At 39.5% G+C, this 144,179-nt stretch overlaps 4 protein-coding genes across 28 annotated transcripts in view; 1 reads left to right on the top strand and 3 right to left on the bottom strand.

The window, feature by feature from the left end:
- kif21a (kinesin family member 21A) overlaps positions 1 to 57,266 on the bottom strand; it is a 65,602-nt gene extending 8,336 nt beyond the window's left edge. Inside the window, exons 1-31 of one of the 7 annotated variants that reach the window (XM_042411863.1) lie at positions 56,881 to 57,266; positions 29,077 to 29,299; positions 25,539 to 25,721; positions 24,338 to 24,478; positions 23,295 to 23,426; positions 22,351 to 22,521; positions 21,422 to 21,537; positions 21,032 to 21,227; positions 20,758 to 20,947; positions 20,521 to 20,587; positions 18,882 to 19,085; positions 16,831 to 16,918; positions 16,303 to 16,417; positions 14,902 to 15,090; positions 14,151 to 14,350; positions 13,805 to 13,912; positions 13,599 to 13,667; positions 13,227 to 13,366; positions 12,627 to 12,771; positions 11,192 to 11,386; positions 10,890 to 10,991; positions 10,292 to 10,457; positions 9,653 to 9,673; positions 8,800 to 8,857; positions 8,207 to 8,261; positions 7,904 to 8,106; positions 7,729 to 7,779; positions 7,138 to 7,245; positions 4,577 to 4,708; positions 1,417 to 1,488; positions 313 to 449 (exon numbers count right to left, since the gene is read on the bottom strand). In XM_042411863.1, coding sequence (XP_042267797.1) covers positions 313 to 449; positions 1,417 to 1,488; positions 4,577 to 4,708; positions 7,138 to 7,245; positions 7,729 to 7,779; positions 7,904 to 8,106; positions 8,207 to 8,261; positions 8,800 to 8,857; positions 9,653 to 9,673; positions 10,292 to 10,457; positions 10,890 to 10,991; positions 11,192 to 11,386; positions 12,627 to 12,771; positions 13,227 to 13,366; positions 13,599 to 13,667; positions 13,805 to 13,912; positions 14,151 to 14,350; positions 14,902 to 15,090; positions 16,303 to 16,417; positions 16,831 to 16,918; positions 18,882 to 19,085; positions 20,521 to 20,587; positions 20,758 to 20,947; positions 21,032 to 21,227; positions 21,422 to 21,537; positions 22,351 to 22,521; positions 23,295 to 23,426; positions 24,338 to 24,478; positions 25,539 to 25,721; positions 29,077 to 29,299; positions 56,881 to 56,924 — 4,021 coding nt within the window. In that variant the 5' untranslated portion in view covers positions 56,925 to 57,266. Of the gene's footprint in view, positions 1 to 312; positions 450 to 1,416; positions 1,489 to 4,576; positions 4,709 to 7,137; positions 7,258 to 7,728; positions 7,780 to 7,903; positions 8,107 to 8,206; positions 8,262 to 8,799; positions 8,858 to 9,652; positions 9,674 to 10,291; positions 10,458 to 10,889; positions 10,992 to 11,191; positions 11,387 to 12,626; positions 12,772 to 13,226; positions 13,367 to 13,598; positions 13,668 to 13,804; positions 13,913 to 14,150; positions 14,351 to 14,901; positions 15,091 to 16,302; positions 16,418 to 16,830; positions 16,919 to 18,881; positions 19,086 to 20,520; positions 20,588 to 20,757; positions 20,948 to 21,031; positions 21,228 to 21,421; positions 21,538 to 22,350; positions 22,522 to 23,294; positions 23,427 to 24,337; positions 24,479 to 25,538; positions 25,722 to 29,076; positions 29,300 to 56,880 lie in introns of all 7 variants that reach the window. The other 6 variants (XM_042411864.1, XM_042411865.1, XM_042411867.1 and 3 more) reach the window with 6 other exon arrangements.
- Positions 57,267 to 60,429: 3,163 nt separating this feature from the next.
- Positions 60,430 to 77,916, bottom strand: LOC121897413 (proton myo-inositol cotransporter-like). 16 transcript variants are annotated; one of them, XM_042411881.1, is made up of 12 exons: positions 68,821 to 68,900; positions 68,493 to 68,560; positions 67,913 to 68,388; positions 66,845 to 67,004; positions 65,752 to 65,960; positions 65,489 to 65,597; positions 65,180 to 65,343; positions 64,898 to 65,012; positions 64,489 to 64,614; positions 63,988 to 64,106; positions 63,628 to 63,780; positions 60,430 to 61,830 (listed from the first exon to the last, which is right to left on the bottom strand). In XM_042411881.1, exons 3-12 carry the CDS (start codon positions 68,358 to 68,360, stop codon positions 61,604 to 61,606), a joined length of 1,830 nt encoding a protein of 609 aa, XP_042267815.1. In that variant the 5' UTR covers positions 68,361 to 68,388; positions 68,493 to 68,560; positions 68,821 to 68,900; the 3' UTR covers positions 60,430 to 61,603. The 16 variants fall into 16 exon arrangements, with proteins under 16 accessions (XP_042267815.1, XP_042267816.1, XP_042267817.1 ...); XM_042411882.1 differs by having other exon boundaries at positions 67,913 to 68,385; XM_042411883.1 differs by having other exon boundaries at positions 68,523 to 68,560.
- On the top strand, positions 65,950 to 109,362 carry lrrk2 (leucine-rich repeat kinase 2). Of its 3 annotated transcripts, none has more exons than XM_042411862.1 (52): positions 65,950 to 66,033; positions 73,037 to 73,122; positions 74,912 to 75,021; positions 75,984 to 76,072; positions 77,898 to 78,032; positions 79,451 to 79,585; positions 81,736 to 81,867; positions 82,427 to 82,546; positions 83,931 to 84,091; positions 84,178 to 84,257; positions 84,555 to 84,661; positions 84,973 to 85,102; positions 85,378 to 85,502; positions 86,512 to 86,639; positions 87,824 to 87,968; positions 88,219 to 88,358; positions 88,888 to 89,016; positions 89,552 to 89,722; positions 91,111 to 91,375; positions 91,516 to 91,704; positions 92,503 to 92,615; positions 92,807 to 92,879; positions 93,532 to 93,728; positions 93,814 to 94,064; positions 95,132 to 95,280; positions 95,655 to 95,748; positions 95,883 to 96,069; positions 96,161 to 96,342; positions 96,468 to 96,691; positions 96,859 to 96,986; positions 98,226 to 98,444; positions 98,529 to 98,730; positions 99,184 to 99,272; positions 99,770 to 99,957; positions 100,210 to 100,364; positions 100,476 to 100,622; positions 100,811 to 101,002; positions 101,110 to 101,256; positions 101,445 to 101,557; positions 101,769 to 101,959; positions 102,069 to 102,229; positions 102,428 to 102,598; positions 103,455 to 103,555; positions 103,793 to 104,005; positions 104,177 to 104,370; positions 104,741 to 104,813; positions 105,030 to 105,220; positions 105,606 to 105,758; positions 106,396 to 106,622; positions 107,484 to 107,552; positions 107,662 to 107,794; positions 108,705 to 109,362. In XM_042411862.1, the coding sequence occupies exons 1-51, from the start codon at positions 65,955 to 65,957 to the stop codon at positions 107,784 to 107,786; spliced, it is 7,575 nt and encodes a 2,524-aa protein (XP_042267796.1). In that variant the 5' UTR covers positions 65,950 to 65,954; the 3' UTR covers positions 107,787 to 107,794; positions 108,705 to 109,362. The 3 variants fall into 3 exon arrangements, with proteins under 3 accessions (XP_042267796.1, XP_042267795.1, XP_042267794.1); XM_042411861.1 differs by lacking the exon at positions 65,950 to 66,033 and adding an exon at positions 71,678 to 71,818 and having other exon boundaries at positions 73,040 to 73,122; XM_042411860.1 differs by lacking the exon at positions 65,950 to 66,033 and adding an exon at positions 71,678 to 71,818.
- Positions 109,363 to 109,669: 307 nt separating this feature from the next.
- Positions 109,670 to 134,161, bottom strand: slc6a15 (solute carrier family 6 member 15). Of its 2 annotated transcripts, XM_042412733.1 has the most exons (12): positions 133,408 to 134,161; positions 130,977 to 131,495; positions 123,911 to 124,068; positions 123,423 to 123,549; positions 123,051 to 123,232; positions 117,544 to 117,654; positions 115,580 to 115,821; positions 115,115 to 115,313; positions 114,488 to 114,680; positions 113,051 to 113,210; positions 112,341 to 112,503; positions 109,670 to 111,017 (listed from the first exon to the last, which is right to left on the bottom strand). In XM_042412733.1, exons 2-12 carry the CDS (start codon positions 131,275 to 131,277, stop codon positions 110,637 to 110,639), a joined length of 2,217 nt encoding a protein of 738 aa, XP_042268667.1. In that variant the 5' UTR covers positions 131,278 to 131,495; positions 133,408 to 134,161; the 3' UTR covers positions 109,670 to 110,636. The 2 variants fall into 2 exon arrangements, with proteins under 2 accessions (XP_042268667.1, XP_042268668.1); XM_042412734.1 differs by lacking the exon at positions 133,408 to 134,161 and having other exon boundaries at positions 130,977 to 132,010.
- Positions 134,162 to 144,179: the final 10,018 nt, after the last annotated feature.

The following is a 144,179-nucleotide window of genomic DNA, read 5'->3' as shown; positions in this document are numbered from 1 at the left end:
TGCCTCCATTTTTATCTCAATTTATTATGTTTAAAAGCTCCTTCCTCCTTAGAGTTTTACCGCAGGTACCCAGTGTCAATTTATTTCATTACCTCATTTATTCTCCTGTTCCACATATTGTGCATGACAGTCCTTATGAATCCCTGTCAGCTTTTATTTGCTGTTATAGAACAGCATATCAAAATGTAATAAATTACCAAGGAGGAATGTGAGGAATATCAATGACGAGGGAGTAAAGAACGAGAGAGAGCCACAGAGAAAGAGTGATGAGGTGAGGGAATGATGGAGGGAAGGAGGATTGTGGGTAATGACCTTTGGATCCGGTAAAGAGAAGGTCATCGGTGCAGTCGACACAGAGAACAGCTTTACTGTGTCCCTCCGCCACGTGGACGCACTGCAATGTTGCTGAGCGACTGCTCTTAGTGGATGGCACTGGGTTAATGACGCCCCTGGAAAACACACACATATATCACTATCAATAGCTGCAGTATGGATGTAACCCTGTCCAATAATCTGAACAAACAAGAGCAACACAGATATTAATCACACCGACAGAACCAGTGTCATGCACAGCATGCAGCTCTCGTGGCTGATTAGCACAGTGCTGCATATCAAAAATAGAAAGATGATAACAGTCCACAGAAAAGTGATGAGACAGCTGTGAACAGAATCACCCTTACTGTGCTGAAGAAAAAGAAAAAGCCAAGTATCCAAAAATACCCCCTGTACCGTGAGAAGCTTCTCTTCTCCAGCCGGTAACAGAAAAAAACATCCAAGGAGACAAAGACAGACGATCATTGGAAACCAGCAGTGCCGGATCATCAGGGACCGCAAGTTCAACAGCATCACAGGAACCCAGATCGATACAAATTGAACTATTCCTGTGTTGACAAATTGGCATCTGATAGCGTAATTGAACAATCGCTACTCTCAAACAGTCGTAGCTATCAGTATCAGTGGAGCCGCAGGGAGAGTTGATGGTGTACCACAGATCCAGACGTCAATACTTAGGAGTTGTGAATGATTCAGGTTTAAAAGGCCGGTAGTGTCAAAAGTAAAAGCCTCACTGAAATAAGAAAAGGCTAATGAACAGAGAGGATCATTGAGTATATAGTACTGATCCCAGAGAGGATATTCATTCATTGTTTTTAACCACAGTAACCAGCCATGTCTGGTTAATCTAGTGTCTTGCACAAGGACACTGCGGCATCATGGGATGAAACCCCTGGGACGCTCCGTTACAGGACAGTCTGATGAACTGCTTTGCTGTCCAACAATCATGTTCAATCAAACAGTGTGGGTCATGATAATGAAAGGATGAGATCTACACCATGTGACTAAAGATTCACCTTTGCCCTGCACCCCAAATAGGTGAAATCTTAGTGAGCCATGAGACAAATAAAAAAAAAGTTGTACTTGGGTGGATCGGAGAGAGGAGGGGAAACAGAACGGAGGATGTTGGAGGACAGGTGGAGGCATCCATCCATCCTGGAGGGCAAGAGTGTTAATTGTCCACTGATTAAACTATTCCCTATTTTATACAATGTTCCTTATTTTTTACTAATTCAACCACAATATTCAGTAGCTTAACTTCAACAAGAGCAAAGTATCTTAAAGATATAATACTTGATGTAGTCTGACTAAACCTCACTCCTTGTATGTAATGAGTTTAAAAGGACCATACCACTGGTTTTCCACATTTTAGCTTCAAATCGTTACTGCCGGCCATCCTCCAAAGCATACAGTACTTTACATATATCTTCCATTATTTCCACAACTAAATAATTTCAGCTTACTCCAGAAGAGTATAAAAGTTCACTTATTTACAACTTGCTTGAAATACAGTATGTTTTCATCACATTTAGTTAGATTTATCTCTCTCTGTATGTTCTGTTGTTGCCACATGGTAATAAATGTGCTAGTGGAGCCCTGTGTTTTTTTTGTTTTGTTTTTGGAAATGCTCGCCTGGTTTCTGAACATTTCCACACTCACACATTTAAGGGCTGGCTGCCAAAAACCACAGATTTCAGAAGCTTGGTTTCAATTTAAGAATCCAAACCAGAGAGCAAACAATAAGAAAACATGGAAGTAATGAAAAAGATTATTGGAATTTGATTGATTCTTGGGTTACAAATGGATGCCCCCCAAGCAGCCAATATTTAAATACTTGAATGCACCAATAAAGAAACATTCAAAACAAATCTTTCAGACTCCAGCTGCATCACAGCACAATATTTGAAACTAACCAAACAACAAAAACAAAAATTAACAAAATGCTCTCTCTGAAGGATTACCTATTGTCAGCAAGTCTTAAGACAGCAAGTTGATTTGTTATTAAATTCATTACATTTGAAGTGAATGGAATGAAAATGGAGAGAGAGTAACGGCCACATACTTACCCCAAAGCCGCAATTTAAACTTTAATTAAAATGGATAATGTTTCAGTTTAAGTCTGTTCAAAATGTTTTTATAATGAATCCCACACCCATGTCCAAATTGGATTAAAACGTTGTCCATTTGAATTAAAATTGTGTCTCTCGTTGGTGCTGTCTTTTAATAGCCCTGCACCTACATGATGTGTGTATAATTACACCCCTTCTACTGTATGCTTTACAAAATGGTCAGTTGTAATGTGTGTTTAATGAGCCAAAACATTCAGTACAACTAGTATGGTCCTTCAAAATGGTTTGGTCCACTCTGTACCAACATAATTAAGATTAAAAAAGACTGAATGACCTAGACTATAAAATAATAATCAAAATAATAACACTACCTTGAAAAAGTTATTTTATTACGACACATTACACTCCAAAATCCAAAAATGTTCTTCATGTTTGCCTCATGTCTACATTAACCTACCTGAACTTACTTTGATAAACTAACAATTGAAAATGTAACTGAGACTATCGCCAAAATGAAGAACTCCACCAGCTCTCTTGATATCATTTCTACCTACTTCCTTAAAGAAATCCTTGTCCTAACCTGTCCATCTCTGGTGAATTTATTCAACTCTTCATTCCCATTTGGCATTGTTCCTGATTGTTTTAAAAAAACAGTGGGACAACCTCTCCTTAAAGAACCCACACTAAACCCAGATACTCTTAGTCATTTACAAAATCTCTAAACTGTGGTCAATCTCAAAACTGCCACTCCTTGCAAAGGAAAAAAATCCAAGAAGAGCAGATAATATCTTCCATGAATGATAATGATCTCTTTCAGTCGGGTTTTAGGGTAGGTCATAGCACAGCAACCGCACTCCTTAGGGTTTTTAATGATCTTCTCTTAGCAGCTGACTCTGGTCAACACACTGTATTACTCCTGTTGGTCTGCAGCTTTTGACCCTGTTGATCTTGGAATTTAACTGAACGTCTTAAAAATTGGGTGGGCATTTCAAGTTTGGTTTTAGATTGGTTCTGTTCTCATCTTTCAGGAAGGTCATCAGCTAAAATATATGAGTTCCACAGGGATCCGTTCTTGGGCCCTTACTATTTTCCATTAACATGCTACCACTTAGTCATATTATTAAAAACAAAATATCCGTTACCATTTCTATGCCGATGATACTCAGTTATATCTCTCCTTTGAAACTAATGACACCAATCAACTAGATTGTGTCAAATTTTCTATAGTTAAACTCAGAAAAATCCAAGATTATTATCATAGGTCCAGAATCATCATGGACTCACATTTCCTCCCATCTCGGTCCCCTATCATCTAACATTACTAATTATTGCAGAAACCTTGACATTATCTTTGATAACCACCTCAACTTTGACCAGCATATTAATTCTGTTGTCCAATCATGTTTTTTCCAATTAAGATATTTCAAAAAAATCTGGTCATTTTTATCTGCCCAGAACTTAGAAACAATAATTCATGCATTCATTTCATGCAATGCACTCTTCTCATGCCTCACACAACTAAAACATCAATAAACTTCAACTGATTCTCCTGCAGCCAGACTCATAACCAGGTCCAACAGGAGAGAGCACATCACATCACATTTTAAAATCACTTCATTGGCTCCCAGCCCGTTTTAGAGTGGATTTTGAAAAATTAATGATCACTTTTAAGGCTCATAGAAGGTTAGCTCCAGAATATATAGAGCTGACCTCCTGAACTGAATTTATTCCTGGTCACTTCACGGTCAAACCTTAAAACTAAAGGAGAGCAGATGTTTTCTGTTTGGGCCCCTCAGTTGTGGAAGCTCACACATTGTCTTCTTTTAAGTCACTTTTAAAAACTTTAGACTTGCTTTTTTCATTGATTTTACTTTACTTTAGTATCTTTTGTTGTATATTATCATAATTTTTTTTAACTGTTTGCTTACTATCTTTTTAATTATATGTAAAGCACTTTGTAACTTGTTTTGTAAGGCGCTATATAGATAAAAGGTATTATTATTATTATTATTATACATTGACTGGAGATATCTAAATCGGGAATTGGCCAGCATGTCAAACCTGACAGATTTTGGAGTGTAACGTGTGTCGCTTCTCAGCTTTATCATCTTTCCCTGACTCTAATCTGACTCTCTGGCAGGATCATGTCAATTTTACTTATCTCTGGTCCTTACTTATCCTGCAGGGCGTTTGCAGTACGCCCCAGATACCCTGTCATACGGCCAAACACGCCGATGTGGTTACTGGGACGAGCAGTAGGGGAGAGAGGAAATGGTGGGCTGCTCCTCAGGTTCCTGATGACTGGGCTGTGAATGAAGACAGTAGGGCTGCCAGTTAAGCTGCGGCATAATTAAAGTGTGTGCTAAGCTGTTTATACACTACAGGCAGAAGTGTGGGAGGACTGCATGAAGACAGAAGGGAGATGCATATGCTGCATTTACGTCATATAGGATCAACTGTCAGGATAGTTTGACAGGAAAGCGTTCACATGTTCAGATTTCTCTGAAGCCATCAAGATAGCATTATTCTAGCTTTCTGCACACTGTAGTTTACAGCCAGCTATCTTTAGAACGATGTATCAGTTTGTGGTTATGTCAGGCAAATATTAATCTGTCAAGATGGTATTCAGTCATTTCTGCCTCACCAGAGCTTCAAAAATAAATTTCTTTTGTGCGTTTTACAACCATTAATGTTTTACTATTTTAAAAGTGTTTTTAATTTAAAGGCATAATGTAGCCCAGGAGGAGAGTTTCAGCGAAAGGCTTTTCACCATGACAAGACAAGAAAACACTACTGAGCAAACACTCCAATTTTGGGTATATGATTAATGTAAAGAGAACAAAATACTGGCATAATGCACCTTATATCAAAGTATCTTCTATCAGCAGCTTAAGTCTAATAATAGCCAGGCTAGTGTGAGGCTGTAATGCCACAACACACGAGAAAACAACATTTTTGGATGGATGAAATATGAAGAGATAATTGCACATGTCTTGGCTTAGACTGATTTATCAGTTTGTTGGTATTTCAGACCAATAACGACTTGTCAAGATATCTTTTAGCCAACTCCTGTCTCACTAGAACTTCACAAGACATTTGTTTGCAAAATTTTTGTGTAATCTAATAATTTATTAAATCATTAAATGACATTTCTGATAAACCCTTAATTGAAAAGTAAATGATTATTATTTTTATTACTTTTTATTTTAAGGCTTAACATATCCCAGAGATTTAGTGTTTCAATGAGTCAATGGAGAGTCTTAATGTCAGCTAATCTGCAAAAGACACATTTGTTTTTAGCCTTTTCTCTATGACAAGAAAAAAAAATCTGTGGAAATACTGTAATTTTTGGTTTGAATATAATTTCAAGACAAAACAAATACTAACACAATGCACTTTATATCAACCTATCTTCATCAGCTTAAGTCTAACTATAGCTAAGATAGTTTGAGGCTGTAGTGGTCGTTACACACCAGAAAACATACAGCAACTGTTAGATGGATGAGAAGTTTGTAGCCTAAAAGGTTTAGTGGTTAAAATTCAGCTCTGGTCAGGAACTTTTGTTGGTTATCATTTCTTTCTTTCTTCATGATTCCTGTCTGGTCTGTCTGTTTAAATAATCTTTAAAAAGGGGGTAGCAACAATCCTGTTCTGCAATCATAAAATGCCATCAAATAAAAATAATTCATTTTGTTTGTTGTACACAATTAATAAATCACTCGCATTAATCATAAGTCAGACAATCTGGATTTCCCCTTTTTTTCCAGTTGAGGAAGTAGCATCTACTGACGTTTCTACATGTGACATGAATGCAGCAATATTTTGTTTTCTCTCATACGCACCACACTCACCCACAGACACTGTCAATGTGTATTATAAGTGCATCATGAAAGTGAGTGTTGTTTCAAGTGAGCAAACACATAATGTGCACAAAGAACAGAGATAAAGGTGTGCATGACATGCCAATAAAATCTAAAAAAAACTTAATTATTAGACTTCTGGAGTAACTGTTGCTGACAATATTATACATTAAAACTAACATAAGAATAACTAATCTATTCTAGTATCAATCTGAGACAAGATGAATGAGAGCAGATTTTCGGAAGTCGTCCTTAGAAACTGTTTGGAAAAGGACAGGCACTTTCAAAAAATACTTGGCAGGTGATTGGATGAATCATCTGTCTATCACCGTCTATCACGGGCTTCTCGCTGTCATCACTAAACCACGCCTGTAGCTGCCGGTAGTTCTAGGAAGCCGATCGGTCAAGTGCATAACTTGAAGCCTGACAAGATGGATTCTCGCGTGATCTTGTGATCTCGCAAATCCAGTTGCCTCGCAAGGAAAAAGGAATTTACTGAGAAGACAAGAAGAGGAAAAAGGCCAGTGATTTCCTAAATATGTGAAATGCTAATCATAACTAGATCAGCAGCAGAGGGATTGATAAGCAAGTTGAACACTGAATTTGAGTCAAAAACAGGAGTGAAAAAGATAAATATCACTACCATTATGGCTCAAAGAGACATAATTTCCAGGTTAGGAAGGAAAAACATGACTTTAAATTCAGTGTAGAACTTGGCGGGTCAGAAGTTATCGCACCAGGCAGAGAGCAGTTTTGATTTGGATGAAACCACATGCTTCTCCAAAGCAGGAAACCGAGAAAAAGGAGTATTAGTAGAGTTGAAGTGAAGTTTTTTTTTCGGCTTTGCAGCCACAGTGTTGGCAACGGGCTCTTACTGTTTAATCTCCTTGACCTTTGCCCTTTCAGCTGCTGCCTTGTCATAGGTCTTCCTGCGAGAGAGCGGGGAAGGCTCCGGTGCTCGCTTTTCCACCCCTGACGGAGTTCTGGAGCCAGAACTGATCATTCAGTTTGATACAGTTATCCACAAACAACACAAAGACAGTATAGAAAAAAAAAAAATGAAACAACCGAAAGATGTGAAATCAACACGAAATAATGGCAACAATGAGGAGATGAGCATGCAGTACACACAGAAACACAGTTACCTGATATTTTAAGTCCCAAAACAGTGGTGGTTCTTCGCCAAGCCCATGTTTAATTAATGACGACACTGCAGACTTTGTGCTATACTACAGCACCCCAAAATATAACTCCACTACTGTATTTACTGATTGCCATAAAAGTCACAAAGTACTTAAGTTTGAAGCATGGTCTTTCACAAGCCAGCTAAAGCGGTCTGGTTAGTATATTTGCTTTCAGTGTGTAACTCAGCCGTCATAAGGAATTAGAGTGGCGGTTTTTGCAGGGCACAGTAAATAAATAAGCCATACATATGTTAATATTTGCTCCTTTCGACATGCTTTTACCTCGAAGGACTTATCAGTTGGAGGAAGGTATGGCAATTTGATGTCAGGAGGCTAAGGAATAAAAACGTCAAATAAACTAAATAAAGCAGAGGGAGGTAGCAGCAACTTCAAACATGCAGGAAGGGAGGAAATAGCAATTAATGTGTTATCAAAAGAGTGCCGGGCCTGGACTTACATGCTGCCCATTTTAGAGGAAAAGCCAGGAGAGAGAGCTGTGTAGTCCCTGACTGATGAGCCTGACGAGTCCATGTCTCCTCCCCCATCTGGTGTTTCAGCTAACGGCAACATCGGGCCAGAGAAGTCTGCGGTGGGCGCGTCGGGGGCGGAGTCAGTGTTTGCGTACAGTAACTCCATCTGAGTGGTGGTCCTCCTACGAGCCTGTAGAGCACAGATAAGTGGAAATTAGACAGGAAGTAATTGGGTAAACGCTGGAGTTTATTATGCAGGAAATGATGCATGAACACAATAAACAAAATACCTTATTCCTTGTTTTGGTCTCTCCACAGAGTTTCATGAGATCTGATGCCAAGGTGCTGCATGAGGAAATACATGAGTTTTATAGAAGTGAGTATTAATATACATAAAACCTTCTGTAAAATTAAATCAATTAATGAAACATAAATGTATAATATAGGAAAAAAATGTAATATAATAATAAAATCACAGCATTAACACAGCAGCATGAAAAAATATACATTAAACACATTTTAAAGAACACAATATAATATAAAAATTAACATTAACATAAAGATACAGTTTAACAAAACACAATAAAACATCAATTTACATAACTTGGCATAAACACAATATAAACATAACACATAAACATATAACAGAAACACAACATAGACTAGAGCTACAACTATTAGTCAATTAATCGATTAGTTGATCGACAGAAAATTAATCACCAACTTCACTGATAATCGACTAATTGTTTTGAGTCATTTTAAAATAAAAAAAATAGCTTCTCAAATGTGAATATTTTCTAGTTTATTTAATCCTCTATGATGGTAAACTGAATATCACTAGCATAGCATCACACAACACAACAGAAACAGAACATAAACTTACTTTCCCTCTGCAGAAGGGCTCTGGGCAGATTCATCACTGCTGCTATCATCCCCACTTCCTGTCAAATAGGATCAATAAGTAATATTAAATTAGTAAATACATTTTTGACCGAAAGACTGAGATGACAACTTAATGTCTCTCTGAGATGTTTTCTAGTGAGTACACCTTGCCTGACACTAAATAATAACCCTCTTACACAACTATATTCTTTTTTTTTTAAGTTACTAGTTACTAACTAGTTGCTCAAAATGGATTTAGGAAGGATGAACGAGGGAAGCAGATGAGGGCGATGTCAGCGCAGCGCCATGCCTTTTCATCGACAACAGAAACTCAGTCCTCACGGAGCTCAATGGGTTCAGATGGATTGAAAAGGTGAGAGGTCAGAGGTCAGAGAGCGGCCAGGTGGGGAAGGGTTATAAAAAGAGGTGTGTGGGTGGGTTCAGGTGAAGGCAAAAGACCCAACATGAGACGTAAAGGTTGTAAAGTGTGAGGAATAATTAGTCTGTTGCTCCTGTGGGGGTCAGCTGACCTACAGGGACTATCAGAGTCACGTTATCCACGTTTGTATGGTTCCTCTGGAAGGGTCTGGGATTAGCAGGGTGCTAAAGCATGGAGGCTGTAGCACATGGTGAGCTGGGAGGAGGAGGAGGACGAGGAGGAGGAGGAGGAGGAGGAGGAGGAAAAGTGTCTCCGGATGAGGGGCAACGGGGGGAATCAACAGACAGATGGAGGGAAGCCTGGTTGCATTGCACCTCATGCACCTGTTCATGTTATGTTTAGTTAGTTTCAAAGTGCAAAGGGAAGGAACCATGCATTCATAACACAGATATGAGTCTAAGATGGTTTCACTTACCAGCCGGGATGTTACCTAGCTCTGTAAAAACATAAAAAAAACAAAAAAAGAAAAGGAAAACGTGGGGGAACAGAAAAAAGGCAATGCACAAATCAAAACCACAGTCCCCCGAAATTCTAAAAAATAAAAAAAAATAATAAAGTGCAACTACTGTAAACAGAACATCCTACTGAACAGAGGCTGGCAACAATACACACCATTTACAATACTAAAGTAGCTCTGTAACCAGTGGTTCTCACACATTTATAGGTTTTAGGAAATGTGGTCAAATATGATCTTAGTAGCAAACATTGAAGTTTTTAGGCCAGCTTATATTCAGCAGCAGGCGACAGGCAGAGAGGCTCTCAACAGGCCCCATCATGCAACTGACCAGTGACCCAGTCCACTTCCTGAAGGGCCAAATATTTAGATTTACTCTTTTCACAGAGTTAATTCATGACAACATTGAGAAATCATCATCACCATCATCATCATCATCATAATCCCTGGATTAAATCAGAAGTTTCAGTTCAAATTCAAACTTGATGTAATATTAGTGACTCTTTCAGGAGGTGGGCTGGGTTAAACCAGAGGGTCTGGTCCGTGTTTTGGGTCCTCATCTCCACTGCTGGTCTCAGCACAAACAGACGCTGTCGTTACCTTGCAGAGCGTTTCCCAGCAGGGCGTCCAGCTCCGGGTTGAACTCTGCCTTCTCCTTCAGCATGTGAAAGAGCAGCTGGTTCTGTGTGGCGCTGGTGATCTCCGTCTGCTTCAGCCGGCCCTCCATCACCTTCACCTGAGACTCCTTCTGGGCCGCCTGCAGACCCTGAACAGATCAGACAGCAGAGTGTTTGTTCTCACTCACAGATTTCATATGATATACAGCAGTCTAGATACTGTAATAAGCCAGTTTTATCTGTCATAATGACACATATATGAAACATAACTACATATACATGATTGATTTTATTTGAAGCTGATATTTTTTGTACTTACTGCAATTAACTAACTTTAAAGACTACATTAAATGGAGCCTTTTACTTTGTAAAACCTTCCTGCATAAGTAAAAAAACTTTTATCAATAAGGCCAACACAGTTTTTTTCAGCAATCCCTCTGCCGAATCCCAAAAATGCAGTTTCATGTGGCCTTTAAGGATCGATCTGAATGTCAGAATCAAGTTTATTGCCAAGTAGGTTTGCACATGAGTGTTTGAGTGTTTTTTCCAGATAGACATCTTGTCATTATCAGTGCTGGTACCTTGTTTATAGCCATTGACATGAAGTGATCCAGCAGGAAACGAGCTTCTGCCAGAGTACAGGAACTAATCACAGCAGAGACGTCCACTGTGTCGCCGTCCTCCTGGAAACATGGTGAAGGAGAATTCATATAACTTCCTAAATGCTCTCCAACTCTCAATTTCTCAGTGAATAGCTGCTACGAACAACTTTCATCATATAAAAGTCTTTTCTCTATCCATTTAACTGAACACATGCGCGTCAGCAGGCCAGTACAGCTAAACCTTTAGGCTAACAATCCCCAAAGTCATCAGGCTTTCTCACCTTTGTCTCCTCCATCTGCATGATGTTGGCCTGACAGTCTGCGATGCTGTCGTTAATGTAGTCAATGTTGGCTGTTAATGCGTCCACTTCCTCGTTCAGGGGAAGCATCGCCTTCTCTGCCTCTGGTCCTTCTCTGTCCAGCCGTTCCCTCTTCCTGATGACCTTCTCCTTACGCTTAGTCAGCTCCTCCCTTTGCTTTAAAAGGCAGAGAGGACAGGAAATGATTATATATTGATTTGTTAGACCACAGATGTAGGTTTTGACAGATGTATCTGTGGATTAATCTCTGATTGTTGTTATGAATCTTGCAGCAGCACAAAAACGGAAAACACAGAGAAAGCAGTGCTTTAGATCATTTTGAAGAATGAAAAGCAGGAAGTAGCAGATTCACTCATCCAGGTTACGACGGGTTCAGGGTTTCCACCAAGCCCGGTGACCCGCCGGGCCTGAGTTGACCCGCCACTGGGCCTAAGCAACGTGGATTTAAAAAAAAAAAAAAAGTATTTTAAGATGTTTTGTGAACTCTACACAAGCAGCATCGCTCCTTTATGGAATAGCTCAGTGCGTAGCGAGTGTGCAGCGTGAGAGAGAGAGAGAGATCGTGTGTGTGACGGTGAGGCTGCATCTACCGGAGCAACCTGCCTACCGTCCGAGATCAGCCTGAGCAGGCGGAGAGCAGGAGAGTTTTGGCCGAAAACAAGCACTGAGGCCCGGGGAGACATGAGAGCAGCTGCTCGCTGACAGCTACGTGTGTTTACAGCAGAGAGCAGGAGGGAGGACAGACGTCTCACTGCGTCTCACTCCCCACCCCCCCGCTGGGACTAACAACTTTACTGGCGGAAACCCTGAGGTTGTTTTTACAACCCACTGATGATGATGATGATGATGATGATGAATCATGCAACAACAAGATGATGTAGCAGTAATTGCAACTCCCTTAAAGGTCAGGATTTGATAACCTTTCACTTCTTAGTGTCTACACAGCTTGTGATGAATCTATCTGGCCCCAAAAAGGACAAATCAACTGAAGTTTCTGTCCACAGTGACAACTAGAAACACTAGACACCTTTCTTATTCTAGACTATTTTGATTCAGCAGAGAATTTAGGGCACAATAACAAACGCTGACTTATGCACTTACAGCTGGGCTCACCAGGAAAACTCAACTGTACTGAAAGTTTGTTACTGTAAGCTAAGTGTCATTTATAGAGTTACATTCATTACAACCTCACAGATGCAAAGTCCAACAAGTCTTTGATTGTTGACCACTGAAGCCCTTTTAAAGTAGGGTGAAGGTTCAGTGTTACTTGCTGGAACAGTATTGATGTTGGAGATGATTCCCAGCTAGTCGAATTATTCAACCCTCCTGGACCGTTGCAACCAACATCCGTAAAACCATATAATACAACTTTACAGGTGCTGCTGTAGGATTTTACCTTGAGGAGGCGGTTCATGTCGGCCTCCATGTTGGAGATGGTCATCCTCTGCATGATGACGTCGGTTATCCGTCGTTCGAGAGTCTGCCATTTATTACGGGCGATTCTGGTGGAGTAAATTCCTACTGTACGCCTGTAGGAAGACCTGCACACACGCACACACACACACACACACACACACACACACACACACACACACACACACACACACAGAGTGTCAGTCAATTATGGTATTTGATTGACTGAATGTATTTAACACTTTTACAATATATGCACATTCAGGGATGTTGTAAATAAACTCATAAACCTGTTCCAGAGCTGGTTCAGAATTATCTAATTAAATCCATCATAATAATGGAAAAAACTCAGATTTATGTTACACTTTAAGTGATTTAATGGATGTTTCTTCCAGGATCACTTACTATGATGCAGCAGGTGTTCAGTGCACTGCTTACTTCCACATACAGTATTTGTTGTAAGGATGAAACTTGGCCTATTTTCACTCCAAAAATATCTATATTTAGTAGCTTTCCTCTTTTGGCTCTCTGGGAACTAAATAAATGTGCGTCCAAAAAAACACCTGCGCACACACAAACTCACCGAGTGCCGTTCGGAGCAGCGTTGCCGGAGGAGTACATGCGTCCGGAGGGAGGACGGTGAGGAGAGTCCTGGCTCAGGTCTGGGAGCTTCCTGATGATCTTCCCTGAGGTGGGCCTGACCTGCCTCCTCAGAGCTGTCACCTGACACACATGGCAAACAGAAAATAGGTGAACACTACAAGCATTTCTACACACATGGCAAACAGAAAGTGAAACTAGTGAGTTAGCAGGACTTATGAAGGTCCAGGAGAGGATTTAAATACCTTGATTTTTCTTGCATTTTGGGTTGCAAAATGCAAAATACAACCCAAAATGATGCACATGCTACCTTTTCTGTTGGTAAATGTCAGGAATGTGTGCATAAGTTGCTCACCTCTTCAGTCTTTCTTCTCAGAATAAGCTCCTGCTGCCTTTTCTGAGCCTCCAGTAACTTCAGTTGGTGCTGAAGATGTAAACACAGTTACAGTATCAACAACATTAGTTCAAATAAAAGGGACTGAAACACTAGGCCCAGATTGATGGAGGAGATGTAATTAGTGGATTAGTGAAGCGGGTACAGAGCACATCCCCGTCACTAACCTCTTGCTTGCGCTGGTCTTTCTTCAAGGTAGCGATTTCTCTGTTTCTGCGAGACTCGTTCATCCTGTTCTTCTCCTGCTGCTCCTTCATCTGCTTCATGAGACGAACCTGAGATGATCAGATTAAACAGACAATACGTTCATATCAAATACACATATATAATAAAGTCTTAGCATCAAAAGCCTTTATTATCCTGCAAATGTTCCATAAGATTTATGAGATCTTTTTGATTTGTAGTATGACACATTTATTCTCTCGTCCTCCATATTTACTTTAAAATAACAGGATTGTCCTTTAGAGAGTAACTGCATTCACAAGAAGAGGTCTACAGTATTTCCAAATATACCTTCGTCTTTTTCATTTCCGCCACGTCCATCTGAAGTTTTTTCAGCTGTCTCTCGTACTGGGATTGATTCTTCAGCAGGCGGGCGTGCTCCCTCTGAGCAGACTGGAGCTTCTGAAGCTCCTTGTTCATGATGCTCAGCTTCTTCTCGTATTCAGTCTTGATCTTGCGAGCTTTGTCCTCGGTGCCACTTTCCACCGAGCCTGAAAATACATATGCAACATAAAAATGATGGAGAGAGTATTCAATATTGCAGTAAGAAGCATCACACGGTAAATAAATAATAAAATCTTCTGTCACGGTTAATAGAGTCCTTGATCTTCAGTTATTTTCTAATTTAGAGAAGCTCAAAACTCCTCCATGCTTTTAAAAATCTCTCAGCTTTGATCCATTAGTGTTGATAGACTTATATGTAGCTGTCATTATTTGGCTGCTGGTAGAGAGAATTCACAAGTGACTTTAAATGATTTTCTAAAGTACATAAAGTTTGGATTGTTCAGCAGCAGAGATCAAACGTGCAGAGTGGAATATAAATTCTTATAAATACAAGTATGACAAGCAGGAAGTCAAATATACTTCACTTTGAGACTGAAATAAACTGATCAAAGGCATTAAAAACAAAGCCCACATATGCCTTTCAGTGGATGTTTTTGTCCAAACTGCCTAACCATAAGTAGAATAATTATGTACAGTCTGCTCTTTCCACTGAGCAATACATGACTCCCCCTGCTGGCAAACACCATCCATGACTTACTCATGTTCTGGAGGACACGGTCCCTCTCCAGCTGGGTGTCCCTGATCTTGCACTGCAGCATCATCAGCTTCTGTTCGTACTGCTGTTTGAGCGTGTGCAGGCGCCGCTGGCTGTTCTCCAGCTCGTCGATCAGCTTCTGCTTGATGGCGATCTCACAGGTGATGTTGGCCAGATCTGCCTGGAAGTTCTCTGTCGGACACAGAATCAAATCAGATAAAAAGTTCACATCCGCAGTGACACCGCAGTCACAAACCTGCAGTATTTCTTGTTTCTGGTGGAAGAGCACAAGTCCCTTTGAAATTACTTTATCTTACTTAAAGAATCCTTTTCTTTTCTCTCATTATCACACACAAATGCTCTATAAACATGAGTTGATGGTTGTTTCCTCAGACTGAATAAAGAAGGGAATTAGGACTGATTTTAATTTGAATTGCCACATGGACGTTTTGGGCCAGGCGCCGTTCCTCAGTGTGTATACTGTCAATCAACACAATCCAAAACAGGTGGACTTAATTATAGACATCCACAACTGACACGACAGGTTCATCCCGGCAGAGGGAGCTACACATATGAGTCATCATAATCAAACAATAATAAATTGTAATAAAAATGTACTTATGTCCAGTTCATAAGAAGACAAACAAAAAACAAACAAAAGAACAAATCTCATAAAATAAATCAAGCTAATAAACTTGATGAATCAAATAAAATGAAACAAAATAAAATAAAACACCTCAATCATGTAGTAGATTCCTCACGTAAAACCAACCGACTAGGTGTGCTGTCCTCATTCCCTTCTTTATTCAATTTGAATATTTTAAGGATTCAGCACCCGCCTTTTTTGATTGTGAGTTGAGCGCGTTGTACTATATAATTCTCAGATTGAATGCAAACTGTGTGAACTGCCCCTGCTCTGTTGCAATTTATTATTTTGTGTTTACGTCCTTTTATTTCAGTCTTGAATCAACGTTTAGGTCGTTTCCACTAACAGCACCCAGTGATCTGTCATCAAGAATGTATTTATCTATAACAGTACTACCAGTGGACTTTGATGTATTCAGTTAAGTCCTCCTATACAAATAGCACCGTGCTCCTCCACCTCCATGACTGACTTCATACCACCTTAAGGATCTACATCACTGATAGGACCATCGTATCCAGACCACCCCCTGATCCAGCTGCTCCTTTGTCTCCCTTCTTTGGCTCTTAAGAAGTATTCTTGCATCTTACATGCATCTTAGACGATAGAGTCACAAGTTGTCATCTCTACAGGCAGGGATGTGCTGTGTAAAACTGGGCCGACAGTGACTGAACAGCTCCCACATGTGGTGGATCTGCAGGCTGCTAAATGAGTGCATGAGTGAGTCAGAGAAAGAAGAGAGCAGACGCGGTTCCTCGAACCTTTTTCATCCGACTCAGAGTCGGAATCGTCAGAGCTCTCCTCTACATCCATCTCCTCTTCCTCCTCCTCCTCGTCTTCTTCTGCCTCCTCGTGGTCGCTGCCCTCTTGGACCTCCTACAAGATATCACAAACAATTCAATATATGATGGAGCTTTAGGTAATGCTTTATTTTACAGGTTTTTGCTTTTCAGGAATTTCCTGGAATAGAAATGTAATTTGGGATTTATAAGAAAAATAGTGTTCAGCTGGTAAACTTTAAATCATAAGTAATACATTTTTCCAAAGGCAAGAACAAAACTCATCATATCTGAACAACAGTTTCAAAATATAAATGCATAATGAAGGAATATTAACCTTGGTTTAAATTAATTTCAAAGAAATTCCTCAGTTCTCTATAAATTGTACCAAATTACATTGTTATTTCCAGGAAACCTCCTAAGACCGGTCAAATAAAGGGTTAACAAGCTTTTAAATGATTTTCAGTGCTGAGTCAGTGTACGTATGAAACAAGATACGGTCAATCTCACCATCTCTGCGTCCTCGTTGACTCGCTCGGCCATTTCCTTCTCGGTGCCCTTTTCTTGCTCGTTGTCAGGAACTTCCTCCTTGCTGGCGCTGAAAGATTCAGAAACGGATGAGAGTCAAAGACGTCATCTATCAGCCGTCACTTGTCACCATGTTAAAAAGGAACGCATGAATATTTCCTGAGCAGAACACATGCACGTGGATCGCATGTGCATCTTCACAGGTACTGTAACACATCATATTTCTACAGCAAAAACCATCTGTGGGTAATAAGGACATTTTTTCATTCTTTTAGTTGGATCTGCACAATTTTTTTTAAATGACACATACAAAGCACAGTTGTCATTACATGATTCCACTGTCTTTTAGGCAAATAAGCTTTTTGATGAATTTGATGAAACTATTTGGTGTTCAGTTTACTGTGATATATTTATAGACGATGTATATGTTTTATTATAAAGATAATGTTGTTTGCGTGTACTGTAAAAGATGCAGAAAGAGTCTATAAAGTTAAATACAGAGATTGTTGCACCACACTTGTGTTGCTCACGAGCTTGTTTGTGAAAAAGACAGTGTGTTTGTTTAACAAAGGAGAGAGGAATCTCATCAGTCTAGCAAAAGCAAGAAAATAAAAGATAAAGCATGGAGGGAATTTGCAAAGCAATAAAAAACAATAGAAAAAAGAAAAAAAAGATATTTTTGAACCAAATCTATGAAGCAAATCCGTTGGATAAATATTTTATCCAATCATAGAGGGTTAGCGATGTTTTAGGTTGTGTTTTACACAAAGCCATCTGACTATGCTGACTGAAAAAAAATAAAGATTAATGAACAGAAAAGAAAAAAAAGGTGTTGATCATCTAACGTTTCATTGTATTAATGCATTTTACACAAATGCTGATTAATACAGTCTGTCATAAATGAAAGAGGATCATATTCTGCCCGTGTGATCAACACTTTCAAACCATTTTAGGATGTTTCAAACCTTTAACAATAATAATCTGAATGTTTTCATACACTATGCTGGAGTGTTATGAACCATGAACCACTTTCTAGTTCCAAGCTGTCTTGAATATTTATTACAAAGTCAGAAAAAACAAACAAAAAACAAAAGATGCAGTAGAAAGCAGGGCTGTAGCATGATGAGTCAATGGAAGAGTTAAGGGGAACACACAGCTCTAAAAGAAAGATTTAAAAGGCATATTCTAATGTATTATAATGATTTTTATGGCAGTAAAGAGCAGCTATATCAGACTGTTTCACTCCAGGTGGGGGGAAACCTGCTGAAAATAAACAAATTAATAAAAAAAATAAAGGTGCATTAGGGGAAGCAAAGGATGGGGAATGGCAACAGGAGGGTGGAAGCTCTGACAAACCTGGCGTCCTCAACCTCTTCCACCACCTCCTGCCTTTCCTCCCTCTCTCTCTCCTCCAACAGCTGCTGGAGTCTTCAGGGAGGGGTGAAGGGTCAAACGAGAGAAGGGAGCAAGAGATGAACGGAGGAAGGAAGAATGGAGGGAAGAATGGTCAGAGGAAGCTCTGCACTGTAAAATCCCATCTTTTATCCCCCTTAAAGTGCCACTTCAGCACATCTCTGACCATTTCCAACCTGGAGCCTTTGATCAGCTGTTCATGCTGTTGTAGATTTCTCATCAGGAATTATTCCTTGCGGTTGAATTCTTGTGTCTATCAAAATAACTTTGATCTCCATTAAACACATTATATTTCAAATGATTGCCTGATTTTTTTCTACATCTACAAATATACTCAATAAAAATGTCTGCACTCGTTGTACAAATCATGACTACAAGCCTTTTAATTTGCATGTTGCTATTGTCCTGAATGTTTAATTGTTTCTAATTAAAGTCTACAACAATAAAGGCATAAAAAAAGGCAAGCTTTGGGATAAAAAGAAGTGCTGATCCAGTCTGAAACTTATTCAGATGCGAGCACTAAAGCTGCTAAATATGCAACAACACATAACAGCCAATCCTAGATCAAATGTTTGGTCCATGACAAATAATCCAGGTCGTCTACAACACTCTCGTTATACCTTTTCTTTTTCTTTTTTTCTCGTTTCTTCAGTTTCTCCAGGTCTTTCTTGGCAAGCTCGATGATGTCGGAGGTCTCTTTCTCGGGGGCCAGCAGCGGCGTGGAGAAGGACCCGGGTCCTCCGTAGAACGACTGACGGTTGGAGGCGCGGGACAAATTCTTCCTCAGGTTCTCGTTCACGGCCTCGCTCTCCAGGAGTTTGGCTCTGAGGAGAAAATCCAGAGATAAAGACATCAGACTCAGAGCAAACAGGATATACTTTGATTGCTTTGAAAGTATATTTTGTGTTCAGTGTGGCAAGTCTTAGGGAGATATCCAAGAGTATATTCCAAAAACTTATTTTCCATCTTTGTATTATTCCCAGGCCTTCTGTGCCTTCCTTCCACACTCACTAGAGCTGCAATTAACTCAATTAACTGATTAGTTGTTTGGTCTACAAAATGTCAGAAAACAGTGAACACGCCTCACATCAGCCACTGCATTCATACACTTTCAAACATCACTGACTTTCACACTTTATTGCATTTATTATTGTTTCTTGCATTAATAAATTTCAGTTTGTTTAGTACTAAGTTTAGTGTGTGTCTCCCTCCTTTGTTGTGGCCCTCGAGCCGGTCATAACATAAAGTTTTGAATAAAGTTTTTTTGTATAGTATAGTCTCAGTTTTCTTTAAGATAGAATATTATAATGGTACCGTAACTGAGCGTCCTGGGTTCACTTAACTGTATAAACTTAATAAGGAAACAATAAACAGGATGATAAGTCCAAACAAGTCAATTTTAACATTGTTATTTATTTAAAACATTTTCTTGTTTATTTAGAAGATTTTGTTGTAACAGCACAGAAAATAAAACCTCTCCCTACCTCCCTCTCCCCTCCCAAACAACGAAGAGTTGAATCTGACTCCTACCATCCCTACCGGCTCCCTTACAGTCAAGATGGCGGAGAAGATAACACTAACGGGGATATTATTCATCTCGTATCGTGCCAACTTTAGAGGATCGAAATATATCAGGTTTGGAATTGATCTACAGATGCTCCAGTTTAAGATGAGACCAAACTTTTCTATGGATGTCAGTTTTTGAGCCACAATAAAGGCCAAATGTGGCCTGCAACAGACTAGATAAGGCTTTTAGCCTAGCCTCTTGCCAGAAATGCCTGTTGCTACGTCACACATATCATAAAATGGCGAGGACTGATGAAAAGATGAAGGTCTAAGCTTTACTAAAAGGCTCATAAGGTATCACTGCAACCACGAGAGGTCCTTGAGCAAACAGTCATGACTGAGCACAAAAAACATTATGCTGATGGGTCCAGTAGTATGTGAGATTAGCTGCAGACAGATAAAACACGGACATGCACACACACGACCAAACACATGATCTCCTTCCAGGCTTTCACCTGCTGGAGATAAAAATATGTCCTTTTGTAATTTGGATGAACTGACTTTTTAAATGAAATGATAAGAAATATTTATGATTTCACACCTGTCATCAGTTTGTTTCAAAGTCATCATGCATTTGAGTAATTTAAAATAAGTGATGGAGCCTTGATCAGTCGGTGGGTTGAATGAGACAGAAGAACAAACAAAGGAAATAAATCACAGTATTCAAAAACATTTACAGTCAGAGATATTTACCGGAGGTCTTCAATCTCTTTGATGTAACTCTGGATCATGTTGCCAATTTCCTCTGTACCTCCTTCACCTGGACAAGAAATAGAGCAGGTTCCAGATGAGAGAGAGAAAGAAGAATCCTCTCTAACTGTATTATGTAATAGCAATGACAACAAAAGCATAACAAAAATACCACAATCTTGCTGAAAAAGTCTTTGTCTAAACTAATCTAAGAGTTTGAGTGTGCAGGTTCCTCCCTACCTGCCCTGGCGAGGGCCTGGTTGGCCTGGTCACTGAGCAGCTGGGTGAGCCGCGCCCTCTGGGCGTCGATGGTCTCCTGCATGGCCTTCACCCTCACTCTCAGGTTGCTGTTCTCCGTCTGCAGCATTGAGTTCTCATGGAACATGTCACTGAAGCTCTCCACACCGTCCTCGCCCGCCATGCGTTTACCCTGCAGCGAGGAGAATGAAATATACGTAAACCTCATCTGACATGACAGCTCTCCCTGCCCTTTAAACTCTTCCTCTCTCCTCACCGTCTTGTACTCCATCAGCTCCATCTGCAGTCGAGCTATCTCCGTCCTCAGAGAGCTGATCTGCTGGCTGGCCTTGTCCTGGTTCACCATCACCTTGTTCTTGATGTTCCTGGCTCGGTTGGCGTACTTCAGCGTGTTCAGCGTCTCCATGAAGTCACGGTCGGATGGGCTGATGCATGCGATCATCACTGTTTGGCTGAGACAAGAAGGAGATGGATGTTTAGCGTCTGGTGCAGCTGCGCAATTCTGATAAAGACTCACACTGTCATTTATCTTTACTGATAATTATTCTCCAATTCATTCCTGTATTTATATCCTCATGAGAAATTGCTGGGTTTATGTTTGATGTATCACACTTGAGGAAAAATGTGAGAACATCTGCCCACCAACCTGTTTCCTCCTAGTGAGTCCTGTAGAAGTCGGGTGAGTTTGGAGTCTCTGTAAGGCACATGTGAGGACCGTTTGCTCCGGTCGCCCAAAGCACTGATTACATTCCCCAGAGCGAGCTTCAGGAACAGACGTGGAGCAGAGAGGAGAGAATATTTCAGTATGAAATACGTCACATAACATAAATACAATGTATGTTAGTCATCTAAACTGGGCTCCTAGCATGGGTATGACATTTTATTTAATTTATTTCATACATTTTTTTCCTTTTTGTTCATTAACTAAATCAGGGCATTTCAAGTCCTCAAGTTTTCCAGGCTGGTTGACAGTTGTGGTTTGCAGTCGGGGGATTTGTAAGGAAATTATTTCAATACATCTTTACATTTTTCTTGTGATCCATTTGTGTAAAGTCTGTGATCTTCCCTGTTTTTACCAGAAATTTTAATATGCAAACCTCCTCTGTCTGGAAAACCCCTCGAAATAATCTGAAAAGCTTTAAATAAACAGAAAGAATCCACAAAATCCACTAATGACAAATACATTAATTCCTACAAATAAAGGCTTGTAATACTTTGCATTTGTGTTTATTTTTAGAGAAGAAGAACACACATAAAATGCAGCTAAATTTTCATTAAATCTACCAATTTATAATCGCAGCACTGCAGTCTAAAGCTTCATATCTGTGGATAAAACTGCAAAGATCATGTTTAAGTCTTTTTAAGCAGTAAATTCTACCACTTATAACTTTAATGATGAAATATTAGCACATGTATGTCCTTCTGTGCAGTATTTTTCTTGTTGCTTAGACTTCTTTGTCAGTGCAGAATAGACATTTATTAACTTTGGCCACTAGATGGCAGTCAAACTCTATGCTATCAATGCTTCCCTGCTTCTCTGAGTGACTTCACAAATCACAAGAGGGAGAAGCTCACCAGTCCACAGTTGATGGAGATGCCCTCTTTGGCTCGATCGCCCGTCGCTCCGGTTCTCTTCAGCCTCTCGGAACCGGCCAGGTCGACAAAGTGAAACTTGGCTGTCAGCGTCTCGTACTCGTCCATCTCAGAGTTGCCGTTGCTGACCCTGTTATCAGTCTCATTTTCTTGCTGTGAGTTATAATGAGACGAACGTAACACTAGTTAGTGACACAGCAGCACAATATGCCAGTGGGTTGTCCTCAAAGTAATATAACAATATAATATATATAATTATAAATACCTGCCATCTGAGAAATATGACACTAACTCTTACAAAATGAGTTATGGTGAATAAAATGCTTTGTTCACTTTAAATTCCTCTGTATATTTTTTTATCTTAGTACTAAAAATGCACATTTATGCACTTAAAAGGGACAGAGAGAATTTAAATGAAGGGAAAACTTGACTCAGATAAGATACTTTTACATGCAAATAAGAGTTTGTCTTCTCCAAATATAGTATTAATGAATGAAACCTCAAACTAAAGTAACATATATCAAGGTATTGTCCCTTAAGGAAACTGCATTCATACTAATAATTGTGAGTTTAATTTGTCTTACAATGAGCTGAATCTGGCTGATAAATATCTCCTATATTGGAAATTTTACTTTAAACTGGACGTATACAAATTGCTCAGTGATTTTAATCAATTACTTAGCAATTCATTGGTGCAAAAGTAATGTTTCTAAGATATTATACCTGACGTCTCTTTTCTTGTTTTTGTGTGTGTCCTTTTGTTCATCTCTGCTCTCATTTTTGTTTTTGTCTCAATAGAAGTTTTATTAGTTCAGTCTTTTACAGAATGTATTTAATGTGTCTGTGACAAATAACCTTGAAAAAAACAACAACAATTGGGAACTTCATGGTATTTCAGATATTGCTCGGTGTGATAGTGTACGAACATTGTCGGAGGCACAGACGCGGACTTGGCACAGGTGGATGGTGAAGATGGCGTGGGATCGAGAACTCTGGACGTTCATCTGAGTGCTGGCTGTGGTGCGAGACAGAGCCCCCAGCTTCAGGCACTGCATCATCTGAACAGAGAGAGAGAGCTTTAAAGATTAACACACTGGTCCAATTCACTTTGATGTAGCTGGATATAAACACAAATATCTTAAAAACACAAATTACTTCAAATGTATTCATAAAAAGGTCTTCTGGTGGCAAACTGGTTCACATTCAAGAGTAAATCCATTCATAAAGTCTGTTGATACCTAAAGGTGCAGTGTGTAGAATTTAGTGGCATCTAGTGGAACAGACTTGGCAGAAATGGAATATAATATTCATGTTTTAATTAGTGTATAATCAAACGTAGAATAGTTGTGTTTCCGTTAGCTTTGAATGAGCCCTTTATATCTACATGGGGAGCGGGTCCTCTTCCACGGAGGCTGCCATGTTGCACCGCCATGTACAGTAGCCGAGAATAAACAAACCACTGGCTCTAGAGATGGCCTTTTGTGTTTTTTGCAAGTTTCGCTGCCACTGTAGGTTTGCCTACACGCTTGGAAGGGGAGGGGAGATGTATTCTGCAACCTCAACACTAGATGCCACTAAATCTTACACACTGGTCCTTTAATTTCAGAACATGTCCATCAGATTCTGCTTTTTTTACATAAAGAAAAATAAACTCTCTACAATATTATTACTAATAAAAACAAAACAAATCTTTGTTAAGAAATGATATCTTGAAGATGAAACCAATATACTGCTGTCTGACAACAAAGTTTGCTGCTGAATGACTGAATTTGAATTAATAGTTTAGATGCAGCGTTACAAGTCAATGTCCTCCCTCTCTATATTTAAAGACTGGCCTCCACCCATAGCTGTTATTTGTAAACTTGATTGAACAAGGCCTGTTTAAAAAACCCATCTTAGGTTAGTAATCGGGTACACCAATAGCCACACACACACACACACACACACACACACACACACACCCCTTTACCTCTGCCTCAGAGGACACAGTCCGTGTGGTCACTCCCACTGTGTAGATTCCTCCGGTGGCGTCCTCGTGAATCTTGATGTGAGATTTCTGTTTCATGTCTCTTGCGGAGTCAAACAGGTCCAGAACTTCCTCATTGTAAAGCTGCACAGAGACAAAACACAAGAAAAATATAGTTCTATTTCATTCTTCCTGACCACCAGAGGCAGTGCTTAACACTGGATGTTATCGACCTCATGCACATGCAGTTCAAGTATTTAATATCAACAAAGTCACATGTGACCTGGGATGATGTAGCATATATATATATATAACATAAAGATGTCCCTCGTATCTTCTTGCAGCAGCAGGAGAGGAGCCTTTGAGGGTCTCCTTTATAGTTTGTTTTCCTGTATTTTTCTGGTACTGGTAGTCAAAGTCTCAGTTGCTCCCTGATGAGTGCTTTCACTCGTTGAAGCGTGCACCTCTTTAGTTTTGATGAAAAGAGCGACTGCTCCCCAGTAAGTGCCTCCACTTGTAGGTACACTTCTTTTGTTGTGATTGTTGTAGAGGTGTTTCAGTGCCGTATGTTAAAGGAACAAGTTATTTGCTCCCTGTTGTTTGGTCGTTTAATTTGTAAGTTTAGCAGCACTAAAACAACAGCTACAGCAGCTCTAAAAGATTTTAACAGTTTGAGTTTCAGTGTCTCAGAGTTAGCTGAATGCAGTTTGCAACTTGACAAGAAATTCTGGGGAAATAAAACCAACGGACGTGTAAAAAGGACCGATCTAAAGACAATAGATATCAGCACCAGATAGCAACTCTCGTCTAAAAGTATCAGTATCTGCCAAGTATCTGATTCCTGTGCGTATCCATATATCTTCACCTCCTCTCCAGTTCCAGGTCTTCTCTGGGAATTTGAGCGCTGTCGCAGTCTGATAGACCAGCACAACTGTCAACTCACATCATTCCTGTTAACTCTTCCTGTCTGCCACCCCCCCCCCCCCCCCCCCCTCCCCCGCCCAACACCTCCTAACCCCACGATGACAGCTGCTGCAGTTCAATTGTCAGTGTGGATATTTTCAAGTGATGGAGCGCTGGTGTTAAAGCCTGTTAAACGAGCAGTGTCAACAATATAAGCCTGACCCATGACATCTCTGTAAATGCCTGTCCTGACGCTAAAGAGAGAGAGAGAATATGATGATACAGTAAAGTGGACGTGTACCTCGAGGAACTGGGCGTTGATCTTAAACTCAGGTACGGGGCGTCCCTGCTCCTGAGCGGCCTGTCGGCGCTCCTCGATGCCCTTGAAGAGGTGGTGGACGGCACGGGGAATGATACCCAGCTCCTCGTCTACGACGTTGACATCAAAGCCCGTCCCCATGGTGTACGTCTTCCCTGAACCCGTCTGGATGGGGAGGAGAAAACGTCATACAAGAAGAACTAAAACACAAGACAGTGTTACTTTTAATGAGAAATATTCTGTTAATTTGTTTTTTTAATCTATTAATGTTGTTTTTAATGGCATTTTTAGCCCACGAGGGGCCAAGTTTAATCTTTTTTGAATGTTTAAATCTGGTAGATTTTACACTACAACTACTAAAGTATGTGTTCACCTAAACATTACATGATTGTTCCGACATCTCATTACAAAACCACAGGCTTCAATCTGCTGCTACAACTGCCTCCACTTTTCTGGGAAAGCTTTCCACAACATTTTGGAGCCTGGCTGCAGGGATTTGCTCATTTGCCATTCGGCCACATTAGCATCAGGGAGGTCGGCCACTGATGTCGAGCAGGTCAGGGATCTGTGCACGCGAGTCAAGTTCTTCCACAACAAAATTGGGGAAAATCATTTCTTTCTGGATCTGACTTTGTGCACAGGGGGGGGTAATGTCATGTCAAAACAGGAAAGAGCCACAAAGTGGGAGGCATCTCAAAAATATCATTCCACGCTGCAGCTGTTTTTCCCCTAATTGGAGCTGAGGCACAAACCATGAAAATCAGCCCCAGGCAGGATGTGACATGTGAAGTGCTACACAGATAAAATATCTTATTGTTATTATATCCTGTTATGAAGAGTTGTAATTAACTTTTTATTGTTTATTTTTTCCTGCCAACAGCTTCAATTCAGAATTCCCTGGAAACAGGCCACGAGGCATTTACTCATTGTGTTTACCTGGAAGCTACACATGAAGCTGTAGAGCAAGTTTTTCTTGTGTATCTTCAGAAAACGTTGTTTTGTGTCTGTTCAAATGAGGATGTTGTCATTGGATATATTAGTACCAGAATATCTGTGGCACCTCTTGCTTAAAATAAAATAAACCAGGGCTTTAAACAACCCAAAGTGCTTTTGATATGACAGCAGATTTACTCTCTGCTCTCTGCATCATTACGTTCTATATCTGCAACCCGACCGGGGAAGAGTTCTTGTGATGCAGCCGAGTGGGTCGCTCTAAATCTAGCTTAGTCCCTGTAAAGCCACAGAGGCAAACAGGTCTGATCCAGGCCAAACCCACCGCTGTCTTATGTGTGAAAGTGCTTTCAGAAGTAGGCCGGCAGCGACAGAAGCAGCAGTTACCGGGGAGATACGGGTTAATGCGGACACACATTAAAGATGTATACTTCAGCTGTCTAAGAGGTGTGTATGCACTTCACTTCACTTTGACTCGTGTGAGTGCCGTACAGCGGGGGGATCGGTCGCCAAGCAACCTGAGCGGTAGGGGAGTTGAGGGAGTTGAGGGAGGTGACGGAGGCCCAGACTTGCGTGTCATTTCCATGTGGAGGAAACAAAGAGGGAGAGAGAGAAGTGGAAGAGAAGGAGCAGTAACTGAAGGAGCAGAGGAGCGGGCTGCGACTAACAATCATTTTCATTACTTATTCAACTAATTAATCGATTGTTTTATCTAAATGTAAAAGAAAGTGAAAAATACCCATCAGGATTTCCCAGAGCCCATTATGACATATTCAACTTTGTCTTTTTGTCCAATCAACAGTCAAAAATCCATAAATATTCATTTTACTATCATACAGGTGAGTCAAAGTCAAGCTGGGATCTGAAAATTTTTGGTATTTTTGCTCGAAAAATGATTTAAATGATTAACTGGTCATCAAACTTTTTGCGGATTCATTTTCTGTCAATAAACTAATAAATTAATTGATGTCGGCTCTGCAGTGCTGTTCAAAAGATTCATTTTATTTCTGGGCATACAGTACATAAAGTGTTTTTATTTTCTATATCTTCCAAATATTTCAGTGTCTGTATTTATTATCTCATTACAAGGATTTTTTGAAAGCAGCATCCAGTAGAAATAGTATCTGAAACATGCTAACATGAGGTTTTTATTTATTTAAGACCTCTCTTGTGGTTTTTTGGTCATGTTTCATGGTATTACTGTTATAGATATTGTGTTTTGGTCACATCTATTTTTAAAAAAAATAAATTTTCACTCATTCCTGTATTTAATTCAGCATTTATGTTCAAGCTGTGATGATAAAACATTGTTTTTTTAAATAAAAACCCCTTAAGCTCTGTTACATCTTGCAATAGCAGGCTCACTGCCAGTAATGCCATTAATACCATAAGTAAATCCTTAAAGTGCTCTTCAAGTTATACACTAATAAATGAGTCAGTGTGCACGCAGGGGAAACAGTTATTTCTCTAGGCCCCATGAGGACTTTGTAGGATTATAAGGCTTTAGCTCCCTCGTGATGTCACATAAAGCTTTACATGACTACAGAAATGTAAATGTAATAAAGTAATTAAGTAAATAAATAAAGTAAACCAACAGGAGTTTGAGAATCAGCCATAAGAAAAAGTGCTGGATGATATTTCAATACTGCATCTGATTATACTGATAATCAGCTGATACACATACTGATTAACTTTAAACTGATATCATATCTTGTTGATATCATCATACTGTCTTTTACATTATTATGATGTCCAGATGAATAATTACGACTACAAAATATAGATTTATTTTAAATGTAATTTTGGCCGGTTTATTCCACAACCTATACGTATACATATAACATACATATATATATATTGCGTGTCTGTTCACCCTGGGGGATAGATTTCAACCTCTGCTGCTCTATCTGAGGTTTCTGCCTTTAGTTTCTTTCATTTACATTTTTGTGGTGTTTAGTTTTTCCTTATTTAAAGTAGAGCTGCAACTGACAGTTATTTTCATTACTGATTAATCTGACGATCACTTTGTCTATAAAATTTCAGAAAATTGTGAAAAATACTGTTATAATTTCTTCCATAATTACACAATCGAATGTCTTGTTTTTTCCAATCAACAGTCCAAAATTCAAAGATAGTCTGTTTACTATCATATATGTCACAAAAAGCTTCAAATCCTCAGAATAGAGAAGCTGCAACCAGCTAATGTTTGGCATTTTTCCTTAAAAATGACTAAAATGATTATTTGATTATCAAAATAGTTTCACATTAATTTTCCATCAGTCAAATAATTGATTAAATCGATTAATTTTCGCAGTTCTAATCTGAATTAAGAGTCTAAGGATAGACTTATAAATATTGTGAGGCCATATTATCCAACCTAAGTTCAAATTCCTCCAACAGAAATCTCCTCTTGTGTCTTTTTACCCAAATGTCAACACTTCCCACCTCTCAGCCCCCTTCTCCCTTTCTCCTCAAACATACACATACACACGGACCAGTTCGCTACGTCCACTTAAAGCTATAACGCCCCGTCAGAAGTGCAGCTGTGATACTGAGCACAAAGACTCGCCTGTCCGTATGCAAAGACGGTGGCGTTGTAGCCCTCGAAGCAGCCCTCGATCAGCTTCTCCGTGCAGGTGGAGTAGATGCCGTCCTGCTGGGAGTCCATGTCGAACATGTAGTCATAGGTGAAGGACTTGTCTTTCCCCAGGATCACCTGAGGCTCCCCGGGCATCACGTACGTACAGATGTGACATCCTTCAATCTTCTCCCGGGCCAGCTGAGGACGGATCCTGCAGACAAAAAAAAACAAAAAACCCCAAAGTCATAAGATGTTAGAAAGAAAGTGGTTTGAAAGTAATAGAGGCTTTAACTAAAAACCACCTTCAAACTTTATGAAAGATCCACAAATTAAGAAATAAAAAGGAAAACAATCCCCTGAATAATCCGAAACACATGTCACATCATTTGTTACAGGAAAACAAAACCACGGCCTCTCGTAGGCCACCAGGACTGATTCGTGAGAGCTGAATCAGTTTGTTATTCTGGGAAATAAAAATGAAGAGGTTTTACTGTAGATTAAGAGAAAAACGCAGCCTAAAGCAGTAGAAACTGTTGCCAGCATTGGAAGGAAATCTCAACCACACCTAAACCACTGAGACAAATAAAAACATAAAAGGATCGATAAAATAAAGACCTGCTGCCAAAGCTGAGTGCTATAAGTTATTTGCCAACATGCAATTATTGTATAAAAGTGCAACAAAATAAAAAAAACTTTGCAAATAACCTAGAAAAACAATAGTTAGATCCACTTAAGTGAAACTAGCAAAACAAAAGATCATTATTATCATTTTCATTCTAGTCAGTCGGTCTTTAAACAAACATGTCTCAAGGAAACTGAAATATGCAGCAATACCACATTATTTCTATTATTATTTGCATTATTTGCATAAAGGAAAGGCTTTTAAAACACAACAAGGGGTTCATCTTTTGACATATTGTTGTGAAATCAGAAAAGGACCATCACTGACAGATGGATTTATATATTTTCACTCCCTACAGATGCAGGTTTTTTTGTAGAACAGTGACAAGGTCATCATCCTACTGTGACCCAATACTTTGTCCCATAAAACCTGCCAGCTGGGTTAATACTGTATGTACCGCTGTAGCGCTTCTGTTCGTGTGTGTGCCTGACGAAGCTGAAATGCCGAACGTTACAGATGTTCTCTTGAATGTCGGACAAATGAAATCTGACGGGGATTAACCGGTTTTACGTGGATGTGAGAGGGAAAGAAGAGAGAGAACGACTGAAACTGTGTGTGTTCATTCCACAGTGAAAGAAAGATGGTGTAACAGGCAGAACAACACTATCAGAAACATCTGTAGTCAAGGACAAGGACGGCAGGAAAGAAAACACTTCTCGAAGGTCAGCCTGGAGGTCGTACGAATGAAAAAACTTAGATAAAAGATGGAAAATATCCGGGGGTGACCTAAAGTCTTCTGCCAAATGAGTAACATTTTGAGATATCTTACATACAGTGAGGAGTGAGAATAAACTCTTATCAAATATGGTGAAGGTAAAAGTATAATATAGCTATAGTTATATTAAAGTCAGTAGTTTATGATATTATAACAGGCCAAAGAAGACCTTCAACTCTTCACAGTTGAAAAGTAAATGTTTCAATATTATCGTTTTGCAGAATCATATTATGATAATATGATCATATTGCTTTAGTTTTATGCAATTTTGTAATTTACATTTATAATTTCAGGCAAATTGTAATTCCTACTGTAAACAATAACTAACAAAATGATGTATTCGAGTTTTAAACCTGCAAGTCTGATGTGAAGAATAACAACAGAACACAGTTAATAACACTGATCAGTCGATCAATGTGATCCTTTTAATGAGAGTTTGCCAAAATGTGTCAAATTATTATATATATTAATACTGGAAAAGATGTTTTTCCATCAATATTAACATATTAATTTAGCTCTGATGAAAAGCAGGTTAGACTTCCTGCACAGTACTCTAATATGTCAGTTCATTCATTAGTTTGATGTTTACTGATGTCTTGAATGTAAGACCTACGTGTAAAAATCACGCTTTGTACAAGATAACGAGCTCTTCTTACTTTAAACATTGTTCTCAATCTTGAACCTCATGTACCACGACGCTGCGTGTTGTCTCTTAACTGAACTCTGACATCACATAAGGAACTTAATCAAGCTGTAAAACCAAATTAATGCAATTAATTAACTGTCTGGTAGGACAGGAAACCAGCAAAGCTTTAGTACTTAAGAGGCAGGATTGCTCTAATGTAAAGCGTTAGCATGTACACAGCAGCAGCTAACGAATCATTTCAGCATCTATGTTCTCCTCAATCAATGGTTAATTGTGACCAGTCTTGCAGAAAGTATCAGTGTGTCGTTTTAAACCAACTGTGCTGATGGGTTCAGCTCACAAACAAGCTTGGAAGAAAAGCACCTGACAGCAGGCCTGCCAGTCTCTGTGTCCTGTGTGGATAAGGGTCTCATTGTGCCTCCAAGTTCAGGCAGAACAATGCTGTGAGGGGAAATACAGTGCGACCATTGTGTCCGTCTGGGTGACACTGTATCCCGGCGCTGACACCAACGCCACGGCTGCGGGATTACACGGCTGGACGGAGGGGTGGGAGGAGAGGTAACGGTCGCAGAATGAAAGATAGCACACATGAACCTTTCCAAATGATTCCTTCACCTGGTTTTTTTTACTGTAATACACAGTCCTTCAAGGTCTCAGAGGCATCAAGGTTTTTCCCAGCAACCTAATTATACAAAAGGCTTTTTAGGTGTTACTGACAGCCTGAGAAGCTGCATTAAGAAGGAGAAATATACGAGCGTACTGCACCATATTGCACTGATGAAGAGCAAACTCAGCACATCCTGTAGCTGCTTTAAAAAGCCACATACAGTCACCTGGAGAGGTTTTGCTTAGGCTGGCTAGTTTGAACCACAGTTAGATGTTGCCTCTAGGGAATGAAGTATTTGATTTTACCCAATTTATTGATACGCAACATATATTTGCAATTTTGAGAGAAAGTTTTATGTGTATGATGGGGCTCAGGAAGGAATTTCCTACCTGGGTTGCATATTTATTCATAGTGCAGGTGCCTTTTTTCTTGATATTGTTTTTACCAATGCACCTGATATAATATTGGGATTTGTAAACACTACTTTAAGGCAAAATCTACATTTTTAGTACCTATTTGTCAGCAGAGCTGTAGAGCTGCAGGCCTTTACTGCAGTTTGGGGGAATCTGAACCATGAATAAAATGTTTTTATTCCCCCGCCACCTTATTTCCCACAAGCTAATAAAGAAGTTTAATGATCCGAGGAATTAGTTCAGTCACGATGCATGATTTTGTAGAATTAAGTCTGGGGACATCCTGATTAGCTTCTTCATCTCTGATACCAAACTGGGTTATTAAATCTTAGAAATGTAGCATCAACCAACCTGATATTTCTGGGTTTTATTGGAGATTATTTTCTTTATTTTCTCTATTACCTCAAATCGCTATCGTATTATAATAATACAGTCCTGTTACTGTACTGTAGCTGGAATACAGCTGGTCACATCTAAAGTCCTTCAGTCGTTCTAGAGCTGCAACGATAATTTTGATCTACTACTTAATCAAATAATTGTTTTAGTCATTTTATAAGCAAAACTACCATAAATTTGTTTGCTTTAGCTTCTAAAATGTGATGATTTAAAGCTTTTTCTTTGTCATATATGACAGTAGACTGAATATCTTTAACTCTGGGATATTATAATGGTCGTTTTTTAACATTTTCTGTCATTTTATAGTCAAAACAATTTATTGAAGGAATAATCTGCAGCAATTGCAACGAGCTGAAGGTTTGCAGTTAACTAACCACAGCTCTTGCAGTCTCCATGAAGTACTGCCGCAGCCTGGATGTTTATTTACATTTTTGAAGGGGTGCACAAGTAGCCGACGTGCTCCGCTGCTACGCCTGAACCCTTTTACACACAAGTATAAATCCTATTTATGCCATTTCCCCTTCTGAAGCTGCTGCAGTAGAGCTTCTCAGTAGTAAAAGCAGGTATCTGTCACAGTACTGAGCAGCTCTCTAACGTCAGGAAAAAGTCAAACATGCTCACAACACAAAGCAAAACAAATCTCCCCTTTCAGCCTCCTCAGCCGGGCTGCAGAGGCTGCGCTCTATTGTTTGGATCTCATGTGGCTGTTGTAAAGCACAATAAACGTGATCCCAGTTAGAAAATCAATTAGCTTCCATGTCGAATTCACCGTATTTAACCAATTACATGTTTCCTTGGCCTGTAAGAATGTTCTATAAATCTAATCCTTTCCAGTAACCACAAGGGGGGTCTTTGTTTCAGACCATTTAACTCTCTAATTGGCTGTGTAATCCTGTCTGTTTCAACACTCTCCCACAATACTTTCCCACACAGGAATCTGATGCTTATTCCCAAAATTTGCTCTCTTTTCATCTGCGTTTAAACAGAGATGTGGAGTATTATCATTATCTTCATCTTGTTTATCTCCAAAAACCCAACATTTCAGTCTCCATCAGGGACAAGTGATGGTTAGAAACCACTTTATAGACACTTTTAATGAGCCTGGTAGAATAAAGAAGAAACAAGCACAAAACTGTTCCTGTGTTTCACCATTTAATGATTGATATAACAATAAATGTATAATTTTAGATAGTTAACTCAAAAATTATGATGCAAATAGTAAAATATTAGCTGTTATTTGCAGAGCAGTGGAATTATAGGAGTATGTAAAGGGAAAAAATGTAAAAATAGCAATCAGAAAATGATATTTAATTCACTTTCTTTAATAATCAGCTGTGTGTGTCTATGTAATAACGCACTACTTATATTTATTACACAGAAACAGACGTCTTGTTATTCTGTAAAACTTCATGATCAATTTACTGATTATACTGCAACTTACTTTAATTTACTGATATTATGTGAATTGGACTGAAAATTTGCAGCCTTTAAGTGGTTGAATTTGCATTAATTACAGCACTATGGTCACATTGGTAACATTGGTTACTGCTTGAGTTGTTTATATTAATATACACATCTTTTATTATAGATGACAGAGCATGTAAGTTACACTATAGTTTAGATCAATAGCTCTGATGCATCATCAATAATGACTCCAGTCAAAGTGGTCTGACAGCGTTTATAAAATGTAAACTGAGCCTCACTGTATCAATACAGAGGACGTAAAAAACAGTTGTGGTCATTTGTCTATTTTAGAGGCTCTGGATTTGACGTGTTAGGGGAGGAGCCAAGGTTAGAGGTCAGGGTCAAAGGTCATGAGGGCTCGACTGGGCAAAGACCAGTTGTCTGCTTTATGTCAGCCGGTAACTGATTCAGATACAAACACAGAAGGTGTCAAACAACGAAACCTGTCATTGAGGAGTTTACATTATTAAAGCTGAGACGATTCATCGATTGGTCGATCGACAGAATCTGGAACTAGTTTGATAATCGATTGATCGTTTTGAGTCATTTTTTGAGAAAAGAGAAACAGCTGAAATTCTCTGGTTCCAGCTTCTTCAGTGTGAATATTATCTGGTTTTTTTAGTCCTTTAAAGCAACGTTGATTGACATTTTTCACATTTTTTAAAAATATTCGTTAGTTGCAGCCATTGACTGTATATAAAGATGGACGACATGTCTCCACTTCCTGCCGCTATGCAGCCAGTAAAGCCTAAATGTCTACTTTGCAGAAGGGAGCGGGATGACGGTCCACAGGACACCGAAAAATGTCAAACATCAGAAACAATCAAACATCAAAGTGATAAGAACGATCCATCTAAAATGACAGGAACTATCTTTGGGAAAAAAGTATTTTTTAGTTTGGCTCATGTCCACTAACACGGAGGGGGCGGATGGATTTTGACCTATACCGCAGCCAGCAGGGAGCGATCGAGATGTTTTGGCTTCACTTTTGGGGAGCTGTCATGACGTTCATGTTGGTCCAAAGGTTGCAGCCCTGTACATGATGACACTTTTGTTTAAAGTCAGGGTTTGTAAATGGAATTACTGGTAAATAATAAAGTGCAGGAGGGAAATCTCAACTGATTCATGCAGAGAAATCTACTATTAATCTGTCATTGATGCATTAAAACCACGTTACAGTAAATCAAATGTGAATCATGTTTCATTTGTGCTTGTTGTTTCCTCAGTTTCCTCTATTTTTTAATACAATCTAGAAACAACATCTTATCTTTTTTGTTCAAAAACAGAGCAAAGATTCAGTATTTGTACTTTTTAAGGCTTTGCATATTCACAGCTTGTTTCTGAGCGGCTGGTGTTCAGCTGTGAACACTGAAGCACGCCCAAACCTGTTAACACCCCCCCCTCCTAACACCCCACCACTGTCAAACCGCCTCCTCACTGCACTCAATAAATCATTAATGGTGCAGCATATTTCTATGAGGGAGGGGTGAAGGATACAGACATGTGTGAGTCCTTTCAGTTTTATCTGCAGATTTACACTTCTTTACAGCTGTCAAGCAAAAAAAAAAAAAAAAAAAAATTGAAATATGCAAAAAAAATAACCTGATTAAAGGATTTGTAACAAGTAGGGCACCAAGGAAACACCATTCTTGAGTATCAAACAGAAAAAAGTGATTAGTATTCACAAAGTCTTACTCTTATTATACCTGGTGGCCATATTTACTGTTTCCATCTGAAGACAAACCAACAGGACATATTAAACATGACAGTAAGAGCAGGTTGTGCCACTGCTTGCTGTGACACTGAACTATGCTGAGTCATTATTTTAATAAACATACTGTCTGTGATTCTATTGCATGTACATAAAAATCTGCTTAAGGTAAATGTAAAACATTAAAGCAGAATGAAACACTGTTGTTTCCATTCAGTGTTTCAAATGATGCTGCAACTAATCAGTTTCTTTTTTGAATCATTTGGTCAATAAAACATCAGATGAATGGAGAAACAGTGACCATCACAACATCCTGGAGTCTTAGCTGATGTCCTCGAGTGTCTTATTATTGTCCACAAATCGAAAACCCCCAAAATATTATATTTACAATAATGAAAGAGGAAGAAAAGCAACAAATTCTCACATTTGAGAGCCTTCAAACAGCTGATTTGCATTTTTGCTTGAAAAAAAACGATTTAACAATTATTAAATTATCAAAACAGCTGAAGATAAATTTTTCGTTGATCAAATAATCAACCAATCATCGCAGCTCTATTTCAAATTATCATATCTGAAATCTTGTCACGATGGTACGATAGAGACAATATTCATTGAGGTTTTTTTGTGGCTTTACTTGTTTGTCAAGACAGCGCTGCAGTGCAGAGAGCCCTGCTAGTGCTCAGATAGAGAGGAGGAGAAAAAAAAGAGCAACCTTTGTTCATGCACACACAGCCAAAACTCAAAGCCACGCACACAAAAGCTAAAGCTCCACTCCCAGTGGTCGCTGCAGACCGGGAGAGTAAACAGGCCGGATCTTTATGTGGAGATTTGCTGAGAGCAGCAGTGCGGCTGCTTGGGATGATGTCACCTGCCACCGGGCTGTCCGCTCAACTTTAAGCAGAACGTCTCAACTGTCCTTCAGTCCAGCAGACAATTAGGCCTGTGTGAAGGACAGAGAGGAAGAGTGTGTGCAAGTGGAGTGAAGAGGTAATAAGAGAGAAGTGTGTGTGTGTCACACATTTGGCGTGTTGCCAGACACTGCAGGCTGGTGTCTACGTGTCTCCTTGTGGTCGTAATCAAAGTGAAGCATGCAGGGAAACGGAGGCTTTAATGGTGCAGGTGATTGCTCTGAGGCGGTCAGCTTTCTTCTGCTTCCTCTCTCACCTCTCACCCACAAAAACGACACCTCAGAAAATAATTTTTAAAGGAGGCGTCGAACGCCAGAAGGGGGGGGGGGGGGGGGGGGTGGAGTTTACTCTTTGAGTTTAACACATCAGGAAAATTCAGAACTGGTCAGGTAAGTTTTAGATTACAGAAACATGTGCTTAATTGTCTTCGCAGCTCTTTGCTGTCATTTGGCTTAATCTTCCTGTCAGTCACTGCTTTCAAACAGCAAACCCTGCCCAGGTGTCACCGAGTCTCAGGTCTGGGAAAGTCCTTGTCTGAGGTTGCTCCACATATACAGGGAGACCTCATGAACCCAAAAAGAAAAGAAGTTTCCCAACTCCTCATATGAAACAGAGAAATCACTCTACATAACACCAGCATCCTTCACTTACAACAACACACCAAACCCACCAGATGTCTCTCTATAGGATCTGTATGTGGAGGCCAGTGTCCCACATTTGAATCAATGTAAAAACTGTATTAATTGGGGATACATATATACAGTATAACGAGTGTAACGAGCTCACTTAAGACAGGTTTTACTAGTAACTTTTTAACCAAAACTGGTCTTAAACTGGCAAAAAAAAAGTGTGACCATTAAATCCCGTCTTCAGTGTGTGGTTGCCACTCCGTTTTATTTCATCAGTCTTAATGTTTAATTAGATCCCCATTAGTTGTTTCCATGGCAACAACGGCCCTTTCTGGGGTCCATAAAATAAAACAACACACTTTTAAAAAATACCTACAATTACACTACAGTACATGTAGTATCACTATTACATCAAATAAATTACATCAAAATCACTCGGTCTAAAAACATTAAATTGAATATTAACCAATAAAACAATTTATTTGAACATCTATATCGCAAGGAAACACTAAATGATACTTATGTTTCTTATTTACTTTAATATTCTATGGTTTGGTCTTAAAGAAGAACCTGGCAGACTATTCCAGTGACATACTGTACGGCTTCTTGTTGCATTTCTTTACATCTCTGTGACTCATTTAAAACGCTCCCGTAGCAGCCACACAGTTGCTGTTAACATATTATAATTCTACTATTTCTTTATGCTGCACTTCTTCCATCATATAAAAAAGTGAATGCTGGCAGTGGTTGCAGGATTAGAGCAACAGAGCTGATGAGTGTGTGTGGAGAGAGAGAGGGAGGGGGGGGATTGTGTGTAAGACTCCAAACTGTCAAAGACTTAAAACATGTGTGTGTGTGTGTGTTGTGAGGCAGCTGACTGTGCTGAAGCACTACATTACTGTATGATCGTGGTTTCACTACATGTGTGCTGACTGGTGCAGTTTGGCTTCTTCCTAAAAAACGCAACCGCCTGGCACATAATTAAAAAAAAAAAGCTTCTATTTGGTGGGTGCTTTTTTAAAGTGCCCTGCTGTACAATGAGGAGGTACATTTTTAGTATCACACACACACACACACACACACACACACTGCTAGAAGTGGTTTCATGCTCTGCCCGTTCAGCCAGACGGGACCACCTACAGTACCAGACAAAGAGCTCAGCACGCTGTCTACTTTAACTCAACGCTCGGCCCGCAGACGAGCTGGAAGAAAACCACGAGAGCATGCGATCTGTGCGACTGTCAAACACAAATCCATCACTGATAAAAAGCTTTAACTTCACATCAGCGGTGATTGAATAAAACCCCCCGATACTGTATCGATGTGTCTTCTTTATGTCTGTGCTGCCCTGAAACACTCTCTGTACTCTGCGTGACATAAAGGATGGGGTTGCTATGGTGACCGGTAATGGAAGCGAAGAATTAAAGTCATAATCCGATCCCAGCAGGATATAATGCCGGTCTGGCCGACTAAAAGATGCCAAGAGGAGGGGCATCGGAGACAGTCGAAGCACGGCAGCTCGCTCAGCATCCTGCCACCCGTCACAGACTTCAGCGTGAGGTTAATTCACTGCCGACCCGACCGGTGAATTAGGGATCAAAAAAAAAAGGTTTATCATATAATTATTCTTAACCCACAGGGAAAATTTTACGTCTTTGCGAGTGTAACCGCTCAGCTAGGCTTTAGTTATACGCTCTATTAATTCCACAAAGAGCCAACGATGCAGTCAGGGTTAAAAAATCTGACTTTAGTTTACAAGTTATAAAATATTAATAAGCCCAAAGCTGAGTTAGAAAACAGAGCTGGCCTTGGTTCAAGTGCTGAGACCTTCTTCACTTTTAACGCAGCACAGTGTCATTTTAGAATTTAAAAGTCAGCAATCAATTTAAAACCACCAAATTACCTAGAAACTGGCAAAAAACTATAGGTTTGAACTTAAAAGGTGACGAGTTTGTCTTAGAGGGCTTTAAAATCTATACAACATATGACACTCTATACTTAGTCCTTCCATTCAGATGTGAAAGAAAAATAAATATGCATTTAAAAATGTCAAACATCTCGATACTAGAAGCCTGAGGGGAAGGAGGAGTATTCTGTGTACCTTCTGATCACTTTAACATAAAGAAAAGGTTATTTTGGCAACAGACCTCAAAATCTGACATCAGTGTATGACCTCATCCTTAAACAGGTAAAAGCAGGATGAAACCGAACCCTGACTATAAATCCTCCCTGCGAAGGTTGAAATTTTATTAATTAATGATCTTATTAATCACCCAAAATGACAACTCGAGAGTACAAACAAGAAAAGAGCAGATCAATGTTTTATGTCCTCATATCCTCAAACAGAGCTCTCAAAACATGAGCACATGAGACCTGACTGTTGTGGGACTAATATCATCATTCTAGGTTTGCAACGCCTTCGATCAATCTGCTGATTATATTCTCAATTAATCGTTTTGTCTATAAAAAGTCAAAAAATATTTTCCCAGAGTCAGAGGCGACATCTTTAAATGTATTAACCCCCAAAATATCCACTTTACTACCACCAAAAGTGTTAAATCATCCTGTTTGAGAAGTTGAAACCAGCTCATTTTAAAAGAATGACTAAAACAATTAATCAATTATCAAAATAGTTGCTGATTAATTTTCTGTGGATCAACTGATTGATTAATTGACTAATTGTTGCAGCTTTAAACCTTTCAAAACAACATTATAACTAATCATAAATACAGCAGGACTACAAAAGCAAAATCATTCAAAATGAAATAAATGACATACATACAAGACATGAACAGCCACACAAGCTGAAAGTTATCAGGCTTCTATGCATTGAAACAACTTGATGTCAGCTATGTAAACAAAACAAAACAATTAACACAGCTATGAAAGAAAACATGTTAAATGTCATTTAATAGTCTGTAAAGACTTGACAGACTTGTGACTTGACCTCACAAGACTTAAAACCAGCTGTGCTGTTAAACATATAAACTCTGGAAAGCAGCAGCAACAATAAGGCTGAGTAACCCAGTTTCATCCCATGATGTACAAATGACACTGCTTTACACTTTGACAGCATGTGTTGTCTTGTTTGCTTATTCTTTAATCTAATGCTTCCTAGTCTAAATCATAATAATAATCAAATTTAGACAATATTTCATTTAAGTTCTCTTATGGATGCTTGTGTTGAGACGATATTCAAATTTGTTTGATTTTGTTAAATAAAAAACAGGTTTGTTGAAAAAAATGTCTATATTCATCAAAGAAAGATATCAAAGAGTTATTGATTTACTACCAATAGAAGAACTCAGATGTCATATTTGCACTAGTATCAAAAAATGCTGTTTGTCCAACTAGTACAAATGAGGAAAAACACATTTATTTCACATGTTCAGCTCAGTTGTTTCTCATCTAATTACTAAACTGTGAACTATGGAAGTGAACATAACTTTGCATTGAGTCAGATTTATTTTAAAAAGCTTTTATGGACTTGTTAGGTGTGTTACAGATCAACAGTAAACACAGAGAATAAATTCATCCCATATTTTGAGGCCACAGCTTGCAAAAACAAGCCACAAACACAAACCTCTGCCAGGACACATTGACTTGGTTTTATAATCTGCACATCAGGTTCATGGAGGCCGACACAACCCTGCTGCTGACCTGAGCTTATTGCTTCATCTTCCTCTAATAAAGCTTTGGATATGCATGGATATCCCACTGATCCTAGAGCATGTGAGCCTGTTTGGAAAAATGTGCTTTGCAAACAAACAAAGCTGTGCCGAGTTCCTGTGGCACGCTGATAACGGCTTTACTGCTTCCTGCAGGTCAAGGGTCAGGCAGCAGACCACCCCTTCATTATCAGGGGTGGAGAAGGGGAGGGGAAGGGGGTGTCAGCGAGAGATCAGTTGTAACTGTCAACATGGAGAGGGCCGGGGGTCAGTGGTGGAGGGGACATGGACCCTTTCCTCTTCTTACTGGCACATGTTTTACAAAGTAAGACATTTTCAATACAGGGCTGTCACATGATGAAACATCTTTTGGTGACCATATTGGAGGTGCTTAAGTCTTGGGAAGCTGTGGATTCAACAGCTGGTTGTGTTTTTAAATGTTTAACTTGGTTGTCTGAACAGACTTTACTGTTGCACAGAATTACTTTGTGCTTTTTTTTTTTTTTTAACTGGAAACTGATCAGTCACTCATGGGTGACAGATTTGGGTTTGGACGTAAGGATGTGTCCTTAACATTACCAAGGTGTTGCTGGATTGATCTCAAACAATCTAGCTGCTTTAACTCCATGTAATGTTAACAGTAAAATCACTGCAGACTTGCCAGGTTTGTGTGTTTTCTGCAAAAAAGTGCACTATTATGACAAACAGTGAAAGAGCAGGATATGGGGCAACCCTCAACTCCAAGCTGTATGCATTATTGACCAGCAGCAGTAGTAGAGTCGGTGAGGTAAAGAATCTGAAGTGGTTAGACTTCACTGGACAAAACTAAGATCTTTTGATATTATATTTAATTTCAGGCGTTAGGTGTTGTTAGCTAATTGGTGGTTGTTGCTCAGACATTCATCTGGTCCTTTTAAATAAGGACCAGAGTGTCAGTAACAGTTGAGCTTAGTTAATAAAAATGTTCTTTAATCAATCCAAACATTAATCTTTGAAATTCATGGGAGAAACTTTTACTATTTAATACCAATCATCCCCTTTTCCACGAGTAGATCAAGAGCAGAGTTATTATTGCATAGGTGTCATTAAGACATGAACATTATTTATTAGCTAAATTAGCCAAAGCTTGTCCAACTGATCTGTTGTTTATGAAAATCAAGTCAGCAGCTGCCTGAGCAGCACAGAGACACACAGACAGGTGAGCTGCAGCCTCTCAGCTGAGCTCTGATGTCACAGTAAAGGATCTCGCCACAAGTTCAGGAGCTGAATGAAAAATAGAATAGAAATAGAAGTTTTGAGATGATTTAAAGAGAAGTTTGAGCATCTCTGTCATGAAATTCTTGAGTTGTGTCGCCCAAATCCACAAACTGAAAGAAGGACAGAATCTCAGGTGAGCAGCACGTTACCTCCAGGTTTCTATACATTTATTTCATGATATGTTCATTTTAAATATTAACTTTGGTCCCAGATTTATGGGTAAGTAGACTATCAGTAAAATAAAATGTAAAATTCTGAGAAAAAAAATCATGACACAAGTCCAATTTCAGGCAAGTCAGCAAATGCATATTCAGTAAAATAAACATTTTGCAGAGTCAGCTTCTTTATGTGTGTATGTGTGTGCGCACATGTGTCTATGAAAGAGAAAAGAGTGATAGAGAGCAAGTACACACAGTTATTTTGCCCATTCGACAAACAAGACTATGTCAAAACCTAGCATATAGCTGGACCGTGTATGCAGAGACGGTCAGTAGTGTCTATAATGTGAATTCCTGGATATTACATGTTCATCTGGAGGCTTCAGTGGAAATTATGAATTAGTTTTGACAGCATTCGTTGCAAATTTAAGAGGCTCATCTCCGCCCAGTTACTGCAAGCACACCTACACTAAACTGATGTAACAGCCTCAGACTCTCATGTTTTACCAGCGAGACACGGTTTTTAATGGTTTTGTTCATCGTTTGTGATGTGAAAACGTCAAAAGAAATAAAAAGGTTTGCCTTCTGGTAATTAGTTCAGTTATAAAATCCAAAACGCACTGCCGTGGAGCATCTCTCCTGCCGGCTGCTGACAGCGCTGCCAGCCGGAGAGTCACGATCACAGCGGCGGTAGAGGAGGAGACGCAAAGACGCTGGTGTGTGTGTGTGTGTGATTAAACAGGAGTTCAGACGACTTCTCTGCATTTAACACCGGAGCTGAGAGCTCAAAGCAGGAAAACACTGTCACTCTGTGTCGCTCTGTCCTCTGTTTCCATCACAGTTGATACATTTAGGTCATTTAGAGACAAGACTGTAAAACTTTGCAGGCTGTCATGTTGTCAGAAAATTCGAGAAAAATAGAGACTTTGCTAATTCTGTGGGAACATGCCGCATGAAACACACATATGAGGTAATACTAGTCCTGTGCAAATCATTGGTGAATAGGTCTATGAGTGGAAGCCCTGTCAACACACCCTTATGACATAACAGAAAACTGTTTGTGCTGATTCATTTTGAAAGAGCAACAGCCAATGGGGAAACTACAATACAGGATCAGCTGACCAATGGTGCAACTTCATCACTCAGTCAGTCAGTCAGTCAGTCAGTGTAGGGCTGGTCCTGATGTTGTCCAGCCTAAAGTGTCCCTAACAAAGTTAAAACCAAACCTGAGCTCTTGCAGTCACACATATCCAATAATATATTTTGATAATGTCAACTTGTTAAAAGAAGAAAAAACAACCTTGTGGCTGCGTGTTATCTTTAGCACTGAGTACTTATATCAAATATACAGTATTTATTTTCCTGAAGAAAACTTTACTAGTTATTGCATTTGTTTTATTTAGATTCATACTGACTATCCCAACAACTAATCACAACCACAGGAACTTGTCATTTTGAAAGACTGCAGTCAGAATATCATCCATCTCTGCAGTTCACTTGGAAGATGTTTAAATCACTATGTGTTCACACCTGCTAAAACAAATTATACTGAAACATAAACCATCCAAGAATTTGATTAAACAGCTCCAAACATGCCTGGTGTGAAAAGACAGCAGCTCACTAGCTATTAATTATCATTTCTTTTTCAAACTTGATAGCATTATAGAACTTTTTACTATTAATTATATACTATTTAATAATCCACGTGTTTTATACTTAGATATGCATGTGCAGTGGGAACTTTTTACTTGCATAAACCTCGTGTAAGAAAGTTCCAAAATCTTATCAGAAGCGAAGCGTGTGATCCGACCTGCAACTTTCAGTTCCCAGAGGACGGATGCAGAGGGAGAACTCCTCTAGGAAGAAACACTGATGAGTGATGAAGAACAAAGGACCAACTGTTGTACCAATTAACTCCCAAGGTTGTATATTCTAACAGTCCCACAGTGCTTTGTCACAGTCTGTAACGGGTGTGGCTACCACTATAAATCTGAGTACTCTGATCCAGACTTATAGTCCCTGTACGTACACATGTGTGATTCTGGAATAAAACTCGCTCTTTATGAATCCATCTTAAATTTCCATGACAACTGGTATAAACGTTATTTGTGGACAGCTCAGCGTGCTATGAATGACGCATCCTTTTTGGGAGTGGAATCGCTCCCTCGTACACAGGTTGAATCTAATACCAGAGGTGTGTAATTAAATTTGGATCATATAGCCCAACAAATAAACTGTAACTGTATAGTTATCTGGCACCACTAATATAGGTCCATCGACATCGTAAAGATGTCAAGCATCTCATATAACAGCAGAGCCTAAAAACAACAACAGCCAGCGATGGTTAGCATTTAAACTGGTCAACATCGCGGTGGGAGTTCTTACTGGTGATTCATCTCTGCTCATTAAAAGTGATGCTGCAGAAGAAATAAACAGCAACATGTTTATTATTACTGCACACGTTTCCAGTGGATGCTTGATTTAGCACAGAGATATTTAAACTGAAAATGTAGGTAAAACTAGCTGACTTACTTTATACCGGCGAGGAGAGAAGACACATGGAGGCGTCCTGGATCCACATTGGTTTCTCTCTTTTTGTTGGATAGTTCTGTGGTCATTCTTAGGTTGTGAAAATCCTATTTTGTAAAGAGTGCATAGCATAAAAAACACCAGCAATCCAAATTTAAAGCTGGTTTTGTTTCTGGTGCAAAGGTGACATTTTAATGGTGTAAAATGTCCTCCAGTAGCAGTAACACATTCATCAATGAGAGAGAGATATTATTGTTTGCTCATACAGTATATTAGACCGGCAATAAACATTCATGATATTTCATTAATCTGCCGATTGCATCATTCAATGCTGATATTAAACACTGATTCCTCTCAGACCACAGCTACAGAAACACAGTCTGCAAATGTTTTATCATCATAGTACATTTTCTGTCTTTATTCATCTTTTGCTAGTATGTTTTTGTACATTACTTCAGCATTTAAAAGCACCAAACACCTGCTGTTTTTCATTTATTTATTAATTTTTTTTAAGCTTTACTTATTCAGGGAAGTTTCACAAAGAGGAAGCTTCTCTCTTGCGGGAATGACCTCATCATACTCACACAGTTACACTCATTCACACCTGGAAGCTGCCCAGTCAAACCACTGATCTGATCTGCTGGCCACTGGAGCAGTTAGGGTTAAGCCTTGCTCAAGGGCACCTCAGTAGTGGTAATGAGGGAGGGGAACTTCACTTTCCCCTCCTAGATTTATCCTGCCGGTTCAGGGATTGAACCGACAACCTCCGTCCCCTAAACAGCACTCCTAACCCTGTATTTATGTTGAGTTTTCAGTTGTTAAAGCTTTCCAAAACTCACTAAAGAATAGTATTTTAGGTACGGAAGGTAGAAATGTAAAGATTTGCAATTGAAATATTACCACAAATAATCTGTTATATATATACCACGTCATAACAAAACACCACAATCAGTCAACCTTTGATAACAATCTCAAACCACAAGGGTATTATATATTAAGCTGCTGGTTCATTGACCTTGGTCTATACATCCAAACAATCATATCAAGTAACTGTATCTAAACCTTCAAAACAGGAATAACAGACCACACAAAACTAAACAACAGCGTCCCACTTGATAAAGAAAAGAAAAGAATAAAACTGTGATGTATCTGGGTGCGTTGTTGGAGTTTACTCTCAAAATCCACTTCACCAGCCCGTACCGCTGAGTCGAGCCTGGACTGCAGTGTCATTCAACCATGTGGTGTTGACACAGGAGTCCCATCTCTGTGTCAACCACCGGACAGCGACACAAAAGCTAGTTGAAAAAGTGAAGAGAGTGTGTGTGTGGGTGAGGGACACATCAGCCAGCCGCCATCTGTAGCTTTCAAGGCAACCAGATAGCAGATAATGGGTTAGGTAAACACGCCGGCCAAGGTCGAGTGGAAGTCGGCTCGGCTCGGCGGTTAACCATTTGCATTTCTTTCAGATATATGATTTCAGGTTTTTTTGCCATTATTATTTGCCGGCAGGTGGCCAATCAACACCGAGACGTTTAACACATATACCGCCCACGTCGAGCGTTCACACCTGCAGCAAAAATTCAAATTGCTCAAACACCTCATGAATATGCAGATCCAGGCAGCTGCTACATGGCGCCGGCAGGTGGTGAAGCTTCATTTGCATATACGCTGCCTTCAGCGCCGTTTAATCCCAGCCTGCAATTTAGGTGTAAGACTGTCCGACACAGGGAGGTGTGACAACCTCACTGTATGAAACATGTGAGAGCTCTGTGTGAAGAGGCTGTTGTACTACATTATTGATAATGACTGCATCTAAAAGTGTTGTTCATGTCCTCCAGAAATCATGCTGATATAGTAGTCTGTAGACCATCTTGATATGTCATAGCTGGAAACGCACAGGTGCAATTAATAACATTAATGATGGCTGAATCTCATTTAGTTTTTCCAAATGAGTGACTCTGGGGTGGTGTGTGATGGGTTGCAAGTATGGCTTCGCTGGCTGTTATTAGTTATTAGTTCCACCTGTGCTTCTCTTGCTGTGAAAAAGGTGGACTGTAGTGTCGACAAGCATCATCCCTCCAAGTTTAATTTAAATTGAAAGGTTGGATAGCAATGTCAGTTTGTTGGTTTGTCCACCACTCAATACTGGGATGTTTATATTCTAATATCTAGCATCTCAACAGCTATTGACATTCATGGTTCCCAGATGATGTATTTTAATGACTTTGGTTACTATCCTGACTTTTCCTCTGGTGCTCGTAGTGACTTGACATTACCAGACACAAGCCTGAAAATAATGTACCCAAAATTTAAAAAAAGTTACTGTTCTTCAACCCTTTTGATTACAGTCATTGGTGTCATTTGAAAAGGTAATTTGCCAAGTTTGGTCCAAATATGTGGTGAATGGCACATTATGGGTCTCACAGGTAGAAGAGTGTTGTCTAACAGGTTAAGAGTGAAATGTCTCAACAACTATTAGATAGATTGCCATGAAACTTGCTAGAAATATTCAAGGTCTCTAGAGGATAAATTCTAATAACTTTGATGATCCCTGACTTTCCATTTAGCTCCATCCCCAGATCAAAATTTCAGTTTGTCCAAAACTTTGGTTTATGATGCAGATAACTGCAAAACTAATGACATTTTCTTTATCCTCAGCTGCACTTTGTGCTTAGTTCTAATTAGCAAATGTTAGCGTATTAACATGCAAAACTAAGATGGTGAACCTGGTAGCTATTACCTGAATGAATATATACCTAAATAATAGTTAGTAAATACTATCTTAATATCGTCACTGTGAGCATGTTAGCATTTAGCTCAAACCACTGTACAGTCTCACAGAGCTGCTAGCATGACTCTAGACTTCTTTACATCATACACTAACATGGTGCCAAAACACCCAGTTTCTCCAGAATTGATTCTTCAAAAATGGAGTCATTGGTATTTGAGATTAGTGCTGAAATGATTAGCTTATTGACAGAAGATCCAGCAGCCAAAATTTTATTATTTAATCATTTAAGTCATTTACAAGTAAAAATGCCGACGTTTGCTTGTTCCAGCATCTCAAATTTGAGGATTTGCCTCTTTTTACTATTTTTTTTGTCATTATAAATTGAATATCTTTGGGTTTTGACTGTTGGTCACAAAAAACAAGCAATTTGAAGACCAATTAAACTAAAAACGGGCATGTTTCACAAATTTTCTGACATTTTATGACTGATTTATGATAATGAAAATAATTATCGCTGCCTAATCTGAGATCTTATATTACAGTTTTTATTGTACCGCATCCATTCGGTCAATAAATCATTCAAACTGATGCACCATCTAAAGATGCACCATCCAAAACAGGCAAATGACTTCTGATATATTACAGATATAACCTCACATATCACATTTAATTGACAGACAGAAAGACAGACAGACGCAGCCTGATTCATAAAGACAGCAGCTCATTTTACAGAGAAAACACATCCCTCCCTATTAACTGTAGAGACAGCCTCTTGACATAAATAACAAGGTGGCATCTCACTATGCAAACAGAGCTATTTGTGACTGTCTGTGTCCTATTTGTGACTTTCTGCTGGCAGTTTGATGATGGAAGTTAAGTTACATCCACATCCTATTTGTGGTACCAGTTCTACATTTAGACCTCAACCATTTTAGCTGAGTCCTTAACTGGACAGATTTGTACAGTGAGGAGAAAAGGCTGACATCAAGCAGAGCTGTGTAGGAGTATTCAGGCAATACTGAAGGAAGAAAATGAGCAAAAAAAAATGAGGAAAGTAAAGTGCAGCAGCGGGGGGAAGACAAAGCCAGCAGCAGAGCGAACAACATATTTGCATGGGTGTGGTGTACATGTAAGCTACTCTATAATTACATCCACTTTATTTTGTATGACCAGCTAGTTTCTAAGTGCTATATAATAGGTATAGTGGAGAAGGAGGGGGGGTGGGCTCTTGTCATAAGCATGTCCACATGTGGTGTGTGTGGCTCCGCAGTTTAAGACTCTCTGCATCGCTACAGATGCGTCTGGCAGAAATGTGCTGACTCCTTAGAGGTTGTGATATAGATAACTGAGGTCTTGCAGCAATGCTGTGGCCGGTCGGGAGTCTATTTTGGGGCAAGTTAAGTCTAAGTGTAGGCTGTGCTTAGTATCGCCTCGGAGTGGTTGAGCCTTCTATCTAGAAAGAGGGTCATGACAGCTAAACACTGGAAACGTATCTGGGTTTCACTCAAATGACCATGTTCCAGTGCAGCCTGTCACCATAACAGAGTCTGTTACTAAAGATAATTTGAATATCTGATAATTGGAGTCCTGCTGCAGGGAGAGAAGGGCAGTCTGTAGTGCTGCTGCAGATCTCTCCCCAGTTCAACCCCAAACCTAAGGACTTCTTTCATTATGAAATAATCTATTGATATTTTTTCTGTTAAGTCTTTACAAAAGTTTCTCAGAGTACCAGTCGATGTCTTCAGATGGCTTGTTTTGTTTGACACAGTCTGAAATAAACAGTTAATTAATCAGTTAGCTGTTAGACTTTTTTCTTTTTTTATAATTCAGTCATTTCAAACAGAAATCTCATACATTCATTGGCCCCAACTTCTCAAAAGTTAGGATATGCTGCTTTTATGTTTTATATCACTGTTCCGTAAATGATTAAAATATCTTTATAATGTTGACTGGAGTGTCCTCATGGGCACTGGGACATTTGTCACTATCTTTTCACATTTTTTAGACTGTAGGACTACAAGCTTACGGAGTTGCACTTATCACGGTTATGATAGCATCAGCTAAAAGCCTTAATTACAGGAAAGAGCATAAAAGTTGATCATAATAGGCAACTTTAATCTATTAGCAACACTATAAAAACCACATTAGCTGGCAGTCTGAGTGCACTCCTTATAGTGCCATAAAATATGAAGTGATGTGAGGTCAGTTATGTTACACTGCGATGAGCTCAGTCTATTCGAAGCTGGCCTCTGCTGAGCTCCGGCTCCCATGTTGGAAACATACACTCCTCGTTCAACTAGTGCTGCAGGCGAAGGAGGTGTTATTCATAGCTTCCGTCTCGGTAACTTGGCTAGCACTTTAACACTTTGGCTATCACTTAAAAAGACAAACAGCGTGTGCGGAGAGGTAATACGACATGATGCGAGCTCCCTTCGGGCTATTTCTCTAACAAAAGAATGTAGATCATAGCACGAGGATGCAGGTCTTGATGGGAACAACGAAGCTTACAACCGACACTCAACGCTCCAGTCAAAGCAACAAAGAATAACACAGACTCCCTGGTGGCTGTAAAGGAGATTGTAAGAGTAGAAAATACATTATTTATTCACAATATAGTCAGGCTGTACCCAAAAAAAGATTTTTCCAAGTTAAATCTTTCTTTATAAATACTGAATATTACAAGTGACCCCTTTCCATCACTACGCTGTACCCAAATTACTATAAAAATGATGATAAATATCTATTATTATTTTAAAAAAAAAAACAACAACAGATAGAGTCATAGCATGTATGAAGAATATGATTATGATGGATGTTGAGCAACTTCCAGGTGTCACCAAACAAACAGGACCAACCTGAGCCCTACGAGAAGCTGGATTCTGCATGTTTCCTTTTCAAAGTATCGAATAGGTCAATCAATCACAACCTCCTCTCACCAGCTACACTTTGTGTTTAGTGATAATTAGCAAATATTAAGCAACATTATACCTACTAAACCTACTTCACATTCAGCTTAAAGCACTGCTGGGCTTAAGCGCAGCCTAATAGAGCTGCTAGCATAGCGTAGAATCGCTGCGTGAGTCTGAAATCACTTCCTCCTTCACTCTCTCACCACTCCGTATATTATAAACAGTTTACTCAAAAGTGAGCATCAGTTTTGGACAATTACTAATAATAATCCTCATCAATTATCATTTTTGCATCTATAAATTGCGCTGCACTGGATTGTGGGATTGTTAGCAGAAAGTAGCGGATCTACCATGGATGCTACTTCTTCAGTTCAGTTCAGTCACTTTATTATCTCAGATGGGAAACTTGACTTGCGGTGAGATGCACAAGACAAAAAAACAACACAAGCAAGAAAAAAAGTACAAAAACAGAAAGTATAAAAATGTTTCCTGTGCTTACAATATACAGAACTCTATAATACAACAAAACAAACTCTAACATGCTGAATTACATGTGCAAATTAAGCAGGGTTATTGCAAAGGGAACAAATATTGCACTTGTACCGGGGGACTCTAAGTCTACGGCCTGAGGGAAGAGTTTCTAACTCAAAGCGGAGAGGCTGGTCTGTGCGGTCTAATATAGACCTGGCCCTGCGGAGAACCTGCTGGTCAAAGATAGCCGTCAGGGGGGTCTGTGGGACACCGATCACCTTACAATCCACCATCACAATATTGCTCAGGTGGTTTTTGTCCTTAATGTTCGGGTCACCAGACCAAGCAATCATAGAAAAAGTAAATGCAGATTCAATAAATGACTTGTAAAACAAAGACATCATTTTCCTATCGACATTAAAAGTATTTAAGGAAGAACAAACGTAGCGGTCCCTTCTTACAGACCGCAAACTTCTGGTTTTTATCAATGACTCTTCCAGCATATTTATAATGTTCTACAATCTTCATGCCAATTCCTTTGATGAAGGTCTGAGATGGTGGGTGGGACCATTTCCTTATAAAAATCAATGACCATATCCTACGTTTCTGTGGTGTTTAAATGGAGGAAGGCCTCATCACACCATTTAACAAACTCATCTCATCTCATGCTCGGATTCATCTTTATGGAGCAGGCTGATGATAAGTGTATCATCAGTGAATTCAGGACGTGCCTGTCCTTGGTGTGAAGAACATACAGCAGAGGAGAGCCGGTGGAAGAGGAGCGCCGTTCACTCTCACCCTCTGAGACCTACTTGTTAAAAAATCTACAATCCAGCCCACAAATCCAGCCCTCTGTTCCATTGTTGAATTTTTGAGGTCACTAGTGGATAAATTTACACACTCAGTATTCAGACACTCAAATAAAACAGTAGAAGGTAAATACAGTGCCCTATATAGTAATTAGGGATTGATTTTGAACACAGCCTTGGTCTTGTTGTAAAATCAAGTCTTTAACTTGCAGTTAGAGAGTTTTCCTAAAAGAGTGGGACATCGCTGCTGCACCAACATGCCCTGATATCATTCCACTTCTAAAATAACACCAACATAGAGTGTTAAATACATACTCACCTTCAAACTTAGAAGATACTGTCATGCAGAAAAAATGTAATATTTTTTTTTTTAGGATAACATCACTGTCTTGTCGAGGAATTCTGGGAAGACCTCCAAGTTATATGCACTGATAGAGATTCATGTTTGCTCAGTTCAGACTGACTTCTTTCCCACTACATGAAAAATGTGTGTGTGTATATTGTGTTTAATATGGACTGACAGAAAAAATATCCCCCTCTCATGCCATCAGGCAGGTGTTTAACACAAAGCATTCAGCTTTAAGAAGCTGCAAGTGTGAAAATGTGAAAGTGTGACACACAGAAGGGTATAAAAATGACACTAAACTGACAGTTACAACAACGGCAGAGAAGAGAGAACAGCTACAGACCAACACACATTGATACAGCCACATACAAACACACATAGAGCCACAGGACTATGGGTCAGTGGCTGACTCCTGACAGACTGACTTGGCTCAGTGGATGTGAACAAAGCACGAGGTCTGGAGAGGCTTTAGACCCGTCGGGGCTTTTGTGTTTGCACGGTGCTGCCATGGGCGACGAAAACGCATCTGAACGTCCCATATCTGAGCTCCCACTGGTCCTCTGCCAGTCCTCTACTAGTCCTGCCCCTGTTAGGTACTTTATGCCCTAAATACTATCAAACTGTGTTTAGAAAATCCCCTTGCTTAGCTTTTGGATATAAATCCTGACGAAAACTGTTTGTAGAATACTTTTGTCTTTATGTAAAACTTAATAAAAACATACTACAAGCAGGAACCTGTTCCTAGTATTCATTAATGTTTTACAATGAACTTTCTATTCACACATGTTTTTCTGCAGTTTTCCACCCATTCAATTTCTGTACCTCACTTATCCTCTATTTGGCTGGGGGCCAAAGAGAGGATCTTTCAGTCGAGAGGCCCCACAGCCTCTTTTTTGCACTGTAAACCCCCACAGCTATTGTCAGCTGTTGTCTCTTGTCAGCTGAGTTAAGGTCTGGTCTGGTCATTAAGTAATAATAGTAAATATGTGCTCTAATCTTGCAGCTCATTTTAACAAGCTTCTTCTACCACAGTTAACCCTGTCTCTACAGTCGGGGCTTACTCTCAGCCACTTAGACCAGTTCCTGCATGCCTCCATGTCATTACATTAAAGTATGCCTGTAACTTAAGCCTTAAGAGGTTTAGGGACCTATTTAATTTCATCATCATCACTGTTATGCCCTTCAGCCGAGCATCATGATCAACAAGTCCTTACAGTGGGGGGGGGGGGGGATAAATAGAAATAGAAACTGATTTTTCTTGATGAGCTGCGTCTTTGCATTTTGTGGTCTGCTTGGTGGTTAATTAGCTTGGCAACAGCAGCTAAACTACAGCACACAAAGTAATAAACACGGTCTAAGTCCCTCCCTCTCACTTTGATCCGCGCCGCTCATCTGTCATTGCCTCGGAAATAAACGATTGCTGCTTTATTTCTTGTCGTATTGCGGGAATCGCCCCAGCAGGCAGGTTAGACGAGTCCTCAGCTCCACCTGAGCCCTTCCCCTCGATGTAAGACTGACTACTGTGACGTCTCGGACTGTGCAAATAAGCCAGCTGCAGCACAATCTATATACTGTAGTCAGGAAAGTGTACTGTGTAACTCCTTCCCAGTGCACTATCAATGCTAACCCCTCCTGTGCTTCAGTAAACACACACTATGGACGCAAATGCATGTTGAAAGCAAATGCTCTGAGGACCCAGTTCTTTTGCAGAAGTTTGAAAGAACAGGAGGGCCTTTGTTGAGAAAAGCTGGGGTCTTAAAACCGATTAAACAACCTCAAATAGACCCCTCGGTCCTTAAAGTAACCCTGTTTAAAGCAGTATGCAATCTGGGATCAGGCAATAAGGCTTAAACTGCACCTTGGAAATATTGGTTTCCAAGATAAGCTTGACACTTTTTTTCCATTGAATTTACATTTCAGGAATTTTGTTGACTTGCTCCTATTCTTGTGCAGTGAGGAGTAAGTTTTAAGCAGCTGTACGAACTGGTTGTGCACGTGCACGGTGAGACTTGTCAACAGTCTTGTCAAACTATTTTGACAGTTGGTAGCAGTTGAAAACATGCTGCGGCAAATCCATCACCAGGGCTTGTGCCAAGCAACGTGTCAACAAGTAAACAGCTTTCTACTAATTACAATGCTGATTTTTGGCATCATTATATCCAGAATCCTTCATAATTGTAGATTACTGGCAGAGGTCTAAAGCTTATATTAAATTAGTATTTCATTGAGAGAGATTGATGGTGGTTTTTCTGGGTATCTTTTAAGAAAATGAGCTGTTTTTAAATATGACAAAGTAAAACGTAGCGTGCTGAAGCTAGTGTTGTATTTTAGTTCCTGGAACAAGAACCAGCGTCCACCTCTCAGTGGATGAAAGCTGTCCTCACTTTTACTGTAATTTGCATTCTTTCAGGAAGTGCGAGTCATTTTAAAACACATGGTTATGTCTAATTTGGGGAAGCAAGCATTTGCGTGACTTTTTAAGATCAGTGGCCAAAATTTAGTTTGGAATTCAACTTCACAACAAACATCCTGTATCAGAATAATCATGGGAGACTTACATGCCGATTTTATTACTTCACACGAGCCGAAAAGTTATTAAATTAGCGAATGAAACAGATGTTGATTCGGCTCTATTGTCAGTTTTGTTGTTGTTGTACTGGATGACATTATATTCTATGACCCAAGTTAAGGTCAACAGCTTCAAAGCATACCATAGGACTGAATTAACACCACAACAGTATCTCAATGAAAACCCAACATTTTAAGTGAGTCAGTATTTATTGCAGTGCTGTTTAATTGCATTGCACACCATCAGTACAGGTGTTTCTATTTTTCTGGCCACTTGGTGTATCAACTTGCAGCAGGTTTTTTTTCCACTAACTGTGCAGTTTCAGAGGGATTGGAGACACCTGGAAGCATCACTGAGGATGTTGCTCAGTTAAATCTCCCTTCAGATACTCGTTTACACTGGTAGATATAATTGATCTGTGATGTGCAGGTTGCTTCAGGGGACATTTTCTGCAATTAAGTGCTGTAATTCACTTTGGTTTACTTTCCCCTCAACATGCACGTCCTACTCTGCTTCAGGCCTGGTGACTCTGTGCAGTTCCCGGGATGACGTTTGCCCTTTTCTCAAAACAGTCTATTGACATTGCCAGTGCCAAAAATGGTGTCTCCATCTCTTATACAACACAGTTATTCTGTACTCTTGTTGGAACAAAATCTCTAAAAAAAGAGGCCATTGCTCTTGGACATTGAGAGCCACTAAACCGGAGATAAATTCCTTGTATACATATTTTGCCAGTTAAGATTATTCTGATTCTGATATTTCTCCCTGACTGTCAGAACAAATTCTCCAAAAAGAAGCCATTGCTGTTGGATTATGAAGACATGTGCCAGACAAATTCTGGCATTTGCAAATGATATTTTCCTCGCTTAAGCATTTTCTGCTTGTCACATCAACTATTCTTTAGTAGCAACATATTTGACAAGAAAAGAATCCACCATCAAACAATAAAAGCAGCCCAGAAATGCCAAAAAACATCACCAACAATATGTATTTTTAAACAGCACAATCACAATATGGATTTTCCCCCTCCCTTCATAACGAGAGATGGAATCAGGAAGCTCTGGATAAACAATGATGATGCACTTTTGTGAACAAGTGCACATGAGGGCGACTGTTAGGAAAATATGAGCAAGCATGGACGAGATGGAAAACACACAGATATAGAGGGAAGAGACGGAATAAGCGCAACAATACTGTCATTATCTATCATTTTCATGACGAGTCAAAAGGTCTGCGGATGGCCTTGAATGGCATTCGGATGAGAGAGAGAGAGAGAGAGACTGTGAGGGAGACTGGCTTCCCATTATGCCACTGTCACTGTGCCACCTCACCAGCTGGGTGGGAGCGGCCTACTTCAGCACAATAGCACATATTAAGTGCATGGACTTAAAGGAAGAAGGACAGATTCTGTATCTTTACTAATAAAAAAAAATAACATGCCTGAATAGATAGTAACAGGCTTGGATCACTGAAAGCCATAACTGGGCTGTCCACTGACTGTCTCCAAACAAAGACTAGACTTGACAGAAGCTGCACTGAACGCTCCACTGTCCTTTCCTTGAAACCTGGCTGTCAGTGAAGCTCTTCTTTCATCGATTAACTGTCTTTCTGAAGGAGGCTTTGAGAAGAGGCCTGGCTTTAGGAGAGAAACACAGGCTGATTGTCTCTCTCCCACCCCTCTCTCTCTCTCTCTCTCTGTCTTTTCTTTCTCTGATAGCTCAGCCGTTACAATAGATGATATCATCCCTCCTGGAGCATGCCAGAGTGTGCAGAAAACAACCCATGTGTGCGCACCTGTGCAAAGGGCGTGATGCTCTGTGTTTTTGGGTTTTTTTTGCTATGTTCAGACACATACTGTACATCACACATTGGGGGAAGCTGTTCATTCTAGCAGAGGTGAAGCACAAACAGACCGAGAATGTGTGCTGAAAAGCCCGCAGCAGCTATCAAGAGGTGCCCGGCTGAACTGGGTCACCGTGCTGAAATGAAATGAGGCTGATAATTTCTGGATAGAGAGTGAGTGTGTGTGTGTGTATGGCTAAGCAGATGCTGCTGTTGATCTGCAGGTGTTTGCTAGGCCCGCGGCACTGACTGACAGGTGGCACCGGGCAATTAAGATACAGCTACGCATTTACCGGTTGATGGAGAATTAAAAAGAAATTTTAGTGACTTACCTCAGAGCCACACGGACTGAGCTTTCATCCTGTCCGGTCGTCATGATTCCTTATAAAATAATCGATGTGCAAACAGGAACAAAAAGCGGATTTATCTTGTTTTGGCTGCTTGCCCTGGCAAAACAGCGGAGGAAGAAAAAAAAAAAAAAAAGTGCGTGCTGCCCCGGCAAGCGAGCGGACCGAGCAACGGAGCTGCTCACCTCGACTTCACCGTCGCCATGCCAAAACAAACACTAAAAATGATCTTCACGGTGCTTTTGAACGTGATTTCAGCGATGAGGTGAGGCGGTGTGTCCGCATGTTGCGTCTACGTGCACCGCATCTCTGCGCAGTTCGGCTCGGATGCTTCAGCTCCGGCTCGAGCCCACATGCAAACTGACGCCGCCGCCGCTTCTGCCGCTGCTGCTGCTGCTAGGTGAGCCATGGCCGCGCGCGCGCGTACACACACACACACGCACACATAAACTGCGTACACGCGGGTGCCGTGCCTCTCTCTCTCACTCTCTCTCCCTCTCTCCGCTCCGTTTACGCACCGGGGAGGGAGCCGCAATGCGTCAGCAAGCCACGCCCCTCTCCAGGGAAACGACTGCGAGATGACGTCATAACAAGCAGGTTACACATATTTTTTGTAAGAAAAATGAACATTATATTAAATACACTCAATTTTAGGCAGATTTAGAGCAATAATGACATCATACAATTAGACTGTGACAAAGACACTTGCTTGATTTTAATGTAATTGTCATATTTCAAATTATATGATTAATTTGATAATACTGAGGCAAATTCCACATACGTAAGTAATAATTATTGTTGAATTATCTCATTATAAAGATTTTTTGAAATCAGAAAAAACAAAAAAAAAAAATTCACTATCATCACTAAATCACATGGAAATTATTACCATTATTTGGTATAATTTTGTATTTTTTAAAGAACTTTATTTTAGTTTTATTATGATTTTTTTTATATGTAATTCTCCTTTTGTTTTTGTTTTTTTCCCTGCAAGCTGTTATTGTAAGGCTTTCTTTTATGGTGATTATTTAACGCACAATTTTAAAAGTTTCTTATGTTTTGGGAAAAAAATTGTTTTTTTCCCCCTGTCCATCATGGTAAAGTGCTTTTAAGAGTTTTGAACTTCACTCAAGGGTCTAAATAATCTCTACTGTATTACAACATAAGCTTTCAGAAAGACACGTCATGCACATGCATTTAAAAGACATGAAATTACAGATTGAGATCATGTTTAAAATAAAATTTGAAATAAATGTTTCTATAAAGTTAATGTGACAAATTAAAAGATGCAGTGGACTCTGCTTGTGTTGCAGAATCAAATATCTGCATGTTAGTTCAATACATAAAGCCTCCATAAATGATGCTCAATTCAATTCAATTACTCACTTAATTGGGCTATTAGTGCCACCTTGTGGTCATGAATCATCATGATACAGTGTGAGAGGTCTACAGAGGATGTGTAGTGTTGTGACAGCTACAGTATCTCAAGTACAGAAAACAGAATTGACATTTTGGGAATATGTGTGTAAGGTGTAAACAAGGCAGTTTTGTTCTGATTATATACAGCAGAAGTATCTTGCTGCTCTGATTACATATAAATACAGCTGAAATTGCCTGGTGTATTGCGATCATAACATAATAGGACAAAACTGCTCTTCAATCCACTGTAAGTAACAGCCAACGGTAATGGAGAAGGGAAAGCCATGACTCAGTTTCCCTGAAGCTATATATTTCAATTTGGTTTATGTGTAAAAGGCTCCAGCACTCCACCCTACCACTTCCTGCTGGGCAATAACACCATGAATACAGGGGTCCTTTTACAAGCCTATCAGGTTTCTGGGACAGGAAGGCATTGCAAATCACAGGCAGGCCCACTAATGACTAGGCACATGTCAGTTCATTTTAAAGTGAAACAAGGCAAAGACTGCATGGTGGTTGCACTACAGACACTGTCTACTGGCTGTGACTTTGACTGTTTTTAGAAAGGTTGTTATGTTGAATATGTATATCCAAACTGAAAATAAAAATTACCCTAAATTATACGATCATGATCAAAGCAGTTTTTTCAACTCACTGATAATCTGCACTTCAAATCACATAGACAGCAACTCCTTAGCTAAAGCTGTCTTTGAACACAAACCTGTATATAACCTCATGTGCTGAGTTGATCAGCTTGATTACTGATTAGTTTATCAATCAACAAAAAATAACTGGGAATTATTTTGATAATTCATCATTTCATTTACTTTTTTCAAGCTTCTCAAATATGAGGATTTGAAGCTTTTCTTTGTCATGTATGATATTAAACTGAATATCTAATATCTCTTACAAGCAATTTGAAGACATCACCTTAAATTATAATGCATTGTGATGTACTTTCTGATACTTTATACATGAAATTATTAATCCTTTAACGGATCAAATCATCTGGAGATTAATTTGTGAAAATATTTGTTAGTTGCAGCACTAATGGCTTTCTGTAATTTGGGTGAACTGGCCCTTTAAAAACTAATAATGCTATATTTTCATTTCACTTTTTTGTTTGTTCTTATGCAAGTACAGTAATGAAATTAACTTTTGAGTGAATGTAAACATTGCATCAAACAAAGTCTACAAGTGTTGCATCATAAATACTAACAGGCACAGTGTGATTGATGATTGATTCACTGAGTGCACGTTTATTTCCCAAAGATCATATCAATGAACAGAACATGATCAAAGAGACATGGAATAGAACTTCATATACAGCACCAACATTTCATATACAAAATGAAAATGACAGTAACAAAATGGACACACCTCATTTATCATGAGGTTAAAATTGATCTATGGTCTATTATCCCTCTGAATATTCTGTAATACGACTGACCACCTGAGTGTGAATCAAATCTGTTGTACAACATGGCAAGGCAATGTTGAATATTTTGAATATTTCACTGGAATTATACTGTATTGTTTCCTACGCAAAGTACAAAAACTACTCGGCAATCAGTAAGATTTAAAGATTAATGGCTGGATGGTATCACTGCTATTTCTCACAACATATACTGTAATATTTGGATGTTATATTATAATATTTGACACAATAATGGATCTGTAACTATAAAATATAATGTTATATATACTGAGTAATTTTGTTTCCATAATCATGTAGTTTTTTTGTGCAATTTCCAAACATTTCACACATCAGAAAACTATTCAGTTGAGAAATTCCCTGATGTTGGTGGGAATCTTACATTACTAGAAAGACATTTGTTCTTAAATAAAAACACTCCTAAAAAGGACAACTGGAACTGGAAATGTGCAAAAAGGCAGCATTAAAGTACTTTTAATAAATACCGTTAATCTAGTACAGTTTTAGATGCCGATATAGTCATTATAAAGCAAATTGGCACATATCAAAGTGTGCTAGTACAAACTGGATGTGCTATAGAAAGTTGTTCAGGGCTACTTGGTCACCATTATCTGAGCTGCGGAGACAAAGACATTATATTGAACAATAAAAAAAGGCATATTTAGCAATGATGTAGTATAGCAGAAAAGTTATTGGCACACTCCCTTAATGCAGTACTCACAGTTATATAGGCTATGGCATTGTCAGACCCCATCGCTCCGTAGTGTGCCGGGCTGAATTCTGAACCTTGCTAAAAAAAAATGTATAGATTTGAGTGACTAGTTCTAGCAATCTCATATATATCTATATATATAAACCTTTTTTCTAAGAAAAAAAAGACACCTTTTGGTTTTTTTAAAAGTGCAATATCTCCCACTGTGCAGACATTAGCAGCAAACCACAATCAATTGACTTGTTTTACACCAACACAGATTAAAAGATAAAACCCATGTTAGTGGTTTTGACAGGAATGTGTTTTGAAAGACTCTAACTCGCTACAGAATGTACACATATGCAAAGAAGGCAGAAACCAGCGATAGTGTTTGAAACTGTCTCTTCTCTACATTGTGGTTCCCTTATTTCTGACATCTTCATCAATTACAGATCATTAAGGCCTGCATACAAACACAGTCTTGCTGGTATATCAAACTTGTGGAGTGAGTGTGTCTATAAAAGATGGATGATCACACTGAAGTCATGCAAAGAGATTGTTTTTAAAATCTGGAAATAAAATTATCTTGACAGTTTACAAAGGCTGATGAAATGCTGAGTCAGGAACCTGGTCGACCAGTTTCTGAACTCACTGGATTAAAAAAACAAATATTTTGTTTTGAAAATGCTACTGGCAGAGAAAAGGAAAACCAGTTCATCAATAAATGTACTTAAAGTAAAGATTATCTTCATCTGTTTTTGGTTTTGTGATATTCAATCATTTCACAACATACTACGACTTTCCTAGCAACGTTAATTATCCCAGCAACACTGTTTAAATGAACATTGTTCAACCATATCCTGGAAAGTCTTGCTCCAATGATTCCTTTTATGATGACAGAGAGGATGATGGGAAATGAGAAGAATGCACAATAGAAACAAAAATAAAAGCAGACCAAACCAACTCCCTGGTGAGAGATAGGTAGAAAGAAAAAAACAAGATGATTGACGAGGCAAAGTGCCAGTTAGAATCAATCAAGCTGTTTTTTTTTGTTCATGTTTGATTGCAGCCACCTTTCCTCTCCGCATTGGCAGTCTTCCCAATCCTCAATCAAAAAAGACAGGAAACCCAAAAATAAAGTGGAAAGACGGAATCATCCCAGACTACTCTTCATCTGAGGCATCGTTGTCAGAAGGGAGGTAGTTGCTGCCTTTTACCCGGATGTACTGGACGTGGCGATTGTTGTTGGGTGAAGAGGCTCCACAGGAGCAGAGCGGACTGGTGAACAGGTTCTCGATGTCCTCCAGCTGCAGACCCTGTGTCTCTGGGAGGCAGCCCTGGACGAAAAGGAGACCCAACACCACAAGGCCCGTGTACAAGAAGAACGCACCTGGAAGAGACACACATGTACATTATAAAGGTTCTGAGTTATGGAAGTTCAGGGCTGCCATTGTGCCACTGATTAGTTTTCTGTCCTATGGTTGCCATGTCTGCTCAGTATGAGGGAAATTGGGGTTGTTCATCAAAGGAGCTGCAAATTGGGGTTTTCTTACCTGTGCATGCTTTCTCTGGGCTTGCTTAAATAAAATTTTGCCATAAACCATGAACACAAATGGACTGATTTTGCACATGAAGTTCATTTGTCATGAGGAGTACTACTCAGCCTGTGGCTCTGGGGGGACTTTAGAAAGTCTGAGAAAATAATGGTGTCATTAGAGTTGTCTCTGCTTGGGCTCAGAGACTGAGGGTTTTTAAGAGAAAGCTTGTGTTACAAACTGAGGAATGGAGTTTGAAACATGGGCATTTACCAGGCAAGGGAAGTGTAATAAAAAAAGCTTTTGGTTTTTATTGTGGTAAATGTAGGATCCAGCGCATTTGGAGCTTTGCCCAGATTTAAAAATATTTCAGCCTCTGTGAAATCAATTTTTTTTAAAATGTCTCCCAACCTTGTGGAAATACAATACTAAATCACTGGAGTTTTAATACTGACAGTCTTGAACTTCTATACCGATCGTATCCAGAGAAACTGAGTGCGTGAGCTGTTATGCGGTCATGTCCTTCTCGATAGCATTTTGCTAGACACACATTTGTTGCTGCATGTTCTCTAACCTGTAAACCTCCGAGTCACCTTCATAAACATCAAGATCACGCCTACAGTTATTAAAATTTATTCAAAAAGTTTAAAATATTTAGTTTCATATACTGTGTGCATGTGGTTTGATTTTGTTTCCCACTGGTCTAAAAGCAAACCTCCACTTGTAAACAAAACTGAGTTGAACTCTGCGGCGGTTTCTTTATTGAACAGTTTTCATCTCATCTCCTTCTCCACTGTCCTGTTGCTATAAACAAGATGGTGTTTATAGTGACCACGCCTGGTTATATAAAGAGTAAAAAAACAACATTTTAGGATCAGACTAAGTTGCAGGAAATACTTTATATAGACCCTTTAAAATATGCACCATTTACGTTAATTTGATGGCAATTCAACATCTCAGTCTCATGTTTGTGCTGAAGTCATTTATATGCAAAGGAAATCTTACTACAGTAGGTCAGACCAGTAACATTTCTGTAAAACTGTAAAAAATCAGTTTAATACACCATAAAACAAAGTGGAAGAACAGATTTTAAGTTGTTGAGGAGATTCTTCTTAATTAAGATAAAGCTATAAAAACTATTTTCCCCACGGCAACAACCACGATAATAATCTGAACAGCAGATGAATAAATTAATATCCAGCAAAACACTTTAAATACAGTATCTGAGCAACATCCTGTCATTCAATGCTTGCACGCTGTGGGATATTATAAAACAGGCGGCAGAATAATGAATATAAAGCCAGCAATGTTTCATATTCAATGTCCGACAGGTGCTATTGACAACATACTGCTTAAATTCTTTACTGAAAAAAACTAGATATACATTAGATAGCAGAACTGGACAGAAAAATCAGTGAAAAGTGAGCTGATAAACCAGCTGTGAGCAGGTTTTTTGGAAAGGTCGGAAATAGGATGTGGCCAAAATTTAAAAAACACAAAAGGCATTCATCCTCTACAGCAGCCACACGTCCTTGACAACAAGGCAACCAGCTTTTCTGATAAATTTGTACGATAAGGTCTCACTTAAACACGTAAAAGCAGATTATGATCTGATGCATTTACCATCATCTGACCTCTTAATGGAGTCTTACCGTAATAGGTCAGAAACTCTGCGACGTGAAGGAAGGTCAGAGACACCAGGACATTGAAGATCCAGTTGACCCCGGCTGAACAGGCGTTACCGGTGCTGCGGGCCCACAGTGGGTAGATCTCTGAATTCACCGTCCAAGGCATGGGTCCCATACCTAACACACAGAGGAGGCATTTTACATTAATTGTCTTTTAACATCAGATACTAGTTTATCTTTCGTATAAATTCAATTTCTCATTAGAGCACTGAGAGATGGTTCCTATCATAATATCTAAAATTATGAGTCATCTGCAATTCAAAGGAATTAAGAAAATATATAAGGTGATAGAGAAAAAAAAAAGCAGAGAGAGTCGTTTCAGACCTGGAGCAAAAAATGCCAGGTAGAGGATGAGGCCTGTCAGGACGATCCAGGAGTAGGATGTGGGACAGTAGTTGTAGGCCCAGATTGGACTGTCTGTTGCCTCCGTCAGGTTGGAACACCTGGATGATAAAAGATTGCAAGAAATTGGAAACCACATTTCTCTTCAGGTTTTGCAAATGAACATATAGCAAACAATATATGGTGTATATATGGTACAAAGCAAATGTTACTTCTTTAGCTTTAAAGTTGCTGAGAGTGAGAACATGTGTCTTTCACCTTTTTTTATAACTATTTCAATATAATCTAACTAAAGTGCACATAAGTGAATCTCAGGTGCTTTTTCTATGAGTATCTTTTAAAGAAGCAAATGTGATGATGTAATAATAGTAATGTAAATGGGGGGGTTGTAATGTGACATTAAGATATCCATCTCAGCTATTGCATTTGTCAACTTCTTATTTACTCTCCGTCACACAACTATGCAGAAATTCAGTGTCTGACCTTCCCCACGCCGCGTGATCTATGGACTCTTGATTGACGGGAACGCAGGAGGATTCGTACACTCTGGTGCTGTTTTCACGATAACAAAATCCACAATCCGGATCCAACATGCAGAATTCGCAGGATCTGAAGAGCAGAGCTGAATGTAAAACTTAGCTTAGCTTAGCACATAGCATTTTGTCAGCGGTGATAACTCAGGTCTTTTCTAAAAACAAAGATACTGAAGGTTTACATCCAGCTGAAAACAATGTTCACTAATGCAGGAGGAACAATCCTTCAGAATCTTTGGTCAAGTCATCATACATGTGACATTTATTTAAATTTAAGATAGTTTATGCCCTCAGTTTGGGGACTTTTAGATTAAGAAAAGTGATGATGGCAATGTAGCTGCTATGTTACTATTTCTTACCCGTATAGTCTGCAGGTTGAGTTTTGAGAGTCAAACGGGTGGAGGGTGATGGGTGGAGAGTTCTGGGCTGAGAGCAAGAAGCCGACTGCCAACAAAGTCAGACTCAGACCAGTACCTGCATTACAGGAAATACACACACTGAATAAAGCTCTGATAAAGAAAACAGACCACTAGATAAAAGGGAAATGCAAGATCCTGTCATTCCTCAGCCTGTCACAAATTAAGTCAATCAATTAATAAATCAAGTAAACAGTGTAGCTAAAATCTATCAAAAAAACAAACCAATAAGGCTTCCCAGTGTCAGCTTCCTGCGGCCCACTCTCTCCACAAGCCAGACTCCAACCAGGGTGAACACAAAGTTGGTAGCAGAAGTCGCGGCTGCCAACCAGATCGCCTGTTTATCGTCCCGCACGCCCGCCATCTGCAGAATGGTTGCGCTGTAGTACCTGGATGTGAGCAAAGAGGTTGAAAAGTGAAGAGCAGAACACATCTCTCTGCTTTTTCAGTTAAACAGGTCAAAAACACAGATTGATTTATCACAGGTGGGTGATAATTATTAGCAGGCTGTTACCAGACTAATAGATAACCTACATGACGGTGTTAATCCCAGACAGCTGCTGAAACATCTGGAGGCCACAGCCAACAATGAGAGCCCTGCGGGTCGGACCATGCCTGAGGATGCGCCAAATAACAAGGCCTCCTACAGCAATTAAAAAAAAGCAACCTTTTAATAATAACCTAAACCTTTAATGTTTGATGACTTATTTTCACCTTGTTGCTAACGGCGGTTATGTCACATCTAGACAAAAGTTAGTTTATCACTCTGCATTTCTGTTTTCACTGAAATCTTTCACCTCCACCCCCCTCTTTCTCCTCCTCCTCGATGCTGGTTCTGATGCTGTCGTATTCCTCGTCGACATTCTGGCCTCCTCGGATCTGGCTGAGAACTTGACGGGCCTCTTGGTTCCGGCCCTTTTGGAGAAGCCAGCGGGGGCTCTCTGGCAGGAAGAAGAAGCCCACAAACTGCAGTGCAGCTGGGACAACGGACAGACCCAGCATGTACCTACGGTGTGAAGGGAAGATGGGAAAAAAAACGAGGAGAGATTCTCAAATTGGAAAACTGGAGAATTCCACAAGTAAGTGAGGGGCATTCAAGTCAATTCAAGCTGCATGATCACTGTACAAATACAATTACAAACGGGGGCAGCAAAGACACACAAATAAGTCTAGAGCCGATCTGCAGGATCAGGTCTGGAGCCAAGACTTTAGGTTCCAATCCTGGCATTTGGCTTCTTTTGAGGATCAATATTGCCTATTTAAAGCCCAATCCATTTACAATCCTTTGTTTGCTTGCCCTGGGTACTTCAGCTGTTGTTTCTGGATTTTTGAGGCTAACACTGATATTCATATTTGAAAGTTGCAAAAGTTCAATAATATTTTTTTTAACATAAACAAGCATTTTTGATGAGGATCGTTTGTGGTTGTGGTTATTAGACTGTTGTGATCAAGGCGTGTTCTGAATCATACTGATGAAAAACCAGCTTTTCAGTGCTCTCTGGTGGACAAACTGTATAATGGTGACACTGTTTCTAAATGACCTCAAACATATCTTTAGCTTTTCTGTCCCACAATTCCCTCTGCTTGATAGCAACAAGGTTTCCTGCAGTGTTTTATAGAGTAGCTTCCCCACCGCAGCTGAAATACACACAAAAGCTTAGACAACAGCATCTCTGAAGTGCAGCTGCTGATTTGTTGTTTGAATGACATCATCAATACACAGTATTTAGAGAGAAATTTCACAGTTTAGTACTGCAATTTAGTTTAGTGAGTAACATTTTCTGCTGGTTCCAACTCAAGGAAAACAGAGAAAGACATCGGACAAACAAAACTAAAATAAACCTTGTGATGGAAAGTTACTGGTATTTACAGTGTAAAACTAACGTGTACCTCCAGCCGTCGCGGCTCAGGTAGCTGAAAGCCCCATCGATCACACTGGCAATGAACTGGCCACCAGTGATGAAGAGGGCGTTTATAGTGACCAGCTGACCTCTAAGGTGAGATGGAGAAACTTCTGCGATGTATACAGGAACTGTCATAGAGGCAATACCTGAGGAAAAAACATAAAGGCTGTCATTTTTGTATATACACAGATAAAAATCCCCACACACTTTGTATATCTACTTTTAAAGATTATGATTCCAATAGCTTTAAAGTACAGGGATCCAGTCTGTAAATTTGTATAGTTTGCGAATGAGACTAACAGTAACATGCTTTCCTTTAAAATCTACAAGCATTCCTTTTATGTGTTCTGTTCCTTTTTTCCAAGGCTAATATCCACTTTTCAAATGCTGCAACATATACCAAGCTAGGCTGACTAATAGTGTCAAATTTTCAACCATGTAATCAAAACTAAAAGTGCTAACTGTCATGTCAATTTGACAACAGCATAATGATTTTGTGAGCATGGACACAATCCAAACAGACAATACAAAAACAACTGCTTATTACTGTGTAATTAACTTTTTTTTTTTTTTTTTTTTAGATATTATTATAAATTACATCAAATCTCCTACAACCCAATCTACATATTGCTCACACCCACCTGGGCCCTGAGATAAGAACAGGGATTTTTACAAAAAATCTTCCCCATTGTACAGCTTTTTCCCCACCTACTCTACAGTTAGTCTTTCTTAAAGCTTTTTACTACTGCTCAAGAAAAGATGTTTTCTGGGCTGGAACATGGCAAAGAAAATAACATATTACAGTGAATGCAAACCACAAGGCAAATCTAATTCAGGGTATGAGCAAAACAGATTTTCTTCCTTTGTAAAGCTACACCTTCAACCTTAGGGCAATAACTTCTAAAGCCATTCTGCTACATGACCCACTGCCCTTTGTTTCATACCGGAAAAGCAGGTCAGGTTGAGTAAGATCAGAGGTTGCTTGGGAGTGGACTTTGTATCTGCTCGTAAACAACTTCAACAACTAAATAGCTAAAACATGACACCAACTCACCTATACCCAAACCAACTGTAATTCTGCCCACAAGAAGGACCTCCTTGTTTGGAGATAAACTCAGGATGATGCCACCAACGCTGAAGATGAAGCTGGCAATCAGGATGCAGATCTTGCGTCCAAGCCAACCATTCAGCGAGCCACCGCTCAGGGCAGACAGTGCAGCGGCTCCCACTGTGCTGGAAACCAGCAGCTCCTGCCACAAAGTGTCCAGGTTCATCTCCTTCTTCAGGAGCAGCATAGCCCCCGAGACCACCCCGGTGTCATACCCAAAGAGAAATCCACCCAAGGCAGAGAAGAACGCCAACACATAGACGAACACCGGAGTGGAGGGATCTCGGTCCATGATGTCCCCACTGGTGGCAGCATCCCTAGATGAAGGCCCAATGAGACCCCGCTCTCCATCGTCCACTGCTTTCTGTCCCCTGTTGCCCATGAGGTTGCTCATGTGCTTCAAGCTGTATTCATCGTGGCTGCTGGACATAGGGGAAACCAGGAGTTAGGCTCACCGGAGGTCAGTTAGACAACCGCAGCTTCTTGCAGCAGCTATTTCTTTACTCTAAAAAGTGACACATGACACCTTCAGCAGCGATGACGTCTGCATACATACAGTCATCTGTGGTACAACGCCCCCAAAACAAGGCAGAGCTGAGGGAAAGTGGGTCCAAACAAAAGGAGATAATTATGCATTCTTTTCAGTATCAGCCGTCTCACTATCTTAAAACTGACATTTCTGACCTCCGTGTGTTTAACAGACCAGCTCGAAAAACTCAACAAGTAAAAACACGTACACGTCGAGGTTTATTTTTAACAACTATACGTGGTAGTTTATCAAACGATAACGTCTCAGTAGACGCTCCTGTGGTTAATTACAACTGCTGTTAATGTCATGTCATTAATAAGTGTACCTAAACGGTGCGTTTAAATCGCTCCAAACTGATAGTTTACCACAGTGCGACACAAACACAAACACTCTGCTCTGTGTGCGGCCATGTTTACGTGACGTCACCCAACAGCCCAGCTGCAAAGGTTGTGGCATTCAGGTGGTGTCGGAATAATCGGAAAAATGAATGTTCCACTGGGAAAATTCACGCGAACGCCCCCCTCAAGTCGGAACAACAACTTGGAAAGTCGGCGAAAATTTTGACACACGACTTGCCGAAAGTGGACGTCATATAAGCAGAAACATGGCGGACGAAGGTAAATATTTGGTGAATTGGCAAGAAACTTTTTACTGATTCACGTATTGCATATCTTTTTTTTTGCTCATCTGTATTTGTAATCCGACGAGCACTTGAATGCAGCATCAACCAAAGAAAATGAAAGCGGTCCCACTTACAATTTCACACAGAATATATCCTGTAAAACAGAATATTAATTATTAAGAATATTAAGCTTCGTTTTTTATTTTAACATAATTTAATTCCCAGACACTTTGTTTCCTTGTTCTCCACACGTCTTTATATACTACTGTTTTTTGAATTTGACTGTTTTCAATAAAGTTGACAAAAATAAACTAAAAGAAAGTCTTGCCCCACGACTTGTAATGTAAAAAAAAACAAAACTTTATGTATAACACAACACAAATATCATGTCAATAATTTATCAGTTCTCTGATAAATATATTTTGAGCATCTAACGTATGCATTTATTTTAGGAACTGCATATGACACCTTGACATTTCTCTAGAACACAGCACCAGACTCCATTCAAAATCTAAAGCACTTTGTGTATCCTAGATCGTTTATTGGCAGTAAGTGTTATATATGTAAAAACATGTTATCGAAAAAAAAACACCTTAATTTTAAAGATAAAAGAAAACCACAATTCAAATTCAGTCAAAAAAAACTCGATAAGCCGATAAGCAAAGTGTGACAGAGAGCTGCAGCTGGCAGGTAGTCTGGGTCATATGACTATAAACTCACACATAAAATGTCTTAAACATAAGCTGTCACACAAAAGCACGCAAAAGCATCACCTAACAGACATTATCTGTGCATAACTCAGATTGTACCTCTTTAAAAAAAAAAAAAGCTTATTCTGGACCTCTGCTGCTGCTGGTGTCCTCTTTAATGAACAGGAAGTTTGTCTTATGGATCATATGATTTTGCCGCAGGAAAGCAGGAACACGCCCACATACACACACACAACACCTGTGTTTTGTACCCCTCACGCGCAGACAGCCGTGTTTACTTTGTCAGTCTTGTTCAACAGCAGGGATTTGCATAACTTGAAATAGATTTTGAGGCTGCACAGTATGAGTCAACTGTCTCGATGCATTTCCAGGTGTTCTTTTGAATGACTGCTTTCATTTAGCAAGTTGAGAGTATAATTTCCCCGTTTTTTCATGACAGATCACGTGAGCTGTTTGTCTTTTAATTTTTTGTCATAAGGAAATAAGGATTTATCTTACTTTTTTTTGGTTATATTGTTATATTTGCAATTTTTTTAAATGTGAATAAACAGACCAGATAACTTTCAACTGGTCCTTCTTTACAGATAAGCAACAGCAAATAAAATGTGAATTAATATATTCTTTTTTAATTTCCAGATTATTTTTAATTTGTTAAAATATCACAGATTAACACATTCAACGAGAAAACAGTCACCATCTTGCAGCGCTTTAATAAAATACAATTCTGTGAACTTCTGTTCACAGAATTCTGTTTTTAAATTTGGATACATAATAAAACCACTGCGACAATTATTACTGAATAAAAAAAATAAATAAGTTATGACTGTAACATCAAAACGACCCTCCATGCTGACTGTAAATACCGCAGTTACATTAATAGACGCGCAGCACAAAATAAAGATGGCGGCTGTGACAGCAGTATAGCCGATAGAAAAAGTTGAGATTTTGTTGAATTATCCGCAGCTTTGTGTGAAATGACGTATGCCGAATTTAGAAACAACTTCCAAAAAAATGGTAAAAAGTTTTAATGTTTGATCTATCTCGTAACTACCCTCGTCTATTCGCTATTAAATCTTTAACTGTTAAATTTTCGTATGAAATACGGCGCAAATCTGGGTCAATCCCAATGATTTATAAATCGGCGGATCGACGGCTGACATCAGACACCGAGGTGGGAGGCAGTTTATGAAGTGCACTGATTTCACTCGACAGCTCCTACAAGTGTAACTGTCAATCACTGCAAATGCTAATTAGAGTTAAAAACGATGTTTCGGCGATGTAATCTGCTTAGCAACTTTACCGACGTTTGACTGGAAACGTAGTTTGTGTGGCCGTTGATCCTCCGTGACTTGCTTCCCTGTGCGGCCAGTTTCCTCTTCACCAAACGAGGAGTTTTTTTTTTTTCTGACAGGGAGTCATATGATGTGATCGTAAGGAAGGAGGAACACGTCTGTCAAGAGAAGAACTGCTGGCTTTTTTTTTTTTTTTTATCTCCCATAGAAACAAAAAAAAAAACCACCGACCCCCAGAAAGAGGAACACGTTTTCTATGTCAGAGGAAAGTGAGCTAGCTCAACGCGGTGATGTCAACAAAGCCGAAACTGCCACACTGACAGCGTCCCTTGTCGCCACAGACACTTTGATGTAATGTAGCTTGTGTGCTATGATGAAACATAGCTAATATTAAGTAATGTGGTGTAATGTTATTAGTTGTTACAGTGGCACTACTCGTTTCTCCCCATGCTGCTGCTGCTGCTGCTGCTGTGTGGCTAACCTTTCGTCGGTTCTGAAGGGACTGTACTGATTGACCTAAATGCACGTCAAGTCGTCAGCTAGAAAACAGTATTTCAAAGACCATGGTTAACAAGGAGGAATTGGAAGAAAGGTTGAAGAAACTTCTGGTGAGGCTGAAAACCCCTCAGGAAGACAGACAACTGTGCACTCTGATTCAAATCATCCAGGACCTGCTTTTCCTGGCGCACACAGACTGTGGTAGGAAACACATTGTTCCTGCATGTGCATCATGCTGCTGTTCATAAACAGTTTCCTTTGGCCATGTTGTTTGATGTACTAGCAGTGGTGGGAGAGAAAAGTAGTAATACCACAGTGTAAAACTACTCCATGCATTCAGTACTGTATTGTCAGAGGAATGTATATAGAAAAATGGCCCCCACCAGTATCTTGTTTTATTTTTTATTATTTCATTGGATCATCATTATTATTATTCAAAATGTAACTACCTGAAGTTGTTAAAAGTTTAGCTAGTTAAGGTGGTTTAGTAGAACAGTGCATGATCTTTTAGGAACTGATCATATATTTTGTATGAAAATCAATCTTAAGTAACTATATCTGTCAGATAAATGTACAGTAGAGGAGTATAAAGTACAGTATTTCCCTCTGAAATCTATAGTTGAGTAAAAGTATAAAGCAGCAGAAGCACTTAAGTTTGTCAACTTTAAAATTGAGTACACTTAAGTATATTTAAAGGACTCGTACTATTTGCATTTTGTGCAGTTTCCTACCTTTATAAAGTGCATTTCACTCCACTACACTTGTCTAATGGCTGTAGTTGTGAGTTTGCTGGTAAAGATGTGATACATATGAAAACTGATGTATTCCTGTAGATTAAACCAGCTGGCTTACAGTGTTTACATGGTACAGCTTAATTTATAATGCGTAGTTTACTGTTTGTACTCAAATTTTCTCTTATACTAATGTACCTTGATGTAATTAAAATTTTGAATGCAGGTTAAAGGATGTTAATTGGACAAAAACAAGCAATCTGATGACATTACTTGAGCCTTTTTTCACTATTTCTGACATTTTATTGATTAATTGAGAAAATAATCGGCACATCAAGTGATAACAAAGCCCTGCTTGCAATTTAGTATTTTTACATTGTGGTCTTGCTCTGAATACCTCATGTTTAACTGTCCTTTTCTCTCCTGCACAGAATGGTCAATTTAAGTTTCCATAATTGTAATTCTTCATGTGCTTTTATCTACTTTCTTTTTAATCTCAGTTGTGATCGAGCAATGTTCATTTTGACAGTCTGTGCAAACGAAACAAAGATAACCAGACTTGCACCTTCATAATGAGATCTAGACTATTTTTCAAGCCATGTTATATGCATTTAAAGACTGAAGCAAGTGTCCCGTCCTTCAGAGCTAACTTGTCCAATCATGTCATATCTATTGTTCTTTGTTGCAGCAGCTGAACTGTTTGAAGACAAAGATGTCCACAGCCCCCTCATGGTGGTGCTGTCATCCTACATCAGCAGTAGAGGAGTCCAGCAGGTACTGCAAGACACTAGCACTCCCTTTCATTGTGTATTTTTTTTTAGCAGCAGTAGGAAATGTGCCATCTTGAACATTGTGTGCTTAATTCGAGAGACAAAACTTAACCGACAGTTGTTATAGCGTCATATTTTATTGTGCTGGGTAGTAATAGAGATCTGCGCTATCATAAACTAGTCACACGGATGTTTAATCGTGTACAACAGCATCACCTGCTAACACAGTTTGTGCTGTATGTAGTTTTAAAGTCATTCACAGCTGACACGCCTATGTCTGATCTGGCATGTTTATGCCGTCTCGTGACTGCTCTGTAACGCAGCTTATCAAAGGTGAGGCTGCGACATGTCAGAACCTGATTGTGAGACTCGTGCGGTCTCAGTCATAACAGACATAACAGACTGGTAAAGATAACACAAAATCTGATCCTAAATATTCTGAGCTTTTTGCTTTTTTTGTTTTTGGAGTCTAGACAGTATGATGTAGGATTGGATAATATGATGATATATTCAGTGAGACAATAGACATTAGTCAGCCTTGAGAGATTTTGCTACATCATGAGGTAGCAGGAGCTTTATGGCAATATTGCATTTAGAGGATTTTTGCATCAATGTGCTGAAATGCTTTCATTATTTAGGTATTTAAATCAACTGGATTAGCCAAAATAAGATATATTTCTCAGTTGACTTTACTATATCACAATATTATATACAAATTACAAATGACATACACTGTGATAGGAGATTTTATCCATATCACCCGATTCTCGTGTGATATATACTGTGTGTAGAATTTGAAAATCTCTGACTTAAGCAACTATGAGTGGTAGCACACTGCCATAGACACATTGGTTTTAATTAAAGTGATACTAGAGCCTGGTTCTGCTTTTAGGTTTCTTCCTTGCCGCTGTCGCCGAGTGCTGCTCATGGGGGGATTGTTGGGTCAAGCGTATGGTCTGAACCTGCTTTATGTGAAAAGGAGCCTGAGATAACTGCTGTTGTGATTCTATATAAATAAAATCGAACTGAATTGAACTTTAAATTAGGGCTGCAACTAACAATTATCATTTAATCGATTCATTGTTTAGTCTCTAAAACATCAGAAAACTGAAAATCCCAGTTTCTCAGACTCCAAGGTGACATCTTAAGATGCCCTTATTATTCAGATATTCACTTTACTGTCATGTAAAGTTAAGAAGAAGCAGCAAAATCTCACATTTGAGGACCTGGAACCAGTGAACTTTAGACATTCTGGCTGAAATAATCAATCGATTATTACAATTTACAATTTCATTTAGCAGACACTTTTATTTAAAGCGACATACATCTGAGAGATCATCAGAACGGTTGCCGCTTTTTTTTCTGTCGACCGACTGATCAGTTAATCGACTAATCGTCGCAGCTCTTCTTCAAATAAGGTCTTTTTCACACTTGAATGCATACAGCTCCATACGTCTTTTACAAGCATCACAGCAAAGGTCTCACAGCATCAATAGGGTGCTTTGTATTTGTCAGTTGATCTTTCACTTGCTGCATAACATTTTGGTGCGGGAAGATTAATGCTTTTCAGCTGAGTCAAGTGATTTATTTTCTAGGTCAGCAGCTAGGGCATCTTGCATGGAAAATTATCTCTGGCACATTATGGTGACATAGAAAATTACGAAAGCATTTAAAGGTTATGGCGCCTGTGTCTTTGACCTGTATGTTTTCCACTTTTATCTATCTAGGAATGATTCTTTTTTTGTTTGTTTGTTTCATGTTGAAGTGTTTGATATTGATCTTTCTCGCTACAGGTGGGTTGGTCGCTGCTGTGCCGGCTGATTGAAATATGCCCCAGTACGCTGGACCAGCTGACCAGACCTCTACAAGCTGCAAAGGACTGGGAGGTACTGGGAGTGCACCAGTAAGTAAAGACGTACTTATTTGTTTGCTGAAAGGTTATTGCTGTAGGTTTTATGCACTATTATTGGTTGTAAAAAAAAAAAATTCTCGTGTGTCACACCACCCTAATGGCTTGTGTCACATGGAGTTAGATGATATAATCGCACTAACATAGTCATCCAGATTACATGGCATTCATGTTCAAAAGAAGCCGTGAAGCGGTACAGTATGTACATATGTATATCGTGTAGGTACGTCATCAAAATGTTTGACACACATTTTGGCCCTAACTAGGGTTATGTAATTTAAAAGTATAATTTCTATGAATATGCGTCAGAGCTTTTATATAGAGCGGATAAAATCCAGTTGCTATCCTCATCTTCATCAGTCCCTGCGTGAATTTCCAGATGTAAAAAGCATCGTTTCACATTTGAGTTGAAAATCTGTTTTCTTAGACGAAGTACGGTTCAGTTTGAGCAGTCTGTCCTTCTATTTGATAGATTTTGGTTCTCAAGTGATACTGGATTATTTTGTCTGCTCTCATTTTCAGTTTTCACTTCCTGTTAATTAACCAGCTCTGGTCAAATTGTTGTAATACGCAATGTCACTTTTACCTGAAAAAATTTTTTTTTCTCCAAGTTACATTTTCAGTTCCTTTATCTTGTCATCTAACATTTGCACTTGCATCCAATCAAGCCATTTGATTTTCTTCAGTTCTCTAAAGCCACCGTTACACCTATTTCTAGTTACTAATAGTGCTCCTACAAGTTTGAATAAATAATATGCACGATAAAAATGCAGGCCACTAAATCTGAATCTGTAACTAATTTAAATACATGTAAATACAGCACATAATCAACTTTTTCTTCAGTTTGAAAAAGTTAGACATGTCATGTACGACATGGACTCGTACAGGAAATAGACTTTCACTTGGGTCTCAGTCTTGACTACAGCTGTGGTTGATTTTTTTGATGTGTTTTCCAGGCAGATTCTGAAGGTTCTGTCTCAGTACAGCACGGACTGCAGAGTGACCATGGTTGGACTCCGAGCCCTGGCTCTCCTGCTCAGATCAGGTACACTACTACACAGGAGATATGTTATAATGCATGAATGCATCACTCTTGCTAGGTATAATGCCCGAACGAGCTTTGATCAGTTTGATAACTAAAGCCCAGGTCACAGTTTTTGATTCTATCTCTAAATGGAGTCGTTGATGAGGGCAGCGAAACCACAGAAATATTTATGTTATTACTCATTTATGCCATCAAATCAATACAAACTTGAAAGTAAATCACAAACCTTCTAGGAATCAAGAAGAGTGAAGATAAAGAAACAAGCAAAAAAAACTATAACTGGCTATAAGTTTATGTGGATATATTTTCCATATCTGGTATGTTGGGGGTTTCCCTGTCAAAGGCAGTTTATTTTTTACAGTTTATTTTTTGAGGAACATTTTAATCCGTTTCCTCAAATGCTCTCTTCGGTTATGCTCATTTATGATCTCATGTGCAGTGACCTATATTTCATGATGTTCGCTGTGATATAAAACTTCTGAGAAGGGCAGAGGTTAAACTAAGACATGTATCTCAGGGGTGGGGTTTACAGATGAACTCACTATATGATACTATCACTATATTCTTCCCACGATAACGATATATAACGATATATCACAAGAAAGGTGCGATACACGACATATCACAAAGAAATAATCTGCAATGAATCATGATATCTGTAACTGTAGATGAAGGAAACAGTTATTTCCAAGAGCAGGAAGTAGTCAGATAATGTACAATGTTTATTGATAGTACATTAGTTTCACAGAAAAGAAATGCCGCCAAGTATAAATATCAGAACACTGATAACAGTAGCCTCAGGTTGTGACTCACACAGAGCTGCTGGTAGCGTTAGCAAGTCTGATAAGAGATGCAAAGAAATGACGTCGTGCTAATAAGCCAAAGATTTATTCCTTTCCTGTGGCAGTAAACACAACACGTAACCCGCAGATAACTAACTGTGTTATATTCAGAGCTTTACAAGATATTCAGGGCTGACGGGTGATGACAGTAGGCTAAACATTAATGTGATAAACAGCACACACACACGCACACCGTAGAGCCTCTCGTATTAGAGCTACTAGCTCAGCTACAACACAGGAACTCCACAGAAACTTCTACAAAGGACCATGAGTGTGTTTCTAGTGACTGTCAAAGATCCAGCGGACTCTCTGTGTTTCCAGTGCAGACATGGAGAGTCTGACAGTAGCGGCTCATTGCTGGTCATTTTTGCTTGCATTCATCTTCGTTGTCACCTTCAAACGCTGTTCATCTCACCGTCACCAGTCCGTTCAGCGCCTCCATAAGGAGGTGAAGGGTAGTGGCGTGCTGGTAGTGGTAAGTTAAGGTAGCTGAATCAATTCTGAGCGGTCCTATGCTTTAAAAAGTATATCGATACGTGACACCAGTGTGTCGATAACGTACCGCAAGTGGAAATATCGCCATATGTTGCAATATTGACCCTATATCACATAGTTTGAAAACTGCCTTGATTTTATCTGTGAAAGTACAATGTCAGTGGCTGCACTGCAAATATTTACCTAATCATATCTGCATTTGTTAAGAGATATTCAACACTTTTCAGGTATGAAGTTGTGAAACTAAAAGTTTGTAGATAGTATAAATAATCCATATGTGACAAAATGGTTACTGGATATTTTATGTTTTAAAAATGAATAATTCATTTGTGGCTCTTGATGAACTCTTACATCTTTGTTGACTATGAAACTACAATTGTTGTAGATGTGAGACTCAAATAAGAGAATTTTATCAGAACTGGGATCAAGTCATTGGTTAATTTTTAAATGTACTGTATCTGCATTGGTATTTTTTCATTCTTACATAGACATGATTCGTCTGCTGGTGCTGGAAGAGGAGGACGATGTGTTTGGCCTGGTGGTGCAGGCGATGAAGACTTTCCCTACCAGTGAAGAAGTTCAGCTCCAAGGCTGTGGAGCTCTGCAGTTCCTCCTGGAGAGAGGTGATCACATACATACTCTAACCTCCTGCATACTAGCATGTTAAGCTAGCATGTAAAGTAATATGCACTGTCCATGTCTGAATATGCTACTGCAGGCATTCCCTGTAGCAGTGTATTTGAGGTGCTGTACAGTTATATCATCACAAACTATGAAACCCCAGTTTATACGTTATGTTAATCATGTCACACATGCATTGTCTGACTTTTATGATAATACATATATAACAGTTTATAGGTCCTGTGGGGCTTTAATGTACATTACACACCAGGAAAAAAAACAAAAATGTTGTATGGATGAGAAATGGAGCAAAAGCGTTGCTTTGTCTTTGTTTCTTACCATTCATGTAGCGCCAAATCACAACAAAAGTCATCTCAGGGCACTTTTCACATAGAGCAGGTCTAGACTGTACTCTTTAATTTACAGAGACCCAATAATTTCCCCCCATGAGCAAGCGCTTGACGACAGCGGCAAAGAAAAACTCCCCTTTAACGGGAAGAAACCTCAAGCAGAACCGGGCTCTAGGTGGGCGGCCGTTTGCCTTGCTCGATTTAGTGGGGATAAACATATTAAGTTTGCCTGAGGATAGCAGTAGAAGAAAGGCCATGCTGTTACTTCAACCAAAATTGTTGTTCCTCTGCACTGTGGACATTTTAGGACATCTCGGCTTCGATTTGTCAGGCTCAGCTCTATGTTATCAGACATGGATCAACTTTGATAAGTCTAAGCAAATCTAGCCATGTGGCTCAGGTCTTAGTATAGAGGATGTTGTATTTATTGATGTACAGATTGTAAAGCCCCTTGAGGAAAATGTATGATTAATGATCTTGACTTGATTTAAACTGTCCTCAGGCTCAGATTTGCTCTAAGCTGAGCTGAGAGAGTATTTCAGGCTTATTATATGGTCACCTATAATACACCTACAATTATGCACTACTCAGTAAATTACTTGATTGATGTCTTGTTGCTCTTGAAAGTTTGTGGTTCTTGGGTAAAAAAAGACACACTGCCATAAAGATTACATATAATTACATGATAATGACAGGACACCAGTGTGTATCAGTTAGGTCAAACTCATAATATAGCGAGCCAACTTCGCTTTGTATTTAACGTTAGCATGTAGCCTGCTAGCTAGGGTGAATTAGACAACAACAATTTATCAGATTAGCTTCAGTTAATAAACCATCAATTAACATGATGTTTCAAATGACAATATGTTAAATAAATATGTAATAGTAATAATTCTTACAGTATCACATATGGCCAACAACATACACTGAGAAGAGTGTACATTGTTGTGCTAGCTGTTATCATGCTAACGTAAATATACAACAGTTAGCATTTTAGCTTGGTTTGCTTGAACATTTGTCCATATCCTCCTTTAGTTGAATGTCTTTTCTTGTGTTTACTGTGTGTGTAGTGAGTGACGACCACCTTGTGGAGTTCGTGGAGAACCAGGACCATGTTGTGGTTCTGGCGGCTCTCCAGAGTTTCCCGGACAGCCCCGAGCTGCTCCTGCAGGCCATGAAAGTGCTGCTCCCACTGGCTTGTCCTGGTAAGAACTAATAATTAACACCCCAGTAATGGTATGAGGTCTAAGAAGGAACTGGAGTACTATTGATACTTGGTTGGCAAAAAGCGCTGATATATTAGTGCTACCAAAACCTGATTCATATTAGTGCTGCGCTGAATACCACCAAAGGAATCTCTCTTTTCAATTAAGTGTTGCCTAATGTTTACTCAAATGATTAGAGTGATAACTTACAGAATGACCAAAGTATTTGTCATGAAGTACAATAGAATTTGTATCTTGGTTGGGAGTGAATTCCAGTCTAACTACTTCTTCTTTTTACTTCTCACTCGCTGTCTGGTCTTATTCTAAGGTACTACACTATTATAAAACTTTAACAATCATTACCCTGGTTTATCATCCAACAGAATAAATGAGCAGGATTTGTCTGAGTGATCTCTCTCTGTGCCTTTGATGCAGAGGCGTATCGGCAAATGAAATAGTAAAGGTTTGAACCTCAGTGTGGTGACGCTGAATGGACAGACTGAGTGTAATTCTCTTTATGTGGCGAAGTTTAGTAATGAATGCTTTGGCTTTCTTGACGTAATAGCTGGTGTGTTATACAACAAGACTGAGTACTGCACACTGATCACGAAGGAAGCAAATTAAACATCAACCCTTCTCTTTCTTCATTAAACACGGTCTATTTCCAGTCTTATCACCAGAACATGATGTCAGTGTAACCCTTTTCAAACAGTTTTGATGTAAATCAGATTAGACCTTAAACGGCAATAAATACGTGTAACATTGTGCAGCTGTAGTGTCGGAGCAGCTGTTTTATGGGGCATGATAGAGGTGCTTTTTTTGAAAATAGTAAAATTGTGGAAATTCCCTCATGTTGAGGAACACAGCAACTCCTTTAGTGAATAACTATGTATTTGCTATCCAAATGCATTGTTATGTAATGGATAATTGGGTTGAAGTCGTCAACATTTCCAATAAAATGTATTTTTATTTTCAATTTTTTTGAACAGCAAATGCAATTATCAGAGCACAGGGAGACCCCACTTTGGGTTTTAGACTTGGGGGCATCCTGAAAAAAACTTATTGTAATTGTAAGCCTTAAACTTTCAACCAGAAAGGGCAGTAAAATACTTCTATTTAAAGAATTGTCACCAAAATATGTACCGAGTGGAACATTTTACAGTAGAAAATAAACAACTGTCTGTGCATCCTTCATCATTTCTGTACTGCATTTCTTGCTGCTGGTCGGCTGACAAATACACAGAAATATCTCTAAAGTTAGTATAAAGTTGGCCAAAAATATCAGCTATTTTCCACAAAAATTTTGTAACTTCCTCATTAAAAACAGCAGCCTTGTTTTTGTGTAGAGAGAAACACAATCACTCATCAATAATTTTGTGTTCGGATGATGCATTCTGACAAATTAACAGATGTGGGGTTAGTTTTTAATGCTCTAAACCATATAGCGGGTCTTCCATCTTAGCTTGTCACGCTTACACAACAGATATCACATCATACGTTTTCTCTGAAAAGCACAGGTCAAATACATGTGCCGACATATGACATTTATTTCAGAAAAAAAAAACAGGATGAAGGTAAAACATTCTTTAGAAGAAACGGAGACACTACCCAGCACTGAACTTCTAATGAGCTGGAGAATTTATGCATGAAACTTGAAGCTGTAGATGAAGAAGTGGAAAAGTGGACATGACAAAGTTTCAGTCATGAACATTTTTTCCACTTTAATCTCAGTTTTTCCACAGATGTATGATTTATCATGGTCATGGGGGGATTCCAGGCTATTTGGAGATATCTCTCTCTCTTTCATTTGTGAGGGACTTTCTATGACCTCCTGCTTTTCTTCATCTTTATTGGCGGATTTTCCATTTTTTTATTCTGTTGCAACACCCATTCTTTGTAGAATTAAGGAAATTGAAAAAAGTATCTTTCTTTATGTCTGTTAATCCATTCTTATGATCCTCATGTAATTCAGACTTTACATTTTCATATTTCATGATACGTATAATCCGGGAAATATCAGCGTATACTTTGATTGCTGACTAAAATGATGAACCAAAACATTAAGATGAACATTTTGAAGTGGAAAACCAGATGAACCCCGCTCATGCTGTGGCAGCTGTTTTGAGTTTAGAAGCTTTTTTCTCCTCCAGGCAGTAACGTGGAGATGTTGATGTCTGGAGGCGCTCGTTGCTACAGCGTGCTCATCGCGGCCATGGACGCCTTCCCGGAGGTGGAGGAGCTGCAGGAAACGGCCTGCTGCCTGTTCAAGAGGTTTACATCAGGTCAGATCCGGGGGGTGAAAAGATGTCCAAAGATTATAACGAAGAACAGTTACATTTCACTAATTTTCCTTTCCAATGTAATGTCTTGACATCATTATTCAGTTGGTGTTATTTAGATAAATTGAGTTTCTCCCACCACTCCAAGTTAAGGAAATCAAAAGGTTACGTACGTTGTAAGAATCATGGCTTCTTATTTCAAAATTTTTAAAAAGAATGAACCTATACTCACAGAATTAACAGAAAAAGTACTATTTAGAGGATCAAATATGTTTTGGTGGCATATTTCTGTCGTTTCCGTCAGTAAAACCAGTGTAAAATGTGTCCTAGTCAACATTCAAAACCTCTCAGAGGCACCGTGACGTCAATGAATAACTTTGGAGTTCACTGGTTGACAGTCGGAGATGATAAAACTGTTTGCCAAATCAATGAATCATCGCTATCAATACATCAGTGTTTGGATTTTATTCCTTCTGATAAGCTAATGTGTAACCACTTGACAGATTAAGATTGAAGAGGTCAGTATGAATCAGGGTGCGCTCCTCTTTGTGTCATCGTGTAGAGAGCTACTACAACATCCTGGTGCTGAACGGCGTCCAGAGGGTGGCGGTGAGGGCGTGTCAGACGTTCCCCGACAACGCCGCGCTGCAAGCCGCCGCTCTGTCCTGCCTGGCTGACCTCAGTGAGGACACACACACACACACACTCACACACTCTATATTTAACTCATTTATTTATGTCCGCACAGACGGATTAGTGATGGAGATAACAGAACAATGGCTTGGCCTTAACATCGACACATGGCAATATTATACACAAGATAAATTCTATTGGGGTACAAAAACAGCACATTATCCATGTATAAACACTTGTTGATTGATTCCCTCGACTCTTTGGCTCAGTACCACCAGCATATGTTTCCCATGCTGCAGGTATTTGAACTCAAATACCTGTCAGCTGTTTCTAAGTTGTGCAATAAAAACCAGAAGTTAAAAAGTAAAGTTGAAAGTAAAATGTTGAATTATTAAGGAAGTCTGCCTCTAAGATTAAATCAAAACACACAGTTGTCTCTTCTCTTTGTTATGTGTTGAATTTTTAATGTGATTATAGAATCTTTCTTTCTTTTTTTGCTGTGACCGCACCAAATCTGCACATTCAACAGAATCAAGATGTGCGGTTAAAATGTGTTTGTTTATAGTACTGCTAACTTCTCACTTGTATTTTGATTTGAATGTAACAGCACAAAAGCTACGTGATATACACACAAAAAAAGGGGAAGGAGGGAAAATTTTAAAAAGAGAAATAAGAGTACAGACCCTTTGTGTTATTAGTAATACCAGTAAATGTTCCAGTTCAGTTCACTAAAAATGAATATTTAACAAATAACGGATGTAAAGCTTTTATTGAATCTATAGTAACTGTGACCTTTCAGTGGAATCGTGTTGTGATCATATTGTGTTTATTTTATAAAATCTGGTCGTCCAAGTTAATGATTCTACATAAATTGTGATTAAAACCAACAAAATTAATTTATTACATTACGGTCAAAACATAAATTTGATTATTTTGTGTAATTTTTGCACACATTTGCTGTATCGTAATCTACAATTCAGGAGAGAGAGCCAAAGAAATACTGTTTATAAAACCAGGCAAGAATAAAATAAATATCTATGGAGTTTTGTATAATTTATTACCAAAAGGTTTCTTCAGAGTTTGACGTATCAGTGATACAGTTTGTCTGTAACACATAGTCTCTACTCCAAAACATTTCACTTTTATCTTAAAAATTTAACCCAGTTAAACTAAACAAACCTTCCATTTTTGACTTTGTAATCAGAAAAACAAAGTAAACTTTGTTAGCTATGATATGAATCACTAATAAACAATATTACAATATTAAATGATAACATACTGACAAATGCAGTCATTTACATGCATCAGTGGGGCAGCAATGAGTTTTCAGTAGAAATTGAACAGAAACCATGTCCATTCTCTCTATATATTTATATATATTATATATTAGGTCTTGTACAGTGCAGTAATTACACCATATCTCCCTCTGTCAGCTGCAACCATAGTGCAGAACAAAGCAGTGGCTGAGCAGGGCATGGAGGAAGGAGAGGAGGAGGAGAACAGGGGTAAAGAGGAGGTGGAGGACATGGGCCTCGGCTGGATGGAGGCCTGCTGCACAGCACTGGATCTCCACGCTGCTGAGCCAGCAGTTCAGGTCAGTCCAACTCCTTCTAACCATCTAGTTACAGCAAATATTTAACCTGGTATAATTCCAATAATCGAAATCTCTCGTCGCCTCAGGAAGCTGCAAGCTGGGCCATTCACAATCTGTTACTGCACGGAGCTGGAGTCAACCACTCAGAGGAGGAGCAGGATGAGAGGTGCACAATGAAACAATAACACACATCTACAGATATTTAACACTGCTGAGAACTTGTTCGCAGTCGTATTGGAACTTTGCAGAAGGTCAAATTGTATCAACAGCTGTCACATACTGAGACATTTGCAGCAAACAATAAAAATCAAAAGAGAAAAAAACAGTAAAAGTAAGACTCGTCAGAATGATTGAATGCTGCACGTCTTGCTATACGTGTCATGAGAAATGTTTCTGAAATGCATCAAAGTGTCACTTGAGGGAATATAATGACATGTGTCGGATATTTTGTGGTTGTTTTCAGGACTCCTGTTCACAGACAGTTAATGGCAGCCATGCTGCTCCACTCCTCCTCTCCCAGAGTGTTTAAAGCTGCTACTTGTGCCATCGCTACACTCATCACACACAACGGTGAGTCTGCAGCAATATTGACACCTAGTGTGAAGACATGTGGCTGCATTGGAAAAGGCACACATGCATGCACAACTTATTTGGAATTAAATGTTTACATCTATAACCTGTTATCTTATCTTCAACATGTTTGGCTGCAAAATAATCAAATAAATTGGTACAATGATAATAATTATGTATTATGATCAGATACAGAGTGCAGTGAGGATGATAAGGATGAGTATATGTTTTTGTGAGGCTTTCTGATAGTAAGTGATGTGTCAGTATTGTGTTGTTGGCCAGTGAACAGCGAACGTTTGGTCTGTTTGCAGGTAAAATGCGTTCCCTGCTGCTGTCCAGTGGCCTCCATGTCAACATAGTGGAGATGATGAAGAGACATTCGACCTCAGATGAAGTTTCTATCAGCGCCTGCAAACTGCTCAAGCTCCTCTTCCAGGGAAGGTTAGGACAAACATGGTTTCTCAGTCTAGTCTGTTCTCTTTGGTTTTTGGAAAATCACATGAACAGGACAAAAAGTCACTTGAGACGTCACAGTGTCATTTTTGGTGCTTCCACTAATGTTGCCAAAGTCAGAAATGTACAAATTCTAGTGGATTTTAGATAAATGAGCCTTAGTTTAAAGCATTTTTCAGTATCAACAATTATGTTTTTTAATGTACAAATACAATGACATTCATATTGATTTTGGAATAAAGTCGGCCTCCCTGCTTCTGTAGGACGGCCAGTCTGGATGAGCTGAACATGGCCATGAGCCAGATCCTCAGCACCATGAAGATCCATAACTTCCAGCCGGAGGTGCAGCTGGAGGCGCTGCAAGCCAGCCTGGTCTTCCTCTGCCCAGGTACATTCAAGTGTCTTCACTCATTTTTTCTTGTCACCATCTTTACTTGTTTTTGTGGAGTTAATGCATGGCTCAGAGGTGACCTGCCAGTCATGTAGTCGTCATACTTTGACATGTTTTCCGTTAGATTCTCTGTTTTAGTTATTTTAGTGATGTTACTCCCTGATGACTATTTATGCTCATGTTAAGTACCATGTTGTTTTTTTTCCTCCATGAAGAGCTACCAGACACTGAGGCCCCTTTTTAAAGGCTCCACCAATTAGTCAAACATCTGCATAATGTAAAACGAGTCGCCTGTAGAGAATTTTCACTCAGCTCTGCAGCTTTCTGGAGCTTTTTTTAGCCTGTTTGAGCTCATTATCTAGTTTATTCTCAGTGCTGTCATCTCCAGCAGCAACTGTTTTCAGCAAAGAAGCTCTAAAAACAGCTATACACTACCTGCCCTGCATCAAACAGCAGACAGACAAACCACAAGGAGTTGCTGGAGATCGAAACAGAGCTGAAAAAAAGAGGGAATATTGGACTGACATTCATTTGGTGGACATAAACAGGACTCGAATGAATGCAGATGTTGCTCTGTGTCTGTTAAATGTGTAAATAAGAATAAGGAACACACTGGATTCTGGTAACTCAAGCTACGTACGGACTACGTCACAGATGCAAACGTCCATGTACAGTATGTAGTATTGTGCGGATACAAAGGCATGACAGCCTATTTAGATCCAGATCACGTCCCTGTCCTCCAGCAGTACGGCTGAGAAAATGTACATTTTCTCTGTTCTGCAGTGGAATGCAAATCCGGTTCAGTGGAGCAGCTTGTTTTGTTTTAATTCCCATCAAAACGAGGCTATAGTTCACTCTGCCTCTGCTCCCAGCGCTGCACTTGTAACACTCTTAATTAGATTAGTGACTGATAACAGAGCAGTTGTGTCTGTGTGTGTGTATACATCATGTTTACTTGCTTCTTTGTCTTCATTTGTTTCTGCGGTGCGCGTGTGTGAATTCCCAGACAGGAGTTTACGAGAGCATGGCGTCTCGGTGGCCGACCCCGACATGGCCGACGTGTCGCTGAAGGTCTTGAAGAACCAGTGTGTGGTGGAGGGAGCTCACACCCTCTACCTGGAGGTTCTCAACAGGGTACGAACACCAAAACATCAAAGCATATCCCCAGCGCTCCTCATCTTCTTTTTAGTCATTCCACTGCTTTAGAGTTGTTTTTAAAATCTTGTTTTAAATATATATTTTAAATCTGACCTGATATGATATAAAAAATTATAATAATATGACAAAATTAAAGCATTACAGAAGGATAGAGCTTGAAAAACACCCAGATAGAATTTCTTGTGCACATAAAAAGAACTGACAGTGCACAAATACTACAAACACAGTACATATAGTTCTCTTTCATTATAAATTAAACAGTTCATCCATTCATTGTAGAAATTATACAGTAGGTTGTTCTTTAACCAGAACATCGGAAGGACGTAATTACATTTGTAAAATGAATTTTCCCAATTGACTTACTGGTATGAATGAATGGTGTGCATGTTGTGTTTGTTGGTACCCCTCCGCCTGAGAGTAGGGTGACAAAAACAGCTTCTGAAAAGGTCGGAAACAAGAAACAAAGATGTCATGTGTCAGCGGAGAAGTCAAAAGTCAGTGATTAAGCATCATTTCTACAACGTTCGACTGCCTCTGTGAGAGTTTTGTTCCAAAATGAGATAAACACTAAATGACAAATGTGACATTTTACATTTACACACTGACAGATAGAAAAAAAAATCAATAACAAAAACACTGTTGACATCTTCATCACAAACATTATAAATTATCTACATCAAGTCTTTATGCAGCTCTATATAAATTGCATATGATTATCCATGAATGCCATTTTCTTTATTCAAGCTAAAATATTGTCTATTTTATGAACTGTATCTTGCAATGTATTAATCATTTCTCAGTCTTAGTACAAATGTTAGTTTTTGTGCTGTAGGGAGGTCAAAACTATTATTTTTAATGTAGCAAGTGATTTACAGTCTACTGTGTGTTTCATTGACAAAAAGACACTTTGACAGACTGGATCCTAAATCTTTAAAAAGATTTATAGCGCTTAGCAATTCATATAAACTCAGCTGCCAGTTTATTAGATGCATTTATCTAAAACTTCATTCATTCCAATAGAACAGCTCTGCAATAAATCCTTACGTCATGAAAGCACTACTATAAAGTTCAGTTTTTGTTATAATTGCGAGGTGTTACTCATATTTTACTTGTGCCAATAATATCAATGAGATTGAGGTTGTTTGTCTCTGTGTGTTTAGTTCATCAGCAGCTCGACCATCCAGATTTGTGGTTTGAGGGTGCTGTCTGCGCTGGCTGACTGCTCCGGTGCAGTGGACCTGCTCTGCCAGCAGGGGGCGATAGACACGGTGCTGCATACACTACAGATGTTCCCACAGGAACGAGGTACGCTGTCATTAAACGGCCTTTTACATAAATAAACCGGTCGGTTTTATCATCACATTGAAGAGGAAAGACAAACTAAACCTTTTCATGAAATTGATTTGCAATCCATGTCGACAGAATTCACAAAAATACAGGATTTGGGACCAATGTTTCCTCTGCAGTGATAGTTTAGGGATAGTTTAGACTCTGTCTGAACAATAAAAAAATCTGATTTCATTGTGCTTTTACTAACTTCTCTACCTTCTTGCAGAGATACACTACTGGGGTCTGACCCTGCTCAACTACCTCGTATCCAAGAAGAAGCTGTCGAGGATGATCGTACCTGTTCTCGCCTCCGTTCTAGTCACGTCACTCATCCAGTACAGAGAAGACTCTGAGATGCTCCTGAAGGTATCCTCAGTGTTTCTCTGATAAAACTGGTCCGTAGAACAACTAATAACTGCTACAGTGCATCCTTTTTTTGTAGGAAAAAGTGTGGCAGTTGTTTTTTTCATTCTATTTGAACACAATACATGTTAAATATTTTGTTTCTCATCTTTTATCATCAAGTGCTTGCCCTGAAATTTAATTATTGACAGCAGTTAGACGACTGGACGCCACAACTCTGTAAAAATGTAATTATTATAGAGTTAGAAGGTAAGGCAGAGTTTTAACTGCTGAGAAACTCAAATGCAAACTATGTCAAAGTTATAAGTTATATCTACAAATGCTCACATATGTTCCCTGCTTTAACTAGCAGGCATCCTCTGACACAAAAAGCAGCAGTGTAGACTTCTGTCCAACATGCTGCGCTTTGAATAAAGGGTCTAAAGATCGCAAAGCTCTTTGAGACACATTGATTTGAATTGAAACTTGACTTCTCTGGACTGTTACCGGTTGTAGTTTTGATCTCGTAAACTCATGATCCGTCTCTCCGCAGTGTTTTCAGGTGGCTTTGAGGATGCTGGACGCCTGTTCAGGAGCAGCTGCTGAACTGCAGAGAGAAGACTTCGACAGGCAGATCTTCCAGCACCTCAGAGAGGAGACTCCTGACCACAGCAACAACCAGGTAAGTAAGATATGTGACAGAATTTCCTCCTCTTTTTTTTTTTTTTTCAACTTGTCTTTCTCTGTGCCTCTCTCCTCTCACCACAGACTGTAATTAGAGGTCATCTGCACCCTTGAAAAAGAAATCTATAGATCAAATTAAAATAAACAAATCTTAATTGCTATTTAAAAAAAACAACAAACAGTGCTGCGTTTTCCCATATTATTGGCGTTTCTATCTTGCTGCCGTAAATGTGTGTACTTTTAAAAAAATTATGTAACTTCATGGAAATATCAAGAGTTACAGTCACATTGTGTATCAGCAGGCAGTCATGTTGAAACACAGCGTATATTACTGTACACACACAGGACCATGCAGTACATACCAGACATGCCTGGAAACTGTTCAGATTAAGCTTGTAGGCCACTCGTGTACTCGTAAAATGCTGTCTTGAAAACGCCTTGCTAGAAAGAAGGGAACTCTCATCCTGATTTAATAAACATATTTGTAATCTGCCTCCTCTAATCTCCTCGTCTTCCTCTCTGTCTGCTCTCAGCTGAGGAAGTCGGTGTGCTTGGCTCTGTCTAAAATGTGGTGCAACTCTGAGTTACACTACAGCATGCTGGAAAAGGCCTGCAAGGACGGAGACACCACGATGGCCGAGTGTCTGATCGAGCTCGGCGCTGACATCAACAGGAAGACAAAAACAGAATCTCTCATCTACCAGGTCAGAGGTCACGAAATCTCACAGGCCAGGAAGAGCAAAAGAAATCCAGACGTTGAATCTGTTGCCTTATATAAAACTAAGGGAAGTTATATTTTCAGTCTTGTCTTTCTATGTTTTGTCAGCAAAATATGTCGAACAAGACCAGAATAAAATTGGCCAAAAATCTCTTGATCTGGTGTCTGGAGTTTCCAGATGTCGGATTTTTTTTGATTATTTATTTATTTTGACCACAAAGCTTGAAAAGAAGAACTGAAAAAAAAATTCACTACATTCTGTTTATATATCTGACTACATTCAACTTCTCTAAAACTAAATACTTGAGAGTGTTGATGAAACTATTAAAAGATGAATTTAATTCAGAATTATGTAGTTTTTTATTTATCAAGTACACACAATACTGAATATTTTCTGGCTGTAGCTTCTCAAATGTGAGGATTGCTGCTTTTCCCTGTTTTTATATTGTAAACTGAATATACTTACATACTGTCAATATTTCTTAAGCGTTTTATAGATAAGGCTGGGTATCATTTCAACTTTTTTGATACTTGTGCTAATACAACCCAAATTTTGGTGACGGTATAAACAGGTTGTGCAGAACTTTTATATATAAATGAACATCCGTTACGTTCAGACCCTTTGCCAAACGAGTTTACGCAATGCTCTCCGTATTTCACAGTCTACTAGAGATTGTAATCTGCTGTCGGGTTTGACGTTCCCATGCTGGCCGGATGAATGCGCGCTGCACGTGCACTAGAGACTTCCACCAGCTAACTTCCAGTTAGCTCTCTGCTAACTTGAATGGGGATAAAATAATTGAATCATACAGCTCTTCTAGATTTGTTATGACAAATGTTATCGGACCGAATGGATCAAATTCTGATGGTGAAACAGATCATTTCATGGGGCTTATGTGACATTAAAAACAATTTATCCAATGATTTACAGCTGCAACAGTAGCGACAGCGTAGCTACGGCAGAGCTTATGACTCTCACTGCCACAAGGGGGAGACAAACGTCCCGTATCCCAGCTTTAAATATAAATAGTTTTTCTTTAAAAACTTTTTGTTCATTTAACAAAAGATCTTAAATGTTGTCCGAACGCAAGAAGCCAAACACAAATTTTGCCTAAATAAAATAGTTTACAATTGACATCATTTTTATTTAAATCAGGAATGTTATGGTTTTTAAAAAAGTGAACAAGACAACAAATCAGGCCAGACATTTAACATCTTTCTGTAATCACTTATCGATCCTCATTGCTACAGACACATTTCCAAAAATGACTTAATGACTTCAATACCCTGCACTGCTAATAGATAGAATAATTGATCATGACAATAATCGTCAGTTGCAGCTCTTTCTTAGTTTCTTTGTGCTGTGTCTTCCAGGTATGTGAGAAAGGAGGACCACTAGATCTGGTCGAGCTCCTGCTCAGCCGAGGCGCCCACGAGCAGCACCTCCGCAGGGCTCTGGCTGTGAGCGTGAAGCGAGGCGACGGACCTACGGTCATTCAGCTGCTGGGCCGTCTGGGTCTGGACCTCAACAACAGCGCCCTCTGTCTGGGGGGCTTTCGGCTGGGCCGCCTCGATGCCACTTGGCTCAGCCCCCTGCTGGCTGAAAGAGGCAGAACATTTAGTCTCCGTTACAACAACAGTGAGGAAGATTTACTTCTTTTCTCTGTTTTATATCATTGTAAATTAAATATCTTTGGACTTTGGACAGAACAAGCAATTTGAAAGATGTGACCTTGGGCTCTGGGCTTAATTTCTTCACACCTTTTCTCTGTCTCCAAGGTAAAGGTATGAGTTTGGCCAGATACATTCAGTCTTTCCAGAGGACCAAGAGTGCCGGTGGTCCTCCCAGGTCTCTAGGTGACCCATGTCTGACCTCTGGCTACATTTCTGACGAGAGTGACGACTCCAGCTTCAGCTTCATCTCCATGGACGACAGCCTGTTTGTCAACGATGACATGGAGAGTGACGGTAAAGTCTCAGATATGTTTGGTAGAACCTCATCCTGCTGTGTGTTCACAGAGGTCAGATATTAATGTCTCACAGAGCACAACGAGGAGTTAAATTCAATTTTAAAAATGACCCATATAAATGTATGTGACCCACTGTGGAGTCCAAACACAGGCAGCAAATGACTCTACACTTGAATCTGAACTGACAGTTGATTAGATTTATACACCTGAATCACAGACAAACACTGTAACTCTACTACTGAGTGCACAGAGGAGAAATAATCTGTCAAAGTTCAGACTGTAGGTCTATTGTTCTCTGACAGCTGAAGCAGTAACATCTAAATCATTCACATCATCATCTTAACTCTGTACATAGTCTGTTGTGCATCAAATAAGTCACGTTGATTGGTTATAGATGTTTTTGACTTGTGATTAGTCTCAGTCTATTCTTACTTAGTATAGTGATGTTTCTTTAGTCACTTGTTTGTTCATTTGGCACGTGACCTTTTACTTCATCCCACAGTGACTCAGCGCAGCTTTAAGATGACACGTTTTGGTGCACGTATATTTGTAATCAGTAACTATAAAGACTTGCACATTAAATATATATCTGTGCACAGATTCATCCTCATTCACATCTCTCAGGAAACTTTTTTGTAGTTGAGCTGCCATAAACAAAAAAGAAAACACTTTCGTATCAATCAATTCATATCTGGATTTGTAAATTAGATGACAGGAAATATGTTTTGGAGGTGTAATAAATACTGTAATTTGATGCATTAACAACCACTCGTCCTTGTGTTGCATGCTTTTGTAGGGAGTGATTCACTGACAGGAGCTCTGTCTGCGAAGCCCCATAATAACTCAACGGAGGAGCTGAGGGGCAGCTCCTTCAAAAGGAAGGGACGTCGCAGACATGCCAGCGCAGAGGTGAAACCTCTTATCATTTCTTAATTCAAGCTCAGGCTGTAGATTTTGTGTTAAGTTAGTATTATTTTGTTGTGTTAAGTATAATCGTCTGAACTTTGGACACAGTTAAAATAAAAATCCAACTTTAAATCTCAATCAAAACATCTGCTTGTTCTCTTACTATCAGTGTTTCTCTCTTTTCTTATTTCCAGAGCGGTCAAACTGAGAGTGAACTCACTGAGCCTGTTCACAGGAGATATGGAAGGACCGGCTCCAGCCAAAAATGTAACTCCATCACACGCAATTCAATTTTAACTTTACTCTCTTTCTGTCAAACACTCCGCACCAAAAAAAACATGTTTTTCTATTTAACGCGACCTTCAGACTTGATAAATAAACAGTGTTCAGACTCTCTGTGTATTGATATGCACGTTTAATAATACGGATTAAAGGCTTTTATAAATCATATTCTTATCAGGCAGTGCAACGCGGGGCATGTTTTTGAATATAACAGGAAACATCATGATTAATAGACTGCAGTCTGTGAGCACATATTGCTGCCAAACTTGCACAATGATGTGAATTTGTTATCAAAATGAAAAGCTCTCCACCCAGATCTGTATCATTTTTTATCATTCAGGGAATAAGTGCAGTAGTTTAGAGGGAAAACAGTGGTAAGATTAATCCATGATACTTAAAAAGAATCATGGATTTGCACTAGAACTTGAGCACTTTCCCCTAAATTTTGTTCAAATGAGTTACGTTTTTTTGACAGAGGACATTTGTTTCCAAACACGCTGCTGTTTTTTTTTTACATTCATATTTACATGTTAGTTTAGTTTAGATAAAGAGTGGAATACTAGATAATAAGTGACGACATCGGCCGCTACATCAAGTAATAACTAATGATGTGGGTTTTTCGGTGTAACCTCCTCAGTGCTGGTCTCTGGTGAGAACTCTGCTGGTCTGCCCAAAGAGAGAGAGAGGATCCGCCTGCTGGACCTGTCTGGAAACGAACTGGACTCTCTGTCCTGTCTGATGGACGACGGCTTCGTCCAGCAGCAGCTGGGCCATCTCCTCCGCCTGGACCTGAGCCACAACAGCCTGCTGGAGTTTCCCTCGGCGCTCTGTCAGGTAATGGATCTGATATGTGTGCTGAATCACCAAGATAACAAAAACAAAACATCCATTAAGTATTTCTCATTTTTATGCGGCTCAGAACTTGAAGAGTCTGACTCGACTGGACCTGCAGGGCAACCAGCTCCAGTCGCTGCCGGCCGAGCTGCTGGCCCTTCCCTCGCTGAGCACGCTGAACGTCTCTCGCAACTGTGTCGGACCACTACTGATCTTTGACCCCGCTGTGACCTGCCCGTCGCTGCGGCAGCTCAACCTGTCTTTTAACAAAATCACCACATTCCCCCATGAGCTGGGCCGGGCCATGGATCAACTAGAGGAGCTGTTTATGGAAGGGTAGGAGTTGATTACTGATGGAAGTAAAGATACAACTATATAACACTCTAGCCTCGTTAGTTTTGTTGTTTTTTTTCCCCCCATTCAGGCATTTAGGTATGAATTTTGCAGAAGGAACCGTCTTTTCCGCCTGGCAGTAAGGTGGCGAATGCACTCATGTCACTGCTGCACCTATCGTTGTTTTTATGGGCTTGTTGTCGTTCAATCAACAAAGCGACAAAACAAGATTTTTCTGTACTCTGAAATTTGATTTCCACAGTCTATTCCATAACAGAGCGTCTGGCATGTCTCCAGTGATTAGAGGGGTATTTCCTGAACAGGGTCAACACGTTAAAGGGCTGTATAATGACTTTTATTGTGTAGAAGGGTTTTGGAACAGTGGCCTCTGACCTGAGCTGCATTATCAGTCCAAAAATATAATTAGATTGTTGGCTGCTGTAAAACCAAATCATAGTAAACCACATTTTCTTTAAGGGTCAGATTTCTAAGATACGTTTGGAAAACAAGTTACTGCTGTGCTCTACAAGTGACCAGATTACTAGAAAGCACACACAAGGAGCACATGTTGTACCTCCCCCGAGGCTTCACAAGCCTTCAAATTTGTTAATTTAATAAGAAAAGAATGTTAGTTTGATGTTAATCATGGGATAACTTTGCCAGTTTTGTTGAAAAAATCCAAGTATGTGCAGTAATTAATGTCATAAAAAGCAAAATGTTTGAAGTTCACTATTTCACAATCCTTAGAAATGTCCTAGATCTTCACTAAAATCTTTGCCTTTTGGTCTTTCATTAACATCTGTCAACATGTTTTAGATATTCTGCTCACTAACAGAAGAGGCCACTTTATAACTTGGAGGTTGTAATTACCATCTCATTCCCCTCTGAACAGTCTTTAATGTGTTGACTAATTTAGCACAATCGGTGGTCGTTTGTTGTGGTCTTTATGCCAAATGAGAATGTTCAGTAAAAAAAACATGCCCATGTTATTTAATGTCAGTACTATGTAGCCAGACTGTATGTCTGATTGCAGAATGATGAATAAAACTGTTGTTTTTTTCCCTTTTCAGTAACAGTATAACTGAGCTTTGCACACCTCTTTATCTGCCGGAGATCAAGCTGCTCGATGTGAGCAAGAACAGCGTGGAGAACATTTCTCCAGAATTCCTGACCGGTTGCCCCAAACTGGAAACTTTCAATGCATCCACGAACAAAATCTGTGAGTATTACAAACATCTACACTATGTCTGCTACGACAGACTCAAGCACCACATGACCCCAAATAACATAAACTGGATAGAGGAAGTAAAATAACATTATATTAGCATTTATAGCTGTTTAAAATGTAAAAAGGTGTATCTGTAATTCTAGCACCCCCAACAAACCAGTTTAGGTAGTATTTTAACTGTCAGAACCATGTGGAGAAATGTAATAATTCCTCTGAGATGCCATTAAATGTTATACCTGTTAATTCACATCAACTTTGAAGACTGAAATGTTTTTAGAGAGTTAGTGATGAGTGTTTCACTTAATTGTAAACCATATATACCTTCTATACAGTTGTTCTGAAGAGATATTTACCTTTCTCTCCAGGTTCTCTGTCATATCTGCCATCCAAGATCACGACACTTAAACTGGCCAACAACAGCTTCACTTACGTTTCAGAAGCTATACTCGATCTCCCAAAGTAAGTCAGATCCTCGGCTAGTTTTCACATTTTATTTTTTTTAATATGCACAACTTTTAGGACTAACACTTGCTGTCAAACATCCCTCTTTTCTGTATTACATGAACACAATTCTCATGCTTTTATCTGTCCAGCTTGCGATCAGTAGACATGAGAACCAACAGCATTGCGGTTCTACCTGGACCTGGTTTCTGGGCGTCCAGCAACCTGAGAGAGCTGATGTTCAGTCAGAACTGTATCAACACTCTGGATCTGAGTGGACCAATCTACAAATGGGTCAGACTGGAGAAACTCCACCTGAGTGTCAACCAACTCACTGAGGTAAAGTATAATTTACAGCACTTGATGAGAAATGAGACATATTTTTATTTTCAAATAAATACCTTTTGATGTTTGTATCTTCTGTATCCAGATCCCTCCACAGATCGGTCTGTTGGAAGGCCTGACCTCCCTGGATGTGAGTCGTAATGGTGGACTTCGATCTTTCCCTGATGAGATGGGGAAGCTGGGGAGACTGTGGGACCTGCCGCTGGACGGTCTTAAACTCCAGCTGGACCTCAAACTAATTGGCAGCAAGACTAAAGACATTGTGAGGTCGGTGTTTTTGGAACCTGGAGTAGTTTCTCAATAATAGTCTCAATAATAAATGCTCTTTGGATATCATCCCGTTATCACAAATCAAATTTTAAATAAGCAACGTCCTCCTCCGGCTCTCCCAGGTTCCTGCAGCAGCGGCTGAAGAAAGCAGTGCCGTACTACCGGATGAAGCTCATCGTGGTGGGGAATACGGGCAGCGGGAAGACCACCCTGATCCAGCAGCTGATGAAACTCAAACGCTCCCAGCTGAACTCCAAGCGGACCGCCGTCGGTATTGACGTGCGGGACTGGACCATCAGGGAACGGGACAAGAAGAAAATGGTGCTGAACGTCTGGGACTTCTCAGGTCGGCCGGCGTTCAGAGTCAGAATAGATTCATTTAAAGAGCAAAGTTCACAAACTGATATATCTTGACAGTTGCATTGCAGATGGTATATGCGTGTTTTAGAGTCATGTGGTTATTGTATCGTGTTGCGTTGGTTTGATTTCACATCCAGCCTCTTTACCTCACAGGTGGAGAGGAGTTCAGTGGCTCTCACCCTCACTTCCTGACTTCCAGAGCTCTCTACCTGGTGGTGTACAACCTGAGTAAAGGAGCCAGTCAGGTGGACGCCCTCAAACCCTGGCTCTTCAACATCAAAGTGAGTCATAAACCTACGATTCATGTATAGAATTTGTTTCAAAAAGGTAAAGGTTTTGACACCATTTTTGGTTTAGAAATACAATATAACGTATGTGTATATATGAATGTATATAAAGGGACATATTGCCTAGTTATTATTAGCACTAGCTATTAATAGCATTTATTACACTGAATATGGTAAGTCATTTAGGCAAGAACTTCATTTTGGAAATGACAAAAAAGAAATAAACTTAATATAATAAACAGTTTAAAGCTGCAATGATAAGTTGATTTACAGAAAATGAATTGCCAACTATTTTGTTTATGGATTTTTTAAAATTTATTTATTTATTTTAAGAAAAAATGCTAAAAATCTGTTTCCAGCTTCTTAGATGTGAATATTTTCTGGTATCTTTATTCCACTATTATTATAAACCGAATATCTTTTGTGTGTTGTGAATTGTTGGACTGGACAAAAACAAAACATTTAAGGTTGCATCTTGGTTTTCAGCACCATATTTTGACATTTTTATAGACAAAACAATTACTTGTTTCAACAGTTTCACCCTGAACTGCTTCAAAACTATGTCACATTAAAAATGAGAAAGTATCACATTATTGGAAGAATTTGTTCTTCTACTTGTTAAAAGAATTTCTTGGTAATGACCATTAAACAAATGAGACCAGAGCCGAAGTATCAAAATTTAACAGAATTTATTTTATTGTACAAGAAGGAGCGTTTCACATGCAGCACACAGGATGAGGTTACAAAGAAAAAGACAACAACAAGTTTTTATACAGTATAGGTGGGAGTTTCAGTTCTTCTCAGACTTAATCGATAATGTCTGTTTTCAGTTCTCCTGCCCGACTGACCCCCAGATGACCTGTCTCACCCTGTCTACAACAAATTTTCATTTCTACATCTTCCTCTTTACAAATATAATGTTGAACTTCCTTTAACCTTTAAGCTGATGAGTCTGCTGATGTTGCAGAACAAAACAGGAACAATTCATCATGATCTGTGTAAAACAGTAACACACATACACAGTGTAATCATAAGTTTTATAACACTCCTGTCTCCTGTCTAAAAAGTTATAATATTTAAAGATAAAAATATTTTTAGGATTCAACAACAGACTAAATACCTTGTTACGATCAATGTTTTATTATAGTTCAAAATCCTTGGAATCTGAAATGAAAATTGAAAATTCCTGAAAACTTTTCAGTGGAAAAATGCTTCTACTTTTCTTTCCTCCAGGCGGTAGCTCCGCTCTCCCCGGTCATCCTGGTGGGAACCCACACAGATGTGAGCGAGGAGCTGCAGCTGCAGGCCTGTCTGACCAAGATCAGAGAGGAGCTGTTGAACCACCAGGGTTTCCCGGCCATCAGGGACTACCACATGGTCTCCGTCTGCGAGGACTCAGACGCCATGACCAAGCTCCGCAAGGCCATCGCCAGGGAGGTCACCAGCTTCAAGGTGACGGGACACAAACAGCAGGTTAAATGTTTTCCTTTCGTTTCATGTCTTTACGTCTTAACTCACCCCCTCTCCCTCTCACAGATCCAGGGCCAGCCTGTGATGGGTCAGCTGGTACCAGATAGCTATGTGGAGCTGGAACGCCGAGTTCTCCAGGAGAGGACCAGAGTTCCTCCAGAGTTCCCCGTCCTCAGGCACCAGGAGCTGCTGCAGCTCATCCAGGAGAGTCAGCTGCAGCTGGAGGAAGCTGAGCTGTCCCACGCCGTCCACTTCCTCAGTGAAGCCGGTAAGTCGCGGTTAATACTTGTTTAAGGAAGCTAGTGCCAATTTCTGACACATTAAAGTACAAACAGTGGTGAAATGTCATCTAATTTTATGATAAAACTTGTTCTGTTTTATATTTACACAATGAGATTTTTGATAAACAATAGAACAGTCTAGTAAGTTCAGAAAATTACACCACTTTACTGTAAATGCAGCCTTTAAAACCAGGAAAAGACAACATTTATGCCATATCTTCCTGTACCTTCCCACTAACCACCAGTTTTTCTGGTGGATAGTGGTAGAAGAAGAAATTGTTATTTATATTTATAGGCATTTAACTATTATTATATCACACTGAAAGAGTTTGGATTTATTTAATATGTTCAGAACTGTTATTACCTCTTTGGATCAACAGTAAATATACTTGGTGTGAATTATATCTGATCAAACCTTGTTGTGGTTTTTTTCTCTGCAGGGGTTTTACTGCACTTTGATGACCCTGCACTTCAGCTCCAAGAGCTCTACTTTATCGAGCCACAGTGGCTGTGCAACATAATCTCTCAGGTAGCCTTTTCCTGACACACCCAGACAAACACACCTGCTTTGTCATCTTTGTTTCGGCTAATATAGCAGTTTCAGGTTATGTTTCAGGCTTGAGGCTGATGCTGGAAATAAAAGAGCATCTTATAGTTCCATATGATCTAAAACTTACCGTCATATTTTGATTTGCTTGATTTGCTTGGTAAGGATTCATTGATCAAACTTAAAATCCTGTTAAGATGATGCAGTTAAGTGTGATTGTGTACAAGCTAACAGCTGATCATCTGATGTAAACACAAAATACTTAATATGTATCAAAACTACAGTGAAAAAATGGTATCAATCTTCAACAGCACAGAGGTCATTTATGTTTATTCTACACTGTTGAGCTACTCAGTCATGCTAAGAACAGGCGACCTCCGAAATGACTTGAGTCTCTTTCTCTTGAAAACCCTTCGTTAACACTTTAATCAGATTGCGTCAGGTGTCTCAGATGCAGGTGTCGTCTGTCTTCTCTGCAGAAACTGACATTAAAGAGCTGTGGCTTCTGGGAGCATCCTAAAGGAGTTGTTCAGCGCTCAGTGTTGGAAAAGTTCCTGTTTGAGACCAAATGTTTCCCCAAGAGCCACCTTACGCAGTTCTTCAAACTGCTGGAGAAGTTTCAGATCGCTCTGCCCTTTGGGGAGGACCAGCTGCTGGTACCTAGCAGGTATATTCAGAACTGCAGCTACAGATGTCTGTGTTGTTGGAGTCAGACCTTTGAGACCAAATCACAACATCTCTCATGTTAAATTCAGAACAGTCATTTGTTGTGTGTAACTATGGTATGTAGGTCATTGCTCTGCTGCTTAGTACATGTTGATAACAAAGATTAATTCCTTTAAATCAATAAAAAAAACATTAAAAATGTTTATTGGCGATTATCAAATTAGAAAACTAAAATCAGACTCTTTCTCCACAGTTTGCCCAAACACAGACCAGTAATAGAGCTGCCTCACTGTGAGAACTCAGAGGTGATCGTGCGTCTGTACGAGATGCCCTACTTCCCCATGGATTACTGGTCTCGCCAGATCAGCCGCCTTCTGGAGGTCTCGTCCTATCTGCTTTGTGGACGAGGTAAAACATAGACATATAGTATAGAGAGAATCCCTTTATCATTCCTCAGTTAAAGATTCAAGAAATAACACACTGATAAATAAAATGTATCTCACCCTGTGTGTTGTAAAGAGAAAGTAGTTCGACCCAACCGGATCTACTGGAGGAGAGGCGTGTACCTGAGCTGGTCACCTGATGCCTACTGTCTGGTGGAGGCCGCCTCCGTGGAGGAAAACCCCTCTTGCTTCGTCAGGATAACTGTACCTTCTTCAAGAAAAGGTGCGGCAGTTTTAAAGAATTCAAGAACTTCCCTAGAATCTCATGTGAGATACAAGAAATCTCTGAAGTAAACCTGAAGAAGCATTTTTTACTTGTGTATATATAATAGTAATGCAGTGTTATCACTATATAATGTCAGCGCTGATGTTGGTAATGACTCTTTGTTTCCGCCGTCTCTTTCCCTGCAGGCCGGGTGTTGCTGGGTCAGGTGGTGGATCACATCGACTCCCTGCTGGAGGAATGGTTTCCCGGCCTTCTTAATACCGACATGCACGGCAGTGGAGAGGCCCTGCTGAAGAAGTGGGCTCTCTACAGCTTTGAGGACGGGCAGGAGTGGAAAAAGATACTGCTAGAGGATCTTTTTACCTATTTTGACAACGGTACATTGAAAATTAGGTCCCAAATGCATTGAGTTTGGTTTGGTTGTTCTCAGTTTTAGTACTCCAGATGTTGAAATCTGTCATGTAAATTATTATGATATCATCAGACTTTCTGCTGGTGAACTCAGAGGACCCGCGCTGCACACTTCCCATCTCTCAGATCGCCCCTGACTTGGTACTGAGTGACCAGCCTGGAGGAACAATATTGGACAGTGAGGAGCTGGAGGTGGACCTATCTAAAGAGAACCAACTGGGTAAACCTATCCTGTGTTTATGCATAATTATTATTATCATTTACTCTTTTAAATTACTGATGAAACAGTTTCTGCATGTTTTGCCTTTCTGTTATTGCCCCATGCTTGTGTTGGTCATCTTTTTTGTGATGTAACGGCATAATGTTAAATGAATTGTGTTCATTTTTAATATATATTTTATTTTATAGGGGGCGGTGGCTTTGGAACTGTCTATCGAGGCTTCTACAAAAATGAAGAAGTGGCTGTAAAGATATTCAACAAGCATGCATCTGAGCTTTACATCTACAGGCTCCTTAGACAGGTACAACTGGAAAAAAGAAACTAAAAGGTCTCTATAGTTGCTGTTTCCAGGATAGTACATTGAGTTCCTTGCTCAAAACAACCTCAGCAGTCACTGAAATATTATGATTAATCCAATCCTTGTTTTCTCCGTAGCTTTCTCAAAGCTACGGAGAAAACAAGGACACTAGTTTACTTCCACCATCTTTAACTGACTGGCATGTTTTTTCCAGGAGCTGGCGGTGTTGGGTCGTCTCCACCACCCCAGCCTGGTTGGTCTGCTGGCAGCCGGCTCAGCTCCACAGGTCCTGGTTATGGAGCTGGCTCTGAGAGGCTCCCTGGACTCTCTCTTCGAACACGAGAACGGCAGCCTCAACAGGAAGCTCCAACACAGGATCGCCCTGCACGTGGCCGACGGACTCAGGTATAGAATAAGGCGTTATGATCCTTGTGTCGTTCGGTACGTCCGGTTATATTTTTACATCAAAATTCAAAATCAGATTGAAATTTTCAAGTTTAATCTGCGTGCTCAGGTATCTTCACGCAGCCATGATCATCTACCGCGATCTGAAGCCCCACAATGTCCTCCTGTTCAACCTGAAGACCGACTCTGAGATCATCGCCAAGATCACAGACTACGGCATCGCTCAGTACTGCTGCAGCATGGGAGTGAGGAGCTCAGAGGGCACGCCAGGTCAGACGTCTCCTGAGTGCATACATGTCTTTATTATCATCCTGCTCACAAGTTAGATTTTTCAGGTTAAATTATACAGTACGTGGATTTTTAGTACCCTAACCCTTCATAACATGATCTGTCAGATGAAGTCAAAAATTCACAATTTTCCAAGTTTACCATTCTCTCCTCCTAAACTGGTTTGTGTGTGTCGTGCAGGTTTCCGGGCTCCAGAGGTTGCGCGGGGTAATGTAATCTACAACCAGCAGGCTGATGTGTTTTCCTTCGGCCTGCTTCTCTATGACCTCCTGACCTGCGGCGAGCGCATCTCTGACGGCATGAAGTTCCCCAGTGAGTTTGATGAGGTCGCCGTGCAGGGAAAGCTGCCAGGTAATCCTTCAAGAATTCGTTTCTAAAAATAACCGCGAACTTTTTAAAATCTGTGTCACCTCATCTGGACTCTGCTGTACGTTTTTAATGCGGTGTGACTGTTTTTTCAAACCAAGAACTGACGTCACCCACTATTCTTTCAAGTGGTATCTCTGCTGTATTTCTGCTTACAATCATTTTATGATTGTAAGCAGAAATATACTTTTCATTTGCTCATATTTTAAACAGATGCTGTTTGTTATTTTGTGAAATGTGATGATGATGTTCTTCTATGAATGCTGGACTGATCCGTTCTAGATAGCATCATAAAAGGACAAAACCTTATTAATTAAATTAACTGCTGCTGTAAATAAATAATTTCCAAGCTAAAAAATTAATAACTTTCTACTTTGTCTTTTGATTGTGTCATTGTTTAGACCCTTTTATTAAAACACACACTGATAACTGATTTGACATCCATGACAGGTTCTAATCTTGTGTATTTTTAATTTTAGTGCTGGGTGACCCTTTTGTTTTGGATCAGGGATTGTCCCTTTAACATGCTTTCATTGCTATTATTATTTCAAACAGCTTAATGGATATATTCAAACCTCCTTTTATTAAAGAACAAAATACAGAAATGCTTTCCTTTTAAACAGCCAAAGCTTTGATGCTGAATTTATGAAAATGATTTTGGTTTTACTGAATGTTTATCTGTATGTATCTGTATTATTTCTGGTATTATCTAAGAAATAGTGAGATCATATTCAAAGTTATGAATGCTATAGAAATGATCTCTTGTTTTTCTTCCTTTGTTTTTATAACCTTTCATATCTGTGAATAAGTTTTAAGTCAGAGAACGTTGTCTTGTTCACAGACCCAGTAAAACACTACGGCTGCTCACCTTGGCCGGGCTTCCAGGCGCTGATGAAGGACTGTCTGAGGGAAAGACCTCAGGATCGACCCACCTCTGCTCAGGTTAGGAGCTGTGTTTACTGGGTGCCACTATTTTCCTCTTTATTGAGCAAGAAAGGTACAAAGAAGGCAGAGCAGGGCAGAGACAAGTCGTGGTGGATCACCCCCCTAGTGGTAGTGGTATCTTTGGCAACCGCAATGCAGCAGTTCACATAGCAGCTTTAAGTGGAGCATATTTTATTATTTTAGATCCAATCAAGCACATTTAACACACAGTTCTGTCTTCTGTAATGTGTGCAGGTGTTTGACAGGCTGAATTCAGGAGAGATGTTGTGTCTGATGAGGGAGCTGGTGGTTACCAGAGCGTTCAACACTGACTGCTTAACGGTGAGCTCCGGTAGCAGCGACGGCCCTTCATCCAGCCACAAAGCCTGGCTGGGAGGAGGCAGCATCACCCAGAGGATTGGCTCCATCACAGCTGTGGACCTGGACACCAACACGGTCACTACACAGGTACTGACTGCCTCAGGATGTGATTAGTTTTTGTCAGCAACCACCTGCCTCAAAGACTCTGAAGTGTTCACACAGAAAACATTTGTGAGACTGGTTGGAGCAATGTCCGTTCCTCTTAAGTATATCAGAAAGAACACCTCATAGGTCATTTTCTCTGTCTCCCTCCAACAGGAGATTGACACCAGTCCTGTCCTGTGTCTTGTGACTGTCCAAATCCCGAATGAGGCACATGATTGGCTGGTGGCAGGCACCCAGTCCGGCTCCTTAGTGGTGATCAGCACTCTGGACAGATCGACTTGGCACCACCTGCAGAGTGTCACCGACGCTGTCACCTCACTGTACTTCCATGTGCATCCTCGCCGCACGTAAGTAAAGTAGCTGTAAACACTAAAAACTACTGCTGCCTCCTGCTGCTTCACCTGAAACCTGAGTGAAGGTGCTCAAATTGTTATTCTGTGTTTTTTGGGCAACTCATGTACATTTGGGGCTGATGGTGACACTAGAAGAGACGTCAGCAGGGTCACAAATCATCCTCCTCAAAATGATTAAATGATTAAATGATTGGTAAATGGCTGAGAAATAATGCAGTTTTGAAAATTAATTGTTTTTAGGAACTTCATAAATGATTATTAACAATGTTAGGGAATAGTATGTGCACATGTGAAACAGGATAGTTTTGCTGAATCTACAATCAGACATTAATGTTTCTATTTTTATCTTTTTCATTCTTTTCAGCCAAAGAAAGAATTATTTGCTGGTTGGAACAGCAGATGGGATTCTCACTATTTATGAGGACTCTGTACTGAAGGTAAATATTAGATATTACAGTAAATATTAGATATTGAATCTTAGGTCCAATGTGTTTACTTTCTAAGGATGCTTTTTTGTTTGTTTTTTTATTATTATTCTCATGTTCATATATTACTCATACTGTATGGGACTTAAATTGCAACTATCCATCAAACTTTCTTGTAAAGCCAGCAGCAGCAGTTCAGAACTTGATTTTCCTCGTATCTCCTTCCAGCAGGAGAACGGCCAACCAGTCAAAACTCTCACTGTGGGCAACGTCAACACACCTGTGATGTGTCTGGGCCAGTCGATGCACTCGCTTGACAGCAGGTCCGTGTGGGCCGGTTGCGGGACCAAGATCCTCTCATTTACGGCCGACTACGACGTCTCCAAGACCATCGACACGAGACCCAACCTCATCTTCCAGTGAGTCCATGTCATGTAGGGAAATATAAGAAAGCTGGTTCTCTTGGCTGTCTGGGAACATTATGGCACAAAAATGGCCCGATAAACTCTCACATCCCTTAAATAATACGGTTAAGATGCCCTTGAGCTGGATGGGGCTGGAAAATGAGCGTTTGCACTAATCAAAACTCTTTTCTGCCTCAATAGATTTTAGATAATTAAATGCATATAATGGAAATCCCGATTATATGCAAGGTTGTGACTTGTGAAGGCTCTGTTTGTTTGAAGTGTTTGGATTTAATTTTGAGTCCTTATTTCAAAGTGACAATCAGGTCTTTAGAGAGCTCTGAGGAATCTAGGCAGTAGCAAAATAAATAGAGTTTATAGAGTTTTGTGTGTCTTCCAGGCAGCAGCGTTCACTCGGCGGGGAGGCTTGTGTGTCTCGTATGGTCGTGGATCAATACGTATACCTGAGCAAAGCCGGCACAGCGACCGTTGAGGTTTGGGACAAGAGGAGCGAGAGGATGGTGGACTGCATCGACTGCGCTCAGATAATCAGGTACACACACAGGAATATTTGTTAAATATCTGTGGCGGCTTTGATCCGACTTCTCCTTGTAGTGACAGGTTTGTTCTGACACATCAGCCGTCATCTTTCATGTTCTGTCGTTATTTGTATCTTGTTGTTTTTCCTGAAAATTTTTGCAATTTTCTCACCAATTTCATCAGCCAGTTTACTGATGTGAACATGTGGGTGTTTCCTGGAAATGAAACAGAAAATGTGTTTTACATGCACTCTATCAAGAACACTCGTTTCTAGCCTTGAGTAAACAGCACATCCAGGTAGTCTAAGTAGCAATAATAGAAACAGTTACTATGACTGAAAAGAGAGAAATGAGAACCACATGTAGACATTTGCATATAAATAGAAAATCAAAAGTGAAAATGTAAAACCCACACTGTCTGGCACCTAAGTTATTTTTGGAAAGTGCAGACACCACACATGAGCACCTCAGGCAGTACTTACCTAGATGGTGTCTCAAAAGTGTAACAGGATAGTCGTTACGAACAAAACATTTGTGTGTCTCGGATGGACAATAATAGTGTATTTATTCCTTTTTAATATAGTTTTCTGTTTGTCTGAGTTGTTCATACGACAGCAGCGGTTTGTTAATAACAACTCTTCTTCCCTGCAGACATGATTCTGGCTGCAGAGGCAGGCAGGGCAGCGAGGTGGAGCTGCCCACCGAGGCGGCTCCCTCCTGGGCCAGAGTGAAGGCCCTGCTGGTGCAGAGCGCTGCAACTCTCTGGATCGGCACTAGAGGGGGCCATCTGCTGCTGCTGGAGCTCTCCAAACACCAGACACTGCAGGTCATCGCCCCTCGCTGCGATTCCATCCGCTGCATCGCCTCTGCACTCATAGGTTTGCTGCTCAAGTTTCAATCGTTTATTTGTTTATTTTCATTTCTATGTCCTGCCATCATTGCGCAAGGTGTGTAGGTTGTTAGTGTATGTTGTGATGGTGACACATTCTAGTTTCACCATTACAGTATCTTGACAGAATCCTCATTCTTACACCGCAGGCTTCCTGTGTTGAAAGATTTCATCAGATTTTGGGCCGTTGTGTGGCATGAATTTGCATATTAATGAGCAAAAGCTGATTTAGAGGAAACTGCAACAGTGTCGTTTTAGGGAATCAAGTATATCTGAACATGTGGTAATACAGTGAATGTTATTTTAAAGGATTTTGCCTAAATTAATACAACCCTCATGACTAACTTTATTAGAACAGCTGCTTATGTTTAGTATGAGATGGTGAAGATCACAGAACATAAGGAAGCTCAGTTGCCGCTTCAGATTGAAGGCAAAACTCATTTCCGGCACACACTCAGTCATTACGTTTACATTTTGTAACACAGCTTTGAGATTAAATTAATAATATAACATTTTGTCCTGAGAAGAAAGCAGCAGATTTTTCTCTTTTCTTGAGTATTTGAACCTGAGGATATTAAGCATGAAACAGTGTAAACACTTAGGAATTTGGTTAACGGATAAAAACAAAAAAGAAGGATGTTGAGTCAGTCCATAAAACCGTATGATACTACAGCTGGTTTTTTCTTTTGTCTTCTATCAGAGTGATTCATTGTTGGGTTGTTTGTGTGAAGAAATGTGTGAAACAGCCCACCCTGCTGCTCACAGTTTGCCTGCATATTCTCCATCAATATGTTACATCCATACGTCTTTACCTATGAACTCTCTCAATGTGTAATTTCTCCGTCAACAGAAACACTAAATTGGAAGAATGTGGTGCTGGTTCTGGGTAGAAGACTCCCACAAGACAAGAATCACTTTGGTGAGACTGATGGTTCATTGTTTGGCCCACTCTTTATGAAAACAGTTGTCTCGCTTTGTTTACTCTGTGTTACGTTACGTCTGAAGTTTGAGTTTGTCTCCGCCTTCAGACGAGGAGTCGGTGCTGATGGTTTGGAACAGCACGCTGCCGATGGAGGTCAAAGACCTGAATAAACACTGCGAGAAGAGAGAGCAGATCGCAGCCCAGATGAGAGAGCAGCTCCATCACAGCTGAACCCACAGGTGTGATCAGTAGTACAATGGAAACCACTTGTAGTGATCCCGTCCGTCTGGGTCAAATTGATCACTATAAACAGTTACATTTTAGGTTGCACCTTTGAATAATGGTGATTGACATTTTTCACCCTTTCAGATCAAATGACCAATTAATTAATTGAGAAAATAATTGACAGATTAATCAGTAATGAAAATAATTATTAGCTGCAGGCCAGAATCAAATATTGCCATCTGGCAGTACATCCACCCCATTAAATTCAACAGTGCCAGCAATGACCTAATATAATGTGAGAAGAAATATCACCAGACTGCAGTTCCCCTCAGCTCTTCAGAGTATTTTAGCGCCTCCTGAGTTCATTGTTCATTATTAATTGTTGTCAACAGCAGCAGCTGTTTTCAGTGAAAAAATCTAAACTTGCTGTACCTGCTACCTGCCCCGGCACCATATGGCAGGCCGACAAAGTTAGCGACTAGCATTTAGCTGCAAATGAGCCAAATATTTCTCTCATGAGTTAGTGGAGAGTCTCAAGAGTTAAAAGTTGAGTGAATATTAGAATTACATTCATGAAGTAGCTAGAAACACGACTCCGAATAATGTTAATGTTGCTTTATATCTGCTTATAGGCAACTGTTAGCTAGCATGTTAGCCATATCTTCTTTGTAAGGCGATAATACATCGACGTAGTGTTTACAGCTTGTTCTGCTGCCCCCAAGTGGCCAAAAGAAATTTAAGGAGGCGGCTTTAAAGAGAGTTTTCCTGGTTGAAATGGTGTAGATGTCGACATCTCAGAGAATATATTGTTGCTAACCCAACCCTTACCTGTTGTAGTTGTAACAGTGTTAGCAGCGGGGAAGGAGGAGAAGAATGGCGGTGGCAGCAATAACATGACCCTCTTGTCTAAATAATTTTTTACAGAATGTATGTCGAAAAGGGATCAACTCTCCAGCGCATCGACGTGTCAGCTGTACATATCGAAGGGGACGTTTTACCTCATTTTCCGACAGCCATGCTTTTACTTCACCGACCCTGGAAGACCAAGAACTAAAAGGGGAGCACGTTGCAATGACATAATAATAAAAAAAAAAAAAAATAGATTCTAGAAATCAAGAATTTTCCTTTGTTGAAGATGCACTCCAATGAAATAATGTGCCATATTTTAGCAGATAAAGACAATCTTTGTAAATTTTGAAGAGAGACAGTTTTCTAAAAGGGACACAGATGGTCTAATTTGTGTTTTTATCAGGGCAGAGAGCAGTGCAGATGTTCAGGAAGACCTCCTGCTCCTAATGATTACAGATATTTGTTTACCTGTATGATAGAAAACCAGAAACTGGAAAGAAAGCCAAAAGAGTAAAAAAAAAAAGCCTCTAAAAGTGTATATTTGATTATTTATTCTCATGTCTTTGTTTGTGTGTTTACCAGTGAGCTCATTCACTCCACATCTGTAAACAGAACACAGGACTTCACATACTGTATGCTGCCTGCTTTGTACACGTCTTTATGTCATGTTGCCTAATGTTAATGTTGTTGATGGTCTCACACAGAACAAGTCAGTAAATACTATTTTATGAAATGATGGATCTCTGTTTGAGTTCTTGTTTGAATATTCTTTACAAAACAACATGGGGGACACAGTTGTGATGGCTATTGTTTTTGAGCAAAATTAAATTTTTAGTGTTTGTTTTTCAATATAAATGACTAAATTACTCTTTACATGAAGTTTTTTTGTATTTGTGGTTTAATATTGTTGTATTTCCATTATTTCCATTAAGATTTCCCCATATTTGGCGGTGGTATGATGACACATGTATTGGTAATAACCTGAAAAAGTGGTCATCAAGAAAAATGATGAATTAAACACAAACATCAGTTTTAGGGTATGGACCATATTTGACCTTTAATTTTGACAGGGAAAAAAAGACATTGCATTTGAAGCCATTTCATGGAAAAAAATATTTACAAGGAGGACTCAGTCCTCACAAACATTAACAGCACATTAGTTAAAAAACGAGAAAAAAAAGAGACAGGAGTTAGATTTGAAGTACTTCTGAACCTTAAAAACATGGTGTTCTGATATCCAAACTATTAAGATAAATATATTTATAATATTTATATTATATTTACAGAATACCTTAAATATACAACGTCCATCATGTATTCTATAAACAAATATAAATTACTTAGGCACACTTTTGATTCAAACAATCATGGGAGTTGTTGTCAAGGCCATCCTCTCGCTGTTTGAACTAGGTTGACCTGTACTTTCACCAAGAAAAATTAGTTCAGTCTTGCATCGTTACGTCATCCGGAGCAGCTACATTTTTACTAATCTCAGTACTTGTTGGCCAGCAGTTATGGGTCATAAAGTACACAACCATTTTTTTTTTTTTTTTTTTTACAGCACAGACACAGGTGCAGTCCCAACATGACCTCTTGACCTCCTGACCCGCCTCTTTGCAGTCTCCTCTTTGCTGATTCTTGTTCAAGTAGGCCTGGTGGAGCGTCCACCTTATTGCTTACACCTTTTCTCTCCTGCAGGATCTACAAGGAGGAGGGAGCAAAGGATGCGGAGAGCAGGAGCGAAAGATGAACAAGTGGGACGCAGCCAAGCAAGTGGGCGAAGCTTTAGACAAGGATGACGTTTATTCCCACACCTTTTTTTTTTTAAGGTAGACATCATATAAGGTTCAGAGACGACAAATAAGAGAGCAGCTACGATATCTACAAAGAATATACAGTACAAGTAAAATATACAGTGATGATACGGCCAACTAAACGCACGCGGAGGGGTGGAGGGGAGGAGTGGCCAGCCAGTATGGCCGGGCAGGGCTTACTATAACTGTCAGTCTATAAGTCCGACTCGGGCATGTCCGGCATGTCGGCCATCAAGTAACCGATACCGTAACGGCCATTGGGTGCGGTGTCCGCATCAGGACCGCCACTGCCGCTCTGCTTGCGGTAGATGCTGTTGCCAGGCATCGGCGAGGGTGCCTCGCTGGGTGACTTGCCTTGAATCAGGCTGGTGTCGTCATCCTCCCCCGGCCGGGCGGTCTCCTTGATGATGCGGCCCTTCTTGTAGGAGACGGTGGAAAGGCCACTGGTGTTCTCATCGATGATATTGAAATAGCGCAGACCGAAGACCACAGGCACGGGCATGATGGCCATCACCACCAGGGAGATGCAGACCACGATGCCCCAAGGAGGGAAACCGAGTTTCTGCTCTTTGGCCTGGAGGACAGACACAAGAAAACAGACTGAGGCTAAGAGAGATGAAAGGATGTGTCTCTGAGTTGATGACTGGTGTTAAATGCTGAAATGTCCTTTTTGAATGTGCTTGTACTGATAATTTAGTGTTCAAATGACAGGAACAGGGTTTAACCCAGGAAATTGTACAGCAGAGGCGGAAAGTCTCCCACATAATGACACATCTCATCCTGAGATCAATTTAGTTAGTAGATTTCGGCCTAAACAATGTATGAAACTGCACATTTGTACTTTTTCCTCAAAATTTAATTTCATGTTTTTTATGATTATGTCAGCATAAACAGTCAGCTTCAGTTAAGGTGGCCCGTTTTTGTGATAAAGCACTGCAGGAAACTTTGGTTAAAATGAGACAAATTTGTTGTCATCAATAATTGGAACAATTAGCTGATTAATCAATTAGTCAATCAACAGATTTACTGAGTAAAAATACAAAAACAGTTGGGTCAAGCTTCTCGCATGGGATGGAATATCTTTGGATTTTAGACTGTTTGTAGGACAAAATAAGCAGTTTGAAGTTGTTGTCTTTCGCTCTAAGAAATTGCGACGGGCATTTGTCAATATTTTCTGACATTTTACCGACTAAACCTATTAATTGAGTCAAAAAAACTAAGAAAATCATCAGCAGATTATCAGGTAATGAAAATAATGATTAATTGCAGCCACATCCTCACAACTACATTATTACATCACTACATATAGGTAGTCGTTAAGCAAGAAGGCATCCTCTATCCCTAGACCCTCGATTCAGACAATAAAAACCCGCCTCTAAAAAACCTACAAGGAAAAAAGGAAGAAACCTTATGAGCAGCAGCGAGGTAAGTGTCTACATGCGCCAGACTTGAAGAAAAATGATGACTAATCATCACTCAAGTAAGGCAAACCTACTTCACAGTGATGCTTAGTTCAGCTGCAGGTGAACCTACTTAGCTGGTTTGGTGAGTTGAGAAGTGTCAACCTCACTGGATAAGTTAAGCAGTCCATGCAGGGACACTTTGTCTGGTGGCCTTTGCTCCACTTACTGAAGCTTTTCAAATGGCTGTAGTTTTCTCTTGATGTGTTAAAAAAAAACGTCTGCGATTTAGACCACACATCCTGTTGATTGTCCGAGGGTTAAAGGACGCCTAAATGTGTTTATCAGTAAAAACTTTGCCTTTTTCCCCCCGTTTTTAACTACTGCCTCATTTACTTTGAACCCTTTAATTTGCTTTTTACTTGTTCCAAGTAGGAGAACTTCCACCCCCATTGATCCCTGGTCCCAGGACGGACAAGCCGGAGATGTTGACTCACCTCTTCCTGAATCCAGGCACTGTAGCTGGGCGGCGTCATGGTCAGCTGGATTAAGCTGGAGCACAGGAGGACCAGCAGCAGGATGGGTGTGATGAACTTCCACATGTAGTAGTAGAAACGGAACGGCGTAAAGCCAAGCATGTCCTTCAGGTCTTCAAAGAATCTGAGAGAGTGGTGGGGGTGAAAACAGAGCGACACAACAGGAGGTAAGATCAGATGTAAAGAATTCACAATAGTTTCATATTTCTGCTTCATAAACCTGATGGCCTTTATCTGTATAGCTTGAATATACCAAGTGGTTCCAAAAATATATAATTTTGTCTGCAGAAATTGTGGTATTGGGGTTTCAATTTAAAGCATTCATATAGCATTAATAAATGATTCGCAACATGTACAGTAGGAATAATCATGAGTGATTAAATTACTTTTTAAGGCTATTGTCTTCATGCCTTTGCCATGTCTTCCTTTTTTTGGAAATCAATAATCAAAATATGTCAAAATATTTGTTTTTTTTGTTGTGTAACACAATATTTCCCATATAAACTCAATTTTATATATTAGCTGTTCTAGTTAGCTTAAAGACTTAATAATCTATTAAACAGCTACATTTTGCACATGTATTCGGTATTATTTACTCATTTTTACAAGTTATAAGTGATATGTAACTCGTAAAAAGTTGAGACAATATGCTGACGATGATGTGCTCTTACTTGTCAATCCCATAGACCCAAGCGACAGCCACATTCTCCAGTATGACCACTATGAGCAGAGGCAAAGTAGCCGAATAGTCGTCGAACATGGCCACATAGTAGTTCCCTGAGCGCTGGACAAACAGGAGACCGATAGAGAAGGCCAACACGCAGCATCCCACTGCAGGAGAGGAGCAGGTGGTTAGTTACGAATGTCAGGATTTGTTTAATTAAAGGATGGGTTCACAGTTTTTTTTAAGTCTGTCTTAAACAACAGTCAAGTACCCAACTGAGGCTTCAGCAGTCTGAGTTAGTCATATAAAGTGGATATCTGCCACATTAACAGTCTTTTTAGCATAAAATTTCCTCTTTGTGTTTCCTCGGACAGTGTTTCCCTGTTGAACTGCAGTGGAAGTATAGTAACAAAAAGAGGGACTTTGAATATGTTTCAGTGCTTGTCATATTCAGTGTTGGACAATGGATATTGCATTGCTATATAATTTCTATATGACTCCTAAATACAGTAGTTGAGATGGTCCTTTTTCAGTGTACCATGATTTACAGTTATTATCTGCAGTATAACGCTCAGGTAAACTGAGATACAGTAAGAGAAGTAGGGTGAACATAAAGTGAACTAAAATTGAGTATGTTTAAGTAGAGCAGGACCCATTTAAAGGCGTTCAAAGACCAGCAGGATGGCCCACATCCTGCTCACTATAGTGACTGAGCCATGAGTATCATTAATCAAACCTGTTATGTGGTTGCTTCCGTTGGAGCTTTTCTGTAATCATTTTCTGAAACATTTTTGTACTGGCATCATAATACCATAACATTATCGTGCCTCTTTAAAAGAATACAAAATTATTGTATTCATGGCAGTGCTGGAAATGGATCAGAAGTTTGATGTAATATAATGTAATTTCTATGTTAAGTAGCAACTTTATAAATATGTAAATTTGTAAATCATTACTAGGCAACCCATTCATCTTTGCAGAAACAGTCTTTTTCCTAATGGAGTTGCTTCAGATTCTATAGACTTCCAAGGATTAAGCTAAACTAAGCTAACCTCAACATTCAACATACAAGAAGGCCTGCACAGGACTGTTTTTGCAATCCTGCACCCTCCCACTTTTGCAAGATTTCCTAACATCACCACCTACATATATTTTGATCCCACAACAATTTGTTGGGACCTGTTTGGCTCACGTGATCCCAATCCCTTTTAGAGAACTGAACTACATAGATTAAAATGCAGACTAGGACCAAGACAGCACCTTGTTTGATGTGTCTAAATATGAAAACATATTTCAGGGCACCTGACTCCCCACATAAGAAAGAATGTGTATATATTTGACTATTCCACTGAGACAAATATAGACATATTTTGTAAGCGCTCTGTCAAAGATGCTAACTTTCTGGAGTTAAAGGCGCAGTCTGTTGTTTTAATGTCTCTCTAACCTGTAAGAAACTCCTTGCGGACTTTGAAAGTATCTATCAGTGGAGTGAGGATGCCCTCAATGGTGCCGAACATGCTGCCCAGACCGAGGTTCACCAGCATGAGGAAGAACATGACAGACCAGAAGGGTGAGGCTGGGAAGTGGGTCATGGCCTCTGTGAAGGCAATGAAGGCCAAACCTGTGCCCTGGACCGCCTGGTGGGAGGAGGGAAGAAGAAGAGGTTAAAAAATTAGTTAATAAATAATTTCCCATTAGATGCCAGGGCCTTTATTTTTCCTCAGCTGAGATGAAAATTAGGCCTTTATTTGAGTCAGTTTACTTTTAGAGAGCTTATGAGCCATAATTTCTAATTCTCCAGTCTTGTAGTGAAATGAAAACTAAACACTTCCATCTGTTTCACATTAAACCCCTTCAAAAGTTCAGGCATAATCCCTAAAGCTAAGCAGTGGAGTGGTATGATAAATATAAGGCTACCACTAGCAGCCGGTTAGCTTAGATTACAATGACAGCAAAACCCTGGGAAACAGTCCGGCACATAACTCCTTGTAAAACCACAACGTCTCAAACAGTGTTTTAATGAATATTTGTACATGTGTAAAACATTTTTCAAAATCTTTTTTGTAAGTACCTTATTGAGCTCGTCCTCAATGCTGCAGGATTCCAGTCCCAGTTTCGGGTAATCGTCCTCCTTCACCCTTTTGATGATCTCTATCATCAGATTGTAGTCCTCAGCACTAACCTGACTGACCTGAGTGAGGTTGATGTGGTGGGGGATCAGGCTCGCTTCAATGCCATTCCCCAACAAAGCCACAATCTTGTTGGTGTTCCTAAAAAAATGGGCAGAAGTTATTGATAGTTTTAGTCATGAAATTGAACTTAACACTTCAATTCAGAGACTGTAAAATAGTAAAGTTGTCTAAACAATATCATTGGACCAAATTTTGCAAGAGCTTTATTCTCTACTTCCTCCCCAAGTAGTTTCCTTCTCTTGTTTTCATCATAGAGTAAAATCACTACAGATTCAGTTCTTTGATGGTCGACAGGAAACACAGTTGCCGTCTGTCGCTAAATGTGAGAGGAAGCTCTTACTCACAGTGCCACACATTTGCTGTTCATGATGTTGGCTTTGAAGCCCAGCACAGCAAACACCACCAGGGTGGCCAGCACGGAGGTGAAGAAATTGATAAAAGACACCAAGACGGCATCGAAGTGGCAGTTGTTGTCCCGCTTGTTGTAGCTGGAGAAGGCGATGACACCTCCGAAGCCGAGGCCCAGCGCGAAGAAGACCTGCGTGGCCGCCTCTCGCCACACTTTGGCCTCCAACATGATCTCCAGCTGCAAAGAGATTTGTTTTAGTTTAGTGACACAGTCTACATGTGCGGATCATGACTGAAGGTATACGACCAATATACAGAATATCAGTGTTCACAAAATACGAGTAAGTGGACCTTGAGTTAATATTATTATGTCACACTTAATTTTTTTTACCATTGTGAATTGAATGTTTTGGGGTTTTGGACTATTTGTCAGACAAAATAAGTCATTTGAAGACGACATATTTGGCTTTCAAAAATTGTGATGGACATTTTTCACTATTTTTCTTGACATTTTATACACTGAAAGATTAATTGTTTAATTAAAAAATCAGCAATGGGAATAATTGGTAGTTGCAGACCTATACATCGCTTTACTTTTTGCAATAACATAAATAAAAGGTCTAAATTGTGGCATGTCTTTCTATTATTAATTATTAATGAATAACGAATATATAAACATTTATTTTTAGGAAAAATTCTTGGTAACACTTCACTTAAAGTCCCCCTATAGCATTTATAAGTAAACATTTAATAAATATTTTATAACATACTATAATGTAGAATGAAGACATATTTATATTATTACAACTGTATTTTACTACATTGTCATTCATTATCTGTTTAATCTGTTTATACAACAGCCCCCACCTACAGTATGAGTGCCCACAGGGGGAGTTATAGTTGTTAACAAATACATCAATGAACATTTCTTAGTTATCTGCTAACAATTACATTATAGTGTGTTATGAACCATTTATTAATTGTTTCTATACATGCTAAACAGCTTCACCACATTCTCTTATTTCTGTTTGTCTGCAGATTGTCAGTATATCAAGACGCCAACTGACGGCTGGCATCTTGGCAGTTTCCACATGGTAATTTTTTATTACACAGGTCTCGACCTGTTGCAAGCACAAAGCAGAACACACACACACACAGCAGGACTTTGATGTCCGCAGGTACACGGCGGAAGATGGCGGCAGAACGTGTGGTTTGAAGTCGTAAGATGTCAGCCGACGAGACAGAGCAGACACACGAGACAGACTCTGCTGTGAATGAGCGTCTTTGGCTGGTTAGTTACATAAAGCCTCAGTAACTCTTGTTTCCATGGTGAGCAGAGCTGCTGCCAACATGATTCCACGGCCAGAGGAGCCATTGGCCTGTTGCTGCTGGGAAATCGGCCTATTACAGCGCAGATTCGTTTTTTTTGAGTTCAGACACCTTTTTTTTCTCTCTTTTTTTTTTTTTTAAACGGCAAGTGGATTCAGTTTACCAGTGGCTGTGTGATAAATACATAACATTTTGATGTGCTTTCTGGAGAATTTCTACAGTACATTTCTGACACATGGTGCTCAGTCAAGTAGGGCTGAAACAATTAATCGATAAGTAAATTGACAGAAATCACTTAGCAACCATTTTGATGATCAATTAAGCGTTTTGGTCATTTCTAAAGTAAAAAGCTCTCAAGCTTTCTTTGTCATATATGATAGTAAACTTAATATCTTTGGGTTTGGGCTGACAAAACAGGACATTTGAAGGCATCACCTTGGATCTTGGAATTGGCATTCTTCACTATTTTATGAACATAGCAATTATCAAATTAATTGATAATGAAAGTAATCTTTCTACAATCAAGGCATCCCTCCTGTGGATAAATACCTAAAAACAGTTTTTTCCTTGGTGGCATAAATTTGTACTTAACAGATTAAACAGAGAAACGCTGACTTGAAATGTTTAGTACCTTGGGTGTGAACATGTGTCGAATCCCGTCCACGGAGCCCTTCAAGAGCAAAGCCCGAACCAGGAAGCAAATCAACACGACGTACGGGAACAGGGAGCTGAAGTACATCACCTGCAAGTAAACAGAACATCTTGTTTCACGCCAACAAACTTTTACAGTCAGCCTGTACTTCAATAAAGTCACTCTGCATATTTTAAGATGTCTTATCCATGTCTTGGAGGGCATAAAACCATCAGGAATAGTTAGAGATGAAACTTAAATAATGAGAATTTAAAGCAATTAAGAACAAAATGTGTTTCTAATGATTATAAGATGTTTAAAGGGAACAGATATGCATTCAAATTTTTTTTTTTTGTTGATGCTTTAGACCTAGTTTCAAGATAAGTCAGAACATGGTTTACCCAGTAAAGCGCAGACTTAAGAACCTTTGATGTACATTGTGTCTGGTTCACTGAGACTTATAATTGGTTTCTAGATTACTGAGTAACGGTGAAATATTATGGCTATGAGATAAAGATAACTGCTGTCAAGTTCCTGTCAGAAAAATGCTTGTCAGATAGTAGAGAGTTTAGAAAACTGAAAAAAAATGTGGTGTGATCTTCCGGCCTGCCTGACTGTGCAGTGTTGATTATGATCATCTCACAGGAACATGAAGAATGAAACCTGAGCAGTCAGTCTAAAGCTGCTGATATCTTGGTAGGTAGTGGGTAAGAGGATAGTAGGTGAAAGTGAGTTTTTTTCATTTCCCTTTAATATATTTGTCAAGAATCAAGTTTGCAGCTGAGAGACAAGTTTAGAGACACATTTTAAGCATTTTCTTTCTTCGTGACTGTGAAAATGACAATGCATTTTAAAGTAGTGATGACTTAATGTGCCATGAAAGTTGTGTAATCAATATCAGCAGGGTCCCAGGCCAGGGATGGTAGCTGCTGGGCCTGTGCAAGGGCCTTTGTCCCATCATCGCGCTAATCAGACGACGGGCCTCTCGTCTTTTTGTTGTTGAACACCGCACATCATTAACCGGAGGCCTTCTCCTTCTAGACAAGGTGGCAGTTAGAGAGTAAGAGCAGGACTGAAAGCCTGAGTCAGCCGCTACACAGCGACACGTGGGTTTACAGGACTGGCAGTGGGGTGTGTCTGCAGCCACCGGGGAATGGTTTACGGTTGAGTCATAAGCAAAGCTGGCGATTCAGAGACACTGCGTCTCCTACATGGTGGTCTATATGTAGCTCTGAATGAGACAACGTAATGTCTCGTCTTAGAGGAAAGGGATAATTCACCCTGAACAGATTCATTCATGTTTGGCAATTCAATTAAGGTTTGTAAAATTGAATGATTTTTTCCAGTGCTTGCAGGCAAAAAAGACTTCTAACCTGTGATTCACATAAACATAAAGTATTTTTGGTCATTTTCAGATTTTATTAGATGTTTGTCCCACATTGTACATTTTTTGAAACAAAAACATGTTTTACCCTCACTGAAAATTACAAAGGGGATGTCCCTGCTGTGTAGTGAACAGTGTTCTTCCATTCATTACCAAAGAGGTGCAACTGAAACTGATTTAAAGCTCAGTCACTTGACAACAGCACAGACACAAAGTTGTAAAACAGTAAATCTTGATTTCTTCAGCTTCGAAAGACATTTGTTTAAGGCTCCAGTATATATAACTCACCCTTTTATAGAATTTAGACTTGAACTATAGCCCTGGAGGTTTTGCTAATCATCTGTCATATTGTCAAAAGTCTTTCTGTCTTTCTTCTCTTTTGTTTTCTTCGCTGTGGTTCTGAACTTGCTTGTCAGCCGTTTTCTGATTGAACCTCCCAGTCGAAACCTCAGTCGACTCTCAGCCACACAGGCTACAGGCTTTTCTGTGATAAACAGATATCTGCTCCTTTGTAACCTCAGTCTGATGTTCTATCAAAAAGGGACTTTATTATGAAAGATTATGTGTTATGGCAGATAGGATGTGCTTTTTGCAAAGGTCATATTCTGAGAACTGCACTGTTATCTTTATAAACTGACATAAAAGTTTGGTTTTCCCATCATGACAGAAACATGTAACTGTTGAGATTCTTTATACATAATGTATTAATAATATTAAAGGTATTTTACATCTAAAAGATTACATGATTTATTAATTAGCTTATAATTGCTAACTTTTAATGGTGTTCAGCTACTTTGGATACTTTCCATGAATCTCCCTGTTATTTTACCGAATCCATGACCTCTCTCTCTCCCACATATGCCAAAAGTGCGCTCCCCACCCCCTTTTTTTTTTGCCACACTCTTGACAATCAAGCCAAGCCAAAAGAGCGCGTATAACCATGGTAACCAAAATGGTCTGATCCCTTTCACGCCCACCCACATACACAAATGGGAGAAATGCAGATCGCGGTAGGGATATTCCTTGGAAAAAGGCTTTTGTGAACATGGGTGGAGAGAGCATTAATATTCTTTTGTACCACACAGTGCTGATTAAACTTCAAAGACACTTAGAGCTGGCCCCCTTCAAGGGAAAGTTCATGCCCATTTCTACTCTCGCCAACTCAAAAGGCCATCCAGACACACCAGGTAGTTGGAAGACAACCATCTGTCTCAAACTGTACAATTAACTGGTGGCTTGGGTGGTTTCTGTTAAGCCGTTTAAAAAAATGATGGGTTATTTCTTTTTTTTTTTTTTATAAACAACATATTTATATCTTTGTTTTAGCAATTAATTGTATTTTCCTGATAGCAGTAAAAGGACTTGAACGTCATCTGTGCCAATATAACCCCTCTGATAGAGTGGCAGTAGTGAACTAATGATTGTGACAATGATTGTGGTTATCAGTGGCATTTCTTGCCAGGCAGCAAGATGTGGCACGCAGGGGAAATGAGACTGTCTAGCACTGCAAATCATTGTGGCAGAGACCTAGATTAACGGGATTCTGTGGCTAAAGGCATCCATCTTGTTTTGTCTTCGTCTGTTGTGGTGAATGCAGCACAAAAGAGGAGGGTTCAGTAGACCCGAGCAGAAAGCAGACAGCTGTTGGGATAAGACCTGAGCTAAGGACAATGTATGAATTAAAGGTGGGGAAAGTAAGCCACATTTCCCACACCATTAACAAGAAACTACAGTTGTAGTCTAATATAGAGATAGAGTTGTTACTTTTTGCAAAGATGTAACTCGATAGTTTTCACCTAAGATGCTGATTGAACCAACGTTTAATGCTTATAAACCTGCCTTAACTGTTTTTTTGGCCACTTGGGGGCAACGGAAACAAGTTGTGAACATGACATGACATATCGCCTTTTAAGCTGATATGTTTCACTTGTTAGCAAACAGTTGCTTATTTCCAAACCCAGCAGTTACAGTGCAACATTATTATTCCTTTGGAGTCGTGTTTCTGTCCACCTGGTGAATACAAGTCCAATATTCAATCTCTTTTTATCTCTGTTTTGGGTCTCTACCAGCTCCTGTGGGAAATATATTTCTCTTTAGCTGCTAAATGTTCCATTATGTTCACCAACTAGTCCCTAACTGTATGTTTGCCATTTGGTGTTGAGCAGGTAGGTAGTGTTCAATGGCTTTTTAGAGCTTTTTCTCTGAAAACAACGCTAAGATAGCGCTGAGAGTAAACCAAAACAGTAAAGTTGCAGCTGGACAGCTAAACAATGAGCTGAAACTTGCTATAAAGCGCCGTAAAGCCGAGTTGGGTGATAATTCTCTGTAGGTCCATCACTACAAGCCGAGTCATTTGATAAACTGTTATTATAAAAAATATAGTAATTGGTGTGAAAACATCGAAACAACTTGGCTACCTGAAGATGAACATTCAGTTTACTCTCTTTTTAGCTCTGGTTTGGTCTCCACCAAGTCCAGAGAACAATAATTGGGTCTTTGGTTTATAGCAATACAGTAATATGTTCCAATTTCTTCACCAGCTAGCCGCTAACTTTGGTGCTTGGCAGTTAGGCTACAATGAGTTTGTTAAAGCTTTTACGTCGGAAATGGTTTCCTTCAGTAGTTGATGAATGCAGCTGAGACTGAACTATATGTAAATGTGCTGTAAAACCAAAATAATAACTGCAAGGTTGGGTGTTAATTCTCCATGTTTTTGGCACTATTACAAAAAGTAATTTCACTGAGTTAAGAATGACTGACTCATGTATGACCTATTGCAGACAAAAAAGATCACTGAAATATACTTTGTTAATTTTGACCCTACGCTGTAACCCAGCCAGGTCTTGCATAAGAAGTGAGGATAATAACAAATGACTTCAGCATCAAAGCTTAGGCTACTCTTGGAAGATTAAAAAGTGTGACCATTTTTCCAATTAGCACAGGCTTGGCTCTGACCTTGGAAGTACACCGGCTAATGCTTGTCATATGTTATGAGAAAGTGTGGAATGATAAGGATCCCCTCTAAAAAGAGAGGAGCGGGGTGAGTTTGCAAGCAAACGCTAACCTTTAGCCAGTGGGCTAATCCTTCCGGATGCTAGTCACGCTACTGTCAGCTTTGCTACACTAAGCTAAAGTAAGCTGAGCCAAAAATCCCACAATATCACATGAGCTCCCAGGATCATATCTGAGACTGTATCATTAGAAAAAAATTGTCAAGTCACATTACAGTATAGTGACTTATCAGTGTCTTTAGACCAGGCATTCATACAGTTTGCACTCTGTAAGCCTCCATCTTGAAGTGAGCTAATTATGTGTGAGAGGATTTTCCAAAACACTTAACAAGAAAAGACCTTTTGTTTCTGTCACATTCCCCCATTTTCCCGGGTAGTTATATTTTACTATCTATTTAGACCAAGCTGCCAGGATTGCAGGATAACTATAGAAGTCAGTTTCCTCTGTTTTCTTCCTTTCTTCCTTCCTCTCAGAAAACCCCTCCTCCTCTGCCTCATTTCCTACTTTTTAATATAGCTTTTCACCAGTTTATTTCAACAAGTTGCAACCTACATGGGTGCAAGAACAAGTGCTGCAGGAAACTACTGAGGGAACTTAGATGCATTTTCAGACCTCCACTTTTTAGTCCGGTTGAATCGGACTCTGGTGCGGATCAAAACAACAGTACCGAGACCCTTTGAGGATGTGGCCTCAGGCATGTCCCAAAAGATTTCTGGAGCAGTTCGTTTGTAGTGGGAACGTGATCCGACCCAACTACTAAGTGTACTCTGCAAGTAAGCGGCTCCCATAGCCAGGTGTGCTTTGCATACTGAGATACGGATGAGTGAAATCAGCTAGCTGGACTAGTGCAACAAAGAACGTTCTTCCTGTGTCTTTGTTCTAGCTCCTGGCACAGACACATACGACCAATAAGCAGAACAAACATTCTCACGTGGTTTGCAGTGATACATTTTGGTTCACTTGGTTTTTTCTCTGTGTGCAAAGAAACTGAACCAAGGGCAAAATTTTTCCCAATTTATTTTCCCAATTTATCCACTGATTCGGACCAGCAAATGAACTATAGGTTTGAAAAGGCCCTAAAAATGCTAACAGAGAACAAAATTCTCCTTACCTTCCCAGAAGACTGGATTCCCTTGATCATGGCGAGGCATACCATAGACCAGGCAGCCAGCAGGCACAATGTTATCTTCCAGTTGAGTCCTCCACCCTCAGAGATGCTGTTAGAGATGTTCAGGGCCTCGCGGTACCAGTAGTAGGTGGTGGCCGAGCTCTTTTCACACTCCGGCACCACATCTATGAACAAACCAATTGGAGTTACAGCTCATCCCCGTCATGTACCCCTTTTGTTACAATTATCTAGTAATGTCTGGTTTACAGAACAAACAGGATACAGGCCTTTCGTTTAATGTTAAACTGTAGACAGAGCCAATGACTTGATCCATGAATCTGGTCTTAAATACACCTGAATGTATTTGTATCTTACATGTAGTGGTCTTGTTCTTGACGAGTGGACACTCATGCCATGGCAGAGGTTGCTGGAAGGACTGGGAGAAGTAGAAGAGACTCCAGCTGATGATGACATTGTAGTAGAGAGCCACGAAGAAGCACACCTACAGGCAAGAGAGACCAGTTAACTTCTGACTCAAAAAATAAACCAAAACACAAAAGAGGATCTTTTTTGAAATCAACTCTTCTCAACACTCACACTCACACTTTTTGGGGGGACAATATGGGGGGAAAATATACAAGCTTTGTAAATGTAGAATTTATGGCAGAGCTGTTGTATTGGATTGCATTAGATTGCACCGGTAATGATAGGATATATAATGAAAACATTATGAAATGAAACCCTATATTTTAAGATCAGTAACATGTTCACTATTCTTTTAACCCTGCTGTTGTCTCATTTTCATACATCTACTACACTTTATTAATGTGTACAGCTGACGCAGGCCCCGGTGTCATACTCACCACACAGCTGGCGAAGCCGATGCCCCCCAGACGAGGGCTGATGTAGTTCCACACCCCGATGCTGCCCCTGCGGATCCGCTGTCCCACGGCGAGCTCCAGGAAGAACAGCGGGATGCCAATCAATATCAACAGGATGAGATAGGGCACCAGGTACGCTCCTGCCAGCCAAAACAATACAGACAGCGAATTAGACGAGGGGCAACAAAGGAAGAGAAACTGTGTCATCAGATAACTGTGAGGGGAGACGATTTCAGTTCTTGAAAGCAGGTGACAACCACGTGGGCGCAACACACACACATACACACGCTGTTTTAAAACAGCTTTCATCTCTCCATCTGCCACATGCTGCACACAAACTCACACCAACAAACACAGCTGCCTCCTGAACTTTGACTACAGTGTACTTCCACCTAACGTCCCCCGTGATGGTGACACATTTGTCTAAAAGCACATAAAAAATCACCAGCCTCTTAAGCAGTATCTGTCTCATTATCTCCCTTTCACATAAACACACTCACACACACACACAAATTACTATACACACATCTGCTGAGCTGCATCTCCACCTAATATGTCGCCCGTGGTGTGTGGTGCAATCAAATAATTCTGGAAACCAGGAAGTCTAAAATTACCTAAATTACAGTGGGATTACTTTGCTGCACATTACAAAGATGGTATTCCTCTCTAGAATTAAGGTTTCAGGGTGAATGACTAATATTAAGGCAGGCTGTAATAGTGTGGTGCAATAAAACACAAGGGGGAACATCTCTTGTGACAGTCAAGAGTACTCGTGAGCAGTAAGACTACCAGGCACATGATGGCTATAAGAGATACAAGAGAACCTAAAACCCTTTGTTCAGAGGAAATGGCCGGTGGTTAGATGTGCTCAGTGGCACCAGATTTTTATATAATGCACCTTTTCTCTTTTCCTGTAACATATGTGAGACTGCACGCAATGCATGCTACAGTGTGATGGTTTTGTTTTTTTTACATGAAATGAAAGTGTGAAGGTTTGGTGACCCTCAACCATTGAAATCTTCCAGAAACCATTGCATCATTTCTCATGTCCACCGATGGAAAAACCAGCTGTTCCATTCTTACAAACACACTTTTTGCAGTTAACGTTTGGTCCAACAACAGTGACGCTATGATTAAAATCCCCTGTTGTGACATTTTTCCCCTCTCACAGGGCTAAACCCCAACATCAAATGTTAACATTGGTGGGGCAGCGTACTGTAATGTTTGCTATGAGTCATTGATGACAGCATCAAAACTTCCGTCATGTGTGTATTGTTTTTAGTTTCATCCCTGCTTCAACAGCGTTTATTGTTTCATCTGGCAGGACGTTCATTCAGATCCTTTCCTGAGTCCTGCTGTCCCTTCCAGGTTTGGCTTGGATGGGAGTGGTCACAGACAGGACGTAAAGATGTGTGTGTCTCTGTTGTTTTAAGCATGTGTGTTACTAGTTTCTAATATTAAATCATCTAATTCTGGTTCATTGAGTACACAGTTAATTCTGGGAAGAGGCTTTGACATCAGTCAGCATCAAAACCCCCTCTGGTCTCCATTGTCTTTTCAAAACCTCGACAGTCTCCCTTGGACATTCAGACACTTTGATGGCATTTTGAAAAAGCAAACAGCCTGATAAGAATGTATTTCACCTCTTCTTAAAATAGTTTCACAGTCATCTTCACTTACAGTACAACAAGATAAACATCTGGTTTATCCTGTTTAGATATCATCCAAACATGTGACTCTTCCTTGTGTTTCTTGTCCTGTGTTCCTTGTCTTTTGGCGCTACATGTGCAGTGAGAAGAGGTGTAGATGATTTGCATGCATGCGGTATACTATAGGCAACTACAGTAAAAATGAATCAATTCATTTACCATTATGAATCAATTACCTTAAACGTTGTTGTTGAGTTAATTCATCATTGAAATTAACTTTCAAACAAAACACACAATGCCGAGAGGTTTCTGATGAGATCTGTTATCAGGTTAGGCCATCGATGTTTCTGAAGGAAATTGGAACAACATGTTTCGAGTGTGAACGTTTTGCCCAGAAAATCCAGAACTTCAAAATTTTCCGAGTACACCATGCTGGTAGTGTGAACCAACTCTTTATAGGGCAGAGGCAAAGGGACACCTCCGCTGCTAGCAGGGTTAGGAGTCATTTTTGCCACCCAGAGCAAGATTTTAGCTAGCTAGGTGAGCAAATAAAGTAAGAAATACAAGATTAAATAAGAAGTATGAGATAAAAACAAAACAAAAATGACTACAGAGCTACGCTAGCGGCTCTGTGAGGCTCTACGTAGGCACAGCAGTGCTTTGAGCTAAATGCCAACATCAGTATGCTAACAAATCACCATGCTAACATGCTCATGTTTAGCAGGTTTAATGTTTACCCTCTTAATGTTGTATGTTAGCATGCTATCATTTGCTTATTATCACTAAACACAAAGTATAGCTGAGGCTGATGGGAGTGTCATTGATTCTGCAGGTCATAAACCAAAGTATTGGACAAATTAAGATGGGATCATCAAAGTCATTGTGATTCATCTGAACCAACAATGTCTGAAACAAAATTTCATATTTCAATGTTTAGGCTACGTAGGCCACGTTTAATTTAATTCAAACAAATTTAAAAACATGTAATTCAGTCAAATTCATTTTAGTGCAACTTTCCTTTTGAAAAAGTGACAGCCTTAAACCAGACATTTGATAAAAGCTTACTTGACATTTTTGGTGCTATTATCACATTTCCATTGGTAACCGAACCTAATCCTGATTAAATAAAGAGTTTTTATAATTTACAAGTTGATAAATGTAAATTTGAACAACGTAAAATTACTCGCCAACTATTTTGATAATTGATGTTTCGGTCATATTCAAGTAAAAATACCAAATATTTGCTGGTTCCAACTTCTCATTTGTGAAGATTTGATGTTTTTGCTTTTTTGTGACTGAATATCGCTGAGTTTTGTCACAGCTGGTTGGATAAAACAAGCACTTTGAATATGTCACCATGGGCTCTTTCCATTTCATGACATCCTGACATTCTATAAACAAAGCAATGAATTAATTAATGTAAAACATAATCAACAGATTAAGAGATATATTCAACTTTTTTTTCTTAAACAAAGGCACAGCAGCACTCGGAGCACAAAGGGCTCCTCTGTGCTTACTACACAGCTATAAAAGGAAATATACAGTAAGCGGATGAATGTAGTGATGTATGTACACATGTATAAAGACAGAACATGAAACACATAGGTTCCATGTGTGGGTGGATAAAAGATGTAGATAAAGTTCACACCCACACACACACACACACACACACACACACACACCTGCTACAGTCCCAGATCTGCCGTTTTAATCTAATTACAGTTGAACACAGCAGGGTGACCAGAGCTGTTTAAAACAGACCTGAAAACATGACAGGGTCTACAGAGTTCATTACTGGAGCCTTCCCCACCCTCCCCATGCAGCACACACACACACACACACACACACACACACACACACACACACACACACACAAACATACACTCAATACAAACACATGGATCTTATGCAAAATATGTTCATGAACACATCCAAGTCCACCAAGCTGCCTACTCTTCTCTGACTTCTTCAATCACACCTCCCATCTACCAAGATACCACATTCACTGAACTCTTACCCACTTCCCTTAAACTTTGTGAAACTGGTTATTTGAACTGGGGCTTTTTTACTAGACATCTTCCTGTATTTTACTACATTAGTATTTAACCATGATGTAAAAAGGTGGATAGTGTGCACATCCAACCTGAGTTGGTAACAGTTGCAGGATAGAAACCAGCAAGCAAAGAGAAAGAAGGTTGTATGCACACAAGCATCCAAAAGTTTTATTGATGCAACTTTTCAACCCACAAAGTCTTCATCGCGTTTTATTCACATAGATGTTTGTCTGATGAAGACAATGTGGGTCGAAACGTTTGCAGAAATCAGCGTGCAGACAACCTCTCCTTTGTCTTTATGTAACCATTATGACCATAATTGTTGTGTTTTGCATTTCTGCTAACTGACACAACTTTCTGCTCATTTTTTTGTCATTAGCAAATGTCCTGAGAAACAACAACAAAGTAAGATTTTCTGAACTGGATTTTGTGTGCATACGACTGAAATGGCCAATCCCACATGGGGTTAGGGCTGCAACTAACGACTAGTTTCATTATCAACTAATCTGTCAATTAATTTCTCAATGAGTCGTTTGGTCTATAAAATGTCCAATCACTGTTTCCCAAAGCCCAAGATGACGTCCTCAAAAGTCTTCTTTTGTCCTGACCAACAGTCCACAGCCAAAAGATATTTAGTTTATCATCACAGAAGACTAAAGAAACCAGAAAATATTCACATTTAAGAAGTTGTAATCAGAGAATTTGGATATTTCTCCTAAAAAAATGACTCAAAACAGTTAATCAACTATCAAAAAAGTTGATTAATTTTTGTCGATTGACTAATAGATGGATTGACTAAATGTTACAGCTCTACATTACACACAATAATAATACAAGGTGTATAAACAAAGAGTTTGGGAAGATGACATTCATAGTCAAAAGTTGCTGAATGATATGGTTGAAATCTGATATTGATACATATCACAATATGGTGTATGCAAAATAGTTAAATTGAGGCAATGAATTGTGTTCTGCTATTATGTTCACAACTCCTAAAATGTGCAAAACAAAACTGTTATGAATTATTAATGTTGTAAATTAGTAACACAATGTGATTATATAACATCACAATCCACTGAAAGTCAATAAAGGATCATATTGAATTATCTCTCAGCCCTCCTCTATACAGTAGCACACACTGTACTATGTTAAACATACAGTATCATTATACTGTGCAATGATAAGATGTAATAATGCAAAGTTAAGAGAAGAAGAGGTTATAAAGATTGGTTTTAATTGTTTTTATCTGTCTGGCCAACCTGTCTGCGACGGTTTCATTTAATCAGCTTTCTCAAAGCGTTCATTGGCTTTACATAATCTCCTGCTGGGAAGTGTGACACCTTATCACCTTCCTGGGACACACACACACACACACACATTAGAGTATAAACCCTGCAGCATGTCTTCACTATAACACAGCACAACGCTCTGCAAGTCAGAGAAGCTTGCGCTCATTTCAAGGCATTATGGGAAATGTGGTTTTGATTCAAGGATTGCATGTGGGTTGACTGTTGTTATTATTAGACTCCAATCAAGAGCACACTCAGAGCTGCTCGCACAATGATTCCCTGCGTGGTGACAGTAGTGTTATTAGGTCATATATTTGGTTTCATGTTTAGGGAAATGTTGCAGACTGCACACGTACAGACACAGACTGTCACATGACTCTGATGTCCATGAAGGTCACTGAGCAGTCTGGTTTGGACAGATGAGTAGATAATAGGAGGGACCCTGTTTCTCCATGCAGGTACTGAACCAACTGTATTCATTACAAATAGGTGACACAATACAGCAGCTTGATTTGCATTTCAGAGCTGAGTGTCAAAAGTGTAACTGGATTATAAATTTAGACTTAAAAATGTATTTCATAACACAGCACTATTGACATATTATATTTATTCAAGGGACACAGGACTAGATATTGTGTCTAATTTGGGATAATTTGGTATAATCTGGGATTTTTACACTCTTTCTCACCAAACACTTGCACCAGCTCTGTAAACACAGTGTGAACACAGTGATATAAAGCTGCAAATAAACACTTTACACAACTAAAAAAAAGAGAAAAAGAGGAAGACTACACGACTGGTTTCTGAGAATATTGAACTCCTATTCCTAGCACATCTCTGCGCTGTGTATATAAAAGAAACTAGTGACGAGATCCAGCTCTATATATCCACAGTTACAGTCATGTCAAAGGTTTCTTTTTAGTGACAGTAAACACACAGATGTGCACAGACTTGGGTGTCAACACTCTCAGAAACTACAAGTATAGTTGTCTTCTTTTTACTTTTTTCATTGTTTCATCCCTACTCTTAACCATGAGCCTGAGATGCACTCTTTGTTTTTCAGCTTATTTAGTGCTGTTTTAATGCAAATGCATTACACTGGGCACCGTCTTATATTATGATATTATATACTTGCTTGGTTTGACAACTGCCTGCATGTAAACATATGTGAAATGTTTTCCAGGTTACTGCAGGTTCCTTGTGATGTCACTGACTTAGTATATATATATAGTCTACTCTTCTGCTGTATTTACTTTAAAGGATAATTCCAGTTCATTACAACATGTGTCTGGTTTTTGTTGTTTTGGTCATAATTTCAATTAGTAATAATAACATTACACTCACCAAGTCTATTTCTGAGAGCTGGAAACATTGACATCTCTAGAATTAAAGTCCAGTGGGGAAGTAAATATGCGCAGTCAGATGACCAGACAGATTTTTAACAAAACTCCAGATAAGTCAAACTTATTTAGAAGAGAAAAGGAAAGTGAATGGTGAAAAAATGATTAGCCAGACTATGTTTTAAATATCCGTCACAGCTTAAAGACCAGTTTTCTTGGTTCACTATTGTGCGCACAATGTTTTCCTGCACAATTATGAGTTATTAGCAACATTTCAGGTGTGCTCACTTTCAATTTTATGTCCAAATAAAGTGGTTGAGATAATCTGGCTACTTTACTGTTCATTCTTATCGCCCAGTGGGAATTCCTTGTAGCAATGTCAGTAATCACTTTGAGTACAATGTTATCATAACTGAAGGAAACAATGGAAAAACTCTGGAGATCAAACTGATTTCAAGTTGTGATGCAAATCCTGCATATAAATCAAAAAAACTCAGATCTTAAGCATATATTATTTAAAAATTAGTTCAATCCATTGATGAATTTCTTTATATTTCTTGTCGTCCAATGAAATGAACAACAATCTTGCTTTATTTCATAATTTTTCATGTTCATAAACAATGTTATCTACCAATACTGAGATTATGTCTCATGACTGTTATCAGATTCATGTTTTATGGGTGAAAGTGTAAAAGATGAAGCTGATGGTGACTCACCCCCTCCGTTCTTCTGACACAGGTAGGGGAACCTCCAGACGTTGCCCAGGCCTACAGAGAAGCCAACCTGGGCCAGGATGTACTGGAGCTTGTTGTTCCAGGCCGGGCGCTCCTCCTCCTCTCCGTCCGAGCCCCCTTCCTCCACATCGCACTCTTTCCCCTCACCTTCATGGTTGTTGACGATCAGCGAGCTCTTCTTGAAGGAATCGTCGCAGGCGTCCTCGTTGGAAAGCAGGTCTTTGACAGACTCTGTGACATCGTCGTCAAGCTCTCTCTTGACGGCCTTGCTGTTTTTGGGCATTTGATAAAGCAAACAAGGGCAAGGGGTGGAACGTCTTTTTGGTTGGTGGGCTGGAAGGGCAGGGCCAGGCGTCTGTGAAAAGTCACTTTTTTGACACTTTGCCTGTGCAAATCTGCGAGTTTGAAGTTGTTTGGGTTCAAGGGCCCCGTGGGATTTGAAACAGTTTGTAGAGGTTGAGTGATCAGGAAGTGATTTATTTCTTCATTATCACCAAATGTCTGTGGGACAGAAAAGGGAAATACTGAGATCAGTAAACAGCAAATGAAAGTCAAACTTTATGGAGAAGACTGATATGATGGGTTGTTGCTAAGAGGCCTTCTAATTTCCCTTCATAAATTGCTTTCTGACTAGTTTTTACTCTGAATGAACTTTGCATAAACAAAACTTGCAAACTTTTGCAAATGATCACAAGAACTGACTTTTTGTAACATCAGAAATATGAATAAAAAGCCAAACTCCAACTTCTTCTACAAGACAGAAGAAAACTACTACAAACACAAACTCTTGAGGAGCTTCAAACTGTAACTGAACAACAAACAGTAAATCATTTCTGTTTTTTGGTTATTCTAAAAAACAAATAATCCCCCCACACACATACTCTCCCCTCTTATTCCACACCATTTTATCTGCTTGGAAACAAGTCCATACAGAGAATTATAGTTTGTCCCGGGGATGTAGGTTTATTTCTCACATGGAAATCACATGGTGCGAGCATGCTGCAGAAAAATCAATGAATGGGGATCATTTTATTTTAAGTCATTGTTTTGAGGGGGGAGGGTTTGGGAGGGGGGGGGGGGGGGGGGGGGGTGACTGGGAACATTAGCCTGGTTGTGTGGACAGTGACTGGGACAGTGACAGGTCGAGGTATGGAGACTATCGGGAGACTATCACGTTTCAAGACCTTGTGAATAATTGAAGCGAGGAGGCCATTTGCATACGAACCCAAACACTCCTTTTCTCCGCAGCTCTCCGGCATTGGGGAAAGCCCTTCAATATTAAAGGGTATCAACTTTCAAAACGAACATACAAATACGACGAGACATGCAAATAAAACGATGGACACGCCATATGAGGCTGCACTTGTTTTGGTCTTGTTTCGTCCTATAAAAGACGCCACCATCATATATTTAATGCAACTTTCTATGATTTACACTATAAATAGCACAGGGAAAGATTCAAGGGTGGGGACGCTCCATCCAAGGTGCGCAACATCCCTGTCTTTCAAATTTCAGCATCCTCAGGGCGTCTCGCGTGTGCATCGCGCATTTTTTAACGCTTAAATATTTTCATCAAAACGTATCAAAGGTGCAAAAAAAAAATATATCCAGGAAACATTCAGTGCGACCATGTTGCAGAAATACAACATGCCTCCCGCCTTTCACCAACACAGAGGATTAAGCGATTAATAGATTTCCTTTACCGCTTCCAGATTAGCCTGGTTTGCATGAGGCACAGGCCGTCGTTTCATAATCCAGTGAGCGCAACATAGCAGCCAAAAGCAGGACCGCTGATGCTGAGCAACCTTCACTGCAGTTATCATGCAGCCTGTCATAGGAAATAGCATTTATTGTGTTGAAATTACGGTATGGCTGTGTTTAAGATGATGATGACTGACTGTGTGTGTGAGAGAGAGAAAAAAACGCACAAAGACAAAATGCGTTTCCATGTTTTTTGTTTTTTTTTCCTTTTCTGTCTGCACATGACTCAGAAGAATGATGAATCAAAAAAAAAAAAAAAACGGGCCCGAGATGTACAATGAGAAAAATGCGGATGGAGAAAGAGATGATAATAGCAATAATAACAATAATAATAAAAATAATAATAATAATAATAAATCAACGCAAAAAGTCACACCGGTGCCATGTGGCTCGTTGTTCCACCAGTGCACAATTTGTTCTCTTAGGAATGCGCATAAATTAATAACCTCCATCCCGCCCAGTCTTCATGACATCCGTGTGAAGTATTTCATCATTCAATGGCCAGCCTCATTATAGTCAGCCTCACACGCACACACACACACACACCCACACACACACACACACACACACACACACACATTCATTCATCATGCCATGCCTTTATGATAAGCCTAATAAACCCCAGTGATGATGCCGTGTGGCGGGTACTCACCGGTGTGGAGTAACAGTCGTCCTTTTCTGAGTTGATGCGTCTCAAGGAATGAAATTGTGAGAGCACATGCACGGGGCAGACATTATCACTTGCGTCTCTGTGGACCAGTCCGGCCGGTGTGCTGCTCCAGACTCCGACGCCGTGACTTCTGTAGCTCTTGGCCAGAGACACAGCGCGGATACGGGGGTGCTCCCTCTAAGACGCACCGGTGACGGGTCGTTTTCTGGCTCCTTATCCGTGACAGATCTCACCGGGAATATTTTATAGACCCCTACGATCTAACACCGAATATTATACGTGTTTTTAAAATTTATATTTTACGTGTTATTTACCTCTTTGTTTTCTACGACCCCCCTGTTGTTTTACTTGGTACGCTCCACTACTACAACAGGGGCTGGCTCTTAGATGAATGCAATGTGCCTCTGTTTATAAACGCTCATTTCACTCACTGGATATTTCCTCATTCGGATATTATAATAATTTATTTGTATACAGCATTTTTATAACGGAACACAGAGTTTATGTAAGATTCAAATCTGTAAAAGACCAGGTTTTGGTCCATTTTGCGCCACATCCACTCACGCAACCTTTGAGGTTATTGCGAAAGGAATTAACATATAGCCGAGACAAGAATATGATTTTTAAACCAGGAACAACTGAGAAATGTATTGATGTACATAAACATCATATAGTTTATTCAAGACAATAGACTGCACCAGTCCATTATGCCAGTGAACATTGAAAGTGGAAGTGAAAATAAATAAAACATTATTTAATTCATAAATGTCTTGTACTGTGAGTTTGTCACCAGTGCAAATTTCATACAGTGAAAAACTTGTGAACTTGTGGAAGCTCTCTGGAGAATACAGTATACACAGTATATACAGTATATACAGCACACAAACAAAGTATAATGTAGATTAAATCAAAATACAATTTTTAAAAAAAGCATTGTTGGCCTATCATTAAAATGAATAATAATAGTTTTGTATGAATAAAACAAAGAGCACAGTAGGCTGTTGGCTACTTGCCCCAAAAGACTCTCAACAAGTCTTATTATAAAACAAAATGAACTCATAACAGCCCTTTGGAGGCACATCTCTCTAAAGTTGAACATTTTGATCCGACTGATATTATTAAACTTTATAATAAATCAATTAACTAAGCTATAAGGTTCAAAGTACATAGGAAAAGTACACAGTACATAAGCTATAGGCCTATATGGCCATAGGAAGTATTAGAGATAACATCACATTGTCCATGATCAAATTTTAATAATAAACAATATTAAGAGTCTACAGTCAAGCTAGTGGCTCTGTGAGACTTTATGTTGTCACAGTGGTGCTTTGAGCCAAATCCTAACACCAGCATGCTAACATTCTTACAATGACAATGCTAACATTCTTGGTAGATAAGTAGATAAAACTAACTCCACCTTGTCCTGCTACAGCAGTTAAATGCTGTACTTGCACATGAATGCATCAGTTATAATAATAATCCAGTATTATAACACATAATAATAACACTCACAGGGGTCATTTTTTCCGTATAATAAGCATTTTTATTTTTGATATTTTAAGTATAAAATTTTGAATGTAGGACTTCCTGTGGAGTATTTTGTGATGCTGCTGCTCTTACAGCTGAAGCTCAGAGTGGGTTTTCTACTGATCACATGTTTGGCGGTTTGATCTCTGGCTCCCTCTGTTCACATGTTACAGTTCACAGTGTCCTTAAGCGAGATACTGACCCTCAAATTGCTCCTGGTTTCAGTGCATTCCATAGTAGTGTGTGAATGAAACTGTAAAGCACTTTGATATTTTCCATCAAGGATCTGAATACTTTCTCCACCACTACAATGAGAGTGATGTTGGAGTGTTACAGCACTAAAAGTACAGTAAAGGTCAAGTCTGTATGTCTATCAAAGACACACTTTAGGTGTTTGTTTAGTTGTTGTAGTAATTCCATGACTTCCATCTGGCAATGCTGACATAATGAAGAGTAAATCTGAATGAATTATCTATTTTTCCATATGATAGAAATGATCAAGGGACTATGGCTTCTGTTACATATGACTTTGCACCAACTCTCATTAAGACATAAGCTCCTCCACCGACTGGATTATGTGTCATTTGGACAAACCGGACCCTCAGTATTCATGACTTTGCCGTGTGAAAAAGTTGTCAACTGTTAAGTTGTGAACAGAACGGCTTCAGTTAAGGATTAGGCAGTTAAATGGCCATGACACATCTATGTGGCTAGTGTTTGAGAGAGTAGTTGGTCAAGTAGAATGAAAAAACCTGAGATAAAACCTCACAGTGGAAATCTTAGTATGACTCAAAAATCTAAAACTGGGTCATTGGAGGGAAACGGGTTAAGGCACTCATCCGCCTCCTCGATCACAATGCAGTTTAAATGTCAGACTGCTATTGTGCCGCCTTCACATTATGCTTCTGTTGTGGAAAAATGTTTTGATTTCACTTTTTGTGCACAATCAGGGCACATGCTACCATTTTAAACAATAAGTTCATAATTTTTCATGTCTGTCCTAATATAAAATAGTCAAATTCCCAAACGAACACTGACACATGTTTCTCTTGCTGTAATCATTCCTCCTGTTCATACTAGTGATTAAAAGACCCCTTCATAATGCTCTTTCAATGTAAGTGATGGGGGCCAAAATCCAAGGTCCTCCATCCAAGCAAAAATCTCCTCTAATGATCAGCATGAACAGGAGGAATGATTTCAGCAAGAAAGAACATTTTCAATGTTCATTCAGGCATCTGAATAGTGTTTTAAGATTGACTTGAAAAATGTGAACCTTTCCTTTAAGGTGCTGTGTTCATTTCATCAAAATTTAAGGAGAAATATCTTGCTGATCAGCATCATTGTTGAATCCTGGTGTTTGTTTACTTGTTGAATTGAAACCTGGTTATCTGGACAGCAACATATTGTATCTTGGTTCATTAACAGAACTAGTATTAAAAGATGACCTGTCTCTGTCGCCTCTTAAATATTTTACTTGTTTCCTGCAAAAAGGCAATAACAGAAAACTGGTGTAAAACAAAACCCACCAGACTTAAATAATGAATGGATGTAGTGAGGGATATATTTGTGGTGGGAAATGTGACATTTTCCTTGAGGAATAAGAGGGAGACATTCATAGAAAGTTGGAGAAATGGATCACCTTTAATGCAAACAACGAGGATGCTGTTATATCTGGATCTGGATCAATCTAAGGACAATGTAGAGTAAGATGTGTATACTTCGCTTTGTTTCCATGATTTCCTGATGGTTGGTTTTCCTCCTCTTTTGTAAAACATCTTTAACTTATCACAAATGAAAAGTGACCAAAAAAGAAGACATGATTCACTCTCACTATTTAATTGTCAAAATGATCTCGATAAATCCATATGTTTCGTGTGTGCAATATCTCAGAGGTATATTGCAAGATGTAGGGAAAATTACAAAGTCTACAGTAGGAGAAATAATCTACAATGATATGTTTACTGTTGCCTTATTTGGATTAATCCAGCCAGTTTCCATAGAAGAGCGGACTTATTGTCCTTTGTTCGTTTTTCTCTGGAAATCTGCGCTTAATTTTTCTGGCTAATTCACTGAGATGAAATTCCTGCAAGTGTACTTTGGAAAGTATCCTCCCACTGCGTGTTTCAGGTGCATCGAGGCCATCATCACAGAAATCTCATAGTAGTTGTCAGGAGGTCTTTGCCAGGCAGAAATGTGTGTGTGTGTGTGAGAGAGAGTGTGTACTTGACGCTCACACAAATCCTATTACTTCCAGTTCATTGCCCTTATCACTGCTCTTTACAGCGCTCCTCTTTTGACGGATATCTCAGATATCTCAGACATTATATAGCTCCGTGCTCCTGACATGAACACAGCCCTTCGCCCTCACTGTACAAAATGTCCATTATATTGCCTGCTCACTGCAGTTTTCCCCTGTCTGCTGGAGCTGAGTGAGAGCAGCCTCAGTAGCAGACTTATTGATTGCTGCTAATAGCATCCATCTCATCAGCAGGGCGGCACGAAAACCCTGAAAGCACTGAAAGAAAACCAATGCTCATGCTAATCATTCTATATTTTGATGACACTGTGGTTCACCTATAAATTATTTAGGTACCTGCCACCACCCATTCAAAAACCCAGAGAGGAATAACATTGCATAATCACCACCTGTTTAAGGAGTACAACTCTGGATTGTTGAATGCTAGTAAAGCTGTAAAAATGTGGTCGGGGGTAAAGTTTTCCTCTTCCATAGCTCCTCATCAGGCATATGTGTCAGAATATGTGTATGCAGTGTTTAGACAACCTGTATGAGATAAAAAACTGAGGTAATAAGAGTCAACATTCATGCTTGAGGCTCTGTGAGGCTGTACTTAACTTAGGCGCAGCAATGCTTTGAGCTACATGCTAACATACTCACAATGACAGTGCTAACATGCCGATGTGACGCAGGTATACCCTCTTAGTTTAGCATGTTAGCATGCTAACACTGGCTAATTAGCACTAAACACAAAGTAGAGCTGAGGCTGATGGAAATGTCAGTAGTTTTGCAGGTATTTGGTCAAACAAAGTGTTAAGGCACATTGAAATTTTAAACTGATGATTGTGCTAGATGAAAAGTTAAGGCATCACCAAAATTATAATAATTCATTCTGAGGGGGACATGCACCAAACGTCATGGCAATCTAATAGTTTTAAATCAAAACCACAAAAGTCTTCCTCATGGTGGCCTTAGAGGGAAAGTCAACAGATCACCAAAGTCATTAGGTTACATTTTTGGGGAACCATGAATGTCTGTACAAAATTATGTGTCAATCATTCCACTATACCTTGAGATATCTTACAGGATAAGACAACTCTGACATGCTGGTGGCACTACAGGAAAGTTGGAGTATCACCAAAGTCAGTAGGTTTGATCCTCTGGGGACCATGAATGTCTGTACAAAATTTCATGGCAATCTGTCCATTAATTGTTGACATATTTCAGTGTGCGAACCAACCAACAGAGCGACTTTGCCGTCCCCGAGCACGGAAATATCAATATACTCGCCTCTCACTCACATGTCAATCACCACATGATGATCATTTTTCTTCGAAACAGTTGAAAGACTGATGCTATTTTTGGACATAAGGCCTCCATTCACTGAATTTGACTTATGTGCAGACAGAGAAAAAAAATACACATTTCAGTGAAACCAGACCATCGTGGTTTCAGGGGGCAAGGAAATGAGAAATGAAAGAGGATGTTGGTCTAGAGCGTATATTGTCAGAGCAGAGACTGTCTGTCATGGTTCTGTCCCAGTCTGGCTCTTTGTTCCATGGTTGCCATTATCCACCAGTCCACCAGATGCCCTCGGACTTTTTCCCTGTTTGTTGGACTCAGTGGGAGATTGATTGATAAGATAGGTTGCAGATTATATTAACGAATGCTTGAAATACTGTTTCTCATTGTATTGAACCTTCATCCAGACATTTAACTGCCCAGTTCGTATACATGTGCTCCATTGGAAAGGCTAACAGAACTAAATGTAATCTCTAATACGTTTGCCTTCACCTGGTTAAGAATGATAATGTTTATTTAATGAACAGATTAGTTTCGTGGTTGCATCTGGCCCCTGCTGACATTTTAGCCTTTCTTGAGCCAAACTATTGTGTTTTCTGGGTTTTTAGTTTTAGTTTCTGTTTGCTCAGTTTCCTGTCTGTGTTCATGTACTCCTCCTCTGCCCTCTTTTCCCTCCACACCTGCCCAACATTCAGCCTCGTTAGCCCTGCCCTGCTCCTTGTGTCTTGCCACCTGTTCCTTGTTGTTTCATTAGTTCAGTTTGTATTTATGTCCTGGTTCTCAGTTTGGTGTTGTTCAGTTCAGTTTTTCTTTGCCTGTACTTGAGCTCAAATAAAGATGTTATTCTTCAGTTCGTACTGCCCGTGTCCTGCATTTGGGTCCATCGCCCGCTACTCCCTTGACACTCAGCATCAGTCTAAAACTGACACCTCTGCTGTGCTCCAACCAACCCGGCAGGCCGTCCTCGCTGTATATTATCTGAAGATGCATTGGACAAGGCGACCAGAATACACAGAACTAGCAGCTGAGGCTGAACAACAAAGCTGACAAGCCGGGTTAACCCACTGAGAATTGGATGTAGTGGATTTGTGGCATTATGTATTATGGTGATTGTGAGTGATTGAGGGTTTTTGTGGTCAGGGATTTTTGTCAAGTCACAAAGCAGCAGCTGAGAAGAGCAGCCAGCGGCTTTGACTAATAGGATAGCAGTGGCTCTAGGTGATTATGAACATTTCTCGATGGCAGAGCGGCTTCAGAGGCCAAATCATTTCACATGGAGCCAAAGAAGAAGAACAGTGTCTCTCTGGTGAGGTAATAATTGAGGTCTGGAAGTCTAGAGGATTAACCAAAAACTGCCAAATCCTCAGTTTGCATCCAGCCTGGGAAATTTGTTCCATGTCATTCACCATCTCTTTCCCTGCTTGTTTCCTGTCATCTCGCTACTGTCAGCTATCTAATGAAGGCATAAAATTCCCAAAATAATAATTTCCAAACAGAATTGCGGTAATCTTTACTTGAGCTAGATTTAAAAATCATGAATCCCTCTGTTTAAAAAAAAAAAAGGTAGTTCTTTGGCTTCACCCTTTGAGGTCAACCAATGAGATTGTTTCTGTCTCTGAAAATGTTTTATGGTCATTTTAGTTTCCTAACTTCTGCAGAATTAGAAGTCTTTCAAAATGTTTTTTTATTTGCTTACAAACTAAAGCGGTACTGTTGGACATGCCATATTGCAGAGGTTAAAAGACAAAAGCACAAACACAGTTATGAAGAACGAACAAATGAATAAACTCTCAAAGTATGAAGAATTGTCGTGGCGTTTTAACTTGTTTTACATTTAAACAACAGCTTTTATGTTTTTAATTATCTTGGTTAATTCCATAAATGGTGCAATTTATTCTAATTATCATACAGACAATTTATTGAACTTTTACCTGGAAAAAATTCACAGCTGAAACTCAACTTGTAACTGAAAGTCTAATCTCCAAGTTGAATGGTATCAGCTGGGGCTCGACGTACAGTAATGCAGACAACGTAGTGTAAAAGTGTCACAGATAAGAGAGTTGATAATAGTGTGATGTATTGGAAAGGCTGGTCAGAGGGGATGTCATGGTAAACTACAACTTCTTGTTGATCCATATTGAAATTTTAAAGCCTGATACAGTTTTACAGTTTATTTTAAAACCAGTACAAATCAAGATCTAGTATTTCCCAACTGAACATTTCTGCTGCTTATTTCCATATGTGGTTATTTAACAGTTTACATCACACAGAAAATGGGCATCATTACTGAAAAGAAATTTTCATTTTTACAACTACGATAGGAATTACACCATTAATATTGCAGTTTTTAATCTGGAAAATGTACTACACACTAGTAAATATTAGTTTTCTACTAAAGTCTATTGCATGCGGTTCAGAAATTATAAATGTGAGTTGATTTTATTTCCAATGAAAAATGTTCATTATAACACCGTATTACATAACTGGCTTAAACCATTTGTGAGATGCTAACATCAATAGTTAAATCCAAGCAAAGTTTTATCATCTTGAATAAGCAACAATAAACAACTTAATAGCTCGGCTCATAATCACTTCTTTACTGTGTTTGTGTCATCTGTCGACCAACAAACTGATACTCATATTTATATTACAAATCAGAGAGCTAAAAAGTGTCTTGTTTTAGTTTCTTTAAGGTCACATTCTTACAGATTTGATAAAAGTCGATATCATAACTCGACAAGCAGGCATAAATTATGTCAGGGATGTTCTTCAAAGCCCATGAGTGCAGTGCAGTGCAGTGTGTGTTTCTGTGTCTGTACGTGTGTATACTGCATATATCCTTGTGTTAATAGCTGACTGTATAGGAATGAAATCCGCTTTCAAAGAATCAGCGATGTCACCGCTTGGCTGGAAGAAAGCCTCCTTCTTTATGAGGTATGATAAGTATGATGACTCCACTCATGAGACAAACTGTCAGCCATGTGTGAAGTCTGGAAAGATCACTTTGCCTGAAGGACGAAGACGAGGATGATAAAAACCTTTTATCCTGAAAGACCACCAAACAGAAAAAACCTGATGAAGGGAATGCAGAGTTCACATGTTAACAGCCGACACAGCTGATGAAAGACTGTATTGATAATACAAAGAAATACAATGAATAATTGAACAATAATATAGATTGTTTTCACCGCAACTAAAAAAACAGGTATTGATGCTTTACTGTAATAGAATTGACAGATTTACAAATCTGGAATAATGTCGAAAGCAGTAACTTTTTATCTGTTGTGATGTTAAATAAATGAATGAAACATCATTACAACCCAAACTGGCATCAAGTTGGAGATAAATGTTCAAAAACCTGTATACTGTATACATGCTACTGCATATTACTATGTTTTTGTTGATGGAAATGTGTGTATTGATTGATTCATACAGTAAATTCATTCATTTCTTTAGTTAGTCAGTGATTCTAGGCAGGATTATTTCTGTTGCTTAGTATCATATAAAGTGTCTCAAGGTTGTGACAGTTTGTAGAAATTCCCTTGTTTTATTCATTAATGTATTTATGAGCACATTTATATCTCTATTCAAAACCTTTCAGTCCTTATAACGCTGTGATCATTATTATATTATCACATACTGACTGGTGACAAATGAAAAGAAAAACCCGATCGGTTGAGTAGAGAAGCAACAAATACAGATGCTTCCGATACCTATTGATACCTGATAATTAATTAATAAATGATCATCCTATTATGCCCTGCAACATGTATAAAAATGAACTTCAAACTTGCTTTTGTATTGATATGAGAGGAATAAAAGGGCGACTAATTACAAAGACAAACGCACCTTGAAGATTTCAGTGGTGCAAAAACCATAAACATGTTGGAAGATGTGGGAAAAAGTGATACAGGAGTCATCCTTCATGATTTTCTAAACTTTGTTCATGTGTAGCGTACACCAAGAGAACGGTACAGATCTGAATGCTCGAAAGGGTCACTGCAGATGTATAATTATTACTTTACTGTATCACATGATGAAACGTTTCTATCCTGATTGGGAGTCGTCTCTTCCAGGATGGGTCACTGAATGATTCCTCAGTAACTAGATCTCAACAATATCACGTGTATATGTCTTTAAAAACATGTATTTTACTTGCCGGATCCAGTCAGACCCTCTTTGAGACTTCTTCGTTGTCCCTCGCCATGCTGTGACTCTTTCTCTGACTCATCTCTAGCGTTGTCCTCTGCTCCCCCACATCTTCTACTGTAGACTCTATTTCAGTCGGTGTTTTCCCAGCTGGTTAAACTTTGTCTCAGAAGATGCTTGTGCATCATTAGGTCCTCTGGGTGACAACTCAATGGATGACTGTGGCATTATAACTCAATGGGGTGTTAATTAAGAGAAAGTGGTGCCAAAGTGGTAACAAGTAGGAGTTTTAATTTGATTTTTCTCCTTAATCTTTGGCACAGAAACTCAGACTTCAATTAATTCATCATATTAATTGAATGTTTTTTTCTAATGGGAAATGAGTCTTTATTGAGAAAAATACCCCAAACATCCCGGGTTTAGCATTGCCCTTGGTTTTTGAAACAGAAATTAAGCAGGTGATTTCCTCATACGCACTGTTAAGTGCCTGGTGTTCTCCATTCTGTGCTGCTGTTTTGATTTCGCAGTGGTAAACACAGAGCAGGTCACAGATGGCGGCTTGCTTCGCCTACATGTTGAATTCTTCATGGCCTGACCCTGACTTTCGTAACATGACGCCATCCGGCCGTCACGAGTTTACCCCCCTCCCAGACCTCTGATGGAAAGTTAATGCATATTGGTTTTCACCCCGTCACAGAGACGCAAGCTCTAAGCCAATAGGAGTCACCTAGAGTTGGTGTGAATGAGCGAAAGGTAAGACGAAGGTAAACAGTCCTTGCAAAGAGTGGGAATGGTTGTGGGAATGTTCTTATGTCATGTTATTATGAATAAATCTTCCAGAGCATGGGTGTCCAGATGTTTTCCCTAGAGGGAGATGAAATAGGTATTAACATGTTAAATCATATGCAGGTCACAAAACCCTTACTATGTTTGGAATGATTTACAAAAACCTGGCCGTGTTATTCCTTAAGACATTACTAAAACTTTACTTTTATAGTTTCAGTTAAAAAAATATTTTGCAACATACAGATAGCCACTTCACCTCGTAAATAGATGGGCTCAGTAACGCAAGTGATATAACTGTTCTTGAATGCAGATGTTTATCCCACTGAGCTCAAGAGAAGGACGTGAAGGTAAATGCAGGTACGTTCAGGTTTTGTGTTATTTATTATCATTCACACATAAAATTCCAGAAATTCAACATTTCTGGCAATATTCATGTTCCCATTCACATTCACATTTCTCTTCTGCCCTGTGAAAAACATGTATTTCCAAAATGTCAGGGGATAAGAAAAACAGTCGTGTCATCAGCTTTGTGACTATACGTTTCTTAGATAATCTGACGTTTTTTAAATTGTGTTTTTAGCTAAAGAAGTGGTGGACAGTTCTCATCCTTTATACTGTAGGACAGTTTCATCGGACAGTGACATTTTGTAATACAGTAGTAACCATCATTCATGAAAGTGCAAATCACTGAAGACAGTCATGGCCAGATTAACTACTGAAGCATGAACTGAGCTGGACCCTTATTATGGACCCA

The sequence above is a fragment of the Thunnus maccoyii genome, chromosome 5, assembly GCF_910596095.1.
Source record: "Thunnus maccoyii chromosome 5, fThuMac1.1, whole genome shotgun sequence".
NCBI classification, from domain to species: domain Eukaryota; kingdom Metazoa; phylum Chordata; class Actinopteri; order Scombriformes; family Scombridae; genus Thunnus; species Thunnus maccoyii.
This window is presented reverse-complemented; position numbering and strand designations above follow the sequence as displayed.

Bases quoted from the DNA above. Each gene is read 5' to 3' on its own strand.
- slc6a15 (XM_042412733.1), bottom strand. From the start codon at position 131,277: ATGCCCAAAAACAGCAAGGCCGTCAAGAGAGAGCTTGACGACGATGTC. The intron at 117,655-123,050 runs GTAAGGAGAATT...GTTTACTTGCAG, and splicing joins GAATCCAGTCTTCTGGGAAG to GTGATGTACTTCAGCTCCCT. The intron at 112,504-113,050 runs GTAAGAGCACAT...CCACTCTCTCAG, and splicing joins TGGGTCTATGGGATTGACAA to ATTCTTTGAAGACCTGAAGG.
- LOC121897413 (XM_042411871.1), bottom strand. From the start codon at position 68,951: ATGCCACAACCTTTGCAGCTGGGCTGTTGGGTGACGTCACGTAAACAT. The intron at 67,005-67,912 runs GTGAGTTGGTGT...TTTTTTCCTCAG, and splicing joins TACAGTTGGTTTGGGTATAG to GTATTGCCTCTATGACAGTT. The intron at 64,615-64,897 runs GTAAGAAATAGT...TCTGCTCTTCAG, and splicing joins TCAACCTGCAGACTATACGG to ATCCTGCGAATTCTGCATGT.
- lrrk2 (XM_042411860.1), top strand. From the start codon at position 71,683: ATGGTTAACAAGGAGGAATTGGAAGAAAGGTTGAAGAAACTTCTGGTG. The intron at 86,640-87,823 runs GTACGAACACCA...CTGTGTGTTTAG, and splicing joins ACCTGGAGGTTCTCAACAGG to TTCATCAGCAGCTCGACCAT. The intron at 91,376-91,515 runs GTGAGGAAGATT...TCTGTCTCCAAG, and splicing joins TAGTCTCCGTTACAACAACA to GTAAAGGTATGAGTTTGGCC.